Below are 107,293 nucleotides of genomic sequence, written 5' to 3' on the forward strand. Positions count from 1 at the left end.
TTCTTTCAAGCTTGCTGTCAAGGTGAAGTTCTTAGGCTAGAGATGGTTTCTCTAGGGTGGTTTGGGAACATTGCACCATAACCAAATCATGGTGATGCCTGTTTACAACTATAGTAATATAAATATTAAGGTTGATTATTAAACTATAGAAAGGAACACAGGAGTTTTTTGAAAACAGTAATTACTTAGGCTATTGCCAAGCTAGAATGACATCAGGTTTTTTTTTGATAATGACCAAAGATGGAGGATGGGAAGTATGAGCAGTTGTATAAAACTGCTCACTTTTTTACTGTGAAGAATTTGCTGGCATGTCCACTTCAGTAAATGTGTGGAATTGTTTTTATTGCCAGTGACTTCATTGCTCTCTCAAGATGCCACTGAAAAAGTAGATGTTGCAAAGTAATTGGTTTGTGTATGTGAGGTAGATAGGATAAGCAAACAGTTAAGAAAAAAAGCTTTATTTCAACTTTGTAAAAAGAAGCATTCTGTTCTATCAGTTCATTATCAGCAACCAGTTCAATCTGTGAGTTTTGTGCTTTATGTGAACTTTCCCAATGGCAACCAGCAAAGATTTTTTCCCCCCCTTGTATATAAATCTCTAAATCTGTCAAAGTGTGCGTTCAGCCTGGCTGTTCACCCATATGCTGCAGAACGCTGAAAGAAAGGGAATGCAGCTATTTCTTGGAAGCATTTTACTGTGCTCTGGAACACTGGATGTGGAAGCTAATTAGCATTTTTTTGAAATTTCTTTGTGGTTTATCGTTACTGAGTGCAAAATTTCACCTAGCTGTATGCAAATGAGTTCATATCTATTTTAGTAGGGTACTAGGATGTCTGAATGGCTAACAATAAAAAAAATCAAATGTGGTTCATTTTCTAGCATCTTACAGAACAGTTTCTGTAAGCGGTTTAACCTTTACTGTGTAAAGCAAATATACATAAGGTTCCCCAGCGACTAATTCTACATTATAATATGTTCTTACACAGAAGCCAACTTTAAATGTAATTTTTTTTTCTCAGTGTGCTGCAGTGGTTCAGCAGTTTGTTTTTAAACTGAGCCAGAATAACCGTAATAGCTCTTTATGGGTACAGAAAGCAGATGTCTAGGTGCCCTAATACTGGTGTTTGAACTTCTACTGGTGCAGATGTGAACTGTGTGGGATTAGAGGGTCATTTGGTTCTCTAAAATTATTTTGCAGCTATCCTATTAGAAATTTAGATGCTACAGTATTTCTGCCTTTTATGGCCATGTACGTTCTGGTGAGAATCTACTAGGATTTTGGTTTAAAGGAAAAAAAAATTTGTACCAGCAAAACAAAAACCTGAATGTGAGAACTTTGTTCCTGTTAAACAAAACTCATGTGTTTCTTCTTCCTTCTCAGTCCTCTAAATTTACTGTATCGTAATTTTTGCCATCATGTCCAGGAGACCTGGTGATTTCAATGCCCTAGGAAAACTAAACTGAGTGTGTACCCCCAAGTGAATGCCTCCTGCAGCATGTTATCACTGAAACTAATTCCACTTAGTATGAGTAATTAAACTCCACTGACTAGATGATTTTTTCTCTCCTGGATAGAAAGTGTTCTTTTTACTTTACTCTTCAAAGCTGTGTATGTTGTAATTGGCAGTTTCTTGATGAATCCACAGTAATCATGGCTCGTTGGGATTTTTTTTTTTTTGGCTTTATGCAAGAACATTGGTGAGGTCTTGAATAAGGTACTGCCAACAAACAAGTAAGGATTAGGGGTTTTGCAATGTCATTTGTATGTTCAGTGGAGCTGTAGTACAACACAACAGTTTTAATCCAAGGTTTTCCTATCAGTCATAGGAAAAAATGAAAGAGAATTCTTATCTTACTACAGTAGGAGCTGCAGTTCCCAGGAGATCATGGTCTCTTGTTCAGCTCTTTTCTCTCTATATCACTGTCCTGCCAGTTTTTTAACCTTGATTGGTTTGGATCTCAGTTGATAGACATCCTATTTATATTTGGTGCAGAGCTATTGGGACACGTTTGTGGCACTGACCTACAAAAGCAGCGTGTTTATCTCCTTAGGAAGAGACTACTAATTTTTCTTAAAATTAACTTTGGTTCTTCACATCTTCCCTGTTTTCCTCTGTAGGTTTTTCTTTGGGTATAAGCCAAGGCTTCTAATCCATGTATGCTTTGGGGGCATCAGGTATGATGTGAGCTTTTACACTTCAGTCTGCTACTTTTTTTTCTGAGGAGAAATGACCTGTTGGCAGAGGGCTGCTTCAGCAGCCTGGTTCTAGAGGACGTGGGGAGTCAGATAGCAAGAGCTTCCATGAATGGACACATCTTTTAGTTCAGAACTATTTTGGTATAGCTAAACTGTCTGCTGCGTGGAACTGAAAAGTTCTGAAGGCAATGCATGCATATTTTGTTTCCTGGCTATACTTTGCCCTTGTGGAACTGGTGCTCTTGCTTGGCATTCGTGATCCCGTGTGGTCTGGGCAGTTTCTCCTGCAGAGTTGTAGTGTCTTTGGATACAACACTTCAAAATCAGACAGAATCCTTAGTGCCCAGGGGAATGTGATGTGGTTTGACTGTACCAAACTTACATTTTTCCTTTGGACTACTTGGTGTTACACTTTTTCCACTCTCCTCCTGGGATGCCGTGGCTGTTTATGCCCAAGTGAGATTTTTCTTTGCACAAGCTGGCAGACAAACATAAGAAATAGTCTGAAAAAAAATGCTACTTTTGACTCATTTCCCAGCTAGGAATTGCACTGATTTTATAAATGGGAAGAAAATACTCAGAGCACGTTACCCCAGTGTAGGTGACGTTTCTGGATAGGCTGGATAAGAAACCTCTGCATGGACTTAGGTCAGGTGGAAATTTGAAGCCATAAACTACCAGTTTAGGAGGCCCAGACAGATCTAATTTCTCACTACTGAGCATGTATACTTATGTGTCTTCAAAGTATGCAGAAGAGAATTGGTGACTGGGACAGTAAATTTGTGCTTACCTGTGATTGAGAACTAAGAGCTTTGGAGAGCACTGAATCCAGAGTTTCTTTTGGCTTCAGGGAAAGGGACACCTCATGTTCTTTAAACAACTTAAGTATAGATACTAAAATTTTAACAGCACACTGCCTGGTACTTTCTGTATGTCGGTGATGGCCTGACACTTAGAATGTGTTTCTCCCAACAAACATCTTATCAGTTCCTGTACAAGATAGGTATTTAGTAAAAAGCCACATTTTTGCGTGTGCAACTTCATGATTATATTTCATTATATAGGATTGTGCAAGCTGCTATCGTCGTTTAGGGTTGTGTCTCCTTTGAGAGTCAATTCATATCTCTTTTGCTTGCTTGTTTGTTTGAGCCTTTCTAGCAATTTTGAGGTGACTGGAGAGAATAGTGCAAAGCTTGATAAAACCATATGTGATGTCATGTGATGGAAAATGAAGAGAACTATACTGGGTTTTGTTTAGTTTGTGGCTTTTCAAACGGCAAATGGTCTAAAGCCTTGGCAAGCAGTGTAGTGGATGAAACACCTGCTTTTAGGTGAGGTCTTGCCATGATACCAGACTTGTCTGCCTTCACTAAAGAGAACTGTGTTAGGGAAGAGACTTGAACTTTGTGTGTGTTTGCTTTAGGATTTCCAGCCCGCAGCTGCGGGTCTCACATGTCAGTACTTCATGTGTGAAAATATTTCTCATAATTACAAAGTCAGTTAAATTTAGAAGTTTATCAACTTTTCCTTCAGATAACTTATTTCTCCCTAGGCTAGATACACTAGCAACAAAACAGACTTGGGGATAATGGCGGGGTTTGGGGTGATTATCTTAAACTTGGCTAGATTACTGTCAATGCAGATCATAAGCCTTGAGAACAAATATGGTTTTTGGTCTGATTTTACAAATAGACACAGAAGATACGTGTTTGAGTTCTGGCAGAAAGTGTCTGGTTTGTCTTATGCCCTCTACAAGAAATCTCATGTTCTGAGATGCCTCAGTTGGCATCTTGCTTCTTGTGAGCTGTTGCTCTCTATTTTTTTCAGGAAGTGTTTTTAAATAACACCTCCAGCTAAAACTACTTGCTGGAGTATCCTTCTGTGTTTTACTTTGTCAAGTCCTTTACAGCATGAATGCCTTTCTTCTTTGGTGAGGAGCTATGTGCTTTGTACTGGCAGGATTAATAAGTTTGGAAAATGGAAGAGTGCTGTAGAAAGACTTGGAGGTATGATGCGGGCAAGTGGGCTTCATACGTGTGGAGGAAGGTGGTTCAGTGACCATCTGGAAGATCAGTCTGCCAAAACAAATTCATAGCTGTTTTGGCTCCATGTAGTCTAATTGTTTTTGGCTTCTAGCAGCCTGAAAGAGACCTTGAGGTGTTCCAGAGAACAGAGAACTTTTCACAGAGTGAAAAGTTAGAGGCCGCTTTGTATAGTCTCAACTGTTTTGCTGTAGTGTTACTGTTAGATCAGTAAGTTTTTTATGAAAACAATGCTCTGGCCCCAGTGGTTTTTTGAGAGCTGGCATGATGGAGTAGGTTGGGCAAGGGCGATGCCTTTCTCCAAATCGCAGTCTCCTCTCCTGAGTGATGCTTGTGGTGATGTACAGTGAGGCGAGGCAGTATCGTAGCAACATTGATTCTGCAAGTCAGAATCCATTCCTCAGCATGTGAAATAAGAGGTATGAGAGTCGTGTTGTCTCCTGCAGCTCCTTGCTGAAGTGTGCAGTGGTGCTCTGCTGGAGAGTTCTCCCGTTGTTGCAGAGGGTGGTACTTGGGGAGAGGAATGTTGCACTGGTGTTGGCCTGGGACGAATGAAGTGAAAATTAACTTTGCTCTCTCAATTCTGACTTTCCTTTTTCAATTTTTTTCATGCTATGTACCTTGCTGTAAGTGCTGTACAACGAGTTTTTGTGTGACAGTATGTCCAGAGACAGATAAGTATAGGAGAAAGTTCTGCCATTGGCTCTCTGTTGGGAGCAGCATGGCTTTGGGCCACCTGGAGTACTGGGCTGAGTGCAGGTCCTGCTGGGGCAGTAACGTGGAGCCACACGGGCTACGTGAGAGGAACAAATGGCACCCTGATAATGGGGGGGGGGCGGGGGGAGATAGAACACAGCCTTGATAGGCTCCTTTGAGGAGACTTGAGGTGTATAAGACAGGGGTTTTATGTACATACCTGCTCTTCACAAATGCTAATAGCTTGTGGTAAGAAATATGTACAATTATTATGAGGTCTAGCAGTCTCCTGATTTTTCATGTTTTGGCTAATGAATTTATTTCCTGAGAAATTAAGATGTTTGTAATGGCTCTTCTGGTAATTTAGCAAGTCTCACTTCACAGGTAATATAATTGTTCCTTTATGGAATAACTTAACTTGCATAGCTTTCTTGAAATTGTCTTTTACAAAGACAATTATTTATACACAAGCCCTGTTAATGTCATTTTCCTAATTCAAGTTGCATCATTTACTCTAGGATTTATCTTGTTAGGAGGCCTGTACTCGTCGTAGGTTTTAAAGTTAGCTTTGGGATTTGAAGCTCAGAAGTTGCCAGTGAGAAGGGCTCGGTCTAGTATGGAAGTTGAAGATGATGTTCAAAGAGATGAGATTTGTATTTGGTTTAGAAACCCATCTTTTAAATTATATCTTTCTTTCCTCTCTGCCCTGTTCTCAACACTAGTAATGGATTTAGCTTCGTAGTCTGGGTGCTTTTGTTTGTGCTTTTTTGTGTCCTGTACTTCAGAATTTTTATTACCTTCATCACCACAGTACTTGAGCATTCAGTGACGTGTTAAACAATGACTACTAGATTTCATGTGTGCATTTTGTCTAATTTAAGTGCAGAAAATGCTTGTCTCAAACTGGTATTTCTGAAATGATTTACATTCAAATACCTTCTGGAAGTGAATTTGCGCCATATTTTTTTGGTCAGTTTTTTTTGCTATATATGGAAAAAATATAGACATGCATATCCCCAAAATCAGTTATGTTGTAGTCAGTACTTTCACCATCTTACTGTAATTACACACACCCTCCCCCCATGTAGTTAATACCGTTTCCTTTGTCTTGGGTTGTGTTGGGACCTGACTAGTACTTCGACTGTTGTAGGTAGAAACATGAGCAGTCAGGCAATAGCTGCTTGAGAGTAGAAACAAAATGCCAGCTTGATTTATCTTGCTGTGTTTTTAGTCCATTTCAAAAACATAATAGTGTTTTGCTGAATATAAATAATCATTGATAGCCCTCCAAATCCATGCATATGCCCAAATGTAATTAGCTCCAGGCTATATTCTTCTGCCTGTCATGTCAGCTGATAAATTCTGGACTTCTTTTTCTCTCCAATAAAGAAAAAACTAAATGAATAAAAATTGTTTCTCAATACATACTGTAATTATGGATGTTAGTCATGATTTTGAATAGCATGTGTTCACAGTGTACTTTTTGGCATGTGGTAACATCATCTGCTGAAGTTAATGTGTCTTCCTAAACAAACCCTTGGATATTTTCTATTTTAACCTAATTTGTAATGATTTTCTGTATATATCATTGATAATTACCAATGATATAGAAATTATGTTAAGAAAAACAAATAACAGGTACAAAAAAAGAGTTATGTTATATTGACAGGTGTATTTGCAGTTTTAAAAAATCCCTATCACTCCATAACACTTTCTTTAAAAAGGAATCCTGTAGTTCACCTATATTTTGATAAAGAAAAGCAATGTAGCTTTAGAAGTTGTAAAATATTCAGTACATGAGGAAACTGTTGCCTGACTCAATGAGCTGACTGCTTGGAGGGATAACGTAAAGCATTTTATTGTAAGACCTTTCAAGTACTTTGAGTATTTGCAAATGGCCACAACAGTGTGAAATACGGATCTCCTGCAAGTATTTCTCTGCAGATGCTTTGGTCCTGTATATTAAAAGGGGGGGCTTTAGGTTTAATCAAGCCTTGACTTTTTTTTGTTTTTAGATCATCGATTGTCCCTGAAGTTCTGCAGGCATTTGCAGTCTGCAGGCTTGCCCATGTCATACACTAGGTTTTGAAAATTAAAGCAGAGCTTTTTGTGGCTGAGGTCTGGTGCAGCAGTAACTGCTGCTGGGGGGAGCAAAACTGGAAAGGCTGTGGGTACTGGAGCTAAATTCAGACACAAGGCAGCTGTCTCCAAGGTATCAAGTAAGGGCAAAAAAGATTTTAACTTTTTTTAAAAAAAAAAAACAACTTTTTTTTTTTTAGTTCAGTAGGTTTGAACAGATACCTTTTGCCTTCAGAAGAAAATAGTCCTGCTGTGCTCAAGGTAGATCCAGAGGGGTCTTTCTACAGCTCTCGTCTTTGAACTTTTGAATGCAACAACAATCTATTGATGAGGCTAGAGGGAAGGAGACTTAGCTGGTTCAAGCAAAGACCGTGGCGGGGAAAAGACTTCCAAGTTATGACCTCCACTTTGCATCTGTTGAACAAAACAGAAAGGCTTGAGCAAGAAAAAAAATTAGGGGTGAAACTTGACAACTGTTAGTTTTGCCTGGTTTGGAGTAAATTCCCACATTTTAGGCAAGTAATTTGATTGTGTGACAGTAGGTCAGATAGCTGTGTAATACAGGCTGGATGCAGCTGTTGCCAGGCATTTTCAGAGTAGTCTCAAAATTACTGTGAATTATTAAGAACTTTGTTCTCCAAAATGTCAGGAAACTTGGACCCTGGATTTTGTGTTAATTGTTTTCCTCAAAGAAAAATATTCATCGTTTCTCCATGGAAAAGCACTGGAGAGGTTGGGTCCAAGACTACAGGTGTACTGCGTGGCCGTGTACTGCAACACGGTTGGTGTCCCTGTCTGGACTCTGGCTGGCTGTAGAGCCCTGGTGGTGCAGAAGGAAGCTGAGCTGTGGTGGTGGATCAAGGTGTTACTGCTGTCTGCTGATGCAGACACCTACTGGGGGTCTGTATTGGAATTGAAGTAATTGCACATGTATGTGCTATTCCTGCATTACTTAAGCACGCTTAATTTTTCAAAAATCACATTTCTCTTTCCTTTTCTGGTGTCTCCAAATTAGTGTTGAGTTTTGATGCTATTATCAAATAGAAAAAATGAAAACTTTTACAGTGCTTTGGCAAGAACAGGATTTAAATATGACAATAAGTATTACTGGTAATGCATTTCCTTGCTTTTAACAGCAGTTCTGCAATTAATGCCTTTGCCTCTTGTGCCATTATAGCACACTAGAGAAAGCACTTGGCAACCAGAAGTTTGCAGAGTGCATTTGGGGAGAACCCGAGCATGCATAGTTATAATATGGAAGTGATATCGCTGATCAATAAAGAGTAATAGGCAGTAGGCTGTGTGTGTAACAGCTTTTCTGAAAGCTGTCTTTGGCAATGTTGGAGAAGTGTCTCTTCATTAAATGGTACCGGAATTGTGGTGGTGTTTTCTGTTTACCCAAACAGGTCTGAGAAACTTGGTCTTGCCAGAAGAAACAATATGTGATTTTTTTTTTTTTTTTTTTTTTTACAATTAGTGCATGGTTGCTTAGTCGTATGAATCACTAATATGTAGTGATCAGAGGGTTTAGGTTTCTTTTTGGGAGTGGGGTGGTGTAATTTTCCTTCCCAATTAATCACTGTAGAACTGTTTATCTTAGGAAAATATCTAACAGAAAAGCATTAACATATTTAATTTCTGCTTAGATTTTGTGCGTTCTGTGTCTTGATTTAAAAGGAACTGGTTTGGGGGGGTGGGAATAGCTGAAGACTGATGCAGCTTATCCAGCATGCATGCTGATGAGGAGAAATGGCCGAGCTAAAGCTGTATGCTGAGCTAGCACAGAAAGCGGGAATAGCTGTACAAACACATTTGTTTCCCAGGAGAGATTTTCTGCGTGACCGGGAGACCAAGGACAGACCTTGAGAGTATTGTCTGAAAAGACCCAGGAATGAAAAAGACTAATTCAGCAAGGGGTGGGAGCAGGGACACGAGAGCCTTCTCCCATGCACTGTCATCCAGTCAGTTCAGTGTTTACCAGCAAATGTATGCTTTGTGTCTGTTTGAATATATTTTGTTGTTGGATGCTTTGAAAGGTTTTCAGCATGGCTTGAAGACCTCTGTGATCCTGGTGTTGGTCAGTCTGGTGTCTTTCTCCTCTCTCTTCTTGCCTTATCTTCTGATAACTTTCAAAGCCACTATTCATGTTCAAACATTCAGGGAAAAAGGATGTTAAGTTTCATATCAAATCCTTGAAATCAATCAAATTTCTAAAAGCTCCTTAAAACTTTAGGTAGATCCCTATCCAAAAGGAGGTGGGGACTTTCTGCAAAGAGATGGTGCTAAATGCTCCGGTTGAAGGACTTTCTTGAGTGTGTTTATTACTAGACGTGAATGGGTCTCCACAGATAGGTGCTGTGGTGAGCACAGGAACACATCAACTGAAGCTTGCTTTTGTCTGAAAAACAGAAGAGTAAACAGCGTTTTACTGATGATGGTGCTCAGAAAGCTACTTGCCTATATGATTTAGCTGAAATAGTGGAAATATGATCAAAAGATTTACTTATGCAGACGTTCGTTTGAAGTTGTTGCCAGGAGGCAGAAGCTGGGAAAAGTTTGTGCTGAGGGCCATAAAAATAGTTTTTCATCAGTAGGCTTGAACAGATGTATTTCAGAACAAAGTTCTGATGAAATCTTTCTGTTGCAATGATTGATTGTGCTAGTGATACAATGCCGAGGTAGTTAAATCCCAAACATCTGTCAAGGTGTTCAACCTGTAATTACTAGAAGACTACTGCAAGGCAAATGAGGTTAAGTGTGAGCAGCCTTGCACAGGTGATGGTGCTTGTTACTGAAATACAGTATAGAACATCTCAGCCCCATCATAAGCAAGTTCGCTGAGCTAAATTAAAATAAAGGTACACTTCCAGTAGGAAGGAACCTAAGGAATAAGCTATGCCTGTTATTACCTGAGAAGAGAGACTATGAAGTAACTTTTCTAGTCAGCAGGCTCAAACTCATTGCTAGGTAAGGTTTTCCTCTTGTTAGAGTTTTGTCTATGCTCTGATTAACTTAAGACATTTATTTCATGATCCAGAAGTAAAATGCTGTATGTGGCAGATTGTCCAAAACAGGTCGGTACTGAACAGCAAGGCAAAATTGGCATTTCACCAGGTCTGCTAAGCTTGAGCAAAACACTGGAACTACAGGCCTGGGAGGGATTTGGTTTTTAAAGTCTGATTCTGAAAGGAAAAAAGAGTATAGCAAACTAATAATTAGGAAGACGTTAACGCTGAGGACGTGTCCAAAAGGACATTGCTTGCCTCAATGTTTAGTAGTTGTTATAGCATGTTTTATGGATTTGTTGAAATATCTACAATGTAGCTGTAGTGGGTTAAAAAGTCCTCGAATTCCAAAAGTTGTGACAACATGCAGCCTAGCAAGATGGAGGGTTTGTATTACTAGGGGAAAAATGGTTGGGAGCCACTTCCAAATGCCACACCATTCCTCTGTGTAAGGGGGGGCTGTAGGTCTGCACTTGAACATAATCAATTTGCAAGCCCTGGGAGCTATATTGGCTATCTTCCTCTTGATAGCTAACAATCACTAAAACCAGTGCAGAGTCTATTTTGTTTGAAGTGATACTTAGTGTGATGTTTGAGTTGAAATACAAAAATCTAGACAAACCTGAAGCAAACTGCATAAAAGCATTTAAAGAGTGATTTGTCTGTTCCAATATGTATTCTGACAAGCTCAATTTGCTGTTTCTAAGTAAATATTTGTCCTTTAAACTTGATGTTCTTGGAGTAGCTGAGAATGAAATGTGATTATCTTAAGGTCAAACTCTGAGATGTTAGCTGCAGGAGGAGGCTTTTGGTGTTTTACAAGTTCAGTGGAGTGGGTTGACCTTGCCTAGCTGCTGGGTGCCCACCCAGCTGTACTCTCACTCCCCTTCTCAACAGGCCAGTGGAGAAAATAGGATGAAAATGTTTATGGATCAAAATTAAAGCAGGAAGATCACTCAGTTACTGTCATGGGCCAAACAGACTCAATTTGGGGAAGATTAATTTCTTGCTGTTAAAAATAGCCTGGCATGTTGCAGATCACCCACTCTTCTGATGGAAGAAGTGGCTGCTCCATCACTTCTCAGGCCTCCTTAGCATGTTGACTTCCCCATGGCCCAACCCCTTTCTCTTCTTTCCTAGAAATGGAAGCTGTGGTGCAGCTGCAGGGCACTCCTGTTCAGCAGAGTACATGTCCTAAAGCTTAAGTAATAGGTGTTCAGCATATGCTGATGTACTTCCCCCAGAAAATATGGATTTGAGCACATGCTTTTCTGGATTAGTATTATGGACACTCAAAAATAGAAACTCTGTAAAGCGACTTAATCCACCATGAGTGAAAACCTGCTGCGTGGCAGCCTCACATGTTGGCTCCTCCAGTTCACTGTAATTGCTGTCAGATTTTCCTTTTGGGAGGGCTAGTATTATATCATTCTGCAGGGGAAACAAAGCACTTAAAGCTGTTTGGGGAGAGCGTGCTAGTATTGCAAAAACTCATCCACCCGATTTTTGTTGTCCAATAAATCATCTCACTGGTTTTTCACCTTAATATGCTGCTAGCATTTTATTGTGTTAACAAGCTGTTCATTTGTCTTTCTCGCTTGTGTAATGATATTCTGTAGATAAACACAGAGCAGCTGGCAAAGCTTTAACCATGCTGGGTTTTTTTCTTACAGTGCTTGTTTTTTTACATATCTTCATGATCAATTACCAATTGTATTCGTATCAGAGTATGCACGTGCAACAGCAGTTTAAGACTTCATTACATTTTACAAAATATAAATGTTGAGGGCATTTTTTCTTCTTTTTTTCCTTAATAGATACCACTTCAGGTAGTCAGTAGATTAAAAGGGGGGAAAAAGAAGAACCAAAAAAGAAAAACCAAACAAACTCAACCTACTGAAGAACCCCCCCCCCCCCAAAAAAAAACCAAAAAAACAAACAAACAAAAAAACCCCAACCAAACAACTGTGTACTTGGGAGTAGCAGAGTTCCTCTTCATGTCATATAAAGATATATAGATATATTTTTGGTACATAAAATTGTGACGTTTGGACTTCACCATCAGAAATTTTAGCTCACCTGTCTGTTAGAGAATGAATGTTTCTTACTGTTAGTTACTAGCATTTGGAAATCAATGAAAAATTCAATGGACCTGTCCAAAGGAAGGATGTGATTACATTTGCTTACGTGTAAAGTGGAAAAGGAACTGGTGTAACATCTTCCTGGTAACATGTTCTGAAGAAATACCTTAAGTCTTCGGAACTTTCCATCTGCCAGTTAAGCCTGCTAGTGCAAATGTGGACTGGCATAGTCAGTTTTCAGTTGGGTAAGTCTCTGTCACTGTAAGTCTGTTGTTTTTCACACTGACAATGAATAAACTTGGGACTTTACACCTAAATCCTATTACTTTAGAACAAAACACTTTGTCCTTCTGTTAATATTACATAAGTCTTTAAGGTCAGTTATCTTACGTGCAACTAGTTTTAAGCTCTCAGTTATGAGCTTTAAAAAGCTATGTTGCCTTATCACTGACGATGTTTGAAATGCTTAGGACCTAATTCTGCCTTGTGCACAGAACGTGTTGTCAGATTGTACGATGAGTTGTTTTCCAAAATGTTGGGCGGTGTTTTCTGTGCACTGTCAAGTAGGATCAAATTCTTAACCTGCAGCCTTTCCAAATTCTATCTCCAAGGGAATGTGATTTCGCTTTGTCAAGTCCCTTTTCTCATTTTTGTGCTATACAGTAATTGCTGGTATTTGGCACTGTCTGATAACAACAGCATTTCTTTTGAGGAATAGGAAGTTTTGAGGTTGATCCTCTTTATCCGAGCATGTGACAATGTGCTTCTTTCCCTTCCCCAAAAATACAGCAGATTTAGACTGAGAGCTGAGCCCTCAGTAATAGACACATTTATACCACCCTTTCCCTCACCCAAGGGGGAAAAAAGGAAGCTACAGAGATGAAAGACAGTTCAACAGATGTGAATGCCATGGCCTTTCTCTGAAACTTCTCACTGCAGCTGTTAGTTGTAGCAGAATAGAAATTGTACAGCAGGAGACTTTGCTAACATTCTGTGAAGGGTGGGTAGTGTCAAATGGCAACTACAGGAGTTACAAGTGGCACACATGAACTATCACTCAATATTGTCCTGTGATTGTGAATCAGTTGCTGCAATGTGTAATAAAATATTGTGAAATGACCTGTACAGTAAAGTACATGTACATAACTTCCTGACACAGCTGGTGAGGGACCCAACTAGGGAAGGTGCTTTCCTGGACCTGCTGCTTGTGAACAGAGAAGGACTTGTGGGGATGTAATGGTTGGAGGCCATCTTGGGCATAGTGATCATGAAACGATAGTTTTTTGGTTCTTGGAGAAGTAAGGAGGGAGTCCAGAAGAGCTGCCACCTTGGACTTGCAGAGGGCAGACTTTGGCCTGTTCAGGAGACTGATTGGCAGAGTCACTTGGGAGGCAGACCTGGAAGGCAAAGGAGTAGAGGAAGGCTGGATGTGCTTCAAGAAGGAAGTCTTAAAGGTGAGAAGCAGGCCATCCCCTGCCCCAAAAGGTGAACTGATGGGGAAGGAGACAGACCAGGTGTAACAGAGAGCTTTGGCTGGAACTCGGGAACAAAAGGAGAGTTTCTGGCCTTTGGAAGGGCATGTAGGCAGCTCATGAGGACTACAAAGATGTAGTGAAGCTGTGCAGGGAGAAAGTTAGAAGGGCCAAAGCCCAACTAGAACTGAACCTGGCCACTGCTCTTAAAGACAATAGAAAATATTTCTGTGAGTACATTAACATCAAAAGGAGGTGGTCTTACAACCTAAATGATGCTATGAATTTGCTTGTGTAGCACCTTTTAAAAAGTAATACTTTAAAAGTTACCCAGTGGATGTAGGTTTACTTTGTTGCCTTGTCAAAAAAGGATCTAGATTTATCATCAGCAAAATGCATATAATTACTGTTTTGCCATATAGTTGTTTTCAAGTAGAGGTCAAGTTTCTGAGCAGGTGTGGGATGTGTAAATACTTAGTCCTGGAAAAGTGCCAGCGAACAAGGGAGATCTGGAGCCTTTCATCTCAGGTCCATGGATTTTATTTAAAACAGGGTTAGGGTTTAGCTGTTGTTCCAAAGCCTTTAGATCAGCAATTCAAAAATGATCAATATTCTTTTCCAGAGGATAACTGAGAGCATCAGAAGATGTTACGTCAGTACCTGGGATCTTGCTCACCTGCACGGTTCTCTCGCTTCAGTCTTTTCTGGGTTATCTGGGCTGATGATGTTTTCTGTCGCTCTTTGTGGTGGTGGGGGCTTCATTCCTGTTGTGAAGTCAATAGAAGAAAAAGCATGAATGTCTTTACTTCCCTGCAACTGTTCACAGATACCTGGGGAAACATTCCCATTAGTGTTCAAGTTATGGGTTGCTGTCTGTAACGTTTATAATATGACACATATTTTATGTGTTACTTGAAAAAGAAGCGGTATTGATGACTGAAAGCTGTTGTTAGAAATCTGAAAAAAAATGCTTGAAATTTTGTTTCAAAAGTAGGAAATTCTTCCCAAGAAGAACCCTTATTTCTGGAAATGTGTTTTTCAAGGTGAATCTTAAATTCTAGAATTAATGTATAATTTGAGATTGATCTCTCGGCACCCTGGCTTCTCATGGTAGTGTCAGGTTTTGGTCTAGCTCTTTACTTCCGTCTCATGTTGGGAAGTCTGTGCTAGAGTTGTTTCTTTTTCCAGTTGGCGCTTTTTTTAGTGACAGTTTCTGGGTTTTATAGACTGACTGTTTACAAGCTGTGAGAATAGTATCTTTTCACCTGATAATATGCATTAAGTAATCTTATAGACCTATCACTTATCTAATAACCTGCAGCTGACAGCTCTCTTAATTTGTTTTCCTTTAAACATTCTCTTCTGGTCCATATAAATCTTGTTTGAAAAATCAAATCAGAATTCATTATGCAACAAACTGAACTAAGCTGATCTTAGTCACTATTCATTGGTAGAACTTCATGGGTGAAAACTGAGTGCAAGCAGTTCAATACTTACTACAGCTTGTTCACATGGACAGTTTTCTGCTGACCTTGTGGATGGCAGGCACCTGTCTTCTGACTTTGATCTCTGACCTAATGAGAGTGGTACCTAATAAAAAGGAAAAATCACTAAAATAAGTATTCGGTGAGTGATCTTTCATAGGAAAGGTGAGTGATGTGATATGTCATAACTAAAGGGCCTTTTTAAAAAAAGTTAACTGGTGGTGTGCTGCTTCCTGTCATCGTACTGACTGGAGTGACAGTTGATGTATAGCATCGGAATTGGGGTAATAAGTTACGACCCACGTATGAAGTGATGATTTTAAATCTGTGGAGAACGTGCTCCAGTGGTGTGGTAAATGACGTGCTAGCTGTATAGCTACACAGAATAAGCTGGACCCTTTGGTGGGCTGGGTCCTTCGGAATGTTTCATGTGGGATGTAAAGAAGCATCAGCCAGAAGGAATGCAGGCTCTGCTTGGAGTATGAGGCTTCTACCTGGACAGCTGACTCAGGAGGGTGTTGGATTGGTAACAGATTTAAAACAACAATAATACCACCGTGCATAAAAAACCTTCCACACCTCCATGCCCACCCAAAAAATTCAATCAAACAAAAATCCTCCTCCCTTCCATCCTGGAAACATGTGCAGCCTACGGTAGTGATATGGTTAATGGGGCTACTGCAGTCTGCAGATGCAGACATAGGCAAACAGAAGTAACAGAACTGCTCAGTGGTTTAGTGTAAAAAGGCAAAATGAGCATTATCTAGAAGCTCGAGTCCATCAAATCAAAATGAGATCTTAGATGCATTAATTTGATGATAAATGTGATTAATTCCTGAAACAAACTACCAAGGGTAAGTGGTGGGTTCTCTGTTAGGTGCTTTCAGATGAAGCTGTTTGATTAATCTGAGCAGCTGAAGGTGGGAATTACGAATTCTTATTCTACCAAAGATAATAGTAATTTGGATGGAATTATTTGAACCATATTTTGCATAAACTGAAAGTAAAAATTGGCTTTGAGCATGATGCTATCTCTTATTTTCTGCTACCAAATGGAACAAAATGAATTTGAAAAGTTGTAGTTATTTGCTTTAAATGGCCCCCTGCTAAGAGATTTAGAGTTTCACACAGCTTTGGCCTAGCCAGGGACCACGTATGATTGACACAGTTAATGAAAGATCACGCTACTAATCCACACCAAATATAACACAGTAGAGAGAACTCAATTAAAACTTTTGTTCCTCCAATTTAAAAGATCAGCCACATGGGAGCTAAGTGTCACAGCCTTACTTGTTTTGCTTGAGACCAGTTTTAATAAATTGCCTTATTTTGCTTCTGCAGTGCAATTCAGATGCTTCTAAATTAGCAGTCATGCTTTGCCACAACTGCACATACAAACTCCTGCATTTTTGGTTAACAGCTTTGTCTAGGAAGTTTTAATGCATGTAGATAAATACTGAAGGGAAATTTAAAAGTCAGGAATAACAAAATAAATGGGTAGGGCAAATGCTGCAAGGAATGCTTTTTGAAGCCTTAATTTTAACATGCAGAAATTTAGAACAAAAGAAAATTAAATTTAGTAGTTCAATTACAGGCTTACTGTATTTCTTACTATAATTCATTTTGAATTTTGTTTGGTTCCCTAACCATACACCACAACCTTTATCCTTCTCCCTGGGCACCTTTATATCAGGGCTATAGCACAGACATTAATCAAGACTAAATTTTTGACAATTTACACTTAAGGTATTGAAACAGCCAAATAAAAGACAACACTGAAAGGATTAAGGGGAGGAAGCTTCTGATTGGAAAGACTGTTTTCTAGAAAGTGACTGTAAAGAAGAAAAAATCCAAAACTTGCATTACTATATTTCAACTGCCTGAAAAGATGGTTCATTTCTGACTTGTTCTTAATTTGGGTGTTGTGAAGTAGTGGTGTAGGAAGATGCTGGGCAGCATGACAGCTCACAGCAATATCAAAGTAGCCTTAAATTCACTATATTCATGCACAAATAACATGTGTAGGAACAGGAGTTGGTCTCTGTGTTTTCAGAAAGGATTCTTATCTTATTAAATCCATGATTGAGGGCATATTTAGCATCACTTAGACTAAATATTTTTCCTTAAGTCTTATGAGGACAAAATACTTGCAGTAGTTAACTCCTTGATCCTGTCAAGTGTGCAAGGTCTGTACTATTGTCTTCAAAAGGTGTTCATACTCTGTTCTTCCTTTTGGGGACTGAATGGCTGTGCAGGTTTTAATGCTGTTGTACTGTGAAGGCCTGCAAGGATTCTTTGGCAGGATATGTATCTTGTGGAGACTAAAATAGGGAGTTTAACAATATGTTGTGGTACCTCTTGTTGGTTTGTTTTTTTTTTTAAGTAGGAAGCAAAAATAACTGCTTTTATTCCAGTATTCCTGATGGCATTTATTGCACTCTCACCAATTCTGAACCTGTGTTGCTGTTGGCAGAAGTTTGTGACATATTTGTGTGATTGCAGACAGCTTGTGTCTTCTGGATGTGTGCTGCAGGGCTGTGTCCATGTGAAGCACAAGATTCAGCTCTCCAATGTACCTTCCTCGCCTCTATTAGTGCTTTAAACTCATGGTTTGCTAATGGCAGTATTTCTGATCCCACTGCATCCATATGCCCACCCCTTAAGAACTTTGGTGTTTTGTCCTTTTAGAGTAGTGGAAATGTGTAAATGTTTTGTTTCAGATATGTTGTGAACCTTAACATTTTATATTTCCTTGTTACACCCTCAGTGTTTTTGTTCTTTGCCATTTGTTGCATTTGTTGATGTCTTTTAAAGTGATGTTATCTTCTGTTCTGATGTTGACTGAATTTCTTCACTGTATTACAATTGTTTCTGTTGGTACACATTTTGCTCTGATGTACTTACCTTGTACTTCATTAGTTGTCATTTAAAATGTGTTACTTCTTGGGTAAATCCTGTGCTTTTAGGTTTTTTTTTTTTTTTTGGTTGGTGTTTGTTGTTTTTTGTTTGTTTGTTTAGTTTGGTTTTGGTGGGGTTTTTTTTTGAGTTCACAAAAGCAATATTTTCTTTTTACCCAATAGTTTTATTTGCCTGGAAGTTCTTCACTGCTTGGGTTTGAGCTTTTTTCCCCAGTGTTCGAGTATCTGTGAATTGCTTCCAGGCAACTTGGCCTTTATATTTACTGGTTCTATATATAAGCTGGTCCTTCTAAAAGTTTTTTTTTGCATTGTTTCATTCCTCAGGATGTTAAGAATCAATTTCAGATACTCTGCAGCTGTTTGTTTTCTGTAGCATCAGGAGTTTTTTCTTTCATGTAGTGACAACTAATTCTAATTCCCAGTCTACAGTTAGTGTAAGAAACATGAAGATGATAATATGATTAAACCAAATTATTTTCATTTTATACACAACTCTGGGAAATCTTGTCTGTTTTACTGACTGCTTCTTTGGAATAATAGGAGGTTGTGCTTATCTGAGCCCATAAATCTTTTACCAAGTTGGTAGCATCTACAAAACGCTACGTTCTCCCTCATCCAACTTGTATCCTCAATCTCTTTTAATAGTGAAAATTCTCATCGCCTCTCTCCACCCACACTGATCTGTTACTTTTTCCAGTGTTTTGAAGAAAGCTTTCATAGGGATCAGAATTTCCAGTTGTTCATAATTTTTTTCCTTTTTATGCCATAAAATTTTAATATTTTTCAATATTTTTGAGGATGCGTTCCTTTATTCTCCTGCTTTTGTTCTTTTATAATTGCTCTTTTGTTTTAATGTGGCCAAAAATCCATTGTGATAAAACTGTTCTTTGCTGCCTGGAAGACTTGTGGCACAGTTTTCTCTCTGCAGTACCTCATTTAGTCATATTACTTGCTTTGTGAAGCCTTTCCATCTGTTTGGCCCTGGTAATGTATCTGGTAGATTCAGTACCTACTCTTCCCTTCTGTGCCTTGATTCCTGTGATCCTCAAAGTGAGGATTCTGAGCAGGTAGCGCTGTGCATTATGTTGTAGGGGTTGCCACAGTGCTTCAGAGATTATCACATGGCTTGATAGGTTTTGAGGGTTTTGTTTGTGTTTTTTTTTTTTTAACTTAGAAAGCAACTTTGGCTTGTTTTGCCTAGAACTAAAGTGTACTTTTGTTTAATAAACAGAAGCTGTGATTCAGTTGTTTGCTCCACCAGACAATTATGCCACAAGTAGAGAGAATGCCAGGATGGTTTTGGAGATGATGGTAGCTGAATGAGGAGTTGAATGAGGTGGTGTGGGGGGTTTTTTGGTGTGGTTTTTTTTTTTTGTTTGTTTTTTTTTTTTTGTTTTTTTGTTTTTTTCTTTTTTTCTTTTTTTCTGCAAGGTAGAAAAAGTTTGTAAGCATGCAGAAATACCTCACGACTGTGCTTTTCTGTTGTGGCTTGTCTGGCTTTAAAAAAAAAATAAAATTGCACCAAATATTTGCAAAACTGATGTACTATTGTATACATCTGTCTTCTCCACAGAGAACAGACCCGCAGCTCCTTGCCCAGTTCTACTACGCTGATGAGGAACTAAATCAAGTAGCGGCTGAACTGGACAGTTTGGATGGAAGAAAAGACCCCCAGAGATGTACGCTGCTGGTCAACCAGTTTCGTTCCTGTCAGGTAATGGAAATGGCACTTTCCTCATGGCATTGGTATTTCTGTGTACATTAAATAGAGTACATAATTTATTGTATTTTTTAGTTTTTATTGTCAAATTCCTTTAAAAAGAACATTTGGTAAATGTTTTCCTTAGTTTATAGAGTATATTTTTGAAAACACTATCTATAAAATGTCTACTACATCTCCTTTAAAAGTGTTGATGCTTTCCCTTAAGTACCTACATTGTTAAACAGTTTGTTTCCTTTTATAAAATAAGCATACAGAGCTTACTGGAAAATGAGAAATATTTCAACATGTCAGGCAGTATAAAGTAGCCATGTTTTTCGTAGCTGCTCAGCTTTTGTGCCGCATGATCCAGTGGCATTTCATTAGTAAAGGCACTACATGAAGACAGCTAGTAGCTTTGCTGATTTTTTTGGAAGGAGTATTATCTGCATCATGTAAATAGTCTTGAAGATGAAAGGAACTACTAAGGAACCAAGCAAAAGGAGGTGTTTTCATCTTTAAATTATTTCAGTAGTATGAAACTCTCTCCAAGTTCCTGTTGTATAACATCGTTCACCTAAAAAAGAATTCCAGAGAGTATTTGCTGAAACTGGCAATAGCTTGAGCGAGGCTTGAAGGGAGAAGAACCAAAGGCTGCAAAAACTGATTGAGCTAGATCTAGCTCTCTGACTTGGATTTAAGAAAAACAATTCAGGAATTGACAAACAATTGAAAAAATATAACTTTCCCTGTAACACTGTATGCCATTCTACACCAAGTTTTTCAATGATGTAATTTCTACCTGTAAAAATCTTATTTTTGCAAAGTGTACCAAAAAAGCTTTGATGTTTTCTCCCCCAGTGACACCGAAGAAAAACACTTTAAACCAAAGTAGGTTCATGTGTAGAATGCACCATGCTCAGATTGTAGGAGCATTTCTGCATGGAAAAAAAAACGCTTGCTGTTAATTCAGGAAAATTCGGAGTGGAAAGACCATAATAATAAAGACTCATTTACATCTCCACTGGGTGAAAAATGATGGTTAAGTGTAAGGGATGTTTTTTGATTGACCCCTTGCTAGACTTTGTGACTACTAATAAAATCTATCAAACTTAATTATGTGGAAGATTTTATCACTGATCAAGCCGAGTTTGAAGAACAGTGCCCTGATCATTGTAGCATTTCCACATTGTTAGCTGAATCTGAAAAGACAAAAATCAGGAACTATGTGCTAGCTTGCAAGAAAATTGAATTTAAAAGGTGCAGGTTTTTTAAAGAGGGCTTACAGGGGAAGAGTTGGTTGTCAACATATCATTATGTCAGAAATAATTTTGATACTTATGTCTGCTTTGAGTATCTTCACAGTTTCCTACTGTACTGTCCCTAGAGAAAAATGTGGAGTTTAAGGGTTTACTATACAGGAAACTTTAAGTTTAGTAAACAGTCAAAATTCAGTGACTTAGAGGGAAAAAAATAGGGGTGAGAGTTATCTTGAAAGGTCATTGACTTTAGTTTTCTGTGTGATGGATCAGCTGTTCCTAAGCCACTTTTCACAAATAGTTATCTGACTTGTTCTTATAAACATCCAGTAATGGGCATTGCACAAACTTTCTAGGCAAATTATTTCCGGACTTTTTTCTTTTTTAGGAAAGGTTTTTTGATGATAAGCATGGATGAACAGTATCACGGTGCAAGATAATCTCCTTGTTTGTTGTTTTCTCCCTGGAGATGACAATTTATTCCCTGCTCTCTGCAGGCATGCTGGCTTTCTAGTTTGGTTATTTTTGTAATATAGGAGCTGTTCTGCTAAAAAAGTAGCTTCTTTGAATGTTTCACCTGTAGGAATGAAAGAAATTGAGACTGATAGCTTCTTGGTCAGTTTGCTTGGCTTGTTATCTAGTGACTCACACCACCTTGTGACTCGTAATACCTTCTGATCCTAGTAATTTCTTCTTTTCATTTGTCAGATTGCTGTTACTAAAACAGTCTGTTGCTAGAGGTGAAGGAAGATACGGAGATTACTTTATTTTTCGTGTAGCTGTTTGTGTAATTTCTCATTTTCAAAGGTGTGCAGAATAGGTCAGATCATTGTCAAATGTCATGTCAAAACTGGCTTTGCTAGTTAGGACTTATTTGATTTTGTGGTACTCTGCACAGAGGAATTTGTCATGTAAATTCCAAACACGAGGAGGAGCAATATTTTAGTAAAGATTCAGAGTGTAGGTATGTATTAATCAGATATTGTGTGCTAAGAGGAAAAATGTAGTTTAGCCTAAGGCATGGTGGAGATTGAGGAAAATGGAGAACTAACAGCCAGCCCTGGGGTCAAAACAGTTACAAGGGAGGGTAGTGCAATGAAAGTAGGATAGTGGGTACATCATGCTATCCGTCTGTGATACCTGAAACAGCGATCACACAATTCTGCAACTTTTTTTCTTTTAGAAATATGGTTTCTGTCTATTCAAGCAGTGCTTTCGAGAAGGAACTTGTCACCACAGAATGTAGTTAACCAAACTGCATCTTGTCCTGTTTTGTCCATGTTTTTTCCATGTGTTAAGGTTTTCAGATTACTCCAAAGTTTTACCTCCGTGAATTTTATGAAGACATAATGTTTCTATCAGATTTTAGTCTTTTCCAGGAACACAACTTGCTAAAATCTTTTGACCCTCTGCCTTTTCGTCTGATTTTGAAATTGATTGGTTGTTCTTGGCTTGCTTATTTTCAGACAATTTACTGATAGTGTTTGCTTGATTAACAATGATTTTTTTTAAATTTTACTTTGCTTTATTAGGTAGAGAAATGTCTTTAGTGTGGTTTTTCTGAAAGACCAAGAATTCTTAGAAACTGTGATTCCTTTTAGAGAGAGGTTATATTCTGTTGAGTCTTAACCGTATCTGAAGAGCTAAGTTTTATGTCTTCGTCTGTATTTTCAACTTTTGGTGTTCTTGTTGAAGAGCTCCAAGTTTACTACAGTGGGTGAACAAATTCAGACAAACCAGAAGGACTCTGCCTAAAGGATGTAATCCTTCACAGTGGGCATACTTAATGTTTTCTATCTTAACAAAACTGGGAGTATTAGTCGAGGCAAGTTGACGGTATGATGCGTTGTGGTGTTCCCATGGGGAACAAAACTTCAGGCTTCAAGACTGTTGGTGCTTCCTTAGTAAAGAACTGCAGCTCTGAATTTTGTCTTACTTGGTTTTCCCTTAGTATTATTTAATGAGATACACCACACTTTGTACACTAAATTAACATTTCAAAACTTATGAATATCTTGCATCTTGGATTTCAGATGCCGTGAGCTGACTGCGCAGCGTGATGCTGAGTAGAGTGTTTATATGAGTAACAATCAAGGTTGTGGTTTTCAAAGCTTCACTTTTCATTTTCACATTAATGTGAAATAACACTTTTTCCAGTTATGGCAGCCTATTAAAAAGATGACATCCCTTATTTTGCCTTGGTATTTGCACTTCAGTGGAGGAATATTATATGAATATGACATATCTATTAATGCAGAATCGTGCATTTATTGTGTGGTTAATACTTGCCCAATGGAATAAAGCACTTCTTCCTCTAGAGGTTTCTGTTAAATTTAATAATAACTTCAGTGTTCAGAGATGTATGATGAAAAGCTATTTAAGTTTTTATTTAAAAAAAAAAAATCATAGATATGATGTCATACCTAGATTGATTGAACTTGAATGACTGTAATAGAGGGAAAGTACTTTTTTTTTTTTACCCTTAATAAAAATATCTTTGTATTAGTTAATCTTGAGTAATATGCAGTGCTGGATGATCTGGGGAGTTTTCCCTGCAATGCAAATAATTCAGTGAAGTACAGTGATATCAGTAGCGTAATAATCCCTCCTTTTCTGTGTTGCTCCCAATATCACACTGTATTGAATTTCATAAGTAGTAATGGTACTTTCTGCACACTTTTTAATAAATCACTCGTGCATTTGTGATCGTTCTTTAAATTAATTTGCCTTGATCATTGCTCTTTTCACATTGATTAGTATCTTGTTACTTGACTTGATAAACTGATTTAAAACAATAGCTCAGCTATTTAAATGGAATTAGGTTTATTGTTACGTATTACAGAACTTTATTTGGTTTTAAGAGTAAATATTAAGAAAACCCTTTGTTTCTAACCCGGAGACTTTGTTAGGACTTGATGGGTATGTGTAAGCACTTTACTCTGTGAAAATGTTTCCAGGATCATAGTACTTGCATGCTGTTTCAGTATGCTGAGAATTACTTCTCTGCGTGCAGGAGTGAGGTCTCAGAATAGCATATGAGTCAGTCAGTTCCCAGCATGGTTTTATCAAAATTATTCCTTGAACTGCAGATTGCATCTCAGCAACGTGCAGTCTGATCTGCTAAAGCACGCTGGGAAGGCGTTTGCTGCTGCCAGGGCTCTGACCTGCAGCAAGCCGTAGGCTCGCCGGGCTGCCTTACCCCGCACGCCGTGCCACCCAGCAGTGAAATGAGGAATTTGTAGTGTTGTGAAACACGACTGTTTCTGGCTCACTGGTCAAAGTGACTGACACTCTGTTGGCTGGTAGCAGATTATACTGGCTCTCCACTCTTTTCCTGCTATATGCCTGCTTGGGAGGGACCTCTGAGTTTTCAAGTCAGCTAGCAGGATTTTCAGTCTGTTGTAACATGAGGCTTTAAAATGTAGCCTTTAGTGGGCTGCTTCATGCATAGGTCGCTCCTCCGTGCAGTGGGTGAGAATCATTATCCATCGCAGAGTAAGTTTATGTTGCTGAGGAATCAGACCCCTTAGAGAAAGCTGAAGCATACTTCAGTGTTGTGTTGTTATCACTTGTCAGTCTCAATTTCTGTAGTGATACAAAATACGTGGTGAATGTTATCAAAACTGCTGTTTCAACTAGGCTTATCTCCATATTTCTTCCAGCTCAATTTAACATCTGAAGTATCACTATGAAGGGAGTTGAGATTCAGGTGTCAATGAAAACAAAGTTTTGCACTTCTTGTAAAGGAATAAGTGTCACAGAGTAGTTGGAACCTATAGGCTGAAGGAATTTACTGTAGTGTACAAATTGGGTAAAAATGGGTTGTTGGAAACAGTTACTAAAGGGCAAAATGCTGCTAGCAGCCCATCTGAGGAATCTCTTTTCTTAGAGAGGCTTTATAAGATCATATAATGGGTCAGGTTGGAAGGGACCTTAAAGATCATCTAGTTGTGAGCTGCTGCTGTGGGCAGGGACACCTTCCGTGAGACCAGGTTGCTCAAAGCCCCATCCAGCTTGGCCTTGGACGCTGCCAGGGATGGGGCATCCACAGCTTCTCTGGGCAACCTGTTGCTCTATTTCACTATCCTCACAGGGAAGAATTTCTTCTTAGTATCTGATCTAAGTCTACTGTCTTTTAGTTTGAAACTACTCTCCCTGATTCTATCACTATATTGCCTGACCAAGAATCTCGCTCCATCATTCCTGAAGGCCCCCTTTAAGTACTGGCAGGCTGCTGCTAGAAGTTGTCCCTGGAGCCTTGTCTTCTCCAGGCTAAACAACCACAAGTTTTTCAGCCTTTTCTCATAGGAGAGGTGTTCCAGACCCCTGGTCATTTTTGTGGTCCTCCTCTGGACTTGCTTAAGCAGGTTGATGTCTTTCTTATGCTGGGGGCCTCAAAGCTGAACACAGAATTGCAGGTGGGGCCTCACAAAAGCAGAGTCGAGGCTGAGAATCAACTCCCTTGACCTGCTGTCCACACGTCTTAGTTCAGCTCAGATTGCAGATGGCTTTCTGGGCTGCGAGTGCACATCACTGGATCATATTCAATGTTTCCTCCATCAACACTCCCAAGTTCTTCTCCGCAGGGCTGCTCTCCATTAGCTCATTGCCCAGCCTGTACTTGTGCCCCAACTCAGGTGCAGGACCTTCCACTTGGCCTTGTTGAATCAAAATTTTAAACAATAACAAAAATTGCTATCTTCATCTTTGAAATATGCTTCTTGCTTACCTTAAAAGCTTAAAAACATTACTTGCTTTCTGAAGCTGGAATTAGGTAGACAAAAAGAGTAGTGGGGGAAGCTCTTCATCTGATCTCTTCTGTGTCTCGTTGAAGCAGTGGCGATGTTTGAGTCACCTTAGGAGGTGGTTACGAGTTTCAGCCTGACCCAGGGAAACCAGTCCAGTTGCTTTTCACCTTAGCTTGCACCATGTACGTGGGCATATCTAAAGAAAAACAAAAACCAAACAAACAAAACAAAATGACCCACCAGAAACCAAAGCCAGCAGCACACACAGTGCTGAAGTTGTTGAAGGGTTTGCAAAATTTCTAGTAAAATTTCCTAAATTGAGAACCATGACTGAGCTACAGTGAACTGTTGTAAAATGTGTGGATTTCTTCACACATGGAAATGGGAAGGATCTTCAGAGTGTGACTTTCAATTTTTTTAACATATGTATCTAAGAATAAGTAAAAGTTGGTGTAGCATGGAATGACAACACAGGTGGCAATCAATGCACAACGATGAAACTAAATCTCAACTGGCAAGTTGCTAAATAATGAAAAGGCAACTTATCTTTATCTTTGTATACAAAACACAAATCAAATTTTTATCAGTGAAATAAGGGGTGTGGTTATACCATAGGCGGTTATTGAAGGGACTGTGATGGGAGGGTGTACTGCACCATCTGCTCACAGTGACCACATGAATTGCATGCACGTTCCTACAGAAAAACACTGTCTTTGATGGAAGATGAGGTAGTCATCCATTGAAAACACGAGGCAGTAACAAGAGAGCAAGATAAATGTTTTATCTGTACCTCAGTTAGAACAGTGTTTTTATTTTTTGTCCAGCTGTCATGACTTTTGTTCAAATTAAAAAATAGTAAAGAAGGCTTTTAATTTCTGAGGTTATGAAGTGTTAATTTTGTAATGTATGGTTATCTACCCTAGATCACACATCTTATATTAAGAAAAATTGTCATGTTGGTACCTTGATAGAATATTAACATAGCAGGCCTGAGATGCACTGGTGTCATTCACAGGGCAGTTGAAGGCTAAACGAGGACAGTGGAGCCAGGTCATTTTAAAACTGATTTTTCTCAGCATTTGTCAAGTATGAGACTGTACTGGATCCAGTTCTGTAGGAATTAATGTAATGTGACATGTCTGACTAGCAGGGGCTTTATAGTTCTTGCACATTGTTCAGCAGTGCCATCAGAGTATTGCTGTCAGCTCTGCTCTATTTCTCCTTTTAAACTTTTTTCTTTTATGTTGCGAAGAAGGATAAATACTACTCTCAGCCACTTAATTGTTTATGTAGTCTCATGACTTAAACAAGATGCAATTTACCTTCTTTCCTCCATAGGCACATGGTAGGACTATGTTAGCAAGATTAACAATATGTGCAAATTGGATATTTGGTGATATTTCTGTGCTTGGGGATTAAGTCTGCTTCCTTCTGTTAGAAGATTTTTTCATTTAATCATAAAAAACCCCCAAACAAACCCAACTCTTTCTTTCATTTAATTTTTCTTTAATGCTGAGGAAGTATGATAAGACAAGAAGGCAAATTATTTTTTTAAGACTGTTCTCAGCAGTGGAATTTAATTTTCCTTGTGACCTTAACATACTTGAAAGTTAAAATAAAGACTGGCTTTTTTCTGTACAAAATAATTCATAAATCCTGAACAATTTCAGCTATTTTCAAGGGATATAACACTGGTACTATAACACTGTGTATATAGAGTTCAAATATGAATAATGGATTATGAAGAATATTTTGAGGATCTTGTGCAACCTTATTTTCTCATGTGTCAGGTTGTCATAACTAAGTTTTCATTAAACAAAAGGAGGCCTTTAGATTTTTATCTACATCTATATATATATTATGCATTGAGCACACAAGGGCTTCTCCGTAGTAGAAGGAGGGATTGCAAAATATTTTGGAGTGTGAACGAATTAATTTCAGACTGCCCTATTTTTGCAGTTATTGTATAATTTAACTGAACTACGAATTGAATGGCTGGAGTTCAAGGTGATGGGAAGAAAATAAACTGATTAAGATAGCTTGTTCAGTCATTGTAATTTTACAGAGGGAAGGAGAAGCTTAAATAGTCCAGTCGTAACTCCTTGTTCCTTCTTTGGTGTAAAGATACAGGGACTCTCTTCTGCCTCAAACTCAGTGCTTTTGGAAAGCATTTTTTAGTTCATTCCAGCACAATGTTCTTGGTAGAAGAAGTGCAGACTTTAAGACAGTAATTTAAAAAAAAATAATTTTTTTTCGAAAGAATTACATGTATTAGCAAGTTAGTATTTTTTCAAGAAGCTTGAAACAATTGGTGTGAATACAGCTTGTGATAAGGAAAAGTACTTTTGACACTACTCTGATGTACACAATATAAATTCTTGTGTTTGCCCTGAGAATACATTTTTCAAGTCTCAAGCTTTCTGTGCATGAAGATTACTTAAGCAAATACCAAGCAACAGATATGTGTATTTTTGGATTTCTCAGTTGCACCAGGGTATCTCTAACTACTGCTCAAGTCATTGTTGTTATACAGTGCTCGTAATAAAACAGCAGAGTAGTTGACGTAGAACTGTAAGTTATCATCTTTAGACTGGAAAGCTTGTTGAATTAATTTGTGCAACTGAAGCTCTGAGGTAGTCTATTGACATAACCTCTTGTAATTTTTACTTTAGAATTGTTGTGATACTGTGCGGTGGTGGTGGGTGGTTGTTGTTGTAGTGTTGTTTCTTTTTCCTTGTTAGGTCTGATGTAATCTCATAAATAAACAAGGATGAATTCTAGCAGCCTTGCAGAGTCATGACTGCTTTTGACTTGCGTTAGAACTCAGATTAAAAAAAAGTGTTTTCTGTTTTCACACAGTCTTACAAACCTCTGGCCTCAGTGTCAGTCCTCTTTATTATTGGTACTATTGTCCTTTGTAGGGATTTTGCAAATCTGACTGGAAAATAATTTAACCCTGTAGCTGGAATGTGAAGAGTTCTCTCAGTAGATCTAATTAACATACTTCTGATTGTCTGTCTTATTCTGCAATTCAAATAAGAGTCTAAAAGTACATGATATTTTATAATGGACAAAAAAAAATTTTGAGGGCTTTCCTCAACAAAGAAGGCAGCATTGTCTTTGAGTAAATTTTAGGAGATCATTAAATGTCATTTAAAATATATAGATAGTAGGAATGATCCTAGGCCTGAACACTCTGTGTTAGAATAGAGATCTCCAAAGATTTGGGCTCTGCAGTTTGGCATTGAACTATTGTTGGATATGACTCTTTATTAGTGGTATAATACCATATTGGCCTCTCTTTGTCTTTTGTCTACAGCTGAAGAACTTTAACTTGCCTTTCAATGAACTCTGTATTTAGTGAAATCAGATTTTCTGTTGTTTAGTGCAGTGTGTTCTTTCTTGCCTAGCAGGTAGAGGCTTTTAAATCCACCACTGCTGTGGATTAACACTGCTAGGGTTTGTAACTGTATTAAAGGAAATGCATAAAGTGATTTCAGAAAAAAATTGTTATGTAAATTTGAGTGGTTCTGGTTGGAGTCCTGTGATAACTTCAGCGGCAGTGTGTGTGGATTGCCCAGTCTTTGAGTCAGGCAAGCCCTTGGGCACTTGGTAGAAATGTTATAAACATTTTAGTTTCGGTAAATCTCGTAGCTTTATTGCTTGACTTTGTGGTTGAGTATAGGCAAACAAGGTAAAAAAAAAAAAATAATACACAAATAAATTTCTGTTACCACACATAGTTCCCTAGGCATAATTCTGTGGTCCACTGGCAGTGTCAACTTAAAGGTTTTCCATTCCAAATTTATTCTGTTCTGTTCTACAAACTTCAGCATGGCACCCGCTCAAAGCACAGCTCTGCATTAGCTTAATCTGATTTGAGACTGCTGCCATCAAAAGAGGTAGCCTTGTCTGTCTGTCCTTCCAGCACCAGTCTGTGTGCTCCAGGAAACAGGTTCGTGTTCCAGTAGAGACTTAAACAGCCATGGAGCGGGTGGGATCACCTGGAAGCCTAGTTGTGGAGGAGGCTTTGGTGGGGTCACACTCACAGCAAATTGGTCATGTTGATTCACTGTGCATGTGCATGCTGATGGCATGAAAGTGTGGACGTGCAGCTGGAGGAGTGTCTGCAGACAGAAGTGGAGAGTGGTGGGTGTACAGATCCTTATCCACAGCCAGTTTAAATAAGCTGTGGTCAGTTTTAGACCTCTAGGAAACCACATCTTCAACTGTACTGATGCACCTACTTGCAGAGTCACTCTGAGAACTTTTAACAGCAAAATGACCAGGGACCAGTGCTCTGAAACCATTCACACATGTCCCGTGTAGGAGCAAGCTAAGGGTGCTGGTGTGACAGCCCCGGGGTGGGAACAAAAGCTGCTAAGTAGGTGAGGTAAGGGGATGATTTCTCAAGCTGGCCTTGCTGCCTAATGCTTACACTGCAAAAGGGCCTTGTGCCATTTGCCACCTGTCTGACATAAAGTGACTTTGCTTCAGGTGTAAAAGAAACTTATCTGAAAGTGTCTCCTATTAACTGATAAGTCTAAGTGGTATAAGAATAAGGAATGTCTAGGAAAAAAAAACCATGCCTTTGTTCTGTGCTTTATCTGAACTGTATCCATGCTGAAGAGAAAGCAGTTTGTAAGAAGACAGCATTAATGAGCATCCCTTGGTGCAGAAGGTATCTGTGAAGAGCTGTTAAATAACTCATAGGACAATGCCAGTGTCATAGGATTGACAGTGAGTTATCTAAGAAATACTAATTGTATTCATTAACATACCTGACAAGAGGAAACAGAGAGCATGTACCATAATCACTATGAACAGTGAGGCAGTTCAGAGGTGCAGTGTTTTCATGTCTGATTGCATCTGTCCATCGAAGAACACTTGTGTAGAGTTAGGCAGAAATAGATATCACTAAATGAGACTAGTCTAGAGCTGTAAGAAACTCCCCATTGAATTCTGAAACTGAATGATTTGTTAGATGTTGGCAAGAATCTGTTCTTGATGTTATTTTGTTAATTGATATAAAGATTAAACAGTGTGCATTGAGCCAGGAGTACTTCAAGCTAAAGGTTATTTTTAACAATAGAGGGAAGAAGTCAGAACAAAACCAGATCCTCTCTAGCCCATTCGGTTGCATCAGAACGCTTGGCATTGCTTAATGATTCTGTGATGAGGAGGGAATCTTGCTTATTTACTGAATTGTACCTGATGTGAGGCTTTTCCTAAAATATGACATAGCTGGTGGGCTCTAGACAAATTCTCATAAGGTCTGTATGGAAAAGACTTGATGCAGATGTAGGAAAGCCAGAAATTCATGTCAGAAATGTTGTATGGTTGACTGATGGGAGGGTCAGCTACTTGTTTAAATAGAGTTATGCTCTCTTATATGAAATTGGAAGATGCTGTACAAAGTGGGGATAATGCCACTTCAGAAAAGAAACTGAAACTGAGAAGAAAAGCATTTTTTAAGTTATGTCAAGGTTAACCTTAAATTCCAGACAATGCATGTTTCCATTGTACTGTTTATCTGTGCTGATAGAGCTTGTAAACAGTTGTTTTTTTCCTGTAGAGTTTCATCTCTGGTTTAGTTGTTTTATAATTGATTACAACATTTGTCATTTCATTACTCCTAGTAATGGTTCCTTGTGTGAGTTGCTCTAACAGATGTCTTCTCTGTCCTGCCTGACATCTTGAAACATTGATGTCAGGTACCTGATTCCTATTTGAGCTTGTGACTGAGTGGAAGCTTGTAACATTTCTTCTGAAAACATTCAGGCTTGTCAACTGTTTTGTATGTTTTTACTGTATTTCAAAGCACAGTGAATGAAGAAAATTAACTTAAGTATAACTGTGCTAAGTACGCTAAATAGCCTGTATCAGAAGAGTTGATTTTTCTTCTGTTGGGACTCATGGTACAAATGCAGACTTCAAATATCCCTTTTTTCCTCCAGAAAAGTTAAGCAATCAGTGAAATGATAAAGCTAGATAGAAAACAAATGTGTAGTAATAAACATTTCTAATTAGTAAATAAAATAGTCTTTTTAAATCTTGTATTTTCTTCTTTGTTGTTGGGAAAATCTTGGTCACTTGTATTTTCTACTATAGAATGATAGCTAGAAAATATAAAATGTCTGACCGTAAGTTGAGGCATCAGTACAACTCCATCAACTGATAAGAATTTTATTTCCTTTCTGTGTTTTGGGTTCACAATTGATCTTATGTAGGGAGTAATTAATATTGTAAGGTATTTTTTCTTTAAAAAAAAGGATCATAATCATGTGTGCAGCTGAGTCTGAAGTTGCAGTTTCCCATGTTAACAAGCTTGTTCACGTGTTTCCACTTGCTCTTGTGGATCAAATAGGTCACTTGGAGGAACTGCCCCTTATCTGAGGTTGTGGGCAGAGCGGACTGAAAATGTGTGTGCTGCAGGTCAGGGGGTTACTTTGCAGCAGAGAACATGGAAGGAAAGCTGGCTGCAGGCCAGCTCCACCCTGCGTGTGCCGGGGAGGCGGGATGCCTCGGCTGAGCGGCAGGGCAGGGCAGGGAAGGTGGCGGCGAGGTCTGATGGCATCGCCTCCCTTCTGCCGGTGGCCTGGGCTCCGGGCCTGCTTTGGAGCCATACAGGCAGGGCCAACTCCGTGCCAGGCTGAAATTCTGTTGTGCTTGGGAAATCTGGAAGTACATTTTAGGGCAGTTTTGGGATCGTTGTAACGTGGTAGGAAGGCAGTTGCCTAGTACTGGTGGACCAGAAAGCTCACTTTATGTTATAGCTTCATAGAATAAGAGAAAATGGGTGTCGGCTACACCCATTTTCTCTTATTCTATGAAGCTATGTGACAGGACAAGTGAGTATACCCCGTTACTTACGGGATTATTTTCAAATGTCTTTTGATGTAAGACATATATTTCAGAGCCTTCATAAAAAAGGCTTAAGTGTGCATACACTGCTGTAACAGCATATCTGTATCCATATTTATCTACTAATATTTTGATTCACTGTGGATGAAGTTCTTAAACTATCTCTTACTGATAAAGGGAAGCTTGGGTGAAAAGCCCTGTGCTGAGAACAGTCTTTCAGTACAAGTTTAGGTGTACTTCACTGCAGTAAAGACAGTCATGTCTATTATTAGTTAATGGCTTTTCAATGTGGAGGAGTAAAACAATTTTTTTTTTTTTTAATGATAGCGTCAAGAGCACTTAAATTGGTGAGACCTGAAAGTACTCTTCTGCAGAGAGAGTACCATAGCATGTAATGATGCTGTACCTAAGGTAGTCTCTCAAGTTGGTCTTACTTAAAAATAGCCCTTCTGTAAATGGGGATTCCTATTTTATCTAGTGAGAGATACATTTGTGTGGGTAGTAAGAGAAGGTGGAAATTAATCCCATCGTTAGATCTTCATATTAGAGATAAAGATGCTCAGAACAGATGCCAATTAAATTTAATTTGTCAAGTGTGCACACTGACTTTAGTCACAAATGTCATTTTAGCCATTAAATAATACTACAGCTTTGTTAACTATTTTTATTGGAAGATGTGCTCAAATGTCTGTGACCTCCTTTGTTTTAAAGTTGGTTCACCACTTAATAATCACTTCTTTTGGGAAAGTGTAATTATTCAGTGTATGCATAATAAATTTTGAATATATGTGGGAGGTAAGATCAAAATTTCCACTAGTGATGTTTGGTGATTTTAGCGCCTTTGTGAGGGTACACCAGCAAGACAGCTAAGGAGGAGGGGCTCGGATGTTGCAGTTCAGTGCAACCTGAGCAAACACTGTTGCTGGGCTGGGGCAATACAGCATTTAAATTGCTGGAGGTCCAAATTACCTTTAATTCATAATGAATTTCTGTACTGGTCTCTAGTGGGCTAGGTTGAACTGGGAGCTACTGCCCAAAATTCATACACAGAAAAATCCTATTAGGAAGTCGAGCATCTAGAGGTTGGCAGCAGGAAATAGTCAAATAGCTGATCAGGCTAATAAGAGAGACTGAAAGGACAGCCTTTGGTATCTGTGCAGGATGGGCTGGAGAGAAAGCTGGGGGGAACTTTCTGATATCTGAAGAGAGGTTTTGGATTCCTGATGGGTGAAACAGCTGCCTGTGGAGACCCTGCTAGGTTCTGAAACCAGGACTTCTGGGTGTGCTTGAAATCCTGTTACGTATTATTGGTTTCTTCTGTTAATGAAAGTAACCCATAAAACCCTGAATACGAGTTAACTGCTTTAATTACAACAAAGTCTTCCACTGTATTTGGCCTTAATTTGCGTTCACTAGTTGCTTCTGCTTGTCATAAATGTGATGTTAGAGGAGGCAACTACAACTTTAGCATCAAGCCAGAAAAAGAAACTAATAATGATGGGTATATCATTTATAGCATTTATAGCCTCATTTAGCAAAGAGACTAAAATATTATCTATTAACATGGTGATATTATCACAGACTGTGTCACCTTGGCTAAATTTTACTGATAATTCAAAAAATAGATACTAAAGAGGAGGCAATCTTCTGAAGAAATCTTACAAAAGACCTCAGGAAGGTCATATTAAATTTAATAGCATGGAAGAACAGCATAGGTTTTTATCCAGGACATGTACAAAAGGGTAGATAAAGTCTGCCTTTTTTTTATCTAAACATGTTTTAGGGCATAACAAGATTAATTTCTTGGCTTTTTTTTTTTCTTTTTTGTACCTATTTCAAAAGCTAAAGTGGCAGTTGCTGTTAGCTTTGTGCTCTGATTGAGTATATGGCAAATTACTGCTGGGCCAAAAGCAAAGCAACTTTTTGTCCTTTATCTGTGGCTAACTACATACATTGTTGCAGTACCACTCAGTATCTTTCTCAAAATACAAAGTGCGTTCCCTTAGATGAAATACTGAGCTCTGTTTTCCAGGAAACGAGGGCCTTGGAGTGAATCCCAGAGCAGCATCTCTGCAGCCTGGTGTGCTGCTGGAGAGCCTAAACAGAGCAGCTGAAACCAAACTGTGCGCATCCTGCTATGCAGATGAACCAAAAGGTACCAGATAAAGCCACCAAAGGATACATTAAAATCCAGAGGCTTTTATGTGGAAAGATGGATCAAGTGAAAGATTTACTACTTCAATTCCAACTAATTGATTTCTGTTGCTTAAATTAATGCAAAACCTCAATGCTGCCATATCTCCTAACCCATTCAGTCTCGGCTTACAAAGCAGAATGCTGTAATTAACTAAATTGAATGTTTCTTGAAACTCTTTTAAAAAGAAGAGACTAATTTGCTTGCAGTGCATTGGACGGCCTGTCTGCACTGACTGGCATCCGCCCAGTTTCAAAGCAGCTGAGATTCAAAATGATTCTGGCAGTAAGAATTCCAGATTTTCTCTTTAGGTTACTTTGCTCCGGGTGTCATGAGAAGAAAGATTCTAAGATGGAAGGAGGGTGATAGAGTAGTTTTATTCTGTAGCAGGATAAAATAAACCCTGTAGAAAATGAGAATTTGGGAAGTTGCATACCTTAAGACAGCAAAAACTATTCACCTTGTAGAAATCTTTCAGCATTTATATGCTAAATGGCAGAGTTCCATCAACCATCCTTTCCTTAATCTTCCAATACCACCACCAGAGTATGCAGGAAAGGATGCTCGTATTTTGAATTGGCATTTCCACTTTTTGACAGAATGACCACCTGCCTGCATGAAGCCAGGTAACTCTTTACAAACAACTGCTGCTAGTCCAGAGATGGAGCTATTGTCATTTATCTCCACTTGGAAGTGTATGTTATAATTGCAGTTAACGATGCTTTAACTTACCTGTACTGCACAGGTTGCAAGTAACTTTTCTTTTTAACTGTCTCAGGAAATTGGGCATATGTGGAGTTGTGTTGGTAGATCTTGAGTGCTCTGTAGCAGAAGCATCTGGAGATCATACGAATATTGAAGAAATGAGGAAGAGTATTAAATGTCATTTAGATAGTAAAAAAATTATATACTGAAAAATTAGTATTATACTTGATTTGTAAAAAGTTTAATTATCTATTATATCCTGTTGCCTTCAGTTGCAATGCTTGATTTAATTCCATTAAGGTACAAGCTTTCATGATGCCTAAAATAATTATCTCCTAAGATGACTTAAGCAGGATCTTAATACTTTTTTACAGGTATAATTATTAGAAAAACAGAAGAAAAACACAGAACAGTTGTTTGGCCAGGTGTGAGTCCTGTTGCTTTACTCTACTTGCATAAAACATTCTTTTATATATCAGGAAATTTGAGTATGTATGTAGGCAATTGTAAAAGGAGAATTCAGTCTGTCTTGTAGTTGTAAAATAAGATTGTATTTTAAAAATAATGCATTAAAATAAAAAAAAGTGAGGCAAGCCTTTCAAAATAGGTCTGATCCTATCCTGTATAGCTTTTTAGAAAAAAAACGGAAAATTTTGTTTTTCCACAAAAAAGTGGCAAGTAAAATAAATGGGAATATTGTGTACTAAAATAAAATGGAATTGGATTATTTAAAATCTGATACAATCAGATTCAATTATAATTCTTCTCAGATTTTCGTGCCTTAATATTTTAATTCTTCCTACAACTTTTGTAAAATTTGACTGGTAGGATTACATTTGAGCACTGTATCTCTCCAATGCTAAAAGATCTTTGCAAAGTTATTAATACCATGAAAACAGGAATTTGGCTTTTATGTCCTAAAGCACAAGCCTGGATTGTTCTGGTGATAAAGTGGGAGTTACAGGCAAAGCACCTGGTCTCAAAAGCGATCAGTAATGACTAATTTAAAATGCATCATGAGAGACTCCTGCTCTTCTACAATTTAAATGTGTTAATCCTCAGTTTCAGTCTTTACTGTGTAACTTCGGGTAGGAGCTAAGTGGTTTAGGAGTTGATCTTCTTATAGGACCTACTTTAAAAATATTCTGGTTCCCCAGCTAGATCTAGCTAAACAAGGATGAGAGAAGTATACCAAATACCAGGAATTAAGAAATGGAAGGAAGCAAAATAGGAAACTTGCTAATAATGTTTTTCTCATCATAAACATGGTACTAATCTTCACGTGATTCCTTGACTATCTCTGTGTTATGCTGGAGAGGGGAGGTGGCAGAGTGGTTTGTTCTTCAGACTGGTTCACGATGGCTGTGCCAACACAAGGTGTGAGCGTCTCTGCTCTCTTCTATGGTCTTCCAGGAGGAACTTAATTTCTCCTTGCAGTCACACTTGGGAATACTGTGAGGTTGGTTTTTCCTTCACTGTCTACAATGGGCATCGCTTCAAATTCCTAAGGATCCAAGTGTCCCACTGATCCTGGCAGTATGTTATACCCAGCAGAGTGAGGAGTGCATCTCTAAATTGAAGTATTTTGTCTGTTAGTTAATCTAGCTTTGTTTTCTTGTCTCTTCTCGTACCTGCTGGCTACACTCTGTGTTGTGATGCCCCAGAGGAGCTACAGAGTAATGGGTTTTCAGATTTGTTTCTGGACTAGATGGTTGAATATTAGTGTGCTAGTGTGTTTTAAATGCATGGGGGTGGTGTTTGTTTTTAACAACTTTACTGAAATTGAAATGTGCTACCTCATGACAGACTTGCAAAAAATCCATTTATGTAAAAACATTTTAATAGTTAACACTGAAGTACTGTATACCAACGTTTAATAGATAGTGCTAATGGTTTTGGTTGTTTGTTTTTTTTTTTTGGATGAGGTTCAACTGTAGCAACAGCATTAATGTTAAGATTATTTTGTGGCAATGGAAGTCAAATCAGTGTGCACTGAAATTACAGAAAATAAATGTTTTTTGTACCTAAAGTAGCTTTTGTCTTTCTCGGAGATGAACATACTGAAGGGCTGGGTTTCTTCCAAGTTTTTGTCCTATTTCTTTAAATGCAAAGCAAAATAAAACAGTGAAGTGGAGATTTAAAGCAATTCTCTGTTAAAAGTTGATATAGACAGCTTTGGTTTTATTTGTTTGAAAATCTTTTTAAATAGAACATGAGTTCTGTAAATAGTGGAAGAAGCATGGGACAGACAAAGCATCTTTAATGAAAGCAGTCAGCCTTTTTCATGCTCTGAATCTACGTTTATTATGCTAACAAATTCTGTGCTGTTCCCAGCCAGGGGTATGTGAAAATTATCTTTTCAAATAAATCAGTACAGATTATTTGCTGCATATCAAGAAACTGGTTATAGGTCTTTGATCTGTGTCCTGGGGCAGACGTAGATCTGAGTGGTTGTGAAGACTCTTTAACTTGTGCTGTGTGCCCTTGTCCTCCTGGATGGCCAGGGGGTGAGGTGACAGGTGGGTGTGCCAGCCCTTCCCCATGGGGGGTCTCAAGGGTGGGGACTACCTGCTCTAGATTCCTAGCAAGTGTTTAAGTCTATTTAACCCCAGTGGTCCCGGTATAACCTGGTTTCTGACACCTCCAGGGTACTCTGCCAGGCATTGTTTGGGAAGAATGAAGTGTGATATCGTTGGGGCTGGTGAGAGGAAATGAGAGAAACCTAGTTTACATGTCCTTCTGGTTTATTTACTGATATTTTACAGATAGATAGCTGGAGGTAACAAGCTCTTTAAATCACGCCTTCTCATCAGAAATCCCACTGAAGTAGTCAAAGTTCAGTGCAATGAATCTTGAGAAAGTCTGTATGAAAAGTAGAAAAAGTGGTTTGCCATTCTTCTGTGCAGTATTCTCCTCTGTGTTCTCTGTGTGATGACTGTAAGTTAAATACTGTGTTTTCTCTCTTAATTGATTGGTTCTTCACTAATAAATTCTATTAAGTTAGGAAAAGACTTTTGTGGGATTTCCGTGAGAACGGTATATATGCTATCCTATATTTTACTTCAGGATAATGTTTTGAACATCATAAACCAAATCATGGATGAATGCATTCCACACGAGCGGGCCAACCGAGACTTTTGTGTTAAGTTTCCAGAGGAAATACGCCATGACAACCTTGCAGGACAGCTTTGGTTTGGAGCAGAAGTAAGTCTCATATTTTTGCTACTTGGGGTCAATGGACAACTTGTTGTGGCATAAAGCCAGAATTTTAAAGTGTATCTTGAGACTTTTCTAAAAATGATATATGGAACTACAAAACAAAGTAAACATCTTTGAGAATTTGGCTCTGGATGTTCAGTGGAAGGGGTTCTTTAGCTATGGTTTTGGTATTGGTTGGGCTAAAAGCATCCTGGTTTATTTTTCGTATTTATCTGCTGCCATTATGACCACCTCTTAAAAACTATTCTTTAGTGAGTTAACATCTGATAAATATTCTTGATTTTTAGGGTTTTTTTATAATTAATCCTCATGGGCTATCTGGCATCTCCTGCTTTGAAAATCCTAGAAACCAATAAAGATTATATAACAGAATTGTTTTAGGTTGAAAGTTTATCCACAAAAAATATAAGTGCATACTGTCATTTTATTTTAATTGCTATATTATGCTATAACTCATATTAAACGTACATGACTTGGAACTGACATTTGTTGCACATAACTCCTTTGTTTCATGTGTATGATAAAAATATAATGGTTTCTGTGGAAAACACCACAAAACCGAAAAGTGCAAGTCCACTTCTCTTACCTGTTTTCTCTGACTTGGTTCTACACCAACCTGTAGGAAAGAGGGGGTTTTGTAGTGAATAACCTTTAATTATTTTAACCAAGAGAAGCCTGAAGTGTCATAAAAAAAGGATTTCATGCCCAAGATACTAATTCATTATTATGTATTTCTGCTGGCTAAAAGGAAAAAATAATAGCTATTGTGGCATCTTTAATGATAAACTTGGTGTATTCAGTCTGCTGGCCTGAGGGTGACTTCCAGCACCATGGATCTGTTGAGAGTTGAGGGGGGACTAGTCTGGAGATCCCACCACACAGCAGCGCATTGTGGTGGTGTTCTCAGCTCTGCCTCTCCTGTATTTGAAGCAACCCTTCAGCTCCTGTTATTATCCATTCTTTTCTCTACCAGTTCCTCCTTTCATTTTGAAGAGCATGCCCTCCATCAATCATCCTTATCTTGTTCAGTCCAACATGCCTCCGTGTAGTTCTGTTTCTGAAACGTTCCTTGACAGTGGTTAATTGTAGGCTCCTCTGAGTCAGGGAAGTCCCACGTAAAATTGACAAAATTAATTTGATATGTCAATGTTTTTTAATCCTGTCCTCAGCAAAAACAGCAGTTTTTATTCTTAGTATCATGTGACCTATCACTGCCATCGTTCAGGTAACACCATGCTCTGTTGTGAAATGCTGTCACATGTTGGCTTGATGGTGGTTCCTTGGTACTTCAGTAGGAGAAGATGGGGTCATTCTTTCTGCAAGTGTCCATGATGAATCCCTGTGAATCCTGTTATTCTTTCTTACTCTGAGGGACTAACAAATTGGGATTACAGACACAAGCAAACCAACAGGAAAGATGCCAGCCAATGTTGTAACTTCTCCTTGCCTTGTGGAAAATGCTTGAGGGAAAACACTGAGACAGCCAGTACCTTCCAAGAGGAAAAAAAAAAAGTCTCTTTATTCACTGTTTGTGTTACACAAGCCAATGCTTTTACTCTTTCCAAATCAAACTTTCACCCTCTCCAAACCAACAGGCTGGAGAGACCTGTTGGTTTTGGAGAAAGTAATATATGCAGTGATGAAGTAATGCTAATTCATACTATTCTAGATACTCTCCTCCTGTAAATTTATACAGTAAGGAGGACTGTAGGAACTGTTCTGAATGTACACTTGTGTGTCCTTGTCAGTGTAATCGCTCTGACTTACCAGACTGAGCATACCTACCAACAGGTAAGACTTGCCTTATCCATATTTTCCCCCAAATACTCCTTTGGCTGGTAAAGAGGTGAGAACATGAGCTTCTCTGAGTGCCTCTAAAACAAAAATCAATCCATCAGGCTGCTGAGCAAGGGCTGGGATTGCAGGACCACCATCCAGGAGAGGGAAGGGACACACAACTGCAAATGGAGATTTATTTTTTTATTTTTAAAAAAGATAACTTTGAGACTAGAACAACCTTGTTTATTTTCAGGTAATACAAATTTTCCACTAATACAGCAAGTATGATTTATATCATTGCTTGTTGTCTTCCAAATGTATCTGAGGGAATAAAGCCAGCAGTAGAGTTTATTAAAGAGCTTGATTTTAATTCAAAAAAGTTTTATTAATGTGTTACAGTAAAAAATCAACTTCTGCTGTCTGAGGGAGATCATGTATAACTCTTGAGGCAAGTGGTCTCTTAAATAGCTACTTTCCAGAAACTGAAGGGGAATAATCACTCTGTGACCTGGTTTTATGTTCTTTCCTCTAAAATGTATGGACAGCTTCTGTGGGAGTCAGGATACTGGCCTAGCTGCATAGCTGGTCTGATAGCCAGTATGACCAAGTTTACCTGCAAAAGGCGTCCTGGCTGTAGAATTTCTTCTTTTTAAGGAATGGGTTTATTTTACTAAATCAAGCCATCTGTCCTGGAGCAAAAGAGTCCGTGGATCATACTTTAGCTGGGTTCACATCCCTCTTACACAAGCAATCCCTGTGTACCTAGACTATGTATCGTACCAACACTTAATACCTAACTAGTGGGAGAAGAGCTTTTATAAGTTCTTCTGTCAGCTCTGTGGTTCTTGCTCTTGAATGTCTTCCCATTCTCATGTATCCCTGACTGAGCTTCTCCCTAACCTTTTATGTGAAGGCTCATGACTCTTAGCATATCAGTATTAAATCTCTCATTAGTTTAATAATTTGCAACAGATTTTCTAAGTACTGCCTTTCTCAGAAATATTTAATAACACATATATTGTGCTTTTTTTAAGATAGAAGTAGCTTTGTAAAAATTAATGTTTTTCTCTCCTGATGTATTTCGTAGTGTTTGGCCGCTGGTTCGATCATCATGAATCGTGAAATTGAGAGTATGGCTATGAGGCCGTTGGCCAAGGATCTGACCCGGAGCCTAGAGGAAGTCAGAAATATCATTCGTGACCAGGCCTTAAGGGATTTGAACCTTTACACAGAAAAAATGAAAGATTCACTCAAGCACTTTGATGTCCTTTTTGCTGAATTTGAATTAAGGTAAAATATCTGAAGTAAATGAGTATTGGCTTGGCTACTACAGCTGTTGTGTGGCTTGTTGGTTTTTGGAAGTTGGCTGATTTGTTGTGCTTTCTTTTTCTGGAAAAAGCATGTAATTTTTTTATCATAGTGTTTGAATTCCTCAGTAATTCTTTGTATTGTTACTTTTCCTTCCAGTGTAGCAATAATGAAAAGAAAATTTAATAGCTTTTTAGCAATCAACGTTTGCTCTCTTCAACTAAACTATAATCTTCTATTTGCATACTGGCATATGGCATTTGAGGGAGGTTTTCCAAGACACAAAAGGAAGCTGTAAATCTCTTCCATTAATGTTTTCTTTGTCAGAGGAAAGGCAACAAATAAGAGATGTTAAGAATAAAAAAAAAAGATAAATAGTTTTGAGATTATGAGGCCTTGTTCTCTTGTGCTTAGAGATACAAGCAAGATGTACCCAGTGAATTTAAGAAGGCCAAGTGAAATCTGATGAAGGAAGTGCTTTTACATAAGCCGTATTTAACCACAGGAATTCACTGATTTAAAAACTTGTGATTGAAAAATAGATTGGAGGTTTATAACAAAAATAGCTGACCAAATCTCGTAATTCAGAATTTAAGCCAACTTCCTGCGTGAGTGAGATTTTTGTGGGGGGGAGCATAGTTACAGACAGGATACTGGACAAGGTTATCTATGGATCTAATATAATACAGCCTTTCCTACTCTCAGAACAGATTTTTTAGAATTAGGTAGTGGTTTATATTTTTCTTGGGAATAATCCATAGACTGTCTTGTCTCCCGTTACTGTTTGCCCTTCCTCAGTATTTATACTTTATTATTTTACTCAGGTAGTCATTTTTTTCTGATTCTAAAAGAATATCTTTATACTGTTAAAATAAATAAAAAAAAAAATTCGTTTAAAACACTGGCTAGAATGATGCTTCTAAGTGTGACTTTGAGTGCAGACACTGATGACAATCAGTAACTGGTTCTTGACGGTGCCTGGGCAGAATTTCTGGCCTGTCCATACCAACTGTCCATACCAATTCTCTAGATACAGCACTTTTCTTTGTCATTGGTTTGCAAAGGGCTTTCCCTCCCTGTGTCACGTGTAGTCTACCAATGACTAAGTAATGCAGTGACAGAAAACCACTTACTTTTACCAGTGTTTCTTGCCTTGTGAATTAGTGTTTTGCATGTAGTTCCCCTTGGAAGCAAGGGCAACTTTTAAGTCTCCTGAGTTGTCTTTGCTGGGTAACTGAATTTCATCTGTTTCACATAAAACCTTACTAGATATAAAATGTGAATTTTAGGCAGATTTTTTTTTCTTAAGGAAAACTAGAGTAACGTGATCTAACTTTGAGGTGCAGAAATAAAGATCCTTCTAAGACCTACCTTCACATGCCACAGTATGGAGTTGTGATTGCTAGATGTAGGTATTTACATTTCTGAATTACTACTGAGTTCCACTGCCTCAATCTGCAGTAAGTAAATCAGCTGCATTTCTTACAGATTCTTACAGTGTACAATTTTCATAGTGAGTGCTGCCAAAATAAATACAGAATGGGACAGGAAAGGTTGGGTTTCTGAGATGTTTTGTCCTGGGTTTGATTTTCTTTATAATATGATTTATTAAAGCATGTGACATAGTAGTACATTATTTTATAATCTTTGCAGTTATGTGTCAGCCATGGTACCTGTCAAGTCTCCAAAAGAATATTATGTACAGCAAGAGGTAATCGTACTTTTCTGTGAAACTGTGGAGAGGTAAGAATTTCAAGTACTGGATTTTCATTTCTGTGTTTTCTCTCACTCTGAGCTTTTGTAGGAACACTTTAACTGTAGTCTTTAAGAAGCCTCATAAAACACCAGATATTTTGCTTTTCCCAGTACAAAGTTAAAAAGCATTAAGCATGCATGCCAGGCACAAGTCTATGCTTTTTTTCTTTCCTAGACAAAATCCCAAAGTTAATAACCCAACAATAACAACATTGTTGGTATATGTAGTTATAGATGTGTAAATGAAAGCTAAGCATTTAAATAACCTAAATCTGTTTAAGGTGTCAAGACTTAATGATATTTCAAGCAGGAGTACATGGGGAGATGATTCAAATCATCTGTGAGCCTCTAGTGATTATCATAAAGAACTTGTAAACACTCTTTAAAATCTTAGAGGACTAGAGTTTTACTCCCTATATGAAGAGATGATGTGTTAAAAGAGGAAAAAAATAAACAAAAAACCACCAACCACATCAATTTCTAAGTTCTTTTAGGAGTATAAGGTGATAAGAAAAAATATAATTTCTCTGGCATGTACTGTGTTGAAGACCTTTTCTGTTTGGCTTGTTTAGCTTTGGTTTTCTTTTTTCACCTGTGACAGAGGAACTAGCCTAGCAGGGGGGCAGTAGGCTGGAACAGCATGTGAAATTCCCAGCTCCAGTGAGGTTTTGACCAGTTCAACACTGTTGTTTTCCTGTTGAAATGTATTGTTCAAGAGTTTGATCTCTTACTAAATTATCTTATTATTCTGCCTAGAGCCTTAAGGCTTGGATACCTCACTCAAGATATGATAGATGATTATGAACCAGCTTTAATGTTTACAATTCCAAGATTAGCCATTGTATGGTAAGTCATTGTTTTAACTATGCTCTGCCTCATTTAAAGATTTATTGAAGATTTCAAAGCTTTGGTTCTGAATTTGACATTTTTTGTCACCTAAGTTTGCTTGTACTTTCCGTAAAATAAGAAAAAGAAAAAAAGATTATTTTGCTCTGTTATAAATCATTACCAGTCGCATGTAGAATATCAAGAGGAAATAAAGAAAAGAGAAGGTAGAACTCTAAAGATAGAAGACAGGAACCAAGAACAATTGGTCAGTCATCCTTCAGGAGGGGAAAAAAAAAATTTAAGAATATCAGTCTAGGGAATGTCACATTGTCATAAATATTTTTTGAATATACCACGTCTTTTGTGTCACTTAAAAATACGACCTAAGGATACAAGTCTTGAAAACCAAAAGCTTCCAACAGAATTTTTTTTTTTTTTAATGGCTGTAGGTTCGAAAGGAATTGTCATGACACTGCATTGTGACCTCTGAGTTAGGCTTAATCTTTTTCAAGGAAAGTATTAACTTATGTGTAGGTTTGTGCCCTGTATTGACCCCTCAAGACAACTAAATTAAAACAGTGTTTCTACTTTATGCAGTTTATGCAATATTGAAGAAATCAGATTTATTTTTCCAATGAGTCTTCATGTTTGAATAAGACAGCAGTTTCTCTGGAGTAAAGCCAGCATTAATTTTAATATTTTACCATTGTGAATGTTTTAATGCTAGGTAATATAAGTAGTATAATTGAGGGAAATAAGAAACCTCAAATCCTGAGTGTAATACACTTCTCCTCAGGAAGTCTCTCTGGCCCATTGTTCCTGTTAAGTAGGATATTGTCTGTAACTGTCATTCTAAAAATAATAGTAATAATCTGATTACTAAAGACAACGGGAATGTGAGATCTCAGTTTGAAGCTGCTAGAAGACACTATGAATAACACAACATAACTAACTAAAACCAAGTGCTCTCTGGAAGATACCCCATGTCAATACCAAATTCCAAAGGACAACAGAGAAAGAGGAGAAAAAAGTATAATTGCTCCTAAGTATCCAGTGATTTGAAAATGAAACGCTATCATATGAAGTTCCACAGAAAAACTACACCATCCAGATGGTGGTGTCTGGAAGAAAGGCAAGACTTATTTGGATCATCAAAGGAGAAGCCTTTCAGTGCAAGACAGATGCAATGCCAAGTTGTCATGTTCTTGCTGTGTGTCTTAATGAGAAGGATGAGCCTGGAGTAAGAATTGCTGCATCACCTTGGTTTAAGGAAAGCTTTAAGGAATACTTTTCAGAGTCGTTTTCTTGTAAGTTGTTTTTTTCAGACATCAGCTTACTGTAGATGTTATACAGTGTTCATTGCCTAGGATGTTAGGAGGTATCAGTGAACTTCAAAGCCAGTAGGAAATACCAAGACATGCTTCTTCCCAGTGTTTAGTTCTTTCCATGTTAGAACTGTGCTGAAGCTTCGACTCAGAGCTCTTTCAAATGTCATAGATATACAGAGGCCATTTCATTTCAAAGCCTAAAAAAGGCTTATGAGAAAGATGGGGACCATCTTTTTAGCAGGACTTGTTGTGATAGGACAAGAGGTAATGGTTTTAAACTAAGTGTAAATTGAGACTAGATTTAAGGAAGAAATCTTTTATACTGGGGGTACTGAAGCACTGGAACAAGTAGCCCAGAGAGTTGGTGGAAGCCAGATCCCTAGAAACATTTAAGGTGAGGTTGGACATGGCTCTTAGCAACCTGATTTAGTTAAAGACACTTCTGCTTACTGCAGGGGGGTTGGACTAGATGACCTTCAAAGGTCCCTTCCAACCCAAAGCGTTCTATGATCCTATAATCAGTTGTTTTGTCATGCTCTAGGCCGCTGTTTTTTTTCCTCTGAAAATTAAGCGGATGAAATGAGAACTGTACCTGAAAGCCAAAAGTGGTGATTTTACATCAGTTAAAAGTTTGGTGAGAGTAGCCTTGAGCTTCTACTCAGCCAAGTAACATTTGTTTAGGCAGAATGTAGGATATGAATCAGCAATAACTACTTTAATTTGTGGCTGCCTGCTTGTTGAAGCTCAAAAAGCTTACAAGAAATTAAGTGTGTATCCTTGGTAACAGGATAATTGTCTTACACCACCAAAAAAAAAAAAAACCTCATGCTTGCAAAAGAAGCAAGTTTTCTCTCTGTTCTCTGCTCCTGCCCTCAAAACCCTAGTCCCCAAAGAAGTGTTGATCAAGTTTAGTAGTTGGATTTCTCAGACCCTCTGTTACTTTGACAATTCTGAACTTTCTGATGGCCATCTTCCAGCCTCATGGGAGACCATGGTACTCTTCTGGTACCAGGGCATAAGCCAGGCTCTGGGTTCATAAAAAGAAGAAAGAGAGCAGTATTTCCCAGATGGTGAACAGAGTGTAAGTGGTCCTTTTTTTTTTTTAATACTTCATATAACTTGTGACATCAGCTTTGCTGCCGCTGTGTTTCAGAGGGTCTTCAGTGGTCACACGGGTGCTTGCTAGCAAACAGCCTATGAGCAAGAGGCATCGACAGTCTTGGTAGGCTCCTGAGGGTCCCTGTTACTCTGGGTTACTTGGATGCAGAGTAGCTAGAAAGCTCCTTGAAGCAACATATTATTTGAGTTTAATAAAGGGAATACACCTTTGAAATTCTTTGGGTAACTGAGCACTGACTGTAAGGGCAAGAAGGGGAAAATGGCCTGGGAAATAGAAAACTTATGTAATCTTCAGTGTGAGAATGTGCAATCCATTTGCTTTTGAGAAACATATGTTGTTTTTGCAGTGGGCAGAGGATTAAAGTTTTAAGCAGAGCGGTGCCTGCTGTGGGTGGAATCCACTCAGACACAGTGCAGTGTGATGCAGCAGGCAGAGCAAAGAAGGTGAATTTTGTTCAATCTGTGACACCCAAACGGTTGTTAGTAGTGGGTAGGAGGAACTGTTGAGGTGTCTGCAGTGAAGGTACATGGAGACTTCCAGGATCATGAAATTACCTCTTTCCAGGGAAATTTCTACAACTGCTGAGTTGATTTAGAAGCACAGTATTATCAAAATGTGTTTTATGTGATTTAGGAAATGTGTTTTTCTTTTTTACCACATGTTTATACCAGGCTGTACTTATCTTAGAGGTAAAAAGTAGGAACTTAAGAGTCAAGTATCTAACGTAGGAGTTATTTAGACTGGAAAGAAAAAGCCATTTTCAGTCTCTCAAGTCGGTGCACTTTCCCCAGCTTACCTGATAATCACTTCGTTTTTGTTATGGGTCAACCACAGCAGTGAAATAAATGTATGTTCTTCCCTTTATGGTTCCACTGCTTCTCCTCTCATGTTTAAGAGGGCATGGAGAGAGGGGAGATCATTTTTCTATTGCTTTAGATAGCATTTAATTCTAACTGTGGGTAAGACAAAAGTAAGATAACAATATGTAACTTGAGTGTCATTCTAATGTTTATTACAGTTTCCCTTCTGATCCCTTTAGTAGTTGCTCTGTGTAATGAAATTTTCATTTTTGTCTGTTCGTGCATGTGTTGGAATTACAGTGGCCTTGTTGTCTACTCCGAGGGACCATTAAACTTGGACCATAAACCAGAAGATATGTCTGAACTTTTCAGACCCTTTCACACTTTGCTAAGAAAAATAAGGCAAGTAATAAATAATGGTTTTAACTGCCTCTCTTCTGAGGCCTGAAAAAGAATTTATAAGTATTTAGAAAAGTGTTTCTGTTTGTATTGTTAACTACAAACTGCATTTTCCTCTCATCTTCTTGATATGCCCATGAAATAACTAAAACTAGTTTATCATTTCATGGGAGTTTTCTGAGCTTTTCATCTCTTTGTGATAGCTTTTTCATGAATATCATTTTATTACATTTCAGATTTGCCTCATGGTTGGATGATGCCTGAAATGCTAAAGTTGAAGTTTATTTTTGGGAGATCCTGTTTCTAATTAGCATCAATGTTTCTGCTTAAACAGGCTTATTACATTTTCTCATCTTGTGATTGAATACTCAGATCATTCTTAATCTAATAGAAGTTACTATTAAACTTTCATATTGTGGATCTGGTTTTACAGGATGGATCATTTTATATATCCCTCTTTTCACAGCGCTTCCGTCTTGGTAACCAAGATGTGGGCTTTGACTCAGGTATAAAGAGCATAGAGTATTCTTTTTTTCCTAGTTGAGGTCTTTAGAAGACTATCTATTACTTTGGAGATATAGTGTTATATCTTTAAAGGAACTTTATATTAATTATCAATATTTATCTGGGTGTGTTAACCCCCACTTTCTAAATCTGTAAGCCCTGTTATTTTCTTAGAATTCAAGTTCACATATCAGCTGAAAGTTTTGTTCCTGAAAATCTCTGGAGATAATGTGGCAGAAGTTTTTTCTTTCCTTAGTCAAATTTTCACCTGTTTATCACCTTCTCTGTATGTCATGACGACGGTTTGGTGTAAGAATAGTTTTCACCTAAGTTTTTTCCAGATTAATCTTCTCTCACCTGTTAGAGGTGAGGCATCTCCTGAGTTCTCCCTCAACTGCAAATCCTGTCAGGGATGGTGCAGAGAGGAGCCTATTTCTGTAGTTAGTTTTTATGAATGTTCAGACCACATCCTTTTGTGTCCCTTGAAATTTTTCCTAGTATTTCTGTCTGGAAGTGATAAAGTTTTATTTTTATCTACATTAATGGTATTCATATTGAAATCTCAGAATTCAAATTGACAAATCGGCATGTTTGGCAGTGGATTTTTTTTAGTGATTAAGATTTTATAAACGCTGAGTAAAGAACTACAATAAGAACTGAGGAGCAAAACTTAATTTGAGGGGTGGGGAGGGAAACTTAAATGGTACTGAAGCTTAGAAAGTCCATTAAAATAACCTTATTCCTAATATATGACTATCACAGAAAGTTTCACCACCATTCCACTGACTACCTAAAGCCAAAAGAATATTTAAAAGCTAATATACTTCTCATAATCTGTACTTTCTGCTTACTCTAAACATTTCACAACACGGAAAATGAAAATCAATTAAGTCAGTTTATTGCTTAGTCCATTTAATTTTCACTTACTCTGAATTTACTGCATGGGTTGAAAACACATGAGTAAAATGCTTGTTTGTTCAATAACTATAGTTTTCAGTGCACGCCTCAAAATGAAATGACTCTTTCAGATTAGTTTTTGGAAAAAGTTCTGTTATACTTTAAGATGTATTTATTCTGTCACGTGAACATTAAGAAATGGGATTTCAGTTGTCTGGCAGACAAGTTCACGATGTTCTTGGTGAGCCATACTGGTTTTAGCTAGGATAGAGCTAATTTTCTTCACAGAAGTTAGTACGGAACTGTGTTTGGGATTTGTGCTGGAAACTGTTGGTAAGACAGGGCTGGTTTAACTCTTGCTGGGCAGTGCTTACACAGAGTCGAGGCCTTTTCTGCTCCTCACACCATCCCAACAGCGAGTAGGCTGGGGGTGCACAAGAACTTGGGAGGGGACACAGCTGGGACAGCTGACCCCAACTGACCAAAGGGATATTCCAGACTGTATGATGTCATGCTGAGCACAGAAACCTGGGGAAGGAGGAGGAAGGGTGGGGAGATTCAGAGTGATGGCATTTTGTCTTCCCAAGTAACTGTTACATGTGAAAGAGTGCTGCTTTCCTGGAGACGGCTGAACACCTGCCTGCTGAGGGGCAGTAGGGAATGAATTCCTTGTTTGGTTTTGCTTGTGCGCAGCTTTTGCTTTACTAGGGAGAAAAAGACAGTTTAACAGGTTTTGTCACTTTGACTCTTCTGATTCTTTCCCCTTTGCCAACACGTGGGATTGAGCAAGTAGTTGTGTGGGGTTTAGTTGCCAGCTGGGGTTAAACCGCAGCACTGCAATAGTATCTATCAGAGCAAAAATGTAAGAAAGTTGAGATGTAATGCAATGCAAAATTTTATATCTAGCAGGCTCTGTATTGAAGGAATATCAAGGACCTCAAACGAAAGAACTGGACTCAAAAGATCCTTTAGTAATATTCTTGAATTAAAACCACATTGAATGAAAATAGCCATGAAATACAAATAAGTGTGCAGTTCATGTAGGATAATTAAATTACTTTTCAAAGTACCTAGAATTTAATTTTTTGTTATCACTTTTTTTTAACTCATCAGGCTGCAATAAATGTTCACAGAAACTTATACAGGAAGATCAAGTGAGATATTTGATACTTATATTTTTGCTCCTCAGCAAAAAAAGAACATTTTTTCCAGGAGCCTTTCTGCAGTCTTCGTCACCAATAGTTAAGGCATGAAAATAGATTCCAGTAGTCTTCAGTTAACATAGTTGCATCCTGTATCAGTTGTGTGCCTGTTGTTAAAATATAGAACATCATCTTAGTGCAGGATATGATAATACCCCAGAAAATTTCTCTGTAAAGTTCTATAACTTTTTAGCCAACAAAATCTTCTAATGCGTGGAGTAAGATCCAATATACATCTGGTTATTTTGTAGGATTACAGGTAGTTTTAAAGCTGTATTATCCTAAAACATCCCTCATGTTAGAAGCAATGCTGAGTACTGTGTTTATGTGGATTCATACAATTAAATCAGAATTAGCAGAGAAAAATACCAATTGGATATGAAGATTTTTGGTGTCCTGTTGGTGGTTGGCAACACTGAATGCAGTGCAGCTTATGGAGACTCTCTGAGCAAAACCAATAAGGCTTCTTGTTTACAGTTTGGTAAGGTTGAGCAGCAAATGATGACTTTGAATGTTTTAATGCCGAAGCTATATGCTTATGTTGACTTTTATTTTAGGTGTAAAACATCAGAATTGTTATTTTATACATTTACCAATGCATAATTATAAAGTAGTGTTATATCTGTTCCTGTTAAACTAAGGTGTTTGAGCCATTTCTGCCAAACTACTATAATCTGCCTAGTAAGTATACAAAGCATATCATCTGGTATATGCATAACTATTTAATTTAGCTGCCCATGACACTGAAAATTCTTGTGATAAAATATTACCTATACTGTATATACATTTGAGGCTGCTATACAGAGATTTTTCATAGATGAGCAGAATTGGGATTTTGTAGTACTTCTTAGTTCTGCCCTTTTTTCAGAGTCCTCTGCTTGCCTGGTGCTTGTTTCTGGTCCATTACAATTGATGGCAGGGTCCCTGTGGATTTTAGTGGTGCAGAAGCAGGGAGATTGCAGATCAAGTGGTGCAGAATAAGATCACACCATTTTAAGTACACTGGTGCCTTTTTATGTTACTGACTAGAAATCAAATGTGGCGTAGCTGTTGTCCATGTGTTAAAGAATGGTGAGAGGGGGCTGGGTGTGTAAAACACTTTATACTTTTAAAGTGTGCACAGAGGTTGGGGGAAAGATTGTAGTTTTTCCAAGATGACTGTGTTGAAAACTTTGAGTTGATTTAAAACTTCTGCAGTAAAGGAAGTACCAGTGATATTTGTTATATATCGGTGTTGGTTTCTCAGTGTTGATCTATCAGAGCAGATCTGTGGACTTTGGTCTGCTCAACTCAGCTGAGCACTGCAGAAGCAGGGGGATGCAAACTGCATTCCTGTACCTGCATCATGTTCTAGTGCTGGCAGCTCCTTTAAGATAGGTGTTTGTGCTCAGGTCAGAGCATAAACTGAGGTGCAGTCTCACAGTATCCTCGACACTGTTCTCTGAAAACAGGCAATTTTAAGTTCTAGTCAGAATAGGAGCAAAATTAATGAAGGAGACTTGGAGAATGTGCAAAATTGGTGCACTTGGGTTTTGGTGGCCTTGTCCTCTGTTTAGCCAAATTTGTCTTTAAATGGACATCTGGCCTCAGATCTTTGAGGAAGTAATTTCTGCACCCTGGATATTGGCAGTAGAGTAAAATACGTTTATTGGTTTTGCAATAGATGAAGTAAATTTCTGCTGCTGCTTTTAACAAGCACAGTATATCTTAAGAACTCACCTTGTTTTATTTCCAGTGGCTACAGCCTCCTATTTTCAAGGCTAGATAGTCATCTTGTGATGCTTTGCCAAAAAGACTAACAGCAGGTGAAACCTCCATGTGCACCTTTTTTAAATTCAGTGTTTTCTAAAGCTTCTGAGAGAAGGAAGCACACTACTGCTGTCCAGAGTGGATTGCAGCTCTCTTTACCTATGCCTTGCCAATAATGAAAGCAGAGGGAGAAATTATTTTTTCCATACGAGAACAGCACTTGCTTGGATCCAATGACAAGTTACAGATGCTTCAGCAGGAAAGAAATGGACCATGGAAGTAGCTACAGCTTAATTAAATGTTACGGTTTAATAATGATGCCCGATGTTTAGTTTTACACTTTCAGTAGTGAGATGTAACATTTCTTTCCATATACTGGTTGACATTAATTTTAATCTCAATATCTACATAAGCATTTTAAAATATGCTGTCTTCCCAATGTTGGGAGTGAATCCTGTATGATCTACAGTGTATCAGAAAGATAACTGTTGGGTAAAGATTTGTCAACTTGCAAGGAAACTTGTATTTGAAACAGCCCGGTGAATCTAGTTTGTTTTTTTTTTTTTATGCAGAGATGTGAAGATAATTGTCCAAACCTTTTTTAGAACAAGTTGTTATTTGCTAATACAGAAATCTGTGGTGTTTGAATTGGGCAAATGAGCATATTTCCTTTGAATTTAAAGCAAGGTTATTTCTATACTGAAATAACAGGGCTGATGGACTATGACACATAAGGATTATGTATAGCAACTCTTGAAGGCAGTATGGATCTGATTCACCTAAAAAGGCATGAGGACTATCAGATGACTTAACTGATTTTTCTTTCATTTTGAATCAACCTTTATTTACTTATCCTCAAAACTGCACACAATTGTTATTACGCTTTGAGATGTTGTAATTGGCAGAAAGGGAGTTCTTTACTCAGATCAGTGAAGCTAGCTGGCTTAAAGCAAATATGTATTGCCAGCGCTTATTTTACAGTGAATTTGTGAAACCTGTATCAGATAGGTCTGAGCACTCAGGCTCTCTGTGCCTCCAGAAAGGAGGCAAAGCAGCTCTGAGCACCCAGAGATCCAGGAATCCTGGGTGCTGCCATGCAGTGCTCCGGAGACTGAGTAAAACCCCAGAATAGTTGCTGTCAGTCATAAGATTCAGTCTTAGATTTTTCCCATTTTTGTGCCCATTTCATTTCCAGTTGTGCTGATGTGCATGGATGGAAGGCAAATTCTTTTGCACATTGCTGGTATAATCTACATTTGTAGATGTTACAAATTCTTACCTCATGCGTTTTGAGAAGATGATATGACTGTGGTGCATGGAGAACCATAGCTGATGTTTAAGCAGTTGACTGTTCATCAGCTTCCTGACATGCCCATTTTCACTGGTATGAGTAAAGTCCACTGAGGATTACTGAATACAAGGAATAGCACCTTGGTTCAGAAGTCACTGAGCTACAGGCTGCTGGAAGCCAGTAGGATGCACTCAGCAGAGATCACTGTGTGCTTGTCCTGTGCCTGTGTTCTTCCTTAGAGGCTGTTGACAGAGATAGGCTTCTCTATTTGATGGACCTTGGCCTGACTCAGAAGAGAGAGGGACAAGCTTAAAGCCTTCACTGTTGTGTTTGTGCTTACTCTGTTTTGTGTGTTGGAGGTATTTTCATTTAAAACCACAACTATTTCTAAAATCCCATGACTTTGTTTCTGCTTATAACATCCTACTTCATAGTACTTCTTTAAAAACTGATAAACTGAAAATTCAGTAATATAGAGTCTCAAGGCAAAAATCCCATTTTTCTGGTTTTATTGATTATATTGATATAACTGTTTCAAAAATAATAATGTTATAGCTATTTTTTTGATGACCATAAAAATGTATTTTCTAGATTTGTTCTGTCTTAAGCATGCTTATCTAAACTCTTACCTTTTTTAACGTTGTAGAGTAGCTGGTGTACATGTCAGATACTGGATGTATTTTGGGGGGGGCAATTTTGTCTTTTAGTGATAGTACATGGAAAACCATTTGCTCTTTGAGTTAACAAGTAAAAAATGTAAGCCATTGACAGGAAATCATGATGTGAGATATTAGATGTTGGGTTTCTTTGCTTTTCTAAATACATGAGGAATAATAAACTTCTAACCTCTGTTTAAGGAGAAGGTCTTGCTTTTCCCATCCTTTTGTTTATGTGAAAATATGCTTACTGGTCTTAGAAAATGTTGACAGTAGTTCTTGATGGAGGATATTTTTATATGTGGTTTCTAATTGACAAGCATAGCATAAATCAAATTCAGGCCTAAAGTTAAGTGCTGCTGTGTCTATCGATTTGTTTTGAAGTTACAAAACACTTAAACATAACAGCCTCAAATAACACTTTGTTTTCAGATGCTCGTAGTCCTAAACTGCAATACTGAGAACACTTGAAAACACTGGAGATGCTGCATGTTTCTAGAAAACAGTTCAGTAAATACTTATGTTTGATCTTAGTCCTGCCTGATTCTTAACGTCATGAAGAACCTCAACTCCTTAATGACTGAGTTACATGTTTAAGGCAGGGGAAAGACAAATTCTAGTCCCTGTTTTGGTGAACAGGCTTCCAAGGTGTCAGTGTTGCATAAGCAGTATTACTACTTTTGGTGAATCCTTTTTATCTGACAATATAATGGTGTGAAACTGCTGCAGAATAATTTTCAGCTCTAGTGCAAAGAATGGCAAATTTGTTTGCTAATAAAAATCAAACTTGTGAATTGAAAAATAAAAATGACAAAATGTATCTAGTTGTGGGTAACACTTTCACCGCAAGTGGAGGAGGAAGATCCATTTTTTTGAGTTTGTTTTGATTTATTTTGGGGCTTCATTGCAAGGATGTAAATAATTTGTTACCCTTTATTTGCATGAGTAATCTCAAATTCAGGCATTGGCAATCACACGTGCTCTGAATGTGAATGCCAAATGCACCTTGAGTTACACAGCTGAAAGTACTATGTACCCTCAAGTTCTGGATTTCTGCACCAACAGTAGAAGCTTTCTTAGAATCTGTAACATCATTGTCTCTGTGATTGTAAATGCAAAGGGATGTCTGTATTTCTTCTTTTTCAGGGATCTACTTCAGACATTGACTGAGGATGAGCTGCACACACTGGAGCGCAACCTCTGCATCTCTCAAGATGTGGATTTCCCTGTCAGAGCAGATCCTGAAGTGCCCTCTGTCATTGCACCCGGCATAACTGCGACTTTGCCTGCGAAGGAGCTTTCAGCAAAAGCTGAGAACACAGAGGCAGAGCTGGCTTGCTCTATGCAGTATGATGAGCAGGAGCTGGAACAGCTGAATAGGATGGTACACAGAGTTGGAGATGAAATGTCTTCTCTGCTTTCCCCTCCAAGCATCTGTCAGTCTCCAGCACACAGACCTAGCCTAAGAAATAGTTCTAGCACAGAAGCTTCACCAACAAGACACCATCTTGACAATTTAACTGATGAAGAGGACAGAGTGTTTTTTATGGATGATCTAGATGGAGCAGGAGAAGCTCTTGCTGGGTTGGATTCAGTAAGTGATACTTTTGCTTGGGTGAATAACCCTTGCCATGATTCAGAACAGAATCTTCAATATAGAGATGCTTTGCTGTATGAGAACGGCCATCAGACAGAGGAAACTTTGCTTTTAAAAGATGCTGAAAGTGACCTAAGCAATAATAACAATATTGAAGATAGAAAACAGATGCCTGGCATCTCAGTTCACAATTCGTGCACCTGTCTAGAAGGTCCAGACTCACAGTTATACCTCAATGGCTGGGATGCGTATGCTGATGATGCGGAAACGGCCGAAGTGATAGCTCATAGGACAGGGGGAATGAAAATATCTGCTACTGTAATATTCAATCCTAAATCTCCCTCTAGCTCAGAATCCCCAGTAACATCTCCAGAAGCAGCTATTAGTTGTGTTCCTGGATCTGCTAATCCATTAGCAAATGAGGAGGATGAATCCCATAAACTCAGTATAGCTGCCACAAACTGTCTAATTAATTCCTGTGTGTGTTGTGGCAGCTGTGAAGACAGCAGGGAGGACAGTGTTGAAGGTTTAAAGACTAAACATTCTGCAGGAGGTGTTGTAAATGCTTCATACACATTAGTAAAGTCTAAGGAAACAGACCATGTAGATAACATGGACAGTTCAGTCCCTGCACAGGAAACATTAAAACCTGAAACTTCTGCTTTGTTAGCAGAAGGAGACTTTGGCAGAGAAGAGCAAAAGCTGCCAGTCTCCTCTAAGTGCCTGGCACATTCCTCAGGTTCTCAGGTAGGAGCAGAAAATGACTCACAAGGAGAAGCAGAGAGCATCTCAAATCAGCAGAAGTGGGAGAAGAGAAAACAACTATGTGAGAAAAAAACTGACAACAATGAGGATGCTAGTAGTGAAAGGACAGCAAAGGAAGATGTCAAGTCAAGATCTAGTTCAAGGTAAGAGCAGCTTGATATTTTAGTAATAACATGCATGTAAATAAATTCCTTGGGTTTTAGTGATTGGCATATAATTCACGTTGGTTTTAAAATAGTGTGTTGCAGGATTAAGGAATTTTTTTAATACACAGTTTTTAATGAGCAACATTTTATCAGACTTCATTGCTGTTTTGGAAAAGGTTTGGAGAACATCTGAATTTTAATTGTGTAATGTCTCTGTATCATTGAAATCAAGTATGCCAGCCTAACCAGTTTAACATAAGTGCACTGCTGCTGAACAGTACCTGGGTCATTACCTCTGTTCTCTGCTGTTTTGCAGGAAAGGTGTGTCCGGCAGGTACTAAAAAGTTAACTTCTGCACTAGTGCACGGGATTAAACTGGGATCTAAATGAATCTTACCTTAGTTTTATTTGAGAGAAGGAGGGTTGATCTGATCATGTTGCTTGCAGGCCCAAGTATATTTGTGAATATCTATGTGCTGAAGGAGCCTAATAGAGTGCAGAAGCAGTTTTTAAACCTATTGGACCATTTCAGCCAAAGCTGATAGAAAAACAGAGATCATGGATTAAAGTTCTACGTATTTAGTTCCAATAAGGAACTAGGTAACAGGGAGAGACCATAGACACAACTATTGTTAAGTGCCATGCTTCAGCTCAACTCAGATTAAACATTAGCAATCCTACACACATCAGTAGGAAGCCAGACTTCATTTTGTTTTACTGTTTAAAGGGTAACCTGTTTTGTAGTGAGTTCATATCTTCAGTTTCCCTGAAGTACTAATATCATCATGCAGAGGAAAGAAATTAAATACTAGTTACTGTTGTTTTCTGTATTTCTGTAACAGTTTTCTTTGTGCCTGAATGTGTCAGTACTGCAGAGATTGTGTGATGCAGAGTCACTTTGTTATGTTTGTGTAGAGTTCAGGATAACACAGCTGGGGTAGCTTGAACCATGAAGTGTTGCCACAGTGCAAAGGCTACAGAAATATTTGTTTGATACATTTCATAATTGAATTGTTATGTTTTTACTGGTAGTGGAATACAATCAAGACTTCTTTGAGCTGGAGTTAATTTCTCTTACAGGTAAAACACAACGGCACAAAACAACTTTTGAAGTTAATTTTACCTTCCTCATTATACTAAGTATTTGCAATCTTGGGCTTGCAAGTATCAGTATATCCAAGGCCTTACAACAGGGTTTCTGAATAGACTTCATTTTAAGAAGTAATTTGTAACTCCCTTTGACATTTCATGCTTTTGCAACACTTCAAACGGAGTATTGCTTAAAAGTAATTACCCTGTTTAATTACTGTCCTGATAAAATACATCATTTACAAATAATGTAAATACATAATTTACAAAACTCATAATTTTTCTACTAATTTTTGCATTGATAAGGATATTAAGTGAAATTGTGAGAATAATATGCAAAATATAATAAAAATATAGGTAAAAGCTTCTTTTTCAGCCTCCCATGGTTTGTGGATGTAATAACCTCTTCTCCACGTACTTGTCCAGCTTCTGTTAATATTGTGTAAAACCTCTGTGTGAGAATTGTCTTTTTACAGAGAGTTCTGTAGGTCTGTGTTCCTCTGTTTGCTCTGGATTTGGCTTTTAACAGCTCCTCGTTCCTCTGTGGCCTCTCCATGCCAGCTGTGATTTTGCAGACCTCATTCATGCTTCTCCTAGGTGGTCCCTTTTCAGGTTGGAAGAGTCGCAGTCTACTTGGTCAAAAGTTGTGCATGGCTTTGATCATTCGTTTTGTCTTGCTCTACACCTTGTTCAGGTACACTGTTTCCTCTTAGTGTGCTGAGTGACTCAGAACTACACTTATTCAAGACATGACGAAGCCATGGATTTGTGCAGTAGCATGATTGCTTTCTGTTGTTTTTCCAGTGGCTCCCAATATTTGGGAAAGGATTTTTTGCCAAGTAGTGAGCTGAAGGGGGAAGGGGATAAAACCAGGCTCCCTACAGTTGAACTTAAGCCTGGCAGGCCTGTGTCAGGGGTGAAACCTACACCATGGGGTCCCTTGCTGGAATGCCTGCCCCCCGGGGCAGGCAGTGTGGGGACTGGGGTCTCCCACCCTCCCAGGGTGAGATCGCCGTGCTCCGCTCGCTGCCTGCAGCGCCTGTGCACCAGTGCACGCAGCACGGGGGGAAGCAGGAGGAGCTGGAAGACCGAGTGTGGGCAAGGGGTTATGAGCTGGTGGCAACTGCAGAGACCTTTTTAGGAAAAACAGGCCAACAAGGCGAGGTGCTGGAGTTGCTCTTTATGTGAGAGCAACTAGAATGTGTTGTATTCTGTCCAGGGGAGGATGAGGGATGAGGTGAGAATGAAGGGGCAGGCTAGCATGTGTGATACTGTTTTGGGGGTCTATTGCAGGCCCTCTGATGAGGATGAAGAAGTTGATGAGGCCTTCTACAGGGAGCTGATAGCAGCCTCACAATCACAGGCTCTTCTCTGTGATGTTCAGTGATAGGACAAGGGGCAATGGGTGCAAGCTGGAACATAAGAGGTTCTGCAGAAATATAAGGGAAAACTTGTTCACTGTGAGGGTGACGGCACTGGAACAGGCTGCTCAGAAGGGTTGTGGAGTCTCCTTCTCTGGAGACATTTAAAACCTGCCTGGCTGCGTTCCTTTGTGACCTGCTCTAGGTGGTCCTGCTCTGGCAGGGGGGTTGGACTAGATGATCTTTCGAGGTCCCTTCCAATCCTTGACATTCTGTGATGCTTCTTTGAAGTTGCCTTTCAGAGCCCCAGGATCCTGTTTGTGAGCTCAGAGGCTGTCAGTTTCCATGTAATGCTAAAATTTTTCACTGTGTTTACCAGTTGAATCTCATTTTGCCATTTTATTACCTGTTATTCAACTTTAAGGTCCTGTGCAGTTCTTTGATTTGCTCTTATTATTATTACCTTGAATAATTTTGTGCTGGTAGCAACCTTTCAGACCTCATTGCTCTACCCATTTTTGCAGATTGCGTGTGACAACAAAACCCTCAGGGTTTTAAAGAGCTTCAGTGCTGACATCCCACTCTTCTGAAAAATGATTGTTTAACAGCTCCTCCCTATTTATGGTTAAGAATTATTTATCCATTTTAGTGATCTTAAAAGCCTTTAGTGAGGTATTTGACAGAATCTATTCGGAAATTCAGAGGCTGGCAACCAAATCGCTGTTCTTCACAAGCTTCTTGACCCCTCCAGAGAGTTCCCAAGAGGTTCCCTCTGCAGAAGCCCTGTTACTTCCTCCCAGGCAGACCTCCTCATTATTGTCTAACTATTTTATGTTTTGATATATTCTGTTAAGTTGCTTGATATGAACATCAGGGTCAGAGACCTAGAGTTGTTTGAATCCCCTTGGAGTCCTTTTTACTTTTAGAGATTGTCACCTTTAAACTCCAAGCGTCAAGGAAGTTTTAAATTAAATGTTAATAATTAATCTGATTCATTCTTGAGTTCTTCTGAAGCTCTTGACTGGATATTTTTTAATATTTTGTTAACAGGTTAGTGTTTTTTTTCAGCCTTCACTATAGGCTCTGCCATGGTTACTTTATTGATTGAATTTAATTTTCTGTATTAATTACTGAGACTACAGTACATCTGTTATTAATTGGCAAATACTTCATTTTTGCAGAAGTGGATAAATAAAAATGAAGGTATTTTGTTTCCAGATTGTTGCTCCTTTTTTTGGAAACATTCTAATACTGACTCTTTCAGTATATTCTATGAGAGATGGAGATGCTGGGGATCTACTGAGGACTGGATTAAAAATTATATATATGTAGATCCCTAGTTTTCTCATATATGTCTCTATATAATTTGTTTCTTGCCTCTGAATCACTAGTCATGTTATTGGTAAAAGATAATTTGGTTGCAAAACAACTTCATGGACACTTTCTTACTCATGCTGCCTGGGTGGTGACTAATCACTGCTTCTCAGTGGTATTTTTAAATTGGAAGATCACATTAGGCTTCTGCAACTGCTCCCTATTACATGCTTGTGAGTGCCAACTTAACCATAGGGGAAATGTTGGAGACAGTAGATTATTCTCAGAATGATGGACCCATTAGCTAGAACAATAAGCAGTCTCATACACATAGAATAGCTGCAGGATATGCTCATTCATCAAATTGATAAATGTATTTACTTTCTAGTCACTGTAAATCACCAACTAGGGGAAGAAAATTTTCTTTCCCTTGTCTGAATCAAGCAGCTGTCAAATGTGTATGTTATGACACAAAATTTTTAGTATATCAGTTCTTAACGATGCAATATGACATTATTGATATCATTTCAATGATCTAGTCATGTTTACTGTAATTAATTCTTAATCTAAAATACTTGGTATTTCAGACTTCTCTGTCTAGCCTAAATATTCTGTAGATCTTAAAACAGATTAAATACTCTTCTACTTAAGATTTGGGTACTGACATGTCTTTACTACCTTGGTTTTGAAGTCATGGCTGTTTTATGTCTTTATCCATTATTTGCTTGTAAGTATCTCAAAGACGTAGAACGTCAAGGGCACTGAAAGTCTTGGGCAGTAACATTAATGAGATGCAGGTACAAGAAAAGCAGTAGATGTAGTCAGCATCTGATCTACTGAAGGCACAAGTGGCAAGTAAAGGCTGTCATGTAGCAAAACAAACTGCTGCAGGGCAGATGTTAATGTAAGAATGGTGCAGAAGAGGATAAACTGAGACTAAGCAGCATCTAGTGGTTTGAGGTAAAAAAGGATATAACACGAAAACAAAGCTTTAGATCTGTATCTAGTATTTGTTCTTTTTCAACTGTAAGCAAGCTACACAGATTTTTTTTAAATGCTCATTCTGTCATAGTATTCTGCCTGCTTTTCCCAAGGGGAAGGAAAATTACGAAGAGTGAAGATGATTTTAACTATGGTAGTTTGGAAATAGTTGGTATTCTGTTAATTCCAGAGTTGAAGAGTCCTTGTAAAACCCCTGATTTGTCTCTGTCTTCTGTGAAGTTGGGCAGCTTGTTTCCTACTGTCACACAATGCTAGTGTTTTCATGTTTTAGTCTTAAATACCTGTTTCTGTTGCATGTTTGTTTATTTACAAACTGGCATTAAAACAGTGCTGATATAAAAAGGGTTCTTAAGTGTAATTTTTCTCCTTTCTGCTGCAGGTTTATGATGTCTACCTTAAATTAACTTTTTTGTTGTCGTTTTCCTTGATCTATTTGGTGTGTGTACTCTAGATTAAGCCTTTTACAGAGCAGTTGAGAATTGGCAAAAGGAGCTGAAATTGGTAGCAAGGAGAACTTATCTTCACATTTTCTGCAAGCTCTAGCTACATACAATGACCGTTAGATGCTGGCACTGTTTGCATTAAGGTATGGGGGCTTAAAAAAATTAGAATATTTTTCCATATGTTTTTGCAGTGCAAGGAGGAATAAGACATCCTTGGAAAGCTGGTTTTGCTGTTTGCTGAACTGCATTGCAATTCTAGATTGAGATGAATCATTTATTCATCTCCAGCTTGGTCTTCAAGTTGTCCAGTTCCTTAGTGTTGCAATTCTGTAGTCTAAATTTGCATATTTTGTAATAATGTGTATATTACTATAGTCTATATTGTGATAAAGTTAAAATCTTATTTCCTCAGCATATTAGAATGACTTTATAGAAAGATAAACACCTGTTTAATACAGTTGTTTTCTAAATTTTATTTTTCTGCCTATATTTTGTGTTCACTCCTTAGCAATGTGACACATGTACAGTTTCAGTGCATCAGCTTTAAGATGTCATTACACTTTTAGAAAGGTATGAGAAGGAAGCACTTATATTTTGGGAATGGCTAGCATTTAAACCTAAAAAACAACACCACAAATTACCTTTCTAGCTTCACTTTCAGTTTATAGCGCCTGATTCTATATGTGCTCCCAGATCAAAACTAATTGATATTGGAATGCAAATTGATTTGATTAAATATCTTGAAGTCATGCTTTCCCTATAATACTCCCACTGCAGTAAGACTTAAGAAAATTGTGGTTTTACATTATGAAGTTGCCTTTCTCATAAAAATTAATGGACAGCTGTGCACGTTCACATAAAAACATGTCTGCTTAGTGTCTTGTACTGAATAGTCTTTTAACTTGCTATTCAGGATTAAGAAAACTTCTCATCAGCCAGAGGGAAATAGTAGTTGATTTGGAACAAAATATCAGCGTCTTGACTGCGGAACTTGCCTTAACCCTTTAGGTAGCTGTAGACTGAAACTCCTCTGTTCTCCCTCTGGTGTTCTGTTTCTTTTCTTGGTGCTGGCCAATTTCAGATTTGGTATAAATTTTCCCATCCCTCCTCCCCTTCTTTTTAACAATGCACATGTCAGATGAAAACTGGCAGTGTTTGACCTTGTCTGTTGAACACCACTTCTGTGTGGTGTGTACAAGAATGTGACTGCTGTTACGAAGCCCTGGCATGCAAATAAAGTGTTGGTGTTCTATACCAGCTTCCCTTTTACTAGGTCCAGACATCAAACCCAGCAACAGCAAACTGTATTAACTCTCAAGATACAGATTCCTGAAATGAGTATAGTAGCTAAAACAGTGTTTTAAAAGCCACTTGAGTGGATTTATGTAGCTAACATGAGGCTTTACAGTTGGCTCTCATGTGGTGAGACAGAGGAGAGAAGATCTATGGCAATTAACTAATGTAACATGGAAAGTAATTGTAACTCAAGTATTAACACTCCTGGAGAAGCCATCCCCTGAAGCAGCTAGAGGTTTAATTAAATGTAAGAGGCTGGAAACACATTGCAGCACAAGACAGCACACAAACCAGGATAAAGGGGTCTTTCAGTAGGGTTTTTACTTAAAAGAATTACAAAAAATGGCCAACAGCTTTAAATAAATGGTTTGTTAATTCAGTCTTCCAATATTGCATGAAAAGAGGCAGCCACATCACCACATGTCACTTTGCTCTATTGCCTCAAACCTTTATTCTGTATTTTTATCAGAAGTGCTGAAGAATTCTTTTTTGATGCAGCTTTATCCTGTGCTAGAATGTATATTTTAAAATAGCACTGTAAACGTTCAAGACCTCACACATGAAACAAAGTTTTGCCAGCTTACACAGTTTAAACAGTCCTGTGAATCCCAATGAACATGGCATTAATTTCAAATGAGCATGAGCTGTGGTGTTCAGGTCACCTGTGGGCTGGTTTGGGAAGAAGGGGCTAGCTGCTATCAGCGGCAGAATGTCTGTGCACATAGCTCCTCTTCTAATTGTGCTAATGAACATGTGTGCTGAGCTACCATCGGCTGGTGACAGGAATTATGAGTTGGGAAAAGCAGGTCAATTCACCTCAGGATCTATGAGCACTGCAGAAGAGCTGAGCAAATCTTCAGGCAGACACTAATGAGGAGAAAATTCTACAAAGAAGCATCCTGAGTCTGTGTGTGCTGAGGAAGAATGCAGTGGTTGTATCGAGAGTCTGTTTGATTTAAAAAAAAAAAAAAAAGAAGATATTTAGTGTAACACCAAGAAGTTATAAAACATAGTTTTCATTATTCGACTTCCATTTTTTGTTACTAAATAAAACCAAAGAATTTATATGAAGAGCTACAGCCTGAATATGAATCAGAAATAAACACTGTAAATAATAAATTTTATTTCTGGTACAAAAATTCAATCCCTATTGGTACACAGGATTGAGAAAAATGTTTACACATTTTAATTGGCTGAACCGTGCATCCTCTGTTACAACAAACAGACCTCAGTGAGCGTGGTTTGTGTCGAGCTTGTCCATGGAGTTTACATTGCCAAATGATGACTGACCAGATGGATATTTAATCCTGAAATCAGTGGATGGCTCAGCATGGCCAGGTTTGTGCACCGAGTGAAAGATGGAGTAGTGGCAGATGAAGGAGTTTATGCAGCAGTTTAGAATAGAAAACAGTGTCATGGCTTAAAACGAGAGGGAAGAGTAGAGCTGATGAGATGTTATGTGGATAAGCACTGGTTAGAGGTGAGAGAGGTTTCAAATGAGGGGAAAAGAAATATGGAAAAGAGGTATTAGATGAAGCATGTAAGCTGGTCAGAGAACATCTGTTGAACGTGAAAATAAAGATAGCATTTAGCTTGTTGGTATAAAGAAAGCTGTTTGTGTGCCTTTATGTTCAGAGGTTGCTCGTCAGGGTTGCTTACCATCAAGGTCCAGCAGTTTGTGCTGCCTTTATCATTTTGCCTTCTCTCTTGGACTGTCCACTCCACAAAGATGAGGGTAGAAAGTGATTTCATTACTTAGAACACTGTTGACAATAAATAATATCTGCTTGTAAGTGGTGGTTTGTTTGGTTTGTTTTAGCATATAGTGTTTAACTCCCCCTGTAATGATGAGGACTTAGTTCTTAGGGAAAGTGTTAGCCCTTTGAATTGTGCATAAGAGCTGAAACCCTCAAATTCTTTAAAGCAAAGCAAACAAATTCTAGGAATTTGAAACCTAAGAAAATGGAATTGAAATTCTTAAACAGTTTCATAATTTTGTTTCATGTACTGTGGGTAACTTGAGATATTTTGACTGGATTTCAAATATATCAGGCAGAGCTTCACAGAAAGAACTGAAGGACAGCAGACTTGACATCTTTCAGAAAAATTGTTACTGCCCAGATCAGCTGGCAGGATTGTTACACTGGAAAAATCTGGAAATGGAGGGAGGTGAGAGAGAATAAAAGAAGGTACTGAGTTTGTTAGTCATTCCTGTTTCGTGGTTCTGCTGTGCAAAATTTACTTTATGCTGAACGATACATTTCATCTTTGCAAGACAGCTTCTCTTGCTCAGTCATGCTGTGAAATCACATGCTAATGGTTTTTTAATATCATTTAGCTGCCATAAAGCAGATAGTAAAAGTACATTTTAGTAGCATGACCATATTGTAAGATAGGATGGGTAAAGGTGATGAGCTATAAAAGTGTAAGCCTTTGTTTAAAGGCATATATCTTTTCATAATGAGGTGAATTAGCAAGGGAAATTACATAAAACGAATGAAAGTTAAATAGATTTTTGTTCAAGTCTGATAAAATTGTTTTCCAGTTGTGACTGCTCTCCTTTCAACTAAAGCATAGTACACTTGGGGTTTATTTTCAAATTGGCAATCAGAAAGGAGGAACATGAAGGGGTACATTTTCCATGTGATTAGTGGGAGGTATGCAAACAAATCCTATTATTTCTTAGTAAGATTAGACCACTCACCTTCCTTAGACAGCTTTGAAGAGTTCCCCTTAATCATTCTTCCAGACTTCTAGCTGCAAAAATAACTACAATAGTAAATTTTATAGAAGAAAAGAATTTGGAATGTAGCTGATGTGAATATGTACCCCATATATGCCTACAAATGAAAAAAGCATTAAAAAAATCTGCTAGTAATTATGGAGAAGTAAAGTAAAATAATCCTGACCCATATGATTACATCTCTTAACTAAAAATATTTCTTAGGTTTCTCTCTGCATTATCCAAAGATTTCTCTTGACTGAACTGAGTTCTGTAGGCTCGAATGATTCTTCTGCACTGCCTAGAGCCAATACAGTTTTGATACCTCTGCTCGAGATCACATATTTTCTTACCTAGTATAATTTAATGTTTTCAGTTTATAGTATTTCCAGTAACTGAGCAGTAATTTGTTACTGAAACAAAAAAGTGGTTTTTTCCAAGACAGTTATGTAGTGCTTATAAAACTATTTTTAATATTCTAATCCTATTTTATGTTGACAACATGGCGTCAGATCTAAAAATGAAGTGTTGTTTAAAGGCTTTTCATTAGCCCAGGGATGCCAGAAACAAGTTGTGTACCATTCATTTAAATTATTCATATCCTTTTATTTAGCAGCTACTGGATTTCCTCTAATGAAGTGTCAGTGGTTTGCTCTGGAACTGCTCTCTCCTGCTTATCTGTTAAAGCACAAAATTTTAGGTACAGTTATAGGGACTGGGCAAGTCTAGGAGAAGGTGTATTACATTCAACTTCACTGAAGGGTCAGCTTTCTGCTTTCTCACTTTTTCCTTCCCATTGGAAGGAAACTTAGATCAAACTTGTCACAATACTTCGGAAGTTCTTGAAGGTTATTGTTTAGGATGTCTTAGTCTGAAACATGCAGTGACTGTATGAACTTTCAGGTTTTTTGTATCTTTGTCATAACATGAAACCCCACATAGCAGTGTGGTAGACCCTATGAAAATGAGAGATCCTCACTTTTTTCCTGAATGTTTTAACTGTATGACATAAATGATATTGAAGATTTTTCGAAGATGTGTGCCCACTGACTGCTGAATTGTCTGTCCTTTTGGGAAGAAAACAGGATAGGTTTGTATCATTTTCTGAAGAGCGGAATTGCAACTGCCAGTTTACTCTTGTTTCTGTATGAGCCATGAGTTCTCACCGTGCTCTGTTTTTTACCTGTGTTCACTTCAGCAGTTCATTTTGTTTCCGTATGTTTTTTCAGTTCTCAGGATGGCTTACGTGATTCCCCCCTCAGCTCCATCTCCAGCAGTGACTATGAGAGTGTTTCTGTCACTACATGTAGTCTCTCCAGCATATACGCTCTGAGGTAATAACATCACTTCACAGTCAGATTTGACAAATGGTATTGGGTTATGCGTGGTTAAAAATTTTCTTTGAATTAACAGTCAAGTGACAGCAACACTTGTGAGTATTCTTCCTTTTGAACAGCAGGTGCTTTTTTTTTTTTTTTCAGCAGTTTTCTTCAGTGCTGTGACAGTTGAGCCAACTATTTACAGAGAAGTTTTAACACTTACAGCAATCAATTATATGTGCTCGTGATCTCCCTTTTGTTTGCCCATGTAGTGTTTCTTAAGAGAGACTTCAAGTTTTAGCTTAAAAAATACCAAATGGTTGTCTTAGGTCTTGGATTTCTAAAAAACATCTCTTCCATCTTGGTTTGCCTGGTAGAATGAGGGGAGTGTTCCTGTTAACAATAATTGAAATTCCACAGTGTTGTTGACCAAAACTGGTGAGAATACTAGTTTATGTTCTCATCTTCTGAAACAGAATGAGAGTTTTAACTTCTATTCAGAGCGCTTGATGAGAAAAGTAGAGGAATAAAGTTTAGGGCAGAAGAATGTAACCAAAGCAGAAACAGGAGTTCTTTGCTTATTTTCAGTGTTGGCATAGCATACATGTGATGGATCACATATATAGTAATCAATGACATTTTTCCTCTGGTGCAGGGAGATGGCAATGCCACTATTTCAGTCAAGGCAGATCATATTCTGCTTCTTGCCTTCCCTTTATCTGTTTATATCTACCCAGCACTTTAATTTGTGTAAAACTTAAATAAAATTTAATTTTAATGTGAACTTTAGGAATTCCAAATTTTACTTATGTGTAGGGATAGAAAAAGGGAGTAAAATGTCTTTTCCATTAGCAATAGTGTAAATAGTACATAGAGTAATATAAATGTTTTTATTACAATGTGCCCAGCTTCAGCCTCACTGTTCTCATATTTAAAATAGGAGTAGGAAGAAGCAACTAAATCTTTTTAATGGGTTTAATTTTCAAAATACATTTCCTTTCAACTGTCTTCAAACAAAGCCCAGTTTATCTGCATGCTACAGTTGCCCTTGTTCTGAATACTCTGTACCTCAGAGGCTGTTTCGCTCAGGGCTTGTGGACAGCCAATAGAAGTAACCTCAGTTATTCTTCAGGAATAGCTGGAGCAGTGTGAATAAATAAGTCTTCCTTAGGTGCAACACCTCTTTCCAAGGCTGTGCTGTATGTACTGCCTTGGCATGTTGGTATTGTACTTGCCACTGTATTGATGCATAGATAATTTAGATCTGTTACCTTTTTACAAATTTAATTTTTGCTCAATGTTTTATAAGGCTGTGTTGTTTTGTAAGGCAGTATTAGTACATGTACACTTGTGCTCTTGTCCACTGAACTACAGCATTGTATCATCCCTGGATGTCACACAAGAAACATAACCTGCCTGTTTTTCTCTATCTGATAGTTTAGCTATTGTAGTTTATGATCCAATTAGAAAAAAAAATGAAGTGCTCGTTGATACAAATTATTTTCTTTTCAAATACTTGGTTTTAAACCCTTTTAAGGAACTTAATAAAATAAAAAAAAAAAATCTCTGCAAGGTAACTGCTATACAGTAGCATGTTCCTAGGTCTGCATGCATAGAAATGTAATATTCAGTACATCTATTTGTACTACATTTTAGAATATGTATTTTCAAAGGGCTCCTCTGTTATTTTATCTTGTATTACCTGAAGAATTTTATTTGGCTGTTAAACAGCTTCTCTAGATTTGTGTCCTTTGTTTACTACAACAAGCATGCTTCTTGAAAAAACAGTCTCTACAAAATGTTCTTGTCTGAAATGACTAAGTGCTTCCTGATCTCATGTGCGTATCCAAAATAATATCAAAATTGGGATTTTGATGCTTGTTTCCTCTGATACATTACATTTTAATGTACTTCTGTTTTCACCTAAGAGCAACTAGAAATTTAAAAAATTTGAATTTTTATCTGAAAAATACTTAGCTAATTATAGAATTCTTGAAACACATTTATTTGGCCTTTCAACTTCCTGTGAATCATAAACAATTCCTTTGTGCTGTTAAATAATCAATACTGAGGCTGACAGTCGTGTTGTCAGACTGCATCAGGCTGTGGCAAAACCAAAGTGCATTCAGACAACTTGGCTCTGGTAGCAAAACCAGCTTTAGCCAGAGCAGCAGCGACGTGTTGAAGGAGCTATGAGTGTATTGAAGAGCACAGACTGAATAGATTTGAAACAATCAAGTATTTTATGTATGGAATTCATATATGTATGCATCTATTGTTTCCCAGTGGATGAAAAAGAATAGATGGGAGGAAATTCCCACTCCTGAGGTCCCAGAGCACTGTTCAACATATGGGTCGTTGTTTGCTGTTTTGGGTTTTATTGGGAGCAAAAAGCTGTTGGGACTGTAGGAACCAGCTGGGACATGTTAAAGGAGGCTGCTTCAAATCAGCCTGTGACCTTACTGCCTTAGCCTTTTTCCATCTTCATCCAGTGCTGCGTGATTTTTTGAGCTGTATTCACCCCATCTAATTTTAGGCACCCAACTGATATACCTAAATAAGGAGTTTTGCTGCTGTAGGTTCCCTGTTCAGTCAATGGAGAAATGTGGAAACGTCAATTAAGTGTGTAATGTGTTGAAATGCATCTGGGTCAAAGATTTTTCAGGCTTAAATGAGAACTGTGATTCCATCCTTTGATTACTGACTGCTCACACAGTAATTTAAAAAAGACTTTCAAACCTTGCTTGAGGTTTATGAAGCACAAATTTGAAAAAAAAAAAGGTACAGAGGGCTTCTCAGATGGTTTTGCTAAGGAAAGGTTGATTATTTCATTGGTACTTAATCTGTCTAGAAGGTTCCTCCTCCTAATGGCCAAGAAGTTAAATGTTCAGTCCAGTTTGGAAGGTAATTTTTTCAAAATGTTCATTAAGCAGTGTCCAGACTCAAGGTGCCCCTATCAGCAAAGAATAAATGTATCCTGTGTATTTCAGAAGGTTTCAGAGAAGATGTGGTTTCTGCATACTCTTGTGAGTGCATAATTTTTTTTGTTACATCAATGTGACTGTGGGATTTCACTGCTTGAGTGAAAATGAGATGTTTATAACTACAGCAGGGAAGCAGCAATTGGTCCATTGTTTGTATTAGCTCCAGGAAACAATCCATCCAGTTTCTCCTTTTTAATGGTTTCTCTTCATAGGTATAATTTTTAGAACAATTTTTAATGTAACTATAACTTACTGAATTTCCAATAGGCAGCTAATAAAATACATGGCTGGAATCTTACCCGTTTCAGTTTTGGAAGCAGTAAAGTCAGTAGTTTTTAAGAACAGACTGCAGGAATTTGTCAGCTTTCAATGTGCATTAGAATTATTGGGCAGTATCCCAAGAGAGCCATTAATTTGAGTGGAAACCCAAGTGAAGGCAATTCATATGTTAACAGAGTGCAATGACTTCATATGCTTAAAGCCAAGAATGAACCTAAGTTCTTTGAAAGAGAAAATGGCAAGAGAAGTGTTATTTGGGGAATTTTGAGGGAAAATAAGTAACAATGAGGAAAAATAAGTGAGACAATGGAAGAACAAGGTAGTTACAATTAGTTGTTTTCAAGCCCCATTGGAAGTTTTGGTTTAAGACCATATAAGGGAGGAAGGAATACTGATGAATCTGTATTGAAGCATTTGCCTGCCTAGAGTACATGGTAAACCCTAATTCTGCATTTTAAGGTTATGATGAACCGATAAATGACAGCTTTAAATACAAAGGATAACTTTATAACTTCTCTTAATGTTACGACAAATGCTTTCAGGCCTTGTCAGGAGTAACTTTTTTTTTTTAAGATATGTCATTGTGGCTTAAATATTGCTGTTTTGTGGTATATTTTTCTACAGTTTTTAGGCATTTACAAAAATTTGTGATAAAGTGTTTAGCCTGTGTTATTTACAGTCTGTAAGAAGAGGTATCTGCAGTGTACTGTGACTCAAGTCTATGCCAAAACAGGGAGATTGCCAGCAGTTAGACTGTGATATTTATCTGGTTATTTCTGCTAGAATATCTGCATTTGCCTATATGTGGCCAGATTCCAAGGTCATTGCCTTGCTGGTTATAGTTGAAGGACATCACTTACTTTATTTCATATTTTGAGTATATCCCTGTTAGTATAAACACACATAGGAAATAAGGTGGGGAAAGGTTATCTTGGTATGTAAGTAAGATGAAATTTTGATTACCTGCTTCCCAAACAGACGGTCTCCTGCAGAAACTGTTTGAAGTTACATTGTCAGTCAGTTCATAGTCATAGAATAATCCAGGTTGGAAGGCACCTCAAAAGATCATCTGATCAAAACTGTTGTGAGAAAGGGAGACGCATGTCTACCGTGTCTCTCGGTAAGTTGTTCTAGTGACTGATTGTTCTTAGTGTAAAATACTTCTTTCCTATATGACTGTGAAACCTTTCCTGGTGCAACTTGTCCTCTACATGTGGCTCCTTGTGAAGAGAGAGTCTCCATCCTCTTTGTAGTGAAATACTGTGATTAGATTCCCTCTCAGCCTCCTCTTCCCCAGGGAGATAAGACCTAACTCCTTCAGTCTTTCCTTGCAGAACAGATTCTCCATCATCTTCATGACCTTCATTTGGGTCCTCTCCAGTGTGTCTGTGTCTTTTTTGAATTGTAGGGACAGGAACTGGACGAAGTACTCCAGGACTGGCCTGACAAGTGCTAGGTAGATTAGGATGAGCACATCTCTGTCTCCCCTAGTAATGTCCCGCAGATGCAACCTGGGTTCTGATTTGCCCTTGTTGCTGCAGCAGTGGAATTCTTAGAATCATGAAAATCAAGACATCAGTGAGAAGAGCTGTGGGAAGAGAAAGGGGTTTGTTTATACTTCGAGCAAATCAGAATGACTTCTAGAATAGATGCTATTCCTCCTTTAATGATTTTGAACTGCAAACTCCATGTATGTTTTGGGCACTGAGTCTGTGCTGTTTCATACAGCTCTGTCACTCAAGCAGTGTGAGGGCAACTAAAATGCATATTAATACAGTTGTAAACAGGCTGCTATGTACAGTCTTCTTGCTTTGCTGCTAAATCCCTTGCCCCAAGAACCAGATGAGTAGTAGCAGCAAAACAAAAATGTCAGCATTGATGAGCGCTGTCAGCACTTGCTTATGATTTTAGTCAGTGGAACATATGCGACCGAAGCAGATGTCTCTAGCTTTCACCAGCGTCCTGATGTGTTTCATGCCTGTCTTGTTCTTCACCCTTCAAGATGGAAAAATTGGATATCCAAATGGTGCAGCGTTTTCCAAGCTATGGTGTTCCCTTTTAGGAAATTCTGCAAGGTATTTTTTGGTGTATTATTTGCTTATCTGTGTCTTCAGTAATAAGTTACTTATGCAGATTTCACTTTTTTCAAGGAATAACCTAGGCAGCTTGTGTGCTCTACTTAGTAATGAGTGTTTATTACAGTGGGAAGATGAAAAATCAGTTGCTTAAACTTTTCTGGTCTTGCCCTATTAAAATCATATCATAGACTGACTTGGGTTGGAAGGAACATTTAGCCATCATCTATTCCAACCCCCCTGCAGTGAGCAGGGATCACGTTGGTGATCTAGAACTAGGTCAGATTGCTCAGAGCTCCATCCAGCCTGACCTTGAGTGTTTCTAGGGATGGGGCATCTACCCCATTTCTGGGCCACTTGCTCCAGTGTTTCAGCACCCATGTTGTAAAAAATTTCTTCCTTACATCTAGTCTAAATCTCCCCTATTTTAGTTTAAAGTTATTACCCCTTGACCTGTCACTACAGGCCTTGCTAAAAAGACTGTTCCTTTCTGTCTTGTAAGATCATTTTTTAAGTACTGAAAGGCCACAATAAGGTCCCCCCAGAGCCTTCTCTTCTCCAAGCTGAACAATCCCAACTCTCTCAACCTTTCCTTCTAGGAGAGGTGTTCCAGACCTCTGATTTTTGAGGCCCTCCTCTGGAACCCCTCCAACAGGTACATGTCCTTGTGCTAAGGCCTCCAGAGCTGGATGCAGTACTCTGAGGTGGGGGGGGTGTCTCATGGGAGTGAAGTAGAGGGGGAGAATCACCTCCCTTGACCTGCTGGCCATGCTTCTTTTGCTGTAGCACAAGATACATTTGGCGTTCTGGCTGTGTCCAGCTTTTCGTCCACCAGTACCCCCAGTTCGTTCTCTGCAGGGCTGCTCTCCATCCTCTGCCCCCCAGCCTGCATTGATACCAGGAATTGCCCTGACCCAGGTGCAGGACCTTGCCTTTGGCCTTGTTGAGCCTCAGGAGGTTCACATGAGCCCACTTGTCACAGTGATAAGCATTCTGTTTTAGGGATGTTAAAATGTCCAGTATGGTCTAAATTAAGTACAAAATACGTTCCCCACTGTAAAATAGGGCACTATTTTAAGCTAACTAGCATCAGTGGCATAGGCAATGTCTGGTCTAGGAAAATTAGTAGACACCCCAAAATTTGCCATCTGAGGGGCTGTACTCCAGGCAGCATATCATCAGGCTGGACACTGATGTAATGAGTTGGCATTTTTATTTCCACATAGTTCATGTGTAGTTTTCATGTTTAGTAATTTGGTCACATTTATAATCACGTTCATTTTAATGATGGGTAAAAGTCTGTTGTTGAATGTCACTTAGTGTTCCCTGTGCTATTAATAGAACAAAAATTACTAGGTTTCAGAGATTAGATTTTATTTTGCAGATTGGTTTTTTCCCCAGAAAAAACCCTTACAATAGCATGTTTGGGAGTTTTGAGATTGTGTAATTAACTAAAATCACTATAGTAACCTCAGAATTTTTGGCTGTGTCTGAAAACCAAGATATGTTCTAAAGCCACAGTTATATTGGAGGAAAAAAAGAGAGGATTTCCTCCTGCTTACAGCTGCACTGAAGGTGAAAAATGAAGAGAAAGCTCTCTTTTCTAATTAGAATTAAGGCTCCACCTAATGCTAGTTGAATAGCTTTTCTTAGCTTTGACTCCCATGGCCGGATACTGAATTCCTGCAGGATTCTCCTAGACCCTAGGATGCCTGAATGCTTTAGCTGCTTGTTCTGTATTATTTTTCAAGGCAACTGATGGAGGCGATACGAAAACATTGTGCTCATCATTTTCCCTATCCCTCAGAGTTCCTCCTGCTGGCAAATGTTTTTCAGCGCTGCTTCTCTATCTCTGTTTCTGCCACACACAGGAGTTGCAACTCAGGAGAGTGTCTGCTGGAACTGGACGCTAAACTAATTCATGTTTTACTAGGCCATACAGGATAGTTGCTTGTGTGTCACAGAGGACGTTGCTAAAGAGCTGTATGAAATGACTCTTTGCCCTTGGAAATACTTGTATCCGGCATCAGGTATCCAGGCTCTGTCTGTGCTGGGTCAGGTTCTGGATATGGTGTGAAAGCTGGGGCTGATGCGTTTCTAACCCTGTATCAGATGCCAGAGCTGATATTACATACCAGTGCTTCATAAGTGCTGTACTATTTCTGGGTTTCATTTTCAGTTTTTCCAGTTCAGGGCTGTTTTTGACGTTTAAATTTCTGTGCTCTAATCTCATTTTATTTGCCCTTTTGCAGTGTGAGTGAATGTTTGAGAGCTTTAAATGCATGCTTCGTTACAAGGAAGTGTTAGAAAAGAAACGTCATGGAGGGAATGAGAAAATCTTAGTAGAACCTAATCAATATCCATATATTTGTGTTCTTTTTCTCTTGGATTTTACAATATCTTTATCTGGCAGGTATAATTACTTTTTTGTTTAAATTTTAAGCAAAACAGGAAATGTAGTATGCTGGAATTATCTGACATTAAATTTGATGATTAGAAAGCAGCCCTGTTGATTACCAGTGCTCTAAGTTATTTGTTCATATACACTCTTCCAGAAGTTTTATCTGTCATGACCAAAAAGCTATTTAGGAGAGAGCACTGTTAAGATTGATAAATCCTGCACCAGCAGTATTGTTTATTTTAATTCCCATTTGAAATAGAGTATCTCTGCATGCTTATGAAAACCCAGGCCAGAAGTGGTAGTGATTTTTTTTTTTTTTCAGTAAGCCAGTTGTCTAGGTAAGAGTTTCTAGTGGTGGATCTACTTAGCTAGATGCTGCTTTAACAGCTGTGTGTTTTTACAACTATAACATGGTAAGTACAATGAGAATTCTCTGTAGTTTGAGCTTTAAAGAACTGAGAACAGTTTCAAGAAGATATTCTTCCAACAGTGGGCAACCACAGAAACTTCAAGGGTGTGGAGCAGAAGTTCTTGCTGTTGATTTCAAATTGAGTAGTCTTCAATACTCGGGATTTGTTTCTGATTGAATCATAGAATCATTACGCTTGGAAAAGATCTCCAAGATCATCAAGTGCAACTGTCAGCCCACCTCTACCATGACCACAAAACCATGTCCTGAAGTACCACTTCTACATGTTGGGGTTTTTTTAACACTTTCCAGGACGGTGACTCCACCACCTCCCTGGTCAGCCTGCTCCAGTGCCTCACCACTCTTCCAGGAAAGACATTTTTCCTAATATCCAACCTAAACCTCCCCTGGTGCAACTTCAGTCCATTTCCTCTCATCCTATTGCTAGTTACTTTGGAAAAGAGACCAATGCCCACCTCACTACAACCTCTTTTCAGGCACTTGTAGAGAGCAATAACGTCTCCCCTCAGCATCCTCTTCTCCAGACTAAACAATCCCAGTTCCCTCAGCAGCTCCTCGTAAGACATGTTCCCCAGACCCTTCACCAGCTTTGTTGCCCTTCTCTAGACCCATTCCAGCACCTCAGTGTCTTTCCTATACTGTGATGCCCAAAACTAACCCAGTACTCAAGCTGTGGCCTCACGAGTGCCGAGGCCGGGGGCAAAGATACCACTTATGATGCATGGTTAATACTCTTGGCCATCTTCCTTATTTTAATCAGCCAACCTCAAATTGCCCATCTCTACTAAGGTAGAAGAAGTCAAGAAGGGGCTTCTACAAAACTTGCAGTGTATGAGCTATAATTCCCCCTATTGAGGAATTCAAAAGGTTGACAGCAGATGGGTCTTTTGGCATGTGAGCTACGTGTCATATGTGTGATAATAGGGAAGTCTAGTCAAGTCCATTTCAAGTGGTGCATAGCCAGATTGTTCCTGATAAAAGGATTTGCATGTGGTCGTATTATTCTCAAGACAAAGTTCTGAAGCCTTGGAAACACTTACAGGTTGGTTGGCTGGTTTGTTTTCTTCTCTCTTTAGCCTTTTGTCTTAAAATAGAGAGAAAATACTTACGGGATTGCATTTTAAAACCTTCTTGACTTAATAAAGTATTAGGGTTAAAAAGTCAAGAAATGTAAGTTCTGAATTAGAAGCTTTTTTAGTTTGCTTAAAATGTAGCTTCTTGGGGTCATTCCTTAAAATATAATCATTAGCTAAGTAACAATATACTGTTATTCAAATAATAAAACATGTTCTGGATTTGGTTTAAATGACTCTAAAATTGAGTGTGTAGGCACACCCTTCACTTAAAATAATTGTAAGAAGGCATTTAATATCAGAGTTTTCCTCCCAACCGTACCAAAATTAGTACATGTTATAGAAACTGAAGGGTTTTAACCTGCTGTTTATTGTTTTTCTTGTGAGAGTTTCCAGAAAGAAACACCAGAGGTACTGCAGAAAGCAGGATAAGAAATAGTAATGGTTGGGTGTTTCATTTTCTAACTGACATGGAGTTACACTTATCCAAACCCCTATAATTTTTTTCTTGTCATTCCTCATGTATGGAACCTTTGTCTTTCCCCACCTATTGTCTGTTCCTTTACACGGCCTTTGGAGCAGTTGCTTGTTGCTTTTTGGAAACTGAATTGACTACAACCTTATGAAATAAAAAAATAAGACTAATAGCTTGGGAAAGACAAGTTGACAGGTTAGTGGTGGGATTTCCAGTTACAACCCACACAAATATTACTGGGATAAATGTGCTAGTTAAAGTAGCTTTTGAACTTGTGTGCAGACAATAATTGGATTTGCCTGCAAAAGTTTTGGGGTTGGTTTTGGTTGGTTTCTTTTTCTTTTTTCAATTAATGTATGAAGAAATTCAAATGGGAGAGAAAGCTTTAAGTATTGTAGATTGGATAAAAAGTCTATGTTATTAATACTGTACAGAGAGCATAAGGTGGCCATTGTGCTATATATTTATGAACAAAAATGAAAGCTAGGGAGCTCATAACGTTTTTTGAGAAATATTGTAAGAAAGGGAATATTCAAAACGTGTATATATATACACATATATGGAATTTCATGTACATGGTATAGCTATACATGTATGTAACGTCACCCATTTTGAATAAGTAATGCATGTGAGATATTCATTAAGGCAAAGAGGTGCAAATTAATGTCATTTGAGTCTGAGAAACTGCACTGTTTTATAATTTGTGGGCAGTGTCTCATCAATTTTTAATGGACTATAACTGATATTTCAGAATTGGACTGCTGTACCTTTGAAAAACTTTCAGCATGATTTATAATAGCAGTGTCCTTCTATGTAAATAGGAACGTGTGAAGTCACAGAAACCCTTTTGCAAAGTTTTCGCAGTTTCACTGTAGAAGGGATCTCACCTGCTATCATATAGCATGTATGAAATCTTCCTAAAGAGCAACTTTGTCTGAAAATGCATCTCTCTGGTTTTGCAAAATGGGTAAACCTCTGCATCAGAACAATACAATTTAGTACGTGGGTTCAGAATTCACTGTTTGCTTCTGAACTTAGTTGGGTTGAGTTTGTCTTGCTGGAACCTGAGTCCTCTTGGTTTAATGACAGTCTTCTGAAATCTATATCTGAACATGAGTTGTAATCAAAAACTTTACCTAAATCAGAGGCTGAGAGACCTGTCTTACTTTACTTTTAAATTTGGTGACATAATCACATCATACAGAATAGTTTTCTCTTTTGCACGTAGTGATGACCTATTGCTTTTCATCTAAGATCTAAAGACAAGGAAACAAAACCAAACCACATTTTAAAAAGTGTTTTTATGATTCTTTTGAAAACATGATAATTCAGTTTGCTTCTTTGTGTTCATTAAGTTAGATACAATGAGCTTTTAAATTATTTTTATTTGCCACTGCTGTATATTTAATGCATGCCTAGGACACTCTGAGGGTTTATTTTGTGGGAAATGAGTAATTCTTTCCGAGAACTTTGTACATTCTGCATTCAGACCAGATTTCAGATTTAATGAACCTAACATTTCTAGATGTATTAGGAAGGAAATATGTATGAGTGGTCACAGATTTCTACTGCTATTAACTATTTTTTGAGCACAAATGTAAAATCTTTTACTTTGATTGTTCAGTTTTAGACTTTGCTGCTTTTACTGGTCAATGCCCAACAGATACAGCACAGGGCTGTCACACATGGTTATCTAAAACGACTGGCTACTTCTGAAGGTGTCAGGCATAACCCTCTTGTTCCACAGTCCTGTTTTCCATTATGTATGGATGCTGCTGCTTAACCTGGCCCATGAAGTTCCAAAAGATACTTAAATCTATACAGCAATGTAGTTCCACAGGTGAAAGACGATATTGTGTACAGTTAAATTGAGTTTTGTTTGCTTGTACATATTCGACTAAATTTCAGTCAAGCTTTGACAGCAGGCAGCTGTTCTAGATACACCTTTAAATGAGTTTAAAAGAGTCTTGCTACTCTTCTAACATGACAAGTGGAGTGTAATTTTTAAATTGCTGGGTAAACACTAGCCAGATTAGGTAAAAGGCTGATTTGTTGTATTTGTTCCTTTATAACATCTAAGCAGGTTTACTATTTGGAATCAACATTTTTACATAATGTCTTTTTTCTTGGTATTCACCTTCAGACATGTTAACTTTGCAGTGCTTTTACAATATGAAAAATAAAAATAAGTATTGATAATATGAGAAACATTTCACAATGGGAATTCCATGCTTCCTTTGGTTTTCTCTCTTCTTAACTTATTTCCTTGGGTAATACAGGGTTCCCTTCAACCAAGTAGTTGAGAAAAGAGGACTTACGTGTAGCTACTTAGTATGGCCACTTGGATTCTGCAGGGATACTTGATTCTGCAGATATGGGCAGTGAAACATTCCAGAGCTCAGTGTAGTTGACATTAATGAAATGCTTCCTATGCATCTGGTTATCAGCTGAGAATTTTGAGCGAAATTACAGATGTTAGATAAGCCAAATAGGGACGGTATTCCTTATAGAACTAAAATAACTTGTCTGCAGAAAAGGTAAGTTGAACTGTCTAGATAAAAATTCAAGTTTATTTTCTATAATATCAATTTTTAAAAATCAAGGGAATCTTTAATATTTGTATGGATGCGATCACTGCTGTTTGGAGTACCCTGTTATAGGCAAACTTTTCTCTTTTGCTGTTTTTCCTAAACAATTGCTGTGCTTCTGTTCTTACAGTATTTCTGCCTGCCTCTACAATATTAATTTTCTAACTGCATTTTATAACAGTAAGATATTTTAAAGTAAAGAACAGATGGTCATTAGTCATACTAGTTTAAATCTGACTTGGTCCTATTGGTAAAGACAGAGCAATAGTTTGTTACTCTGTAGTGATTCTTAGGTCCAGCTTTCAACTCTTCTGGAACATTCATTTTTCTCTTCCCTGTGGCACAAGCATCAGGAAAATCTTTAATACAAAATGTTCTCTTTTCTGAACTTGTGTATATATATATTGTACTTTATGAATGACTGTGCAGATACAAGTATGTTATATAAATGTGAGTGTGCATCTATGCTGACCTTCCATCCCACAGTGCTGAAGCAATTGCATGTGCTATGTGCTAGGGATTTTTAGGACAAAAAATTTACAGCCATTTTTGTGGTGAGACATGACCCGTCTTAATGACACACCACAAAATCTAATACAGAATAGCCTAGAACAGAAGTATGTCACACCATACTTCTTGGAGGAATTAGGAAGTGGGTGAAACTGTATTCCTCCCAGGTGGAGGAGACCTGGAAAGACAAACGTTATATGTTAAAATTGGTCAAAGCTTGGTCAGAATTGTGAAATGAGCCTTTCTTCCTTTCTGCAAAATGGGAAAAGGACTAAGTAGTTTATATTCTGGAAGAGCACTCTTCACAGCTTTTTGCCCACTTAACACCTTATTTTGAAACATTTCTTCAATTGGTTTGGAGTGCAGAGTCATCCTGGAATTGGCACCCTTGCTTTCCCCTGCACTGAGGTTTTTGCTTATTGGGAGTTTCAAAGAGATCATTGTATTTGGCTTATATAATTACATGCAGACTGCATTTTTCTGTCACAATGTCCATAGTTGCCTTGGACAACAATTTATAGTGGAAATGTGTATATTACTGTAAGATCACTCTCAAAAACAAGGAAAAACAAAATAGACCTTATTTGGCTGTGTTACGAGGCAAACTCCTTTGTATGTGTGAGCATTTGTGCAAGTGGATGCTCATCTAATTACATATCCTTGCAAATCAGGGGTTGCTTCCTGGCTCTCACTACCCTTCAGTATTCTCCTTCATAAGCCACGTTCTTATGTGACCTGTTCATTGTCTTGGACACAGACATTTCCATACTGACAGGCTTGCTGTGATTTATGTGTATATTATGTACATAGAGCAAAGGAAAAAATTGACAGAGTATTCTCACCTGATTCTCAATGCCTTTAATAAATCTAGTCAGTCATCTCCTGAGGGAATTGTAAACATGGAACTAACATGTTTCTACAAGAATTTGCTTTTTTTAATAGCAATAGGTAACATGAACAAAAGTCTCTTGCAAGCCTGGTCTTCTCTATCTGTGAAATAATGGGAAGGCAGATAAAGTTCGTGTGCTACACATTTCTGTCGTTATTTCTGTCAATAACTAATACCCAGTGTCTGTTTATTTTCAGTTCTGTTTTTACTAGGGCTTTTAAGATTGTGTGGCCTAATAAATTCATGTTTACATTTCAAAGGACTATCTGTATAGTCTACAGGCGGAAGTTCAAAACTATATCCCATAAAATTTTGTTAAAAATAACAGTAAATGTTACCCATAGGTGCTATCCTGAGATAACTATTTATGCAGCCAGTAACTTTTTAGCATAGTAGTTGCCTGCATAGTACAATTGATGGAGTTTTGGCCAGCCTAAGTATGATTGCAAGCAAATGTTGTGCCCCAGGCAGCAGCTCACTCACTCCTTCCCCACTGACCCCCTCCGGTGGGATGGGAAGGAGAATTGGGAGAAAAAGGTAAAACCTTGTGGGTTGAGATAATAGAATAACACAGAGAGAAGAAATAACAATAGTAACACTAATACTAATGAAATAATGTATTAAATGAGTGATACACAAGGTGATTGCTCCCTGTCCCAGGTGCCTTTCACTAGCCAGGGTGCAGCTTGCTCAAATCCTGTGCCTTCCCCCCCTTATATACCGGCATGACATCAGTGTGGTGTTGAGTATCCCATTGACTAGTTGGGTCCAGCCATCCTGGCTGTGGCACCTCTCAGCTTCTTGTGAAAATCAACCCTATCCTAGCTGAACCCAGGACACTAAAATTATTTTTTTTTTTAATTATTGATAAGTTTAATTTCTTTCCTCACTGTGGGGAAATTGGTTTAGGGTAGATCTGTCTTTGAGTGTAGTGAAGTAAGAAGGCATGTCTCCTTCAGTCAACACAGTGAATCCTAGGACCTCAATGTAATTACATCCTTCACTCTACTTCCACTTAAGTTTTTCTATTAGCAAAGTGCTACTTTTTCCCTAAACAATTCTTTTTTTAAAAACTACATCTTGACTTACAAAAAGTTTAGTTAATTCCTGATATTTGAGGAAGCTGGATTCCCTCCAAAGCTTCCCTGCAGTCTCAGGTTCTTCAAGCTTCCTCAACATAGAGGGAGAGCTGGGGGGAGTGAGGAGGTGGGAGTGGATGACAACTGTGCATCTGGGTTTTAGAAGAAAATTTAAGTCTCTAGTAGACATTTGGTGACACATTTTTAATCTCTTTGGAATTGATGAGCCGTTCTTTTACAGTAGTTTGACATATCAGCAGTTTCTACAGTTAAGTATATAAGGGGACTAATCTACCTCTCAACTGTGTAAATTATGTTTTATCACCCTTCCATTTTTTTAATGTAAGGTTATATTTACATTCTGTTCTCCATATTTTAAGGTAACATAATTCAAAAATTCTTTTCTTCAAATTAACTTTCACATTAATAAATTTCTAAGTTGACTTCAGACTTTCTCATTTTTAGATTGATATTCCCCTTTTGGATTTTTGGTGGAGTTATGGATCTCAGGACTGAGCTTTTAAAAAAAAAACTAATGTGAAAAATGGCACAGCACTTTTAATAGCAAAGAAAAATGCAATAATATACGGACTCTTTATTTTCTGCATTAAAGGTTTTTTGCAGCTATGCCACAGAGTGAAAATCAAGTGTGACGGTGATTGGTTGCATGTTGATTAACTTCAACAAGCATTTACAGCAATTAGTTGTGATTTGCTATAGAGTCTTGCCTGAGTCATAAATCCTTTGGGATTTGCTGAACATCCTGAACAACTGAGTGAAGATTTACATTACTTCTCTTTACATTTTTATTTTCTTTTCTCCAGCAGCAGTTTAATGACAAGTTCTTGTTCATCTGATGACATCGATCAGGAAGAAATCCAACTTGCTTTGCAGGCTGCTAAAATTGCCACACGAGAAAAGATCAGATCCAGATTTCATGGCAGTAATGATCTTATTCACCGCCTTTTTGTCTGTATCTCAGGTATAATAGTAGACTTTTGTTCTGAATGTAAAAACTATTAATATCTTTTTTTTTGTGCATGTAAAGTTATGGTAGAACAGAGTAGAGAAGAAGCTGTAAGTAGACTGTGTTTTGGGGCCTAAACTGCAGGTGGGTCTAGAGACATATTTTCTGATGGGTGCTTACAGAATCAAGAGACGGTGACTTTTTAGTCCTGTAGTGATGAAGATTATGGGCACACACCAGGTTTGACTTCAAAGTGCTTCCTTTTTCTTGGTGATGCCCTATGTGTTCAAGGGAAGAAATTTGGTGGAGCAGTTGTATTTTGATGCAAAAGGAATCTCTTGGTATTTCCTGCCAAAGGACAAGGAAGGTACGTATCAAATTGCAGGTAGTATAAGGGCCAGAATGCAACATGGCCATTATGGAAAAATGGTTTGTTTAAATGTTCCATTTTAGTTCCTAACATGAGCAAGTGATCTCACCAAAACAAAGTATGAGGCTATTACTGGTAGCCATTGGCAAATTTGAATATTTTTTAATGGATTGTGTAATAGTCTAGTAAGGATTTACCTGTTTTTTCAAACTCCTAGGTGTTGCTGACCAGCTGCAGACAAACTATGCTAGTGATCTGAGAAGTATCTTAAAGACCTTGTTTGAAGTTATGGCAACCAAACCTGAAACAGAAGACAAGGAAAAGCTAAAGAAAGGTAAATAGATCTGAATGTGTCTTCTGTAGTGAATTTCTACCAGTACACCTATGGGGCTCCATTAACTATTTGACAAGAATTTCCTTAACATTTTAATTTTTTGAGAGGACTCACTGTGTGGTGATTTCACTAATAAAAGTCATGGAAACAGGCTGGAGGCAGGCTGAAGTCCCTGGAGTGTAGGTACACAGTACATATTGAGGCAAATGTCAAAAGAGTTAAAGCCTTCAGAGTGTATCTGCTCATTTCCATATTCCTGTGTGTAACAGAACAGTGTTCATAGCCCATATAGACATAATACAATGTATGCAGGGTTTGGACTTCAGAGATTCATTTCCCCCCCAGTGTTGTTTCATACTGGACACATTTCAATTTGCCAAGGTGTGTAACTTTGATTCTGATGTTTAAATAGCTATGTAAAAAGAACAGACTATAAGTTGAGAATGCTCAGTAAGATATTGAAATCTGGCCTGTCTTGAAGAAATTACAGAATGCTGAATTTGCCTTCAAAATATAAAAATACTGCTTTTGAAGTCTAGATAATTAAAATATTATTTTATTTATCTAGACTTCAAAAACAAGACTATAACATGAGCCAACACAAGAAATTTTTTCCTTTGTCATCATTTTGTTTATTTGTATTTCAAAGAGGCAGGTCTGCTAACTTCTCTAAAAATAAACATTTCATCCCAGCAAGGCTGCAGTTACCTTTGTCCTTTGTCATGATTAGAACTACCAATATCTGAAGGTTATCAGAGTGCTCTCCTTATTTTTGTCCCTTTGCTCATGATGTGGAACCTTTGCTTCTCCTTTCTCCCAGTTTCATTTAAAAGCATTGAGGATTTTATATGAAACACTGAAGTTAAGAGTTCGTTAAGGTTAGCAGAAAAACCTCCAATCCAATACAACTCTGCAGTGGGATAATGCACAACACACATTACAGCCCTCTATTACTTGTGGTGGAAACTTCCATAACAGTTTTACAGTGGTAGAATGTCACGATTTAAAAAGAAACTGATTTTTTTCATTGGCAAAAAAACATGGGGTTAGATAGACTCGCTAAAGAGAGGATTGAAGAGCTTCTGAACATTCAAATATGAGTAATAAAGAAACTGGAGCTGTAAAGAATTATCACTAGGAAAGGTATGTTAGTCAACAGTACTTGGTTGGAATAGTTTCTGGATTAATGGATTAACTTTTACATTAAAAAAAAAAAGCATTGATAAAAGTAAGCATAAACAAAATGAGTGAATAAAAGTCAGGGTCTTCTGGGATAAAGTTGCTCTTTGATATATCCGATTTGATGTGATTCACTTAGGGCATCTCTGGTTGCTCTCATAATCTGCTTCTTTGTAAAGGATCCAACTTAAGAGTGGGAAATAAAATCAGGTTGCAGCCAGAGTGCTAGAAGTTAGAGGACTGTATGTCCTGTAACAACAGCATGTTTCATTTCTGTTGTCATTCCAAAGAAGAATAGAGGAGACTCTTGGATTGCTTTTTGTCTCAGGGCAAAGAAAAAGCAAGACATCTATGAAGGTACATATAGATGCTACTGTAATGTAATCCCAGAAGTCCTAACTTGACTATTTTAAGTGCAAATTGGAAAGAATATGTATTTGAGTACTTTTTGGTTTGTTTTACAGTTAATCAGGGTTTAAGGAATGCAGCACTGGAAGACTGTGCTTTATGTCAAGAAAGTATATCATCCTCAGAACTTGCAGCAAAAGCCAGAGATGGGGACTTTGAAGGTACTTTATTTTTTTTCTGAGAATTAAGATGAGACAAAACTGATGTATTTTTTTAAAAAAATCATTTAAATTAAGAGGAAACTATTCTAAGGTCTGACTCTGAAAAGTGACTATACAATGACATAGTATGGTTTCGAGGCAGTCAGATGATAAACTAAGCTTATTTCTTCCAGATTTTTTTTTCTCTAACAGCCTCGTGAAACTCTAATCTACAAATTGTCAAATCCAGTATGAATTCTTTTCTATCAATGGAGAAAGATTCTGTATAGTAAAGGCTTTAAAAATATAGCATATGACATCACGTGTTATAGTAAAGGCTTTACTATAACATATGACAACTTATCTGACAAGCTGGAAGGCCGTAAGATGCAAAGCCCTAAGTAAAGTCTTAACAAAGTCTAAAGAAATCTTTTATATAGTTTGCTCTGTGTGGAGGTGCTACTTTTTCCCCATGGTTAAAGAACCTTTCATGTTTTCCTCATTTTTGTCTTGAATCAAAATATTTTGGTCTTTATTTTTATTTTCTTTACCCTATTACTTCAAAGTAAAAATTCATTTTAGGTAAGTCTGCTGAGATTACTTGAATCTCACTGAATACATGGCAAGAGTGAAGAAAAGTGCACATGTAAGTCTTAAAATTTTGGTTGGGATTCAAGCATTCTGAAAGCTCAGACGTTTCTGTTTCTCCTTTTTTAATCTGAGTTGCTGTGGGAATGCTTATGAGTCAGTAATGGACTATAGCCCTGGTATGGTAAACACAGTATGAAAAATGGATTAAAGGATATCAGAGCACTTGCAGTCAAAGAATAAGAAAAGAGAAAGTAGAAGTGTGAGGTGGAGCAAATAAGAAAGCAGTCGGCTTTGAACTTCAGGGCTAAGTGGTGGTTTCAGCACACCAAGAGCCCAATTATCAGAGCAGTGGTATCTGTGGTCAAGTGAGAAACTCAAGACAACCCGTAACTGTGAAACTGTGTCTGAGCTTCCCAGAAATTCAAGTGTAGTAATTTCCCTGTGCTTTAAAACTTTGATCTATGATTGTGTATTTGTCCACATAAACTACAGTTCTTCCATGGAGTGGTTTTTGAATGCGGGATGACTGAGAACCGAGTGGTAAGCCGTGTACATCTCTGCTTGTATGCAGAGGGGGGTCACCAGCAGAAAAGAAGTGCTGATTCATGTAATTTGTAATAAAGATCAAAAATCACAGGGGGAAAAAGACACCCTTAAAGATTAGGTTTTAGAGTAACGCCACATATTTAGAAGTTACTTTGTGCTTCTATAAAAGCCATGATTTGCTTAATTACTCTTCTTCTGAAGCTGCAGCCTAAAGGATCTGTGATCTATTTAGAAGAGCAAGGCTAATTCATGTGTAATGCACTGTAGAAATATTGCCTCTTCTGGAGGAAGATGATTTGGTGGCAGATAAAGAACTCTTCAATAGTCATTTTAATTGATTTTTTCATTGTGCCATAACTCAGAATGTCACAGAAGGTGCAGTAAAGAACAAATCTTTAAGCAAAACCCTTACCATGTATAGGCTGTATGGGAAAAGAATGCAAGAGATTACTCATTCTCTACCATTTCAATTCATATTCTTTTGTTTTGAATCGATGCCTGATGCTGTCATGGAATTTGACTTACAGAACTTGAAAGGAAGTTATTCTGAACTGCAGGATGCTGAATAACCTTCTCACAGTGGATGTACATTTTGTCACAGCAAATTTACTTTCATGTTATTCATCTTTTAAGGTTCTTCAACTTTTCCTGGCATCTTCTACTGGGACAGGGAAGGTTTCATGGTTGGAAAAGTACAGCCTGTGTCTTGGGATGTTATTTATTGAAATAAAGGACAACAGTCTGGGAGCTTAAGTGATGTCGTGGCTGCCTAGGAGTGTGGCAAAGGGGAATCTTTGGAGCTACAAGGATCCCTGCAGCATCCAGGCCATGTGAATCAGTTATGTCCCCACCCTAAGTGAATGATAAAACCCAGTTTGTAGTATTAATAGCATATATAGATAACTACAGCAAAAACATCCCCCTGCCTGCACCTTTGTTCTGAAATTGCAGGTGTTTGACATCTGCCTGCCTGATGGAAAGCAGAGCCGAGTGGGATAGCCAGGTCCCTTTTGAAGAAGTAGACTTGGATGCCAGAATGAGCTTGGTTGCCTTGGCATAATGTTTTCCTATGCTAACACATCTGTAAACAGAGCCAGATAGCCAGGGCTCCTGCAGGTGCTCTGCTTTTGACACCCATGTGTGCTCCCTGGGGAGGCTTGGGCACGTCTGAAGCAACCTCCTTGCAGATCCTCTGGGAGTCTTATTTGGTTTGTGTGTAAGTGGTTATGCTGTGAATACCTGCTTGTGCAAATCAGTACAGCTCCTCTGACTATGTAAACCACTAATGTAGTCTGTGTTACTTAGCCTTTGAATTTGCTGATGGGCAGGAATTTTTCTGTATCTCAAAGAGAGAGGGTGTTGGAGAGCATCCACCTTCCAAACCAAACCACAAAAGGAGCATCTGAAATGGGTCAGTCTGTTCAGTTTGTGGGAAGTGTATGAATACCCATTCTGTCCCCTAACCTCCAAAACGTTCCAGGCCCCTGTCTGTTCAGCTCACGAGCTGTCATTGCTGGCAATGCTGTATAGACTTTTTTTCTACTGAGGTATGCAGTGACAGCTAATGGGATATGTGGTTTTGCTGTCCCTAGGGCAGCCAGCATGAGGCATAAACTTACTGAGGTTGAAGATATTTTAACCTAGGCAGCTGTTGTGGTTTGAGGCTTGGAATGGGGTCGTGACCTTCCAGCAACTGGGAGGACCCCGGGTGGGTGTGAAACCATTGTATTCCCTCCCCTTCCCACACACACTCTGGTAAGAGGCAGGGAGTGGTTTCTTATTTCACTCCTGCCTTGGAGCTCGGAGAGGGAGGTTGTCCTTTCACTCTGTGGGACCCTGGAACCATTTCTGGGGGTATTGTATATTTTATTTTTTTTGTATTATTCCCCTAATCTTTGTATATATTATTTTCTTTACCTCCCTTTTTCGTTTTCTGTTCTTTGTTGAACAGTATACTTCATTTTTTTTTCCAAAGTGTCTCTCTCTCTCTCGGGGGGGGAGAGGCGAGTACATAGTTCTGTTCCGTGTGGGTCCTGCCCTGAACCCCTTTTTACACGGAACCAGGACAGCAGCCATGTGCCTTTTCCCCTTTTCAGCACCTTCCCACCTACTTCATTTCTGCTGGCCACTGTGGAAGCAACAGCCCATGGCTTTGGGTGATGTTTGGGTGCAGGTGCAAGGTGCCTGGTGGTTAATGCAACCTTTGCTGCAGGAACATTGTGCCCTATTTTTCAGCAGGCCTGATGAGTTTGTCCTCCAGACCGAATTCTGGGCCACAGGCCACCAACAGGAGTACACTGCAGTTATCACTGTAAATGGATTCAATGCAAGGTCTGAGCACGTTGCACCAATCCGTTGACAGCATTGCACCAAAATTAATTGTACCCTTTTTTATATATCATTTTTACACTTCAGGTCACTCTTAATGATTGCAACTGAAAATGGAAACAGTTTAAAGCGAATGAGCACATCAGTAGCTCCTCCCTTCTGCCATCATGGCAGCACATGAACATGTATCAAATTGAGCAAGTCCAGCAAGATACCTGCCAGAAAAGCTTTTTCCAATTATCAGATAAATCCCTCTTACCGCAAGTACCAAATGTTTAAGATTGCATCCGGTCAATGGTAATTAAAAAAAAAGCAAACAGGAAGCCCAGCAACCTGAACAAATAAATGAATCGTTTTAAGATTCTGCTGAAGGTTCAGCCTCTACTCAGATTATGAAGATGAATCATTTGTTTTTGTCAGAGGTCTCATTCTTACTGTTTATAAAACCCACCAGCTGGTCTGGGTCATAAAACAAATATGGACGTTTATTATGAGCCAGCTGACATTGGCAAGGGTGTAAGAGTTAAAACCTGTGACCTTCTGAAGGTTGAAATAGAGTGAGCTACAGATTAATTGAAATTTCAAAACAAAAGCATTTTCAAGAGAAGAGATGAGCCTGTGATTTATGCCTTCACCTTTGCTGTCCTGATGCGCTAGGACTTTTTATTGAGGAAACATGTATTAATACTTCATAGAGTATTAAAAGCACTATGTTTTTACAGGGAGACAATGTAAAAGGTATTTGTATTTTCCTATAAGTTTAATTTATACAATATCCCATAAATAAGTTTTAAATATAGTAAAATTTCATGCCCTGGTTATATTATGGAGAAGATGGGCAGTGTGGACAAGTTCTGTGTCAAAGGAAATTGTAGTGGCAGCTGCTCAGAAAAAAAGCAGGTTGAGCTCTTTGCTACCCATGGTGCTCACTCTGAATTCCAGAGGAGCCTGTGTCCTGGGATCTTTTGTGGTACTGCTGTTCTCCCTGTGTCCTGGTGAGTTCTGAGCCAGCATGGGGAGAAGGTTTTTGGAAAGTTTCTGAGCTCCAGCTTGGGTGAAGCCACTGTTGGATAATAAGCTAAGCAAGAAGCTTGCATAGGAGTGAGAGTGGGCAGCTTGGGTCACAGAGGAATTAAAGGAAACCTCCACATTTGAAAATGTAATGAAGTTAGTTAACCTCAGTAAAAATGTAACCTTAGGTAACCTACTATAAATGTTTCCCTGCTGGGACAGAGCTGTGTCATTCTGAACATGCATTACATCTTTTTAAAAAACAAACATCAGAGAAGTAGAATTTTGATGTCTTTCTGCCATTTAACTATCTGGGATCATGTTTCTAGCCCAAACACAGTACTTGCTTTGTATTTGTCAACAGGTTCCCACATTTATACATAGCTATAAATGCATACAAAGTAACATCTCTTTTTTTTTTTGTCTTGATACAGCTTTTTTAATGTATTCATTTCTTCATCAATCTGTAAGTCTGATCAAGCAAAAACAGCCTCTGCTCACCATATTTGGGAGCATTATGTTTATCATTGTGAGCCTGATGATTTTAATAGCGAACTTTGGCAAATGTGAGTTTTGACCATACAGGTATTTTGGGGTAATTCATTAGGAAGATTCATCTGTTGCAGTTGAGGGAAGGTGAATACTTGCAGTTGTTGATGTCATGAAGTAACAGAGTGGCTAAGAAAGTGAGTTACAGTTCTTGTCTAGGAATATGCATGAGATATCTAGATAGGAACTGGAAGATTTTCTCAAGGAAAAACAGAAAACATTATAAAGCTGTTGGTTCTCCATGAAAATACTTGTTGTGGCATCTCAGCTCTCTCTGCAACCATGCATTCATTTTTACTCTTTACCCTCTAGCATCCATGCAGAACTGCCTTGCTACCACCTAGTTAGAACTCCAGCCACAGTGGCTTTGCTGTGGCTGCCGGTACAAATGGCTGTTGTGCCAAGTGGTGTTAGCATCTGTGTGCTGAACAACAGCATGCTATTGCTCCATGATCTCTTGCCAGCTCGTAATACTCCAGCCCACCCACTTCTGTCTAGTCACAAGTCGTTACTGCTCTCCAGCCAGCAGGCAGGAGCACGGTTCAGTAATTTATGGTCCCAAGGCTTGAACTCTTCTTCCTTTTGCAGTAAGAAGCCACAAGGTCAAGACACCCAACCATGCTACTCTATGTGCAGAATCTAATCACCATGAGTCTAGAATTAGCTGTCAATTCTCGTTGAATGCTTCAATTTTTTGTTTTCTATAGCAACACTTTCTAAATTAAAGACATTAAATTGTTACACAGTTCAGTGGCCAAATATATACTGTCCGTGTAACTTTTTACTTTTCCTTATTCAGCAGCTCTGCTTATGCTATGCCAGAGAAGAATCTAGCATCCAGTTTTCCATATTGAGGCAATGTTTTATAATCACCTGAACATATTTAATCATGTACATAAAATTACAGGATTTTGTACACTTTTTTAGGTTATGTTACAACCTCAGTGAAAGCTTTGGTGAAAGCTTGCTAGATGTGCACAGAAACTGCATGCTAAGAAAGCTGTTTGACAAGAGTTGTACTTGAAGCTACTGTCTGTACGTCTGTTTTCTCCCTCACCCCAAAATTTTTATAAAATGATATTGTTGAAGCAGAAAATTTTATTTATTGAAAAACTTCAGCCAATACTGAATCTACAGAGCAAGGGTAAAGATTGCTTTGGTACAATTGTCTCCTAGGAATCTTACATATAAGTCAGAGATTGCCAAGAATGACATGAGGAAAATCGTGTGATAAGGGACAAAAAGATTCATTTTACCATGGCAGTTAGAGTGAGCGGTAAAGTCACGTCACCTTGGTTCTCTACTTGCCATACTTAAAGCTGTGAGAATTTACAACTCTTATTTTCATCAGAAATGCCACAGCAAGCCCATCTGACCCTTTTTGCAGCTCTGAGGGTAATGCCCTTTGACAGCTGCAGTGGTGTAAGTTCCACAGGCTGCTGTAGGAACAGCCCTCTTAAGGATTGTTTGGTAAAAGTATCATCAGGGTTATTATGCATGATGTGCTCTAAAATCTAATATGCTCCGATGCAGGAGGAGCTTTCAGTCTGGGTTCTGCATGAGGAATATTTGCTAAAAGCAGAACATGTAGGAAGGGCCTGTTCTCTCAGTTGTCTGGTCATAATGCAAGAAGCACACGGTTTAGTAGCTGCTCTTCAACAGGGAGTCATTGTTGTCCATGTTCTCTGATTTGTTCTCTCAGTGTGTATAGAGTTGGTAAATTAGGCCTTCTGCAAGCTCCAACAACTTTAGGGATTATTCCCCTCCTCCACTCCCCAGCCCAGTCTCTTATGTCTTGTCACCACTGAATTAACTTGCTGGTCTACTGTTGTTTGAATCAACACTGTTGGTGGATGCAGGTCCAGGTCCTCTTCCTCTTCCTCTTCCTCTTCCTCTTCCTCTTCCTCTTCCTCTTCCTCTTCCTCTTCCTCTTCCTCTTCCTCTTCCTCTTCCTCTTCCTCTTCCTCTTCCTCTTCCTCTTCCTCTTCCTCTTCCTCTTCCTCTTCCTCTTCCTCTTCCTCTTCCTCTTCCTCTTCCTCTTCCTCTTCCTCTTCCTCTTCCTCTTCCTCTTCTCTCTTCTCTTCTCTTCTCTTCTCTTCTCTCTCTTCTCTTCTTTTTTGTTCTAGGCCACAGAGATATGCTCCTTGGTCTTGTAAGATTCTGCTGCACTGCGGTGGATCTATTGCACGTATTTAAGCAAGAAGAATTTGCATGTGCTTTTTGATAGTGTTTAGAGCATGTCTTTATGGCTTTTTTTTAATGATTCTGGTTTTCTTTAAAGCTCCAGCATCTTGAATTTGTGACATGTTTAACTTTTATGGAAGAGCAAACTTTTTTAGCCAATGAAGTTGCAGAGGCATGTAAAAGTGAATTCTAGAAGCTACAGCATAAAACAAATAAAAAGACTATAACATATCATGATTTATGGGAGATCGTAATGCAAGATTTTTGAATAGTCAAGAGCTGAGACTACTGTGTGTGCTTTTTAAATGTGTTTTTCAGTCTTCACACTATTCAATTTTATCTCGTGCCTTTCCTTTTCTCTAAACTTATTTATTATTCATTTAAATACTTGTTTATCTTCCTTTCCCTGCCTTTTTTCTGTACGTGCTTTTAATGTTTTCTTTTAAAATCTAGTTCTGTAGTCTGTCTCGTTAATCCCTCCTTCCCTTCCTCCTCCTCTTTGATGTTTGTGCTGTGGTCTTCATCCGTTTCCCAGCAGACTTCTCTGGGTTCTCGTTGCATGCTAAAGCAGAGGGCAAATTAGCCCACGAGGTCCCCAGTTAGCCCGCGAGGTTTCCCCCGTGACCCGTGCAGACCCCCAGGCACAGCAGGCGGTGCTTTGGAGGCGGGGTGTCCGCTGGCCGCTGCAGCCCGGAGGAGGTCTGTGACACGGAAAGCCTGGGTGTGCAGCACTGCTGCCCTGCTTCCAGCACCTCCTCAGGCTCCTGCTGGGGGCTTAATTTGCATCGCTCGTCCTGCTCCTCGTGTTGGAGCTTTATCCCCTCCTGAGGCTGCTCTTCAGAGAGCATTTCAAAAGCCTGTGCTATAAAAAGCCTGATAACTCAATCATTAGTGTATTTAAGTCAGAAAGGCTGCGCCCAGGGTGGAGTGAGATGAGGCTTGTGAAAGGGACCGAGGGGGGTGTGATCCTGTTGGCCCTGGGGCTTGGAGTCATTCGGGGCTTCCTCCTTGCCCGGCGTGGGCACTTCAGCTCCCGTGCTGGATCCCATTTAATTTGGAAGTGCGTACTCTGAAAATGAAGCCTCTGTGTTTGTATTCAGTGTAGGGCCTTTTTCAGTCACAACTGGAAGCAAAGACACAGGGACTTAATAACCCACAGTTTCTTATCTTGAATGCTATTTCGAGACTGCACTGCTGTATGATTTTTTGGATGTTTCTCTCCTGATTTTTTCCCACACGGATTTACTGACTTGAGCTGGGTGATGAGGATTAAAGCAATTAATGCCTGTATAGCATTTTGAATGTTAAAAACCATTACATAACTGTTACTATTTGGGGGTGTGCTGCAGTGCAGCAGATCTTGGTGTAAGCAGTTGGGATGTTAGGAGGGCACTAAAACCCAGAAGCAGGGGGCCACAGGGCTGGCCACATTGCCCTGTTGAAGGCCCTCACAGTTCTTGAGTGAGTTGCTGTCTGAGGAAAAATATGTGCTTTAGCTCACTCTACTCATGTGTTAACTCAGTGAATCAGCTGATTTAACACCAACCTGGAGGTAAAGACAGTCCCTAAAATGTGGGAGGACATTCTGTAGAGAAGGTTATTTTGTTTCCATACAGTGAGTATCATCAAGATGCAATTTAGTTTTTAGGCAATTACAAAAAAAGAAAAAAGTTTGCAGGTGAATTTATTTGGCAGTCAAGGCATTCTGTAACCATGAACTATATCACTATTATGTGTTTATAAGGTCATTATTAAGACCACTTTGCTCTTTCTCATGGGATGTTTTTCATTTTATTTAGCATGGGAAACAATTAAATCCATACAGGGGAAATTAAAAAAAAAAAAAAAACTTTTTCAATATTGCACTTCAAGGGCAGCAACAGGAAAAAAAAAGTTTACCCAAAAGGTAAACATGTAATAAAGAAAGTTGCTTTCTATTGATGAGCTCCAGAGTCTTTGTGGTGGGGTTGCATGAGCTTATAGCATTTCTGGACTAAGCATGATCTAAGGGAAACAGTAGCTGCTGTGGAAGCTGCAGTTCACCCTGGCATGCTGTAGCTTGTCAAAAGGGGCCTGTGTTTTGTGGCTTTTCTGTGAGTATTAAAATTAGCTGAACATGGTAGCCCACGTTATAATGCAGTTGATAAAGCAAGAGTAGCAAAGTAGGCATCTTGCCAAATACATTTCCACCAGCTCTGTGTTTGTTTGTGAGGGAGATCTAGTGGCAAAGAGCTTGAATAACTTCCTGAATTTTGCTTTAAACTTGGTGAGAAACAATGGGATAGTTGGCCTCACTTGGTTTCATAGATTTATGTAGTCTATTGGCAAGTTTTAAGCATGAATATAGTTGTGAATATAGTTGTTCGCTTGGTTATTTTCTTAGGAATGTGTTTGATAACTGATGTGATCTCCTGGATAGGGAATGTGGAGGTGACCCAAGGTCATCAGGCTTGCCATGGTTTCACATCAGAGATTCCTGTGAAAGTGATACAGAGTTTTCAAAACTGACATCATAAACTGAGATTAGGAGTGAGTTTCACTGGGCAAGTTACATGTAGTAGCTAGGGAGGTTGCAGAGGAGGAGGAGAGTTGGAAAGGAAAATCTCTTGGTTCTGTTGCTACTAATGCTTTGACTTAAGCTGGCAGTCCTGTGTTTTCCTGCTGCTGCTGAACTGGAAATCTGTAGCCTTGAGTCCTCACAGAACATTTTGTGGTGAACTGTTCCCAGGGATGAGGTGAAGGCTGCTACATGCAATCTCCTTTTCCCACTAGGTCGGTTATTTCTTTGCACACAGGATCTGGTTTTGGTTGCTGCCCATATAGTTGTGACCTTTAGCAGACCAGTTTGTTCATCAAGCGAAAGATTGCTTCCTTAAACTAGCATAACTTCCAAAATAGTTTAGAGGAGTGCATAAAAGCTGAATCAAGATTTGAAATTCTCTTTTTTTTTTGCTATTAATCTGCTCTGTGAACATTCTCTGGTGAATGCTGTATCTTTTTTTACTTTTATTTTGGCAAATATTGCAGTGTGACGAACACATGAGAACAGGTTGTGGTTATGTTTGAACAATGCACTGGATTTTTGTAATAATTGTCTTTCTGCCTGCAGTTGCAGCCCTCTTGACCTCTGCATTTACTGCACCGTATATTTTGTTGTTTGATAATACACTCCTTGAGGCATGGATCTTGCTTGTCAGGTTTATAGATCAGCAAGTACATGGGTTGCATACTCTAATTCTCAGAGAAAAGCTGTATACAGGGAACTTGGGCTGCGTCCATGGACTCTTTCTGGATAGAACTTGCTTTGCCCTTCATTAGGTTTTTAACAGCTTAATTAAGCAATCAGCTACACAATTTCTACGTTGGTAATTTTAGACCCTCTGAAGTCATCTCAGGTTTTCATGGGCGCAAGCAGCTCAAAAGAAGTGAGCCTAATTCTTTCTGCTTTGCCAAAACCAAATAATTTCCCTGCTTGGCTTTTATAGGTTAAAGAGCTCAAATAAAGAACTTAAATAAGTTGTTTGGAGTAATGGTCAAGTTCTTTCTCTGCTCAGTCTTGTACATTTGATTTTTGTGGGTTTGCTGTAGTTATTCGTGAGTTCCAGTAAAAGTTCTAACAGTGCAGCACACAGTAATCAAAATTGCTTGCCTAATTGCAGAAAAGCAGTTGGCCTTTCTGTGGGGAGGGCTGAAGAGGCAGGGAATGATCTCAGCTCTAAGGTTGTTCTCATGGTGGGCTGTACTGACACAAAAACCTGTGATTTCCACACTCTGCTTTCATAGTCTCTTGTCTTCATCCTTTATTTTTCTTCTCTCCTTTTCCCTGCCACTTTAATTTGGCTCGGATATATTTAATTTGGAGTCCAGGGCTGCCATGTGCTGTTTCAGTGCCTGCTGTGCTCTGTACGAAGGTGGGCACCTGGCAGAGGAGGGGGGAGCTGAGCCCTCCCAGGCATCCTGAGCTCACCTGGCTGCCTGTTCACAGAGCACCTTGAGAAACTCAGATGAAAGCAGCTGCTGTTAGATTTTATTCTTCCTACTCCCTTGAGGATCTGGTAATCACGTTTGTTTGTATTCCCTTTTGATTTATGTTCCCTTTTGTTGCTGTGTTTCTGACAGATCCTCCTGACTGGGTTCCAGATGAAGTCTGCAGCTACTGCACTGCGTGCAAGGCTCCTTTCACAGTCATTCGCAGGAAGCACCACTGTCGGAGCTGTGGCAAGGTAATGACTCAGTCAAACATGTGAGAAATTATTCACCAAAAAGAAAAGGAAATTTATGCATACCACAGAAACTCAACTGTGCAGCAAAATGCGTGCACTTGGCCAGGGTTTTCAAGTCACAAGTGTTTCTGCATGTCTTGGCTATCAACTGCGCAGCTTACTATTTAGAAAGTGGGTGGGGGGTTTTGACTTCTACACAGCAATCAGCATTTGTGTGCTAAAAAGCAGAACTCCCTGTTGAGATACTGGAACAAACACCCCAAATCCAGAGTCATTCTGGTCTGCTGCTCTAAGCTTTCACAAACTGCAGAGCCTGCACTGCAAGGGGTGATACAGAGCTCAGCTGCAGGGACACTGTGTCCCTTTGCTTGCTTTCTGAACCTTTGCAGCAGGACCATGGTGTGTAGGGCTGCTGCTTTGCAAGTTTGGCAAGGAGGAAGAGAGCAAGGGAGAATAAAACAGTCATGTGCCTTTGGAAGCCAGAAATCTGCAATCCCATTTTGCTTGCTTGCTGGTGTATATGTTAAAAAGGAGGAGCATAGAGGAGCTGTTTTTGTTAACTTTGTAGTGGACTTGCAGGAGTAGGACCTTCAGAGATCGTCACAAATATTCCCCTAGTCTTCCTTTAAAACCAATGATGAGAGAGAATTTGTTTCATCTCTTGGTGGAGCTGCCTTCCCTTGTGACCTGCAGAGATTGACTGGCCTGCCCTGACTTACAGCAGCACTTGGGCGCCCACACAGAGTGGCTCAGCACATCAGACTAATTGGGTGTGGGGCTGTGAACTGCCTGTGGAAGGATTTCACCTTTCTCTTGCCGTCCTGAGGAGGGTGGTGTTGCCAATACACAAAAGCTCAGCGTGCACAATCTCCCCTTCCCTCTCTTGACGTCAATTTTATCCCATCCAGTTCTTCAAAGGAACTAAAGTGAAATCTCCCTCTTTTTTTTTTTTCCAGATCTTCTGTTCCCGCTGTTCCTCCCACTCTGCTCCATTACCTCGTTATGGTCAGATGAAGCCTGTCCGTGTTTGCACTCACTGTTACATGTTCCATGTCACTCCTTTCTATAGTGACAGAGCTGGTATCTGACATATTAAACTACTGGTGTGTCTTCTGGAGTCTTACATGGACTGATATATTTGACTTAAGCCAAGAATTAACTTGAAAGAGGGACCCTGTGAGGGCATGTAGACTGACATCCATTATTATAAATTTTGTACAGACAGTTTTTATTGCATTTTACTAAGCTGCTAAAGGGAAGTATGAAGTGTCTGTAGCTCTAAGGCTACAGTACAGTCTTCCATAAATTTATAACATTAATGTTACGATGCCATATGCAGAACAAATGCACTGTGTGGAAGGAAATAGGGCTCAGAGTTGAAGCATTGCTGCTTATCTTACATGCTAGGTTAACTAGTCCATCCCAGCAAACCAGTCCCAAAGCTCGGGCACTTCTGTGCTCACCAGGATACCAGCATGGCTGTGGATGTCAGCGCTCTCCCTCCTGCTGCGGTTTAACTTTCCCATGAATAGATTTTTGCTACCTATGCTAGGATTAACTAAAGCAAAACTATTTCAAATTCATATTCGATATTTACAAAGGCAAAATTTTCTTGGCGTCCCATAGGAAGCACTGAAGGTCCTGAAGCAGTATATTCTATTGCCTTTCATTTACCAAGCAGAGCAATAACTCCGAGCTGTCTTCTAAAAATTGAGTTTTACAACTTCTGGTTCTATACTTTGGAGTTTTGGAAGTATTTATAATCTGCATCATTTATGCTAAATCCTGTTGATAGAATTATAATACAGAGCTTTGGTTTCTATATTGGCATTTAAAACTTTTAGAACTTCAGAGGAAATGGTTACCAAATTAATAAATTAATATTAAGATACATATTTTTGAAAGAGTTCAGCAACAACAGTTAGTAGATGTGACAAATTATTTCTCCCATACTGAGTTTTTTTAATGGTTTTTAAAAAGGCACATAAGTAATGATATATTCCAAAGGTCCTACGGAATGGTCAACTAGAGAAGGGTACTTGTTGTCCACATTTGGCAGAGTAACTCTGTAAAATATTGCATACTGTTACTTCACTCACGCTAACTCAGAAGACGCTTGTATTTATGTGAAACACCAGGGATTAATTTTTTTCTCCTCTTGGAGAGGAAAGAAGTAAGACTCACATAGATCCGTGCTATGATCTTGCACAAACTATTTCCCTGAGCACTGAGGTTTGAAAGGCATTTGGACAGGCTTTGGGCTGGCCACATGAAAAGCAAGTCAGTGTGTGCTGCGGTTACTGAGGAAATGAGATCAGGAGCTCGTCACTTGCCCCCTTTCCTGACTCAGTGCCTGCCACACACTGGGTTTCAGAGTGGGAAATACAAAGGGTGAGGAAGTTGTTTGCGGTATCATGCTCAAGAAAGGTCATCATTCAAAATGATAAAGCAAAACTGGCCCGTGTTGGGGTTTTTTGATTGATTTGTTGGAGGGGGCACATTCTCTTTAAGGGGTTTAATATTCAGTGTTAATGAGCCATATAAGGGTACAACAGTTTGTCACCACTGTCGCTTTGAATCAGATGAAACAGCTTCACTTAGTTTCTGTGTAATGCACAAGCCTTATGATGCTGTTTGTAGGCTATGTCAGCTACAATGTGTTATCCTCACCTTATTTATATTTTTTTATTATTATTAATTCCATGGAATCCTTGAGTTGGAGTGTCAGCATTCACCAGAGCTTGGAGGGGCACAGGGCTGGGTGATTGGTGGGAGGTGGGTGATGTGGTGCAAGCAATGATACTTATTCAGGCTTAAATCTCAGGCTTCACATTGCAATGGTTATTGCAGTTTTATTTTTAGAAAAAAAAAAAAACCAACAAATTTAATGCTTCTTTTATAGGATAAAAAAGTACAACAAACTTCAATTGTGAAATAAATATGCACAAAAAGTTGCTTCTGTGAGGGGGAAAAAAAAAAGGATCTTATTTAATGGACTGAATATTTATTCAAGCTTGTTTTTATTTTGTAAATGCTGTAATTCAGAATCATTTCCATAAATATGATATTTAAAGATCTCAGACACTATAGTTTCTTATGTAAATACAAACTTATTTCTCTTACTGAAAAGCACAATGACTATATCAATACTAATATACATTTGCCTCAAGGAAGACTTTCATCTTGTAATCTCTTCAGATAATTAAAGTGTCAGGACTTTCTACTTCCATGTGCTGGATTGCTCTTTCATTTTGGGGTCTGTTTACATGGAGTGACAGCTGCCATCCTGTCAAAAAAAGGCCCTAAGTATTTCTCACTTTTCAAATAACATGAAGGAAATTGGTTTAAATTTGAAAATGGAAGTTGCCATACAGAGAAGAAGTGGAGTACTAAAGGGGATCTCTTTTCTCCAGACCACAGCCCTGTGTTCCACAGCAGGAGCACTACGGGGCAATAAGGTAAGAGCAACACTGCCAAAGGTGGCAGTAATTCTGGCGTTGGACTCTCCTGTGTGACAGGTTCCCTCTGAGGCAAGGCTGTTTTGAGAAGAAAACAATTACAGTAAACTCTGAAGCGACCCTTTCTAGCTCTGTACAAATTGTACAGCATTTCCTGCTCTCCAGGTCTGTAAAGGGAGATGGGATATTGGGTTCACTCTGCAATCAAAAAAACTTCAGTAAAAAACTACCTCTGCTTCCAGAGAATGCGCCTGTCCAGACAACTCAAAAATACTGAAAAGCTGTCACAGCAGCTCAGGGAGGAGGAACCTGGAGGCAAGTGATTGATGAGGAAAACAACCTGTGTGTGTTGTCTGGCCTGGGAGGAAGGAGGAGGAAAATGGGGTGCATGCACGTGGGGTTGTGCCTGTGCCTGGTTGGGGGGACACAAAAGGTGGGCTATGGAAGCAGGAGACTTGACTGTAGGAAAGCTCCAAATAGAGCCCCATCACTCCTGCCTGGGAGCGGGAGGAAACCACCAGCACTCAGTGTCTGGGCTCCAGCTGAACTTGCTGTCAGTGTATGCACTGTCAGAGCTGCTGGGTCTGCATCCTCTCGTTTCCATGGCAACCCCGATAGCATCTCCCCACAGAGTGCCAAGGCTGCAGCACTCAGCTCCTGCCTGTGGAGGCTTCTGCTTTCTGCTTCGTCAGAGGGAGTGTGATTGCTCAAACGTCGTTACTGGTAACAAAGATTTATGCTGCAGAGTCAGATGCTTACTGTGAACTCTATTCTATGATGGTAACATTTTACTGAATTATGCTTTATGTTGCTTCTCTGGAAGAAATCTTCTCTATGGGAATTCTTTTGACTACTTCAGAGGGTTCTTTAGCTATTTTCCCTTCCCTCTTTTATGCCTTACCCACCCCCCACCACCACCCAGCTTTCAGTTTCTGCTGTTAGATGATGTCTTAGGTAGCCTCCTCTGGTATCTTAGAGATGATAAAGTATTAGAGGCAATTTTAGACAATTCAAGGAACTCTCATCCCTGTTGCTTCCTGATCTGTTCTTTCAAGTTCCTAGCCACAGGCTCATTGCAAATCCTCATCTTGTGTCCTTGTATCTGCAAGAACATTCTGACACACGGGTCCTTCCTGGCTGCCTGAGCTACCACGGGTCTTGCACCAAGTGTCTAAAGTCCTGCAGTATTTTTTTACTTTGTGGAGGAAAAAAGATGGATCCTGACTCCCAGGTTTTAAAAGCTGTTGGTAAATTATAGGTATTGCAAAGACTCTGATTCTTTCACGTGGCTCTCTTTTCTTTGTTCTTAAACCAAAAAAAATGGCAAAATATTAGGCCAGAAGGATGAAGAGAAGTCTCTGTTATAGCAAATCTAGAAGTGTGAAGATGATGTTTTAATGAAATAATTGGTCTCTTTGAAAACGAGCTGTAACTGCATGTGCTAGGAATGCTGGAGCTCATGCATAAAACAAACTGGGCAGTTATTTTTTCATGAACTCATATCATTTCTTGGTTTCACTAAACATGAAGGCCCTGCAGTGCAAAGTATGATTTTTCCCTCATGTTTCACTCAAAGGTATAAAGTTGATTGGTCTTCTCAGTCTCTTTCTCTGCAAACAACCACCAGACTGTCAGGGCTCTGACTGAGCTTGTCTGCAGAAGAGAAAGTTCTGCATCCAAAGTTATGCAGCCACCAGCAGGACCTCCAGGTTTTCTTCTCTGCTGTGTTACCAATAGACTTGTCAATATAAGGGAAGATGTTGAGCAGAAATGGTCCTGAATAGCATTTCTGCTGGCAACTGCTCTCTGATGATGCCCTGTAAAACATGCTGAAATATCCATCTTCCTTAAAAGATGGGTCTGAAAATGATGCTGAAGTGCCTCAGCCTTTTTGGACAGCTTGGAGAAAGTCATTCCTCACCATTCAGGAGCTGGGACGGTGGCTCCACCTTGAGCTGTCCCAGACCAAGGTCCTCAGCTGTAAGAAGTCGCCTGTCAGGAAAGGTAAAAGCAGTAAGACTGTCCTGGCTGTATGAGCAAAGGACTTGTACTGTGCCATCTTCCTTGGTGTTTGGGGAGCCTCTCAGGTCAAAATTTGAGGCACTTGATATTTTTTTTTTTCTGTCCAAGGCCTTTTGTGATTGCTGCCTCATTAGCAGCTTTTCTGTTTATTGTGCTGTTTTGGGGTTGTTTGGGTTTTTTTTAATTAATTTCACTTTCTTTGGCTTATCCACAGAAAGGTAGAAATTAATACTTGAAGATATAAACAGAAAAATAATCACTTCTGTAAGCTCATAAAAATATTTTAAACAGAACTACCCTGTGATCCTTTGACTCTAAAATACTGGGAGATGGTGCAGAAAATAATGCACCCCAAGTAGTTCAAAAGTCCTACACACCAGTCTCTGAACCATCTGCTTTTGTCTAGGAGGACTTCCTGTAGCTAGTGCAAAGGGTCACGTGGATGCATGATCTCTAAGGGAAATAGTGTCTCCTGTGGGGAATAAAAATGAAAGGTTTGAGGTAGCGATTGGAACTTATCTTTGTCTGGAAATAACTCTTCCGTAATTGTACGACTAAGGCAATTACTCTACTCCCTATGTAAAGAAGCTCCATTCAAATAAGAAAATTAACTGATTTCATCCAAGTGTGATAGAACAATATAAAGCTTCCATAAATAATTCAGTGACCAGTTTTATAGCCCTCTAATTGCCGTGGTTTTGAGAGTTTGTTCCAGGACAGGACATCAGCCTTGCTTGGACAACAAAGAAGGAAAACCTTGGCCAGCTGTCCTGAAAGTTTTTCTCTGTGACATTTGCTCCCCACATTCTGCTTTCTGCCTTTTCTCTTACTTTTTTTTTTCCTTTGAAGGAATATTATCAGAGTTAGACTCTAAACTGAGTCTCAGGGAAAACATTTCCACATTTCTTTCCCATAGGCAGCATTTGAAACATGTCTGGGTTTTCTGTGACTAGTGTCTGCCTCAAAACCTTGGGTTATGAAGAGCTGAGGTTTTGGATAAGAACTTGTATCCAGATGCTGCCTCCTTACAACTCCTGTCTTGCACTGGAACAAGAGCAAAGTAGTTGCTGCAGTAAAGAAACCAAAAATTAGGCTGCTGTGAAGTTAAGGGCTTCTTAGAATGGTGCTTACTAAAAATACCGAAGTAGAGAGCCAGCCTTGGAAACCGAAAGGCACAAGCCCGCAGGTGATGCAGCCCTGAGCTGGGCACCTAGGACCTGCCCAGGCTAAAGGGAGATGCCAGGGAGCTGCCTTGGGACAGGGACACAGCCTGAGGGGGCTATTTCCACTTTGTTGTGCTAAAATCAAATCCCAGGAGGAATGTGAGGTGTTGTCTTTACCTACTGCTTTGAAGGTATTTTCAAGCAGCTTAGAGAAGAATCCCCTGGAGCCATTGGGTGTGCAGCCTCTATTCCCAGCCAGTGTTAGCAGAAGTACTGGTCCTTGGCAGGTGGAGGGGGACAGAGACAGGCTGGTTTCTTTTTGCTTGTTGATTGTATTTTTAATCTTCCTTCTGCTTGCTTGCTGCAGGAAGAAACCAATTTTTAAAAAAAAAAAAAAAAGTGTTTACTTTTTTAAAACATCGAATTTCCATTCATGCCATAAATAATGATGTAGTGCAAATAAATACCAATCATTAACTAATATTAGTTGGGTTTTAAACAGGAAAAAAAATCATTAACCCCAAATCAAACAATTAAAAAAGCAGTTCCTCCTAGTACAAATGGCTCCGAAGCCTTCAAGAACACGGGTGTGGTGCAAGAGGAAACCCCCTCTGCCTGGTGTGCTGCTCCTGGAGGCGTTCCAGTGCCCTCCCGAGGCTCAGATGTTGTCACAGCGTTTGCTGCCAGAGGAAATCGGTTCTTGCCAAGTCGTCTCTCTGTCGCTGCTCGGTGTGCAGCTGGAGCTGGGCGCTGACGCTCTGTCAGCCTCTGCAGGGACGCTTTTATTTCTGGTGTTGATAAAATGGCTTAAGCTCCTGCCCAAAAGGAAGATGTACTGAGTGGGGGAAGGTGTTGAGCTAGTGTACTGTGAAAACCAACATTTCCAGTGTGCTTTGCTGGGGGGAGAAGGCCGTGGGAATGACTAAGGGATTGGAAGTCTTCAGGATTGCAATCTATTGAATGCATCAAAGAGAAGACTAATTGCAGATGCAATCGACTGCCCTGTAAATGCCTGCGCTGGGTGCACAGATCTGATAAGAGGGGCTCCTCCACCCAGCTGGCAGGTGTCTGATGGGAACCAGCAGCCAGAACTTGGAGCCAATTTGAGCAAGTCCATGTGAGGAAGAGGCAGCTAATTCTCGTGTGGATAAGTTGCTGTTGAAAGAGTGAACTAATAGTTGTGGTGAACTCTCTACTCGTGATCCCTAGAATTTTTAGCACAACGCCAGGGGCTTTCTATAGGCACAGAGGTGTGGTCACCTGCACTGGGACCAGGGCAGAAATGAGTGCTCAGTGAGGTTGCCCCATGCCAGAGGTCAGGGAGGTGCTGGTCATGGTGGTCTCAAGTTTATATATTGATTCAGTAATTACTAAGAAGAGGGATTTCTTTGCAGGCTGATGTGCAGGAGGGATGCAGTGGAACAGACAAAGCCACTTGGTGCTCCCCATTCCATCCTGGAGTTAATCCTGCACCAGGGCTGGAGTTGCACCAGCATTGGACTGTTGTAAGGACGGGGGAAGAGAGGTAACAGGCAAACACAAGGAAGTGGGGAAAAAGTATGCTGCCATTTGGTAGCCCAGTGTCTAAAAGAGGAGAAGGAAAATCCCTGATCACAAAAATCTCTGCATGTGGAATTCATAATCAGCTAAAGGAACCACTTCCCAGTTTGCCAACAGCAAGCCTCCTGCCCTTGTGAGCTGGCTGTGATTTCCCACAGCGCTCAGCAACACTGGCATTGGGGTGAAAGCATCACTCCTGCAAAGCCCCTAACTGGGCTGTGGGTGCCATCAGTGTGTGGGAACTGAGCAGGGCTGGGTGTGCAAAATCACTGTGTTCCCAAACCCGGCGTGTAGCTAAGGAAGAAACGATCCTTCCACTTTGTTTTTCTTCACAATTGCTGGATGTTGACTCTGCTGCTCAGCTGAGCCAGCCCTTGGAGGCTGGGTCCTGAAGGATGGAGGCATTGAGCTGGGATTTGGGAAGCTGGGAGTCCTGTCCCTGCTCTGGGATTTGGGGTTCAGGTAGAGGCTTTTCAGCCAACTCCAGGGGTACTGCATCAGACCCCAGAATCCTTCCTGTGCCTTGGCTTCCTGACCACAGGGCAGGGAGGACACTTGTTTGCCTGAGGAACCGGGCATGGGTCACAGTGGCTGACCCTACACAGATGCTAATGGTGAGGAGCAACAGAAGATGGAAATCATACCCCAAAGGGATTTATTCTTCTCACCCAGTGGAGCACTTCAGCCCTAATGGACCAGAATGGGGAGCCGTGCCTTTGCCCAGGCTGGGCATGGGGAGTGAGTGGGCTGATGGGCCTTGCCACTTCTGTGGAGCCCATGGGCATTTTCCTTCTGAGATGTTCAGGCCAAAAGGACTGTTGTGAGTGTTCCTTCAAGCATCCCCACAGCCTTGCAATATTGAGCTGCAGTGGAGGACACAGCACACTAATTCCTGCCTTACCCCTGCACAGTGCCCCTTACCTACCTCTCCCTGCTAACCGTGGTGCCGTCACACGGGCCCTGCTTATGTCAGCGCTGTGGGTATGTTATCTCCATCCCACAGCAGAGTTTATTAAAAGACTTGGGAACGTATGATGGGATCGTCCCATCCTGCTATCTCAACCAACCATGAGTAATCCCTTTCATAAACCACGTGTACCTCATCTCAGAGGTAAGGGCGGTTTTCTTTGCTGTTCTCAGACCTTAATCTTTTCAGCAGACTGAAGGTATTAGAGATGCTGAAGCCTCAGACTGATGTTTTAGTGGCCCTTTGAAGCTTAACATTGAATCTTAGAGTCATTCCTCCCTGTTCCTTCTGCATGCCAGGGGACCCTTTACTCTCTGCCTGTCACCTGTACCCTTACCTAGAGATGTGCCTGGTGGGAAGAGAAGAGCTAATGGGAAATGTCTATGCTGCTGTAAAAGAAAGGTGCTGTGCCATGTAAATTGAGGTTTTGTGGCTCTGGACTCCAGCTCAAAAATCACAGCTTCTCCTGGTCCTCTGAAAAGGATAGGTGTGCTGCAGGTTTCCTTTCCCTTCGGCAGGCTGCTCTCATCCTGAAACCTGTTTCTGGCCTTCATTTGGCTTGTTAAAACTTCCCAGAGCCCCTGACACAGGCCCAGTGGTCACGGTGGACCTCTGAAGACCACATTCTGCTCTCATCTCCATCACTCCTACCTGCATCTGCATCTCCACCTCGGCAGGTCTTTACCGAGATCTCGGGGGGCTCGGCTCGTGCGGGTGCTGAGCGCTGCTCGCTGGTGTGGGGCCAGGGCAGCTGAAACGCCTCAGCTCTGCTCCCGGGGGCTGCCTGGGGGGCACAGCTGTGCTGGGGGGGTGGGTCGCAGCTGCAGTCTGGAGGACAACGTTTGTGTCTCAGCATCAGTGTCTTCCCTGGGTAAACGCGGCAGAGATTGATCGGTTTGTTTTGCTTGGATGGTAATGAAGCAGTTAATTGCACTCGGTAGTGGCTGGCGCTGCCCAGCTGCTGAGGGAAGAACCTCAGAGGCTTGCCCCACAGATCCTGGGCTGCGTGAGCACTTCCGAGCTGTCTGCCGCTTACCAGGCTTGTTTTGTTCTTTCCAAACACGTTCTATCTCCTTGTTTCGCCAGCCCTCTGTGCTAAATGTTGCCTGCAGTGGTTTGCAGCGCGAGGGGTGCCTGTGCCAGCGCGGGCTCCTCCGGGGGACGCCCGGGCACCGGA

The 107,293-nt window shown here is 39.2% G+C and overlaps 1 protein-coding gene across 2 annotated transcripts; it reads left to right on the forward strand.

The window, feature by feature from the left end:
* The first annotated feature begins 19,548 nt into the window (after window positions 1-19,548).
* Window positions 19,549-98,515, forward strand: ZFYVE28 (zinc finger, FYVE domain containing 28). 2 transcript variants are annotated; one of them, XM_008937528.1, is made up of 13 exons: window positions 19,549-19,689; window positions 38,511-38,648; window positions 41,530-41,732; window positions 43,404-43,493; window positions 44,262-44,351; window positions 47,882-47,983; window positions 55,426-56,784; window positions 67,244-67,348; window positions 82,959-83,098; window positions 83,671-83,787; window positions 85,431-85,535; window positions 96,843-96,946; window positions 97,903-98,129. In XM_008937528.1, the coding sequence occupies exons 2-13, from the start codon at window positions 38,541-38,543 to the stop codon at window positions 98,032-98,034; spliced, it is 2,655 nt and encodes an 884-aa protein (XP_008935776.1). In that variant the 5' UTR covers window positions 19,549-19,689; window positions 38,511-38,540; the 3' UTR covers window positions 98,035-98,129. The 2 variants fall into 2 exon arrangements, with proteins under 2 accessions (XP_008935776.1, XP_008935777.1); XM_008937529.1 differs by lacking the exon at window positions 67,244-67,348 and having other exon boundaries at window positions 82,944-83,098; window positions 97,903-98,515.
* The last annotated feature ends 8,778 nt before the right edge of the window (window positions 98,516-107,293 follow it).

This window comes from Merops nubicus, unplaced genomic scaffold (assembly GCF_000691845.1).
Source record: "Merops nubicus isolate BGI_N331 unplaced genomic scaffold, ASM69184v1 scaffold16903, whole genome shotgun sequence".
Classification (NCBI taxonomy): Eukaryota; Metazoa; Chordata; class Aves; order Coraciiformes; family Meropidae; genus Merops; species Merops nubicus.

Excerpts from the sequence above, each read along its gene's own strand:
- ZFYVE28 (XM_008937528.1), top strand. The coding sequence starts at position 38,541 with ATGGATGAATGCATTCCACACGAGCGGGCCAACCGAGACTTTTGTGTT. Across the intron at positions 43,494-44,261 it reads TTCTGTGAAACTGTGGAGAG|AGCCTTAAGGCTTGGATACC; the intron begins GTAAGAATTTCA and ends TATTCTGCCTAG. Across the intron at positions 47,984-55,425 it reads ACTTTGCTAAGAAAAATAAG|GGATCTACTTCAGACATTGA; the intron begins GCAAGTAATAAA and ends CTTCTTTTTCAG.